Source organism: Anolis carolinensis, chromosome 4 (assembly GCF_035594765.1).
Source record: "Anolis carolinensis isolate JA03-04 chromosome 4, rAnoCar3.1.pri, whole genome shotgun sequence".
Classification (NCBI taxonomy): Eukaryota; Metazoa; Chordata; class Lepidosauria; order Squamata; family Dactyloidae; genus Anolis; species Anolis carolinensis.
Genome location: NC_085844.1, coordinates 47676239 through 47811638, shown reverse-complemented (window position 1 = coordinate 47811638; position 135400 = coordinate 47676239). Strand labels below are relative to the sequence as shown.

General features: G+C 39.0%; 1 protein-coding gene across 1 annotated transcript; it reads right to left on the bottom strand.

The window, feature by feature from the left end:
• Positions 1-64604: 64604 nt before the first annotated feature.
• atp6v1h (ATPase H+ transporting V1 subunit H) lies at positions 64605-106078 on the bottom strand. The gene is made up of 14 exons (XM_003224307.4): positions 105927-106078; positions 101091-101215; positions 96542-96644; positions 95351-95440; positions 93279-93392; positions 91064-91168; positions 90493-90534; positions 80934-81031; positions 78231-78423; positions 75457-75635; positions 73643-73768; positions 72511-72612; positions 70821-70934; positions 64605-64972 (listed from the first exon to the last, which is right to left on the bottom strand). Exons 2-14 carry the CDS (start codon positions 101192-101194, stop codon positions 64912-64914), a joined length of 1431 nt encoding a protein of 476 aa, XP_003224355.1. The 5' UTR covers positions 101195-101215; positions 105927-106078; the 3' UTR covers positions 64605-64911.
• Between the last annotated feature and the right edge of the window lie 29322 nt (positions 106079-135400).

Genomic DNA, 135400 nt, shown 5'->3' with positions numbered 1-135400 from the left:
AAGCAGAATAAGTCTCAAGTGTGAATCCGGTTTGGAGCTATGTAATATGTACATAAAACCACTTAGGGCCCTTCTACACTTAGCTAAAACCCAGGAGGAAGCATGTTAAAATAACCAATTTTCTCCTGGATTTCAGTTCCTACCCCCTCCCACAACCTGGGTCTTTCTCTAGGGGGGTGGCTGGAAGATGCAATTCCAGCCCCTATTCAAAAACCTTACCCTCCCCTTTCCTGACATTCATTTCCAAGCAGCAGGAGAACTGTGCAGAAAGGTCTGTGCTCCTTTCATGCCTCTCTGATAAGGTTTTTGTTTTTTGGGGGGAGTGAAGCAGGAGGAGAAGGGTGGGCACCCTCCTGCCCCTTCAGACTCCAGGAGTCCAAGGAACTAGGATGGCTGTGGGGATTGACCCCCGGGATTGTGGAACGCAATCCCGGGAGTCAATCCCCACAGGGCCCATACTTGGAAAGATCCTTGCCTTAGATTGTCCAGAACCTTCCAGGTGTTTAATTAATGCAGAGTAAACTAGGAAAACTCAGTTTTCTCTGCATTAATTCTCTTTTATTTATTTATTTATTTATTTATTTATTTATTTACAGCATTTATATTCCGCCCTTCTCACCCCGAAGGGACTCAGGGCGGATCACATTACACATATAGGCAAACATTCAATGCCTTTTTAACATAGAACAAAGACAAACAAACATAGGCTCCGAGCGGGCCTCGAACTCATGACCTCCTGGTCAGAGTGATTCATTGCAGCTGCTCTCCAGCCTGCACCACAGCCCGTTTGGACGCCTCAGATAAAAGCGAGACAAGTCCTGCACTTGGAGGTTCTCTGCAAGGGCTCTCAGAGAGATTGCCTGGAGCTTGAAGGTTTGGTGGTTAGATATCATTATGCAAATGATGCCCAACTCTATTACTCCTTTCCACTCCAAGCCAAAGAAGCTGTCTAGGGACCTCATAACATTTGCCACCAGAATCTCCATGAATCATGACAAATCCAGTGGTACCTGGAAAATCACCCAGCATCCCCCTTACCTCATCCCATGGGGGAAAGCATCCGCTGCCTGGTTTCCTCCCATTGATCTCTATGCAATATGGGAATCCTCCCATGTTGCTGCCATGGCAGCATATGCCAGTTCCACTTCTCTTTTGTCACAGATGCATGTCATGGGATGAGAGCTGGTGGGCTTCTTGGCAAAACTGAAGAGGAACTGGCATATGTTGCTGAATTTTAGCCTGTGTGATGAGGTCGTTGGTCCTCTGTCAGTTCCGGTCCAGTTTACCTGTCCAAATGTATCTTCCTCTATGAATCACCTCGGAGATTAAGATCGTCTGAGAAAGCCTGCTCTCGATCCCACCTCCTTCACAGGCACAATTGACAGGAACAAGAGACAGGGCCTTCTCAATGGTGGGCCCTCGGCTGTGGAATTCGCTTCCTAGCAACATAGATCTGCCCCCTCCCTCTTAGTCTTCAGAAGGAAAGTAAAAACCTGGCTCTGGGATCAGGCCTTTGGGGAATAGTGCAGTGCTGGAAGCTCTGGAGTGGGCTGGTCCAAGAGGTCACGAAGAGTCGGAAGCGACTGAATGAATAAACAACAAATGATAATAATGTTGGAACATGTGCAATGACCACAGTATGGCTCAGGCTATGATTTTTGGATGATACAACATACAACATATTGAACTTGAAATTAATTAATACATATTAAACATTTAAAATTGCAATCAGTATTAAAGATTGCAATTTTAAATGTTTAATATGTATTAATTAATTTCAAGTTCAATATGTTGTATGTTTTTAAGGCATTGAATAATTTCCGTATGTAAGTTGCCTTGAGTTCCCTTCAGGTTAGAGAAAGGCGGGGTATAAATGGGGTATAAATAAATAAATAATAAATCTGTCATCAGCCATTTCAATCCTAAATCAGTGCCTGTTGCCAATAACATTATGTAACACAATTTTTCTTCCTGGGTTGTAAATGTCATTTCCTAATTAATTCTATCATAACAACATGGAAAAGGTTTTTTAAACTGCAAAAAATTTTGTTTTTGCAGGACATTCTGTAGCATATTTTACTATAGATTTTCAATGAATATCTCACTGAGTCTCAACCAAGTCAACATAGTTAGTGGCAAGCACAAAAATGAAGTTTCTGAAGTATTTCAAAGTACTGCACACTTAAATAGGAAATAATACTTTCAGACCAGAAATAGAAAAAAAATGTTGTTATGTAGTGTAATAGATTGAATTGGGATGAGCACATTGAAACTTAATCCAGATGAGACAGAAGTTTTACTAGTTCATCACAAATTATATTGGAATATAAATACTGTAAATATTACTTTAAGTTTATTCCCATTTATGGTTATCTTACCATGGGGTTTCCTCAGCAAGATTTATTTGGAAAAGGTTTGTAACTGCCTTCTCTAAGGTTGAGATTCAGAGTGTAATTTGCCCAAGTTGGCTGAGTTGCTTTTAATGGTTGAACAGGGATTCAAACCCTTATTTTCCAGTGTCCTACTGCTACATGCTGGCTCCAAGCTTATAGTATTGGACAAAATGTACAAGTGAAAAAGAATAATTTACAAAGATTACATCCCTTCCCATTTCCTATTTCTCTTATCTAAGGTTGAATAAATATCAGTCACTGATTACGGCTATGTAGAGTTGGAAAAAATATAAGAAAAAACATACACCTTTACAGTTCAGAAAATTGGGAAAAATTAAACATTTATTATACCTTGGAGACATAGCACTGCAGCACATAGAAACCCTTACAGAAATTGTTATGGTTGAGCCTTCGGGCTCCGATAATAGAAGAAGGGGGCATAAGACTCCTCGAGAGTCAGACTCTTTCGAGGAGCGTGAACGAAAACGGCTCCGGGATTTGTTTACAGACCCGACAGATGAGGACTCATTTGAGGGTTTTTCTGAGGGTTTGGAGGAAGAGATGGCCAGCTCGGAGGAAGATGACATGGAATGGACTCGTGTGAGGGAGGATTTGGGTGTTGGGGAAACAGGCAATGAAAGCATGGGAGGTGAGTGGCGGGTTGCAGGATCAGACCCATGGACTGGCTGGAGGGATGGAGTGGGATCCACAGCTGGGGATGCTGTGGGGCGTAGTCAAAGGTGCTTTAGCTCTGATGAGGATGATGAGTTTGGGGCGCCTGGAATTGGGATGGCAGCTGACAGCGATGATGAGCTTGAACTGGGATAAATTGGGGTTTGGGATCAATGTCTAATTGCGTTGGGCAAGGTAATCTGGACGGACGCTTGGGCTTTTGTTGGGGAACTTCCTGAAGACGGGTGTGATTCGTTGCTGGATACGTAAGTTTACCAAGGACACTGGGCATCGACGGCGGGAGGAACTGTGCGGGGTTTTTCTCTGTGCAACTTGTGTTTAATCTCAATAGCTTGGACCTCCGTCGTCTTTTTGACGGGCAATATCTACTCACACTGGATTGACGCTGGACTGACTGACTTCGATTCTGGATTATCCCTTCTGCTGCTTATCGGTGAGACCTTTGGATTCCTAGACGACTACGTTTGGCTATTGACCTCTGGACCGGATTGGGACCCTGCTGACTGCCGTTTCCCTGACTGCTGAGCCTGGACCTGGATATCGTTGGCTGTTGAACCTTAAATTGAATCCTGACTACGACCACGTTTTCCTTCGCTGCAGGGAGGAATAAACAAGCCTGGTTTAGTCTCCTGCTGTTTCTGAGTAGCAGAGAGGAATCTGCTACCAGTCTGTTGTTTACATTCTGACTCCTGTTGATCCTCCTTTGTTTGCATTGTTTGCCAGGCTGAAGTAAGCACTTTTGATTTAATCCGGATTATACTTCTGTTTAACCCGGTTTTTCCCTTTGAGTTGTTTAAGCTCAATCTGAGTTGTTTTTTGTTACCTATCACACTGAAGTCAAGTGTTTGCCCTGTTCTTTGTCTCCTACGGGCATTTTTAGTTCTGTAATCTCAATAAACTGAGTTTTGCTTTACTCACTGGCGTTCTGTCTATGACAGAAATTTTAAAGATGTTAAGGATGTGTTCTCTGTTGATGTTGGCAAAATAATAAGTGGATGGTGATCCTGTGAGATAGTCGTAGATATCTACTCTAGGACTAAATCCAAAGAACAGATGGAAAATAGCTGCAAATTCTGTTCTGTAACTGGGTAAGAATTCAAAAATGTCTATAAATGATTCTGTTCTGTTCTATTATTTTGATTTTTATACGAAAGAGTCCATGTATATTTCCTCTCTGAAAAATGAAATGTCACCTTTAAGCCAAATGTTTTTCATTCCAGGAACTGCTTTTCTGAGCTTTTTACTAAAACAAATCATGCCTTTGTTTGGTTACCTTGAACTCTTAGCCTACTAGTTTATAAGTTTTATTTCAGCTACTTAGCTTACAGCAGTATTAGCAGATGGGTGTGTGCGTGCACATGCACATGGTTTCATAGATCAGAAACAAAGCAGACACATTTATTTGTTGTTTGAGTAGAAAACTAAAATGGGTTGACTTAGTCCCACTTATAGGGAGTGCTTATATGATCTCATGGGTGAACCTTTTGCCTGTGTTTTTCTTTCATTTCTCCCCATAGGCTGTAAGTAAATCGACAAATTTAACTATGGCACAAAATTCATCTGTTGTTGGCAATGTTTTTATAAGGCAAAAAAGATTAGATTTACAATTGCATGTATTCATGGATGCTACTATCTTAATTTTAAACATGGTCCCAAACGTATCAATGAATTTGGATTTTCTTTTTCATCTTCTGTGTTCACCTCTTCATGCCAGCATCCTCTTAATGATTTAGTATGTCTTGATATCTTCCCTCTTTTACTTATTAATTTCTATAGTCCTGTCTTGATTTATCACTGTTAAAAGTTATTTGCAATAGACTTTCAGTTAACCGGCAGGCATACGGACTGATGGATAAATCTTCTGGTCACTTTTGAGGTACTGTTAAAAATAGACCTGAATAATACTATGCCCCATACTATACCATATCATAAATTCTGTATTGACTTGGTGCTGTTGATATCAAAGTACAGTAATGAAATGAAAACTGAGACAAACAAAAGCAAACTTGACTTCATGCAAGATTGGTTTATTGTTTTACTGTATTATGCAAACCGCTTTTCTATTTAAAGTATGATTTCTTTCATTTTTGCTTGGCTGGTTGCTTGAGAGTTCTAGTTACTTGAGTTCCAAAACCAGTGGCAGCAATTGGGCCAAAATTGGTTCAGCTCTACAGGACCATCATCTTATACCATCCTTATCACTACCACCACTGGTGGACCAATACAGCTTCAGACGAGCTCCTGGCCTTTATAGCACCCATGCTGACAACAGAAGTGCCCATCTGATCAGGAAGGAGGAGGGGTGATTGTTTATCCCATCATTAGGATCAGACATGCCAAGACTTCATGTAGGTATCCACAAGTGACTTTGTGGTCAGTGAAGTCTGCTGAGCTCATGTCGCAAGCTCTTAGAAAGAAAAAATAAGCCTGAAAAAAACACATTTGAGTTTCCCTGTAAAACATATCAATTGTTGATACTGTTCCATTATCCAGGTAGAGGCCACAAGGGGGTGCTAGACAGAGAAGGATAGTACATTTTATGGGGGGAATTGAAGGAGTAAAACAATTTTCCCCATTTTCGCTGGTTATTCCCCCCTCCCCACTTCCCATTTCATAAATGAGGGTTGTTTCCATGATGGCAACATGGATGTGTGTGTGTTGGGGGGGGGGGGGGAATAACAGAAAAACAGGGGAAATTGTTTTTCTTCCTTCCAACCACACTCCACCCTCCTAAAATGGACTATCCTCTGTTTAGCGCCCTCTTTTGGCCTCTGCCTAGATTGTGGAACAGAACCTGATTGATTTTTTTATTGAAGTTTCAGAGCATCCTTCTGTTACCCATCAGGGAGGGAAAACAGCTCCCAAATTCACAAACAGGTAAAAATGATGCAGGTGTTGCTTGGATCAAGACAAAAAGTTTATTTAGGCCTACAGAAAAGAGAAAAGAAAAAACCCAGAGCACATCTTGTGTAGATAAGACAATGGCTGATACTGGAACAATAGTTTTATAGTTCATCTTACATCTACCAGTTAGCTTCATCACATGACCTTTTCTGGTCAGTAAGAGGGGAGGGAGTATGGCTTTGCTTGGTTTACTCGGTTATTCTTTTCTAATTATGAGCATTACTTAATAACATTATCTAATAACAAAAGCATGGAAGCTCAGGCTAACTAAAGATGTCTCCAGACAGCCTATCCTTTCTGTGTATGTGGATCTATCAGACTGCATTTTAGATCCTTGTTTTCAGTTCCTCCATTCCCTTCCCCAAAGATGGCATTCTGGAGATCAAGCTCTTTATGAATTTAGAGCACTGTTGTATAAAGGGAAAACAAGCAGAGAACAGTTATAAGGACAAGAACACAATTATCACAAAACAAGATTGTTGTCTCAACCAGGCCAAATCTGGAAGCTATGAGAAAGTTAGGGAAAAATCAGACAGAAATAGTATCAGAAATGTAAAAGAAATAGCAGAGAATAATGAACAACGTAGCATAAACAGTCATTTGGACCATCCAAATGATCTGTCTGGAAGAAATATGAAGATCTGTCCTCTGGGGCAAGCTAGAGCTTAGTTTTCTTGAGGAGCAGGCAAATTTGGAGCCTTGAGAATGGGTAAGCAACATCTAGGATCCTGAGCATGGAGGTGAATGATAGAAATACAAATATAAGAGTCAAATTCACTGTAGATATAACAAGATTAATGGGGAAAGAGACTATTTTTATCCTTGTCCTCACTTCATACCTTATGTCTATATGTGGGCCATCCTCCTTGCCCTTGAGAGGAATCTAAAGTAACACATTGTTTTTTGTTTCCTTCGTTATTTTAGAATGAGGTACATTGTGGAAACTCGTTTTTTAAACTTGTTTGTATATTTAAATGCTATCAAAGCAGTGCAGTCTTCAAGTCTTCTTTTTTAAAAAAGTTTTATTGGGCAGTTCATCATACGGTGTTTATATCTGAAGTACACAGTCACACATTTGACATATCCAGTACTGGCTGTCTTTTATGAACAATTAAATGGACCATTAAGTATTTATCTTAAATCAAGCTAAGTGCCTGAATTAATGCAGTATCTCTGGCTGAGGGAAAATTAAAGATGATATTTACAAGTAAAAGCATATTTTGTTATATGTGGTGTAGATAGCACATTCTAAACAGTCTTTAAAATTGTGGATGGGATACAGAGATCTCCTTTCTTAAGCAGAAGACCCTTTATCTCATGCAAGGAGAATGTCCACTGTCTTTCATAAAACAGAATGATTTCATTCTCAGAAATATTGTGGAATAGACTAGTAATGTGAAACAGCTGATATCATCATTCAGTTTTTGAAACTGATGATCTAGAATATTGTATATGCAGTCCTTCAGAGAGCCTCTCACACTACATAATTATAGCAGTATGATTCCACTCTAGCTATCATGGCAACTAGTATCATCCTTAGCCATGTTTTGCCAATTAGAGCATAAAACATCTGAAATGGATCAAAAGGTAATAAATTGCTGCTTTACTCCATGCCCTATTTAATCTATATGGAATCAAGACAGCTTGCAATTAAAATTATATACACAGCTGATATAGAAAATGAATGCAAACATTAAAATATATAATACAATTTTAGAGCATGTCAATAAAAGGAAACAGGCATTGTGTAGTTAAAATTTACTTCCGTGGAAAGCTGTCAGTTGTCCAAGGCCTGTTTAAAAAAGGTCTCTGCATAGAATAATAGAATCATAGAATAATAGAGGTGGAAGAGGCCTCATGGGCAATCCAGTCCAACCCCCTGCCAAGAAGCAGGAAATCACATTCAAAGCACCCCTGACAGATGGCCATCCAGCCTCTGCTTAAAAGCCTCCAAAGAAGGAGCCTCCACCACAGTCCGGGGGAGAGAGTTCCACTGCCGAACAGCCCTCACAGTGAGGAAATTCTTCCTGATGTTCAGGTGGAATCTCCTTTCCTTTAGTTTAAAGCCATTGTTCCGCGTCCTAGTCTCCAGGGTGGCAGAAAACAAGCTTGCTCCCTCCTCCCTATGACTTCCCCTCACATATTTATACATGGCTATCATGTCTCCTCTCAGCCTTCTCTTCTGCAGGCTACACATGCCCAGCTCTTTAAGCCACTCCTCATAGGGCTTGTGCTCCAGACCCTTGATCATTTTAGTTGCCCTCCTCTGGACGCTTTCCAGCTTGTCAACATCTCCCTTCAACTGCGGTGCCCAGAATTGGACACAGTATTCCAGGTGTGGTCTGACCAAGGCAGAATAGAGGGGTAGCATGACTTCTCTGGATCTAGACACTATACTCCTATTTATGCAAGCCAAAATCCCATTGGCATTTTTAGCTGCTACATCACATTGTTGGCCCAAGTTTCACTTGTTGTCCACAAGGACTCCGAGGTCTTTTTCACACGTACTGCTGTCAATCCAGGCATCCCCCATTCTGTATCTTTGTATTCCTTTTTTTCTGCCTAAGTGGAGTATCATACATTTGTCCTTGTTGAAATTCATTTTGTTAGTTTCAGTCCATCTCTCTAGTCTGTTAAGATCATTTTGAATGCTGTTCCTGTCTTCTGGAGTATTCGCTATCATTTGGTGTCATTTGCAAACTTGATGATCGTGCCTTCTAACCCTTTGTCTAAGTAGTTAATAAAAATATAGACCAGAACTGGGCCCAGGACGGAACCTGCGACACTCCACTTGTCACTCTTTCCAGGATGAAGAAGATGCATTGGTGTGCACCCTTTGGGCCAGCAAGAGGCCAGAGAGGGTGTCAGGCTGATTGATATATATATAAAAGGAATGCTCCTTAGAGGGAGTTACACAATCTGGGTTATGTATGGTCTCCTTTTTTCACTGTTCCTTCACATGGTGTTCCCCACAAGTTGGCTCCAAAGAGCCTCATGGCAATGAATGGCAATTCAATTACTAAACGTCCTTTCACACTACATAATTTTAGCGCTACGATTCAACTTCAACTGCTATGGTTCCATCCTATGTAATCCTGGGATGTACAAATTAAAGAGAACTATTTTTAATTATCTGCCAGAAAACTCTAAGTGTGTTCCTTCATGGCATGAGGTTGGACCGGGCAGCCCTTGCAGTCTCTTTCAACTTTATGACTCTGTAATTCCCAGGGTTCTATTGACTGCAGACATGGCTATTATTAACATGAAATCATAGTGCTATAACTTTCTAGTGTGAAAAAGTCTAACAAAGTATAATTATTAGTCCATCTTGCCCAAAGCCTTCTGAGCTGGATATTACCACCTCTCCATAATCTCAGGTGGAAGGCTTTCCCTTCACCTGCTACCTGTTCATTTCAGTTTGATATGGCACTGATTGAACCTGGAACTGTGTGTATAAAAATAATACCCACTCCTGAATAGAAACAGGCAAAAGCACCAAATATTTTCTATAGATTTTAAAAGCAAGAGCACAACATATTTGTAGTCCAATTTATTTGTCCTTTTAAAATGGAGTCAACACAATAAATAAATCAGCAGCAAATGTTAATTATGCTTGACATCAGTCCTGAAAGAAATTTCAGCACTTCTGTTTTTTTATATTTGCTGTATATTTCCTAGGACTCAAAAAAGTTGGATAATAAATAAATCATTCTATTTACAACAAAGAAAAACCAATACTTGGATGGAAAATATAATGAAAAAATCACAATTTCTAGCAAAAATGAAACCAAAGCATCTCAACTTCAGTAACACAATTTATTATTGCAAGAGAGAAAGAAACCATTTACACTTAAGATAATATCTGCATTTGAAGCCTCATAAGGGTCATAAATTATGTCTTCTGACTTTGTGAATGTATCAGCAGTAACGTGAAGTAGTCATTCAAAGGAGCACAATAATATAAACAAAGATAAGAATGTGAGATGGGGTTCTATTAATGAAGCAGTATTCCACATTATCAGAAAGTGCAGCCTCTCTGAAATAAGTATGAAGTTCTTGAACAAGGAATGTCAGGTGTGAAAAGGAGATGAGATTGGTGCCTTTGGACTACGGATACCATGGACTGTTAAAAAGACCAATTATTTAAACAGCTCAACTGGATGCCGATAAGTTTCTGGACTCAATTCAAGGTGCAAGTTATCACCTATAGAGCCCTAAATGAGGACCTGCCTCTCTTTGCAACCGCATCTTCCCCTACGAACCTGCATGATCTCTAAGATTGTCTGAGGAGGCTCTCCTCTTGCTTCCACCCTGTCACAAATGTGGTTGGTTGGGATGAGAGAGAGGGCCTTCTCAGTGGTGGCCTCCTAACTCTGAAACTCTCTCCCCAGGGAGATTAGACTGGCACTCACCCTGTCCACTTTCCACAAAGATCTAAAAATGTGGATGTTCCACTGTGCTTTTGATTAGGCAGTTCCCCAGATAATTTTGACCCCAGCTATGGTCTAAAGTCTAATCCTTGCACTTTACTTCTGCTCCCTACCCAGAGATATAGTGCTCTACTTTATACTTCCCTCCATTTCTAAATTTGTCATCTAGCTTCTGCACTTTATCTATCAGCCCTCTCCTTGCAACTGACTTGCACTAGCCCTGCCCGTCCCTCAGAAACTACTCAGGCCATTGGTGGTTGTTCAATAGTGTTTCATACTGTATTTTGTTGTGTGTTGTTTTATTTTGTCCTATTATGATGTTGTTTTATCAATGTTATTATGCTATATTTTAACTGTGTTGATTGGGATTGTCCCCATGTGAGCCACCCTGAATCCCTTCGGAGAGATGGAGGCAGGACATAACAATAAAATTATTATTATTATTATTATTATTATTATTTATTATATGAATGCCTCTTAGAGCAACCTTCCATAGAAGCCTACACTGAGACTGTCATGAGAAGAGATGAGTTACTAGAAAAAACAGCACAGCCACCCAAAAAACCATTCTTCTTGACTTGATTTTTAGGACTTTTCCTGGGGCCTAGAAGAGTCACCCCAGAAAGCCACTTAGCACTCTTCCCTTTCCTTAAAACTCTTTGTAATAATAAGCTTTATTTATATCCTCCCCCCTCTCCAAAGGTGAGACCTGCAACCCACATCCTGTCATGCAGCTTCTTTGAAAATACAGTAGAGTCTCACTTATCCAACACTCGCTTATCCAACGTTCTGGATTATCCAACGCATTTTTGTAGTCAATGTTTTCAATACATCGTGGTATTTTGGTGCTAAATTTGTAATACAGCAATTACAACATAGCATTACTGAGCACTGAACTACTTTTTCTGTCAAATTTGTTGTATAACATGATGTTTGGTGCTTAATTTGTATAATCATTACCTAATTTGATGTTTAATCGGCTTTTCCTGAATCCCTTCTTATTATCCAACATATTCACTTATCCAACGTTCTGCTGGCCTGTTTATGTTGGATAAGTGAGACTCTACTGTAAAGACTTTTATTTAGCGGGGTAGTAAAGTAAGAGTATTGATAATGATGGGGGAAATACAATATAATATGATATTATATAAAAAGAAATTGTTGAAATACAGGAGGACCATTCTAGGGTCAGAAGCAATCATCTTCATTTCAAACCTAACCATATATCTGCTTCATTTCAGCTACTCCAAGTTTACTACATTCCTAGCTCTTGGTAGGGCTTTCTCACTGAGCATAGGGCTTAGCCCCCTCTTAGGGCCCTTCCACACAGCCATATAACCCAGAATATCAAGGCAGATAATCCACAATATCTGGTTTGAAGTGGGTTATCTGAGTCCTCACTACCATATAACCCAGTTCAAAGCAGCTAATGTGAGATTTTATACAGCTGTGTGGAAAGGGCTTTAGTCTCTCTCTGGGCTCTCATCTATCTTGGAAGGGCCTCCCTAGAAAGATAAGTCCACAAAAACTTCATTCTACTTAGTATTCACCCTTTTCCTTAAGACTCTGCATCCTTGATACTCAGCTTCAAATGACAGACCTGACCTGCATCCTCTGCATGCAGCTTCTGATAGGTAGTCTCCTTCTAGTTTTTGCTGGTGCTCTTTTATTGGCCTCCTGGCCCTAGCCCTTTACAGAAGCTTTAATTGAGGCCCCTGGATCATCTTTTTTTCTGAAGCCAGGGAAATAGAAACAGCTGAGACAGTGCTGCTGGGAAATACTCCTTTTCTGCGGTCAGGAATCCTAAGCCAGTGCACACTATGACTTCACCAAAGAACAACCCACAGGATTCAGCTATGCCAGGGAGATTGAAGGGGATATTATGTTCTTAAAGTAGTTCTCTTTCTGTTATGTAAAGAATTACACTGACAGTGAAAGACATTTACATCTTCAGGCTCTATTCAAACCAATAAGCAAACCCTATGTGAGCTGTATGAGAGTCCATTTCAATAAGAGAAACTTGTTAAAACCCAAAAGATGTTGCTATTTGAGATACATCCTGCTGTTAAATATTGAGAATGGACTGACATAAATGAACCCAGAAATCTGAAAATATTTTTAGAAAATAAGTTTTTAATACAGCAGAGTGGATTGGAGAAATGAAAACATTGAGAATACAATATGATATTATAAAGAAAGAAATGGTAGAAACACAGTAAGAGCACTTTAGATAAGAAGTTAGAATTGGGGCCATATTGAGAGGATGTGTAAAAGATGAAACCACAAGAACTGAATGTGAGTCAAATTGTTCAGATTGATTGTATGAATATAACTTGTGGCTATGGATTAATTGTAATATATGTGACTATATTTAATAGTGGTGGCCTGGGAACTGCAAATGTATTGCCTTTGCCTATATTAGCAGAGGCACCACAAGACTTGGAGTGTGGAAGAGCAGAAAGGAGAGGAATCAACCTGTATAGTAAAAACTCTGGGATGGTTTGGGAAACCACCATGTAAATACCATGTCAGAATCCAGGGTGTTCTGCTTTGAAACAGTCCTGGGGTTTCCAGTCTAATAATACATGTCTAGGTTTAATGTTCACTGTTTAGTCATTGTACCATGCTGCTTTTCCTTTATTTATTTTCCATGATAGTACAGCTAAGTATACCGCATTCAGCCAAAGTCTACTTTTCTGCCCTTAAGCATTTTTTACTGATTACTGACTCCAAGAAAAAAAATGAAGAACTATCTGTCATGGAATCATTCTCCTTCTGACTGTTGTTACTTCTTTGGTTCTTGATAATATTGGAGGAAAAAATCAGCGTATGTTTTTGCATTGCAAGGACACTCATTGGTGCATAGCTGAGGGCCACATTATTTTTCAGATTTTCCATTTCAGTTTTCTGTTAAGCTTGATTTAGTGGTATGTAATGAGCGGTACTTCTGCACAGAAAAAAACCAAAACTTATCTCCCTCTAGCAGATGTTATTTCCATTGGTATCGCGTTACTGTGTGTCATACATCATCAGGAAAACATCTTCAGAATAGCAGAATTCACACCTGTGTCATTAATGAAGTGAAGCTTCTTTCAGAGTAAACAAGTTTAAGATCATATTGAAAATATGTTATGGCTTCAGGTGGACTATTCTGTTGTTAGAAACTAATAGCCTAGAACAATTGGTTAATGTCTTTCCCTACAGTAGGAATCGCATCTTGAGGAGAAAATCCCCTTTTAGCAAAAAATCGGTCTTAAGAATTATGAAATACTAATCAGAGGGTTTGAGAGTAGGTGGTAAATGTAAAATATGTAGGTGAATGCATTTAGCTTTAACTCAAATGTACCAGGGCAGGACATTTTAATCTCCCATAGTCACATTTTTATTACAGGATCCACACTGAACTAGGTGCACCATAAAATGCAGACATGACAGTTAGTGTGCAATCACGCTGCTGCAATTGTTCAGTGTAAAAGATTCCTGGAAATCTCATAGGGAATATTAAACTCTAAGTTTTACTACAATCCTACTTATAGATCTCAGTGAAACCCTTAAAATATTGGGATCATAAAATACTCCATGACTCTTATGCTGCAAGTTTTTAATATAAAACCTTAGTGCTTTATGCAATCCTTTCTCCTTTAATCCATTCTGGCTTTGAACTTGTGGCATCATGCTCTTTTTTGCCACAGTATCACTACAAAGTGTAGGTGTTTCTTATTTTTTGCACATACATAACCCCCAGCTACACCCCCTAAATTACCAGGGCATGGAATTACTTCACCTTGGCTGCTTTGTACACATTTTGGAGAGATATTAAATGGTGATCTCTGCAAGTTTTTAACATTATAGCAAGTTTTTTTTTAAAAAAAACACACACACACACACACACTATTGAAGGAAAATTAGTGCATTAGTGGATATGTCCAAGTTAACTTTCTGTAGATTTGGTAGGATTTTTATATGGTATCTTCTGTCTCACTAAATTTATTCATAATGATAATCTACATCTTGTTTTCATGGGTTTCAATAAATCTTGCAAGATCAATTGTGATATTAGAGTTTCTGTACAAGATCGTTTAAAATAGGTGCTGCTTAAAGCAATTTTATGGAAGGGGACAGAAGAGAAATAAATTCATGGTTTGGTCACTGCCTTCCAATATCCCTAGAAGAAAATAGAAGACATAAATAAATTAAAAGTTTGGCCATTGCCTTCATGTTTCAGGCATTTTTATGACCATGATTCACTGGAACTGTGAATAATTTCAGTGGACCTTTAAAAAGGAAAAAAAATACTTTTTCATTACTCATCCCTCTAGTGCCTGATTTGTACAAAGTCATTTCCAGCCTCAAGTGTTTTTGCAGTCATTCTTTAAGAGATAATGAACAGAAAGAAGAAGCAATGCATGGCCTTCCAGTGGGTCTGTGGCACAGCTGGCCATTTGATCTGTATAATTTGAATGTCAAATCTAATTGTGGGTGAAGGTGGTACGGAGTACAAAATGAAAGGGGAAATGTCTTAGAACAAATTGTTTGTGGGGAAAACCTACCAACTAAATGCAGTTAGCTCATAGGAATCCATTTAATTTATGTAACAAGTTAGTAGAGCAAGCAAAACTGTGAGCAGTGGGCATACATTTCAAATGCAGAATCAGAAAAAGGCAACGTGAAATAAAATTATATAAAATAATACAGAGTGCATGCTTCTTGTAATGTTGGGAATTTCCTAAATGTAGTGAGTACCAGGATATTGCCAGAGGAAGAAATTTGAGTGAGACCAGTAGACTACAATGATGAAAGCACATCACTTTTGTTTTCCCACATCGATATGTGCTGAACAGTACGTGTTTCAAAATGATGGACCCAATGTCAAAGCAATATAGTTCACAATGGAAGCATACTACAACTACAAATAGTTTAATTGGTTATCCAGCTTTACTAACCATTTTGAGCCACAGACAAATCTATAAAATAACTCCACAGGTGGAGTATATCTCATAGGCCAGGGATCCTCAAACATTATAAGCAGAGGGCCAGTTCACGGTCCCCTCAGACTGTTGGGAGGCCAGACTTTAGAACAAATTCCTATGTACACTGCATATATCTTATTTGTAGTGCAAAAACAAACATAAAATAACAATCAACATAAACTTGATGATATTTCAATAGGAGGTGTGGGCCTGTTTTTGGCTGATAAGATAGTAAAAGGTAAAGGTTTCCCCTGACGTTAAGTCCAGTCATGTCTGACTCTGGCAGTTGGTGCTCATCTCCATTTCTAAGCCGAAATGCAGCGTTGTCCGTAGACACCTCCAAGGTCATGTGCCAGGCATGACTGCATGGAGCACCGTTACCTTCCCACTGGAGCGGTACCTATTGATCTACTCACATTTGCATGTTTTCGAACTGCTAAGTTGGCAGAAGCTGGAGCTAACAGCGGGCGCTCACTCTGCTCCCGGGATTTGAACCTGGGACCTTTCGGTCTGCAAGTTCAGCAGCTCAGTGCTTTAACACACTTCACCACCGGGGCTCCACGAGTTAATTCAGATTGTTGTTGTGTGTCTTCAAGTTGTTTCAGACTTAGGGTTACCATAAGTCTAAAGTTTAGGGCAGGGACCAGGTAAATGACCTTGAAGGGTTGCATCTAGCCCACGGCCCTTAGTTTGGAGACCCCTTTCATAGGTCTTCCATTGTGTGGTTACCATCTTGCAAATGAATGAGTCCAGGATTTCCTTGTGCATTAGGATTGGTATCTAGCAACAGTCCTTTGAAACTCTATGCCCCACCTTTTCAAAGGGTAAGGGCTTCATTTATGGCCAGTTTGTTGTTGGATAGATATAGCCATTTCAAATTGGTTCCATCTTTTTGAAACACTCTGTAGTATGTTAGCTTTTTAAAAAAACTCTTAGTATGTGACTTTAATCAGGAGAAAGATACCACAATGATAAAAGCAAAACATTTGTAGAGCCATTTTGTTGTCTTGCTTGTCCTCAGAAAAACAAGTACATGACAATATCTGTAGGTGACATTATCACACTGTGACAATCACTACATCTAGTTTCATACAAATCCTTTAAAATAAAATGAAGAACTGAAATCTCCCACTGTAGAGCATGAGGAATGAACGAGCAAAACTCCTGCAACCATCTATCTGGAATTAGCAAGATGAAATGTATTCTGAGGAAGGCAACCAAAATGATAAAAGATCTGGAAACCATGCCGTATGTGGAGTGGCTTAGGGTGCCGAGAAGAACTAATTTTGTCATGTCTAGATTCTGATTCAAATCTGAAAATAAGAGAGCAAAGGGAGTTATACATTTATCCAGAGTTTAGAGCAAAGTCTATTCAACAGTTCCTCCTCCTCATCAATCTTTATTATGGTCCAATGACCCAATTTGCTCAGCAGAGAAAGTGCACAGCAGATTCATAAACTGATAAGACCACTTAAATGCAGTGCTAGACGCACATGAACAAGGGTAAAAACATTGCAAATATATACAAGGCAAGTTTCAACCTGAGTCTTATCCTGGCTACCTCAGAAAGTTGCTGCTTTTATGCAGAGAAACAATAATTAATATAAATATATGATATTACATAAAGCTAACAATAGCACACACCTGAATGTTTTTCCTCTAATGGTTTGTCTTTATATGAGCAGAGCATGCCTATTAGGCAAAAATTATTTTATTGTCCAGTTAGAACTTGAAAACTGTGCCAAGGGCAACATTTACAATTTCATTTTACAATTTGCTCCACCATTCTATTTCAATACAGATTATTTTTATAAGCAAATATGGGGAGAATAAATAAAACGAGATGCAGAAAAAATAAATTGGTTGTCTAGATAGATTATCAGACTCCACGAAATATGGGGAAAAGGAGGTGTTAGGACCACCATCTCAATTAATGCCCTCCAGATGTTTCCCATCATTCATGACCACTAGCTGTGAAGGGTGCTGTGGATTCCACTTTGAGGAACACAATAAGATGCGCAAAACTGAGTTAGGAAAAGTGCTTGCCCACATACAGCAAATCACTGTTAAAAAGAAAAAAGAAACTGGATGCCCTTCACCAATCAAGTAGTGAACACATGCAGTTGTAGAAGCAATTCTACAATTCACACATGTTTGTCATTGTTGTGTGCCTTCAAATAATTTCTGTTACTAATTTCTTAGTCAGCATAGGCAATGCAAAGAGGAAATTATACACTGAAAAAAATATACATTTGGTTCAACATATCATGAATATAATAGTTCCAGGTTTTCTTTTCTTTGATGAACCCTTCTTTCTGTTACATTTCCTTTTCATATATTATTATTAATATTATTATTATTCTATTTATTTATTTATCTATTTATTTATATTTATACCCCGCTTTGTCTCTCCTAAAGGAGACTCCAAGTGGTTTAGCTTCCAGATGTTTTGGTTTGGTAGCTTTTCTTACCATTAGCCAAACTGGCTGGGACTGAGTTAAAGTCTAAAATACCCTGTTTCCCCGAAAATAAGACATCCCCTAAAATAAGTCCTAGTAGAGGTTTTGCTGTATTGTAAAATATAAGGCCTCCCCTGAAGACCTAGCAAAGTTTTTGTTTGGAAGCATGCCCACCAAACAGAACACCAGAGAATGCAGGATCGGTAAATGTATGTACCAGAAATTGTTGTACGTGGAAATAATGGTAGTAACAAGAAATTCTTGATAGGATTCACAATTTGTCTGGTTATGCTGGTTTGTGATGACAACTACTGTACAGTATATAATAAATGCTCTTTTTTTTGTTCAACAATAAATATGAATTCTTCTTCATTGAAAAATAAGACATCCCCTGAAAATAAGCCCTAGTGCATCTTTGGGAGAAAAAATATATATAAGACACTGTCTTATTTTCGGGGAAACAAGGTATATGGAAAGCATCAAGTTGGAGAAGGCTGGCTTAGAAGAAATGTAGCAGAATCATTATTTTTTCTCATGCAAGCCTCATGCTCAGTAACATCATCCAGATATTGGCTTGTATTAAGGAAGAACTAGGGTATCCACAGGGGAGGGGTTGCCTATAAGGTTCTTATTGACCTACAGTTCCCATTAGTCAGCATAGGCAATGCAAAGAGGAAATTATACACTGGAAAAATATACATTTGGTTCAGCATAATGTTATGAATATCATAGTTGCAGCTTTTTTTTTCTTTGAGGAACCCTTCTTTCCATTACATTCCCTTTTCTTCTTCCTCCTCCTCCTCCTCCTCCTCCTCCTCGTCCTCGTCCTCTTCTTCTTCTTCTTCTTCTTCTTCTTCTTCTTCTTCTTCTTCTTCTTCTTCCCTGCTTTATCTCTCCCAAAGGAGATTCAAAGTGGCTTAACATAAAATCATTAGCATAACAATTTAAAATATACAAATGTACAAACATTAAAACAGAATGATATCTATACAGTATTTAAAAATTCACAGTTAAAATCTATTAACCATATTCAAAGTTAAAAACCACAGCACCCCCTGAATTGATCTTAATCACTTTCATCTGTAAAAGCCTGTCTGAATCAAAAGACTTTAGCCTGCTGCTGGAAGGACAGCAGGGAGGGGACCATTCTGGCTTCCCTGGGCAGGGAGTTCTAGAGTTGAAGGGCAGCCGCCAAGAAATCCCGCTCTCTCGTTCCCAGCAACCGAGATTGAGGTGGGACCAAGAGAAGGGCCGTTCCTGAAGATTTCAGGGCTCAGGCAGTTTCATTTCTTCCTTTCCAGAATGGAGTTTATCTTTGCTGTCTGAGTGGAATGAACCACCTAGACTGACCATTGGTTAAAATTCCATGTGCCAAATCCAATTAGCTAGTTTCAAACCTAGTGAATTAATATGATTTGCAAAAATGTTATCTTATATCCAGCAAATGATTCAGTGTATCTGCACTAGTTAGGGATGTATCCACACTACACAATTATAGCAGTTTGATGCTACTTTAATTATAATAGCTACATTCCATGAAATCCTGAAGTCTAATGCATCAAGGTAAATTGAGGAGAATAGAGGATTAAACCAACTTAATTTGTACCTTGTGCATTATAGTTCAGGGGTATAGACTAATGTTCCATGGTAAAGAATCCCAAATCTTTCTTTAAACTACAAATCCCAAGATTCCCTAGGATGGAGCCATGGCAATTAAACGAGTTTCAAACTGCTGAAGCTATGCAGCTTGGAAAGATCATAGGAATACCAATCAGATTTAGAGCAAAGTTACAAATATATAATTTAAAATTACACAAGCATCTACAAATGTCAAAGATTTTAAAATACAAAATTAACAACCCACAGAACCTCCAGGCAAAGAAGAGCCACCACTGGGCATCGCCCCATCCTATGTTTCAAAGAAGCCTTTTCTGCATATTGGTCTGCACATTTAAATCCAAATCATAACATAACTCAATGGGAAGTCTTGAATCAATCGCTAGTTCTCAAGCTTCATTCCCCACTGGACAGAGAGGCAGTGTATTAAACAGAGACAATTGTAAGGTATCATGCAGGTGGCTTTGAAGATGAATGACATATGATTCATAAAGTACTTTGGATACTCAATATGCTGTTGCAATGATAAGATTCACCATAAGGTGTATCAGAGGTTTAATGTCTTGCTCTCCGTGTGACGTGCACACACATAGGCTCACAAACTCAAGGCCCTTCCAGACAAGCCCTATATCCCAGGATCTGATCCCAGGTTTTCTGTTTATCCCAGATTATCTGGCAGTAGGGATTCATATAATCCAGTTTAAAACAGAAAACTTGGGATCAGATCTTGGCCTGTCTGGGGCTCCTTCCACACAACTGAATAAAATGCCACATTATCATTTTGAACTGGAACATATGGCAGTGTGGACTCAGATAACTCAGTTAAAAACAGATATTGTGGATTATTCTGCCTTGATATTCTGGGTTATATGACTGTGTGGAAGGGACCTCACCCTTGGCACATCACCCCATTATTAGCAATCAATGTTCAGTTTGGTTTTTCAAGCCACCTTTTTTTACAAACTTTTAAGTAATTGTTGGGTGACACTTTTGGATGATAAATGAATGAGGAAGAAGTTAATAATGAATGCTGGACTATGTGTTCTGATATTAATAAAAGCTGAGACAGTACAGTTGTTTCTTTTGGTGCAGCCTGACTTCCTTTCTCACTTCCCCCTTGACCATACTTGCATATATGTATAAAAGTATAAAGGAATCTAGTAGTGTCTTTAAGACTAGCTGACTTTTTTCCATCTTGAGATCTCTTGAATATCAATCCATGTCTTTAGATGCACGGAAACCTCATGGCACAATAAAACCAGTAAGTCTCAAAAGCATTCCTGGATTCATTTATGCTTTTTGAAAAGTTGAAAAAGACTTTTAAATGTTGAAACAACCACATTTCTCTTTGTCTACTTTTGAGAGGAAAGCAGGATGGCTGATAGTGAAATTCATTTTAAGATGGCAAACAGAGAGGGATTTCATGATTTTCTTTCCTCTGCAGAGAGACAGTGATTAGGGATTTCAATGAAACAAAAACATCAGGTAAATGTTCATCTGTTTATATAGGAGCCCCCGGTGGCACTGTGGGTTAAATCCTTGTACTGGCAGAACTGATGACTTGAAGGTTGGGTTACTGACCTGAAGGTTGCCGGTTCGAATCCCACCCAGGGAGAGCGCAGAATCCTCGATCAGCACCAGCTTCATGTGGGGACATGAGAGAAGCCTCCCACAAGGATGGTAAAAACATCAAGGCATCCCCTGGGCAACGTCCTCGCAGACAGCCAATTCTCTCACATGAGAAACTAATGACAGATTCTCAAGTCGCTCCTGACATGAAAAAAAAATCTGCTTATATCTACTAGGGGTATGTGAAACACAAGAAATTCATTTTTTTTTAATTTTGGGTGCCCCCCCCCAACCCTGTTTTTGGGAAGATTCTGGGAGATTAGGAGGGGGGCTGTTCGGATGCAGGATCTGGAGTTCTGTTTCCATTTCTGGAAGATTCCATCCATTTCCATCAACGGGGAAACTGGTGAGGTTCATCATTCCATTATTTGTGGGGAGGTAATAGGCTGCTGGTGCTGGAGTACACACACACAAACTGGTAGGTAGGTAGGGCTGGCACTTCAAGTTTCAAAAGCAAAAAAGTCTAATAATAAAATTATTGTACTGTTAGAAGAATAAAATAAAAAAAATACTCAAGATGTCCCTTCAACTCACAGATCCCCCCAAACGCAAGCCCTCTCCCACATCTCCCTAATGGAATTTGGAAAATAAAAGTTGAAATAAGAAAACAAGATAAGAATGAGGTTGAAAGAAAAAGGATTTATGTAATTTTCAAAAAGCTAGTGCTAGCACTCTACATCCTCAGTCACAGGCAGCAGCACTGCACAGGAACAGAAGTAATAGGAGAGAAGAGAACGGAGCTACAGGTTCTCTCCCCAACACACCACCAACACATGTCACAAAAAGGAGGCACTCTCTCTGGAATATATATACAGTAGAGTCTCACTTATCCAACATAAACAGGCCGGCAGAATGTTGAATAAGCGAATATGTTGGATAATAAGGAGAGATTAAGGAAAAGTCTATTAAACATCTATGCTGTAGAATTAATGTAACTTGATACCCCTTTCACTGCTATGGAATCCTGGGGGCTGTAGTTTTAAAAGGTTTTGGCACTTCTCAGTCAAAGGGTGCTGCTGCCTTACCAAACTACAAATCCCATGATTCTATAGCTCTTTCAAAACCCCACTTGCCACATGGGCTTCCTCCGTCCCAAGCTATTTCCAGGCTTCTCCCTTTCTCTCTCACTCACTCATGCACCCCTCACCTTCTTCCCACCTCAGAAACCATCTCCTGACATCTCTCTCCCACTTGCCACTTGAGCTTCCTCCTCATCTTCCAAGGAATCCCAAGCTTTTCTCTTTTCTGGCCTTCCTCTTTGCCACCCAAATCCTGCTGGCTAGATGCTCCTGAAGTGGTTTTCCAGGACTGGATGTTGCACTAGACTGGCACATTGTAGAATCTCACATATAATGTTTTAAATTTAATCCAGATAAAGGTATATACTCTCAAAGTTGTTACCTTGGTCAAGAATATAGCAAATCCTGGAAAGCAGATGAAGGCAAAAACCCTTCCAATTCTGATATGACTTCCTTGTCCTATTTCTGAATAGATGGTGAAGTTATTAGCTGTCTCTTTATTTAGCAAAAGAGCAATACATTTGAAGGTGCAATAACTCACACTGGCCGAATATCTATCATTCCCATTCTCAGTATTTGACAATCCAAGCAGAGAAGAAAAAGTCATGAGACTCATTCGCTTTTATGCCAAATCCATACAGCGAGTAGCAGCCTTTGATCAAGTCTGTATCAAAATGCAAATACCACACTGACATCCATGCATTAATCTAGATTTATAGCACCTCCATAGAAAGGGATGCAGTTGTGCAGGCAATCATTTCTTAGGAAATATAGGCAGTAAAAAATTGCTTCAATAGACATAAATAAAACCATTTGTTACAGTGTACCATTGGAGTTGCGAGGTGGAGATATGAAGCTTCTAGATTGCCCGCAAGGACACTTCCGGGTAGTCAGATTATATCAGAGACAGCAGCTTTCCTTCTGAAGTCCTTCCCCCACTGATGCCCCACCACCAAAATGGAATACCATTTCATGCCTCTCTCCCCCTAGAAAAAAAGTCAACAGTTGTAGCAGCAGCTCCTTGTGTTGTGAGCAGAATAAATAGTTGGCTTCCCTAATGAATAGAGAGAAGAGAAAAACTTGGGTGCGTATGACCTGTAGAATTAATGCAATTTGATACCACTTTTACTGCTGTTGTTCATTGCCATGGAATTTCAGAAGTTGTAGTTTTACAATTTCTTTAGCCTTCTTTGCCAAAGAGTGCTTATGCCTTATTAAACTGCAGCTCCCATGATTCCATAACATTGAGCTATGGAGGTTAAACTGGTGTCAAACTGTATTAATTCTACAATGTAGATTCACCCCCACATCAGCCCTCTGACATTCTCTGTGGTTGAAAGTCCTAGGTCTGTCATTTCCTGAGGTTTTAGAACCAAAACCCAATATCTGAAAGCAATCTCTTGTGATGAAATGGGGACTAGCCTTAGTGATAATGTTAAACATGATATATACACAACAATATTTCAGAATTGAGGGTTTTTAAAGGAAAGATTTTTCAAGAAAAAGACTTTCAAGAGAGTACTGTGTTCTTTTACATTGATATTGGCCAATGCCTGGATCCAAACCCATAAAAAGGGCCTCACCTAGTAGTAAACATCAAGAATATGGCCAAATTCTATTCCAACTAAATCTCTATGTACAGTAATTAAAGCAGAAGTGGCCTGTCACTAAGTCTGCATGTTTTAAAAAGCCAACAATCTAAAAATGTATGGCTCACTCACCTATTTGCAGGAAAAGAGCTGCGTGTTTAATTAGTTCTGCAATCCTATGTAAATTCAAAAGACCCACTAATTTCAATGATACTAATGCCGAAGAATGTTTGAGGTATGATATCATTATGATTATGATTATTATTCCAATAATGGGACTCAAGGTAGCTTATTATCTCTACTTTAAAAAGTACAAAATTTAAAAACAATGCACAGTTACTCTCTCTATATATATATGTGTGTGTGTGTGTGTGTGTGTGTGTGTATATATATATATAATAGTTTTTCCATATATATCTTAAAATATTGTGTGATTTCAGCTTCTGCAAGAGTAGCTGTTTCAGAGACTGGTGTGTCTAGCTTCCCAGAAGGCTAAATGACTCACTGACGGATCAAAGGCAAAATCAGAGGCTTTTATTTTCTTATTTTTGTAATTAATTTTTTATTTAGACAGATTAAAACAAAACCTACATACAAACATACAAAACAACAACAACAAAAGCAAAAAGAATAGGTCCCAGTCTTTCTTAAAGTTAGAGGTTTATCTTTAATCAATGTAGAAAGTTTATCCAGTAGAGTCTCACTTATCCAACGTTCTGGATTATCCAATGCATTTTTGTAGTCAATGTTTTCAATGCACTGTGATATTTTGGTGCTAAATTCATAAATACAGTAATTACTACATAACATTAATGTGTAATGAACTACTTTTTCTGTCAAATTTGTTGTATAACATAATATTTTGGTGCTTAATTTGTAAAATCATAACCTATTTTGATGTTTAATAGGCTTTTTCTTAATCTCTCCTTATTATCCAGCATATTCGCTGATCCAATGTTCTGCCGGCCCATTTATGTTGGATAAGTGAGACTCTACTGTATTTGGCCCAGTATTTCTGTGCCTTTTAGATGACCACATATGATAAAAAGTGTCCACCTTTCTCCTACATTTCCAACAATCGCTTGAACTATTTTTATGCATCTTAGCAATCCTTTCTGTTGTCAGGTTCCATCTATACCTCATCAGATGATACAAGAAAAATGGCCCAGGGACTCTTATGGAAGCCCATAGTGTGTTCCCCCTCAAGTCTCCCAGTGCATTGTAAGGGGAATGTGGTAATTTGAGGAATCATTTCCTGAAGTCAGAGGTGTGGTGAGGCAGCAGTCCAAGAACATTCATGATACAGGGCAAAATGTGGACATGCTGTATGTTCCTGTGGAGCTGCGTCTCATAATTCATAATTTTGGAGTCTAATTTTCTATAACAAAAAGGCAATGAACCCATTTATGAATTTTTAAAAACATTAAAATTCAATAAAAGACTATGCAAACCATAAAACAGCACAGCACTAAAACCCATCTTATTCTGTTTACAAAAGCCTGATAGCAGAAAATGTTTTAACTTCCTGGCAGAAGAAGAACAAATATAGATTCATCTGGACTCTCAATATATTCAATTTTTCAAAGAGCAGCTCCAAATAAATACAGATATGAAGATCCACCTGAACATGATTAGCTTTTCCCTACATCTGGATAGGAAACTTGATTGTAAAAGCTTTTATTCATTCATATTTATTTCTTATATTGAAGCTTAAATGCAGGCTCTTAACAAGAGGCGGAGAACAAATATTCAAGATATTGGTACAATATTTCCCAACAGATGTTATTTTAGCCCTCTGACATTAAACAATAGCATTTTCCTATTCAGATTGAAGCATACCATCTTGAAAGGAATCACAATACAATATGGGTACTAAATATGTTCAGCTTTCAAAATATTCACCAAATACCTTTTTAAATGTGTGCTTGTTCCCAGGGAAATGCAGCAATGAAAACTCAAGGGAATTGGAGACAGAAATATAACAAGTTCCAGAAAAGCTTCATCTGGTTTATTGCTTGACTCAAAGCAAAATGAATACACTGGAGGATTTATGAAAAGCAATAAGGTACTGATAAAACACAGCATTTTGAAACTAATACGCTTTTAGATTAAAGAATACAAATAAAAACAAACCTGAAGTTTTTTGAAAAAACTCAAAACTAAGTACTGCAACTTTTCTTTTTGTTCATTATAGCTGGGCAATGAATCCCATAAAACAAAGATTGCAACTAATAAATGGTGTGTCTTTTATAATAGCATTATAATAATTGTTACTTTTTAAAAAGAATTTGAAACATTTCAGCAGATACACAAACAAACAAAGGATTTTTCAAAAAGTTACATTCTGGAGTTCATATCCTCAAATTTAATCCATTAATACATTTGACATGCATCTCTGGTGAATGCTTTGCTCTTAATATGTACTAGCTTTTTTCATTTTTTTCATTAATGTTTTAGTTTTCATGTAAGTGTTCTGGTTTACAAAATTGAGAGAAAGCATGGACAGTTAATAGAATAAATTTTGAGATATATAAACTTTTAATGTAATTTTTGATTCCTAGAATGTTGTTTTTAATGCCATTCGTTTTTTCACTGCAGTACTCCAACGAGAAATTCTGTGCAGTTTCTTCTGCTTGCCCTCTCTTTCTCTTTGTATAAGACATACACTGTTTTGAAAACCACATAGAAAAGAAAGAGATACTGACTAACACAGTCCTTTCAGATAATATGTGGCATTCAACCTAAGTCTAGCTATCAATGGAATAGCTTCCGACAGCAGCACAAAGAAGAAGACAAAGCTCTGGAAAGGATTTTGTGGGAGCTTAAAAGACTGCAGAAGGAGGCAGAAAGGGTTTAAGTTTGTGGGGGAAAACATTACATATTCATTTATTTTATTTTTTAACATTCCTAATGTGTGGTGATGCAGTGGATTAAACCACTGAGCTCCTGAACTTGTTGACCGAAAGGTCAGCTGTTTGAATCCAGGGAGTGGGGTGAGCTCCTGCTGTTAACCCCATCTTTTGCCAATCTAGCAGTTCAAAAACATGCAAATATGAGTAGATTATGAGGTGCCTCTCCAGCAGGAAGATAACAGCACTCCATGTAGCCATGTCCAGCCACATGACCTTGGAGGTGTCTATGGACAACACTGGCTCTTTGGCTTAAACATAGAGATCCCCAGAATCGGACACGACTAGACTTAATATCAGGGGAAAATCTTTACCTTTACCTAATGTGTAAGTTATCTATGATTAAGATTCTCATGAAAGCACATAGACCAGAAATCTTTCTTTGTTACTGTATGTTGAGCGAACATACTCAGGGGAGCCTTGACTGTGGTTGCTATGAAATGGATGATTCAAGATGATAATGTGAAGATGCTGGGAGGGAGAAGCCCTGGGGCAGTATGGTGTAGTGGTGTGATTGTTGGGTTGATAGTCTGCAAGACTAGAGTTCAAAAGCATGCTTGAGTTGAAGACACAAATCACATTCTCTCAGACTAAAAGCAAAGCCACAGCAAACATTTTTTGAATAACTCCTGGCAAGAAAACTCTATTATAGGGTCATAGATGTCGGAGTTGAGTTGAAAACAACAACAAAAAGGGAGATTGTGCTTTTCATTCATACAAGGATCTTGTTGGCTAATGGGTGGTAGATAGAAGATCCATCAAGAGCAATTAGTTAGGTGCTGTGGTCAAAATTTGAAAAAGAAAAGATCATTCAGCTGTTGACAGATGGAGATTCATTGGTAGATAGCTGGTGAATGAAGAAATTGTGATTTGAACTAGTTACTGAAGGGAGTAGGAAGCTGCACTGTGAGATGATGGCAAAGATCATTTCAAAAGTAGTCTTGGAAGCTGAATGGTCTCAGAAGCCAGGCACAAAGAGCTTGAAGCAGACTGTGAAACAAGTGGGACCAGAGAAATAGCATCTGTGAGGAGCTGCTTTATAAAGGAAAGGCTAGCCCAAAGATTAGGGATATCTTTAAAATTGTAACTGCAGGCATATTTAGGTTAAGAAGACCTTTATTATGAACCATAACTGAGGATATTGAACCAAAGTAATCCATATTTAAGCAACCACAAGCTATCTGAAGACTGACTGACTCCTTATTAAAACAAATCATTTGATATACATCTTCGGTTTCTTAACTTTACAGGTTTTATTTTTGTGCTGGTGATGATTGCATCCCAAATATTGTGTATTTGTGTATTTAAATTATTTGTTTTAATTATTCATTTTTAAAAGTAGTCTCTTAATAAGAGAATATATTGTTTAATGCTCTTTAACTTTTATATCCCATGTTGTTTTGGTTTATAATTATGTGTTTTAGTTTATATAGTAAACTGCTTTGAATTCCACTGGAAGAAAAATGATATAAAATCAAATAGATAAAGGTAAAGGTTTCCCCTGATGTTAAGTCCAGTCATGTCTGACTCTGGGGGTTGGTGCTCATCTCCATTTCTAAGCTGAAGAGCCAGCGTTGTCCATAGACACCTCCAAGGTCATATGGCCGGCATGACTGCATGGAGCTCCGTTACCTTCCCACCGGAGCGGTACTTATTGATCTACTCACATTGGCATGTTTTCGAACTGCTAGGTTGGCAGAAGCTGGAGCTAACAGCGGCCGCTCACGCCGCTCCCGGGGTTTGAACCTGGGACTTTTCGGTCTGCAAGTTCAGCAGCTCAGTGCTTTAACTCACTTCGCCACCGGGGCTCCTTGCCACAAAATCAAATACCTAAAATCATAGAACCGTAGGCGTGCCCCATTCTGTATCTTTGCATTTCACTTTTTCTGCCTAAGTGGTGTATCTTGCATTTGTCCCTGTTGAACTTCCTTAATAAAGATGTAGAACAAAACCAGGTCCAGGACTGAACCCTGCAGCACTCCACTTGTCACTTCTTTCCGGTATGAATAGGAAGCATTGGTGAGCACCCTTTGATTTCGTTCGCTTAACCAATTACATGATCAACCTAACTGTAATTTTGCCTAGTCTTTGCCAGAAGATCATGGGGGACCTTGTTACTGACATCCAGATAGGCTACATCCACAGTGTTCCCTGCATCAACCCAGCTTGTAATTCTATCGAAAAAAGATATCAGCCATGGGCGAAACTACTGGATTATTCTATGTATGCAGGGCTTCTATTAGAGACTACTTGTGCTTAAAAACTGTATTTAAAAGTGTGTTAGGAAGTTTTCTAGATCCAAATCTCAATATTTAAAAAAGCAAAGCAAAGCAAAATAAAACTGCCAATACCAAAAAGCCTTTATACAAATGTATTAAGTAATCACGCTTGAAACCCCATGTACAGTTCTGTCCACAAGATCTAAATGGCATTGTACAGCTGGAAAAATTGAAGAGGATAGTGCAAAAGATCAAAGAGCTGGAACCCCTCTTTGTAAAGAAAAATGACAACCTTGAGACTTAATATAAACAACATGACAGGTACCATGGGGACATTATGGAGTTCTGTAAAATCATAAATGGTCTAGAAAGAGACACAGAAAGGGTTTTTTTTTTCTTTGACTCCCACTAAAGTGGAAGCCAAGGTCATTCAATCAAGCTAATTCTTGGAAGATGCAGGACAAGTGCTCTTCCACAAAGCAATGTAGTGAACTTTTTCAACTGAGAAGACTTTTAAAAAGAATTCACATATAATAAGGCTGTTATTGGTGACTAGCTGTGATGGTTGTGTGTGATAGCTCCCATGCCAGTGGGATAGTGAATCCCTTCCAAGCTTTCATCTAAAACTTAAAAGAGAGATCCAATTGATGAGCCAATTTTGATGATAAGATCTAGGACAGTGATTCCCAAAGTGGGTGCTACCGCCCCCTGGTGGGCACTGCAGCGATCCAGGGGGGCAGTGATGGCACCTATTAGGTCATGAGGGCGGGGCCAGGGGAGGGGCGGGGCCTCTTCCCAAGTGCCGGAGACAGGGCTGGCACCTGAGGCACCTGTTAGGACACAAGGGGCGGAGCTAGAGGAGTGGGTGTGGCTTCTTCCCAAGAGCCCAAGACAGGGCTGAGAATCTATAGCTCTCCTGAGGCGCTTGTTGGGACACAAAGGGCGGGGTATAGAGGTTCATCCCTGTCAGGCACTTGGGAAGAAGCCCTGCCCCCTCCTCTAGCCCCGCCCCCATGTCCTGGCAGGTGCCGCAGGACAGGGATAGAAGCTCAGCCCTGCCTCAGAACTCAGAACTCCGCCCATCCCAGTCCTGGCCACCCATTTGTGGCCCCGCCCACCTCCCCCTTCCAGCCCTGCATCTTGGACTAGAGGAGAGGCCCAGCCACGCCCTCTTGGGCAGGAGCCACGCCCACCCCTCTAAGCCACGCCCCCCATTTCCAGGGGGCACTGAGTAATATTTTTTCCTCAGAAGGGGGCGGTAGGCCAAATAAGTTTGGGAACCACTGATCTAGGACCTTTGATAGTTTCTTTAAACTGCAGATACGATTTATTGCCCAGGGATTGCAAGCTTACTCTGGGTTCAGGTGCAGTATGTATCTGAACACCAGTTGCTGCTTATTCTGTGTATGGCCATCTCATAGGGATCCAGTAGATTGATTTGGGAAATAGAAGCTAAACTACTTTACTAGTGTAGTGTAGCTGTTTGAGTATTCAACAACAACAACTCAGGAGATTAATACTCAAATCCCCACTCAGCCAAGGAAACATTCTCAGCCTCAGAGGAAGGCAAAAGAAAAAACCCTTTGAACAAATCTTGCCAAGAGAACACCACTGCAGATTTGTTTTAGGTTCAGTGTAAGTCAGAAATGACGTAAAGCTGCACACAACAGCAGCAACAATTGCTGAACTACATAGGATACTGGTCTGATCAAACAGCCTTTGCCTTCTATTCCTAAGGTCGGGGGGGGGGGGAAATCCTGGATAATTCTGGGCTTTGACACAGTCTTCAGAAACCATGAAAGAAAAAAAAACAATGAAGAATTATTAGCCACATAAGGGGAAGAATTAAGGACTGAATGAAAAAAGGCCCAGTGAACTACTGTAACTAGATTGTCTTTTAAAAGTTGTAACAAACTTTCACTTACTCTGTATGTATATGTGCTTCCAAATTGCATGTTGGCTTATGATGACCATAGTTTTCATAGGAATTTCTTAGACAAGAAATAGTGGTGGTTTTTCCAGTTCCTATTTAGACCATAATTGCATAAACTAGTAGCATATAATCTAAGATGCATATGTTAGAAATCTAAATTCACCAGCCACCACACATACACACACATTTTAGCCATCTTTTATAATAATAATAATAATAATTATTATTATTATTATTATTATTATTATTATTATTATTATTATTATTATTATTATTTTCAGAATTATTGTAAATAGTGCTTCATAATATTATACAAACATTCAGAACATTGTTTTGGGAAGGTTCTAGTTATATGAGCTAATTGCACAGGGGTTGTATACCATTTTGTCTGGATTTTGTGTTGAATTTCCTTTATCTTTAAATGTTTAATTTTATTAATTATTTAATTAAATATTAAATATTTAATTTATTAATTTTATTAATTTATCCAGTTGTCTATTTCTCTCTCGCTGCAATTTAGTTCCTCCTTCCAGATTTCTGTCAAGGTATTTTTTTATATTGTATAGTTTTCCTGTGATTATTTTGTAAATGTAACCCATGATTCCTTTCCCTTTCTCTACTTTCCATTTTATTATTTTATCAAAATCTACCTCTGGGATTTCCTTACTCTTCCATTCTGTTAACTTTTTAGATAACCCTCTTCATAACAGCCAATTTCTGTGACCGTGCTGATCTTTTAGCTCCTCCCATTGCATTACTGTTCTGTCGGGTCTCAGTATATCCTGGATCTTAGCCATCCCTTGTCCAGGAATAATGTTTGATGAAACTCCATTGTTAGGATTAAACTAGACTGAGGGTGCATCTGCAGTTAGTGCAGTTTTACACCATTTTAGCTGTTGTGGCTCATTTTACAAGGCATTTTACAAGGCTTTTAGCCTTCTCTGCCAAAGGGTGCAGGTGCCTCATTAAACTACAACTCCCAGGGTTCCATAGCATTGAGCCATGGCAGTTAAAATAGTGTCAAGCACCATTAATTTTACATTGTAGAGTACACTGAGTGAATAATCTAGAAGCCCTTGATGCTGTTGAAGCTAATTACACCATAGACAATAACATAGTAAATTGGATGGGTAACCATTGGGAAGTGTGAACACAATAAATTGATATTATAAGATGAAAGGTTAGAAAAGCAGAGGGATCCATATGTAGAAACAAATGGTACCTCTTCTCATCTTGTGAATCTGTCAGACATAAATTAGACATAAATTATATAAGTGAAAACATAAATGAGGAAGGAAATTATTTTAATGAAATCACTATCCTGCCCCACCTGTTCTTTCTTCTGTCTCTCCATCTGTTTCACACCCAGAATCCTAAAGAACTAATTTTGATTTATGCCTTATAATTTTCTGCCCACTCTCGACAGCATTCACATTCTGTATTGTATTCTTCCAGCAGTGAATTTTTCCCCCTATTATATTCCAAAAAAGCCATCTTCAGAAATATATGGCTAATTCCATCTGCTGGGCAATAGCTGTGCTAATGTGATTATTTTGGTGAGAGAATGGCCAGTTACAGTAACTGTGAACATTAACGCATTTATAACTTCATACAGTTCCACATGAAGTCACAGCTAATAAAAGTTAGCTGTGAAAATCAAAATTCTACCTGCACAAAGAATAGCCCAAGGACTCGAACACATTTGGATCCAATAAAACACAACTGAACAGCTCTAATTTGTCAACAAAATACAATATGCTAGTGCCTGTATAAGAAATTGCCTCCCTAGAACAGGAAAAATGAAGTGGTAACAGAAGAGGTGTATGCTCAATTTTTCAAATAACTTTTGAGATATTTTTCAAACTTAGAAAAACAGTGCTTAACAACACACCTGCAAACGTGTTTCACATCTGAAATCAGACAAACTGATTTTTTGCGTGTCAGGAGCAACTTGAGAAACTGCAAGTAGCTTCTGGTGTGAGAGAACTAACTATCTGCAAGGACGTTGACCAGGGGACGCCTGGATGTTTTGATGTTTTTCCATCCTTGTGGGAGGCATCTCTCATGTTCCCGCATGGAGCTGATAAATGGACTGATCAATGAAAATGTTTGCTGTCGAGTAATTGCTTAGTTGAGAATGCAATGAGCCTTTGGAAAATGGAAAGCAGATAAGAACACCAGGTAATGCAGAACCCTTTCATGTTGCAAAACCCCACCTAGGCAACTCCATCCTTAGTTAGAGCAGTCTATATCATGATCCATAAAGCTTTTATCATTTTGATGTCATTTTCTAATGCCATTGTGATGAAGATGCTGACTCCTGTTTTTGTTCAGTTGGGGTTTTATTGTTTTATTGCTGTCTTTAATTATGCTTGTGTATTACATGCATTAAAAAGAGGGTTTATTTATAAGTAAGTTAAATAAATCAATTTAGTTACCTTTTTAAAAAAAAAAAAAACAGTTCTTGAAAAGGAAACTTTTTGAATTGCAGTTTTCAGAATCACCCAGCTATGTATGCAAGGTACATGCTCAATATTTTCAGTTGTGTTTTTGTTGCTTTAAGATGGCATGGGAAACAGTCCTAGGCTGATGACAAAATACCACATCAGTGCAGTTCTTTCTATCTAGAAAATGGTGTGTACAAAAACTAGCAGGTTGGATTAAGGTGTAAAGAAACCTATGGCTAAAGAAACGAACTAAGTGTGTGGGCTAATATCTCCATTAAGACACAAATAGTCACCAAAAGTGCTAAGCTAACACTGAATTAAGATGCATTCACTTTTAATAGAAGAACAATAGTAAGGGGAAGGAAGAGAAGACATGAAAAACTTGTAGATTCAGAATAGAGATTATTCAGAAGGCAATTCCCCTTTGCAGTTTGTGAAATTTGGCCTTTCTTGTGAATCAAAATATAGTTAAGGAGTCAGCCTAGAAATTAAAGTTCATGCATGTGGCGAATAGCCCTAAGAATAAGCTAGACACAGGAAGAACAAAAATAAAAACACAGAAGAAAATCTGAGAGGAAATGGGAGATCAAATTGGGCAGGTCATATTTTTTCTCCATTCCTGTTGTAAAGTGGTCTTACATTTCTTTTCCATGCCTTTGTTTGGTTTTGCCTGAAGTTTCCGCCACTTCCTCCTCTCACCATTGAGTTAATTGAATGCAAACTACTTTTGCTCTTTGAACCCCATTTACAGTAACTGAAATAAACCAAGGACAAAGGAGAAAGTGGAAGGAAGAGAAACTGTGACAACAACAAATAACAAGGTCATGGTTAAAGTCATGTGTTTGTGTGCACCATTAAGATACCTGCCAATTTATGGTGACAGTATGAATGTCATAGGACTTCAATAGATGGATCCTACCACCAAGATATTCAAAGTATTTGCAAAGTCTTCTCAGCACTGAATTCTGAATATGGATAGTATCCTGGAATGGTACCTGATGTTTCAAATCTCAGGAACATCATGTTGATTGGTTGATGGATTAATTGATTGGTTGAATGTATAGCCTATCTTTCCCTCAAAGTGAGATTCAAGGCAGCTTAGATTGTAGGGCTGACACACAATGATTCCACACAAATGCCAGAATGGTAGCAGGTTAACAGGCTAATTTTAAACTATTATAATAAAATCTAAGTAAGGTCTCATCTATCCTAGAAGGAGCACCCGGTGGCACAATGGGTTCAATTTTTGTGCCAGTGGGACTGCTGACCAAAAGGTTGGTGGTTCAAATCCAGGGAGAGGTGTGAGCTCCCGTCTGTCAGCTCCAGCTTCCCATGCAAGGACATAAGAGAAGCCTCCCACAGGATGGTAAAACATCAAACATCCGGGTGTCCCCTGGACAATGTCCTTGCAAAAGGCCAATTTTCTCACACCAGATGCGACTTGCCATTTCTTAAGTTGCTCTTAACACGAAAAAAAACTGTCCCTGGAAAGGTGTCATTTTCTATTTTCCATGAGTTATTTCTGTGGTCAGAAGAACTCTATTACAGAAGGCATGCTGTTTTGCTATTATTTGTGGCTTCATTTTTTTATTTCATATGTATTTTCAGCTGACACAGTTAATCTGGACAACTGGGGTTTTTTTTTACTTCTCCAATTATACCTTTCTAGCATCTATGCATATTTTGTTTCATATTAACACCTAAAAACAGAAATCACAGGGCCATGTAATCTTACGATGTGTAAATCAGCACTTCAGCAGATGAGATTTGCCAGGGCTTGATTTATACTCCAGTAATTGTTCAGATGCTAGCGGCTGATTGATCCTCTAACTAAAAGGAAATCCTAACAAAATTTTCTTACAAAGAAAAAAAATTCCTACTGCAGATTAATAGTTTTAAACCCAATCCCTAGGCAACAGCATAAAGACCTTTATCTTGGAAACTGTTTTGGAATCAATAACAGTATGGGAAGAGGAACTGAGGTCAAGATTAAATTACAATAGAAAACTAGCAGTGATGGCTGGACATATGGGCTTTCAGTCTGTCAATTGTTAGCTATTCTGTAGATGTTCCTAATAAAATGCAGAATGGAAGCAAACTCTCCAACCTTTTATAGATGAAAACTGAAACATGTGTGGTCAAGCGACTTTAGTTTGTAGACAAGATGGCAATGTTATTAATGAGAAAAAACCCTAAACTAGGAGAGGCTGCAACCCTTTCTGTTGCCTGATCCCACGGGGAAGTTAAAGATTCTGCCTTCTCTTAGTTAACTGAGTGCAAATGATTGGAGATGTGCCATTGCAATTGAAATAATCGTAGGACAGTCTACAATTAAACTAAGATGAGGACAAAGGGAGGGAGTGGAAGGAGAAGAGAGAAAATGGGATATTTTAAGGGTAATTGAAAAAGTAGAATGGCAGCGGATTAACCAGGATTTTTCTTCCAAAATTGGGGCATTTGAAGGATATGGAAGTTTACATAAAATAAAAGCAACAAAGGCATTAATTAATTCCCTGTCACTCTACTTTTCTTGATTTTTTTTTGTCCTACTACTTCTTCACTCCTTTATCCTAAGCTTATGTCAGTTGCTGCAAACTGCCATCAAAGTGCAACAGTAGTTTGTTCTTGATTAACTCACCAAGGGGTAAGATTAGAAATAGTAAAATCATGGAAAATACCAGAAGGTCATTCAATATGGATCAGATAGCTTCAGCATGTGACTGTGGAATTAATGCAGTTTGAAACCACTTTCACTGCCTTGACATAATATTATGGATTTTTGGGAGGTGTGGTTTTACAAGTTATTTAACCAAAGTGTTCTAGTGCCCCACCAAACTACAAATCCCAAGATACCATAGCATTGAGCCAGGGCAAAGTGATGTCAAAATACATTAATGTTACAGTGTAAATGCAGTATGAGTATGGTCTAAAATCAGAAAAGCTGAAACATAAAATGAGATTAGTGAGAGGTGAAATCAAAGACAATAAATCTGTAGATATTTGAAAGCCCTTTAACACTGAGAGTTACCGAGATAGACAATGATCAATGTTTAGCTTTATTACCCAAGAGTGACAGGAAAAGGAAGAGGAAATTGAATGCTATAATTTAAGTTAAGAGATATTTGTGATGAGGAAACTCTAAATAATAATAATAAGAAAGAAAACATCCAAGTGAGAGAAGAAGAGAAAGTGGATTCTTGTCCTTCCCAGTACCTTCAGGCAAAACCAAACTGCTGCTGCTTCTCATAGCTTGTGCATTCTTCCTCATTGATATCTTTTGCCATCTTGAACACACTCTGATGTTTCTTGGCCACACATGTTCTGTTTTAAATCACGTTTTAAAGTGGTTGGTGTCATCAATATGGCAAATGTAGTTGGTAACCTAGCAGATCTGCTTGACAGACCCCATGACTTACAATTTAGGGAGAGTTTTCTCATACCCAATAATAGATTATGCTTATCTAGAGAGTAAAATGTGTGTTAACTAATTTTCTGGTTTTGTGGAACCCTTGTGATCTCCAAAGATACCAGCAGTGAATGGGACCACATTCTCCAGCTCAAACACATGTTCCTTTTGTAACATCTGATAGTAAGGAATTCCAGCAGGATTGTCTCTGCTTCTGTACTTTAGCAAGCTCTTTTGCTAGAAGTGACTGTCTTAGAAGAACCAGATGAAAGGTTTTAGCTTATCTAGTGTTGTTGCTTGCAGCTTTTTTTTTTAGTTTCCATGGAAGCAGAAATACCAGTGAAACGGTTTAAGTGGCAGACATTAGAAAACTGCAACCTTTCCCATTTCAATGGAAAGGGCAATGTAGCATTAGCAGAAGGGTTAGCACTTCACCTCCCAACCCCCACTTCTATTTATCTGGTTTGATAGCTCAGCTCTTTACAAAACCGATTCAGTAACAGTGCATGTGAAAAGTGTACAGATAAATGGCAACACTATCAACTTAATAGGAAAAGCATTTTGCTGTCTCTGTTTCTTTTTCATTTTGATTACGGCAGGCATAAGATTGATAATTTTAAATATTTGGTTTCTAGCCCCATTACAGATGGGAGTGCATTCTCAATTTCTTCTTCTTTTACAGCTTCCAATAATTCATAACAGAGCTTCCTCTCAAAAGCTTTATTTGAAGCTGAAGAAAGCTTCACTGAGGAAAACTTTCCTTGACTCTTAGCAATTTTAACTTTTAACATTGGATAATATCTTTTGAGTAGTGCTGCTATGAATTCCTAATGGGAAACTGTCAAAGGACGTATTACGAGATACTAGAGGGAAAGATGGGGGATTAATGGGTTACCTCATTCTGAGCGGCTCATTTTGCCCTACCATATGTTTTGATGTTAGTTTTTCAGGAATGAAGTTTATCAGGAGTTCCTCAGCTAGTCTTGAGGCCAAAAATCAATTATTTAAGAATTTATGGATTTTCCCTTCTACTGCTTTCTGAAGTTGGATGGGAGACTCTGATTGTGTCCTTATGGACTGTGTAAGGCTAGATTACAATGCTCAGTGGAGTTCTGCATTGTATACAAAAGGCTGAAACACTGAGTATCATCGTGTTTTCATGAATATTTAAGATGATGTTTAAGACATAAGGCCCAAGGTTGAAGGGCCAATACACAAACTCAGAAACTGGGGAAACATTGTCTAAGGAAACCCAATGAAATTCTTGAGATTGCCGTAAGTCAACAGGTAAGCACGTACAAGCACACTGGTTGCTCAAAGCTCGTCCTTCAAATGCAGGGAGAGAATATATTTTACCATTTGTATGTTATATTAAGATAGGAATCTTAACTTAAAGGGTTATTTCCACATCAAGGTAAAATGATGGGATTGTTTCTTTTCACCTGCTTAGAGAGTTGGGCTCATGGTGAATCCTGGAGTCACAATGACAGGCAGGAAAGGCAATCACAAGACTTACAAACATCTGGCAAATTTCTGCTCTCCCTGGAGATATGCACACTGCCATTTCCTCTAAGGTCTTACCAAGCTATTTCATTAAGGATGTAGGTTTATTCCGTGTCAGGAGTGAGTTGAAAAACTGCAAGTCACTTCTGGTGTGAGAGAACTGGCTGTTTGTAACAATGTTGCCCAAGGGAAGCTCAGATGTTTGATGTTTTTACCATCTTTGTTGGAGGCTTCATTAATGTCCCCGCATGGGGAGCTCGGGTTGACAGAGGGAGCTCATCCACGCTCACCCTGGATTCGAACCGGCAACCTTCAGGTCAGCAACCCAACCTTCAAGTCAGCAGTCCTGCCGGCACAAGGGTTTAATCAATTGTGCCACCGGGGGCTCCTTAAGGATGTACTAGGTAACATGACAGCAATCAGTTTAAATGGAAAAATTTACAATTATGAAGGCTTTCTTTCCTCTTGATCTCTGTTCAGGTGGGGGTAGAGATATTAATCTTGAGCAATAGTGCAACAATTAAGATAACTGCTGCTAACAGTTCTTCATCTTCCCAGAGCAAATGTAACTTTTCTTTTACAGCTAAACCATTAGCATTTTACAGGAGTTTCCTTTAAAGCCTACATAGTTTATACAAGGGAAAAAGTAGCCAGCTCAAAAGTGTGATTTCCAAAGCTTAATTAGCAGAAACCTTACTCTAGAGACCATTTTGCCCTACACAATTACAGCACTGTGTTTCTTGGATGTCCTATGGGATTTGTGGTTTGCGGAGGCTCTAGAGCTCTAAGATCTGAGTCATAACAGAAAAGTTTAACTAACTAAGGAAAGTTGTAGTTATATGACAAGAATCAGGCAAATTAATTGGGGTTCAGAATTTGCCCAGCAGAGAAAGAGAAGTAAAATTGAGATTAAAAAGTGTGGGGAAAATAATCATCTTTCTTTAAAACGATAACACACACACACATAACAATAAGTGTGGGAGGTGAGAAAGTACTCCCTGAAAAATAGATTTGAAGTTCCCTGAGATTACCTTTCTGGAGTCTGATTAGATTTTCTAGAAGAGAAGCTTGAGGGCATGATTTTGATCATGAGGGTGAGGGTGATGGTGATGTGTATTAGAGAGGGAGTTTTTTTCTGTCATTGATTTAAACTTTAACTGGAAACAGACAACATTCCTGATCAATTACATTATACACAAACACGCACATTCTAGCAGGGAAGCTTTACCACTTGACACCAACAATACTGGTGCATTTTCTTCAACACAGGCCCTTCAGATGTTTTGAAATAAAACTCCTCTAAGTGCCCAACAGTTACAGATAATGAGAACAAAAGCGAAAAACATCTGGAGCATGGTAGGTTGGGGAATACTGATTACAATGAACTAACATATCAGTTCTTAGAGCTGAGCTCTTATATGAACCTTACAGTACATTAACTAAACACCAAAACCCATTATATTTTATTTTCTTGGAAAGCACAGTCAACCCTCCCCATCTGCTGATGTTAAGGGCATGAGACCAAGACCCACGCTCATCCCATGAAATTGGAAAAATGCAAATAAAAACCCACTAATTTTTCGACCCTCTCTAGGAATCTCTAGATTTTCCAGCACAGCTCTATGGTCAGCTTCCAATGGGTGTTAACTAGAGAGTCATACTCAATATTACTCAAATTCAAAAAAAAAATCAAATCCATAAAGATTAAACTCGCAATAGTGGAGGGCTGATTGTAGATCTGATTCTGGCTTTGTATTTGTGTAAGCATAAGGGAGCCAGGTTTGGGGGGGGGGGGGGGGCAATAAAAGCGAAAAAGCAAAAGCAAAAAAACAAGGGTGAGAATGATGTACCTATGTCCTTTTACATAATGTAAATCTTCATGCACTTAACTGGCAGCAGAGGTGCTAAGAAATCTGGTTGCAGAACTGTAGAAATGTGTAACCGATTTGCATTGGGAGTCTCTGGAAACCATTGTTAATGCCTCATCACACTAGGGCATGGATCTACTTTCAATCAGGTTGCTGCCTCTTGCAGAATTTTGGGGTTTATAGTTTAGTGAGGTCCGGGACTACAAACCCCAGAATTTTGCAAGAGGGAGCAACCGGATTTAAAGTGGATCTATGCTGAGATCCTTATTGTCCCATTGTAAAAAGGTCTGTTCGTTCTCTACTGGATACAGACAATGCATATGTTTGTAATTCTATTTCCCAAATGCATAAACCCATTCATGAACTTGCAGTACCCCAACAGGATTCCAATAGAGATCATTCATATTGTTCATATTTTCTTTAGCAAAAAAAATGTTATTTTAGTTCTGTAGCTATATTTCCATACTATGTACATCCCAGAAACATTAGATGTGTGGACTAGGTATTAGAAACAATTCCAAAATCTTATTCCGCATATGGAGAACAGAGCAAGTCTTCTCAAAAAGACAATTGTCTATGATTTAAAAGAATAGGCAAATTTGCAGGAAAGAAGATAGTTAATATCTAGAACTGCAACATACACATTTGTGTCATGTTATTTTCAAAGATGATCTACAGAATGCATTATCCTTGAAGGATTACTTCTGTTATCTCACCCCTGCTCTTAACCATGAGTCGTTTGTAAGTTGGATGTTTGTAATGTGGGGATTGCTTGTATTAAAAAACTGATAGTTGTGTGGAAATTTCAGAAAAAGAGATTGCAAATGCTTCAGTCTTCAGATACATTGCTATTCACTCCAGTTCTAGCAGGCCTGTAGCGAGGGGGCGGTTTTAGGGGTTTAACCCCCCCCCCCCGAAATTTTTCAGGTTATAAAAAAAACCTGGTTTACTCATGAATTTTATCCCCATGCTAAGTCTATGAGACGCAAAACATTAAGAGTCACTCCAGGCACTATTTCAAGCAGATATTGACAGGTTTGTAGCGGGAAGAGGTGTGTGCTAGGGGTTCGACCCCCCCCCCCCCGAAATTTTCAAAACCCCTCCCGAAATTTTTTTCTGGCTACGGCCCTGAGTTCTAGTATAATTATTCCTCCAATTTTCTTTCAGAAAGCAGACAGGACATTATTTTAACACCTTTGCATATATTCTCTTATTCAGAATGCCCCCTTTCAAGTGCTCAATGCAACTCACATACATTATTCTGGTACAAATCAATGACAGCTCCATATTGTGGATCACGGTATTAGACCAGGAATCTATTCACACTATACCATTTTAGCAATTTGATACCTCTTTAACATGGGCTATATCCATTGTATGCAGAGCTGCTTAGAATAGTATTTTGGTTATTTTAGGCCCAAGACAGACCTTTTCTCAAAACCCAAAGTAACCCTGACTTCTAATTTTGACTTAGGAACCCAAACCATCTTAAAACTTGCAGGACAAGTATAGTGAAAATATCCATGGCCACCTTGAGTCCCCCCAGGGGTTGAGAAAGGGGGGGATATAAATATGGTAAATAAATAATTAATAAATAAATTGTGAAAGGGCACAACTGGAAATGTAGAGGAGGAAAACATGCAAATACATTTTATCCACCTCATCTGTATCTCCTCCAATGTGATACTGCATTTTAGAACCAGGATTTTCTCATTATAAGAGGGAACTGTAACTTTTTTTCCTTTCCCTTTTCTTCTGTCTCATGGGTGCAATGATAATTTGCACAGTTATTATGAGAACCATTCAACTCCTAGCTCTACTCTGAAAAATGGGTGCTTTATACAAAGGGCTTATGTAGTGCGATAATTTATTTCCTGGCACAATCAATCTTGTCCAGCTGGCTTTGGAAGAGATACATTCATTTTTGTTGCTTCACAGTTTCCATTATAACTCACCAAAAGAAACTGAAACCTAAAATCGACACACATAATATAATATTTCCTAACTAGGTTTTTTGAAGTAAATATCCTTTTGGACATATAATTTTTGGTTTATGCATTACCAGGTTTATGCATTACCAGTAGTAGATGGCTTTTTCCCCTGCACTGTTATATTTAATAGTGGTTCACCTTACTCTTAAGAAAATCTTCAAATGTTCTTATACTTTCTGCTGTCAATTTCTGTCTTTACAAGGAATTTAAGATTGCTGCCCCCCTTCTAAGAAGAGCTCAGAAAGTTTTCTTTTTAGACTGCAACTCCAGAATCCCGCACCAGCCTGGTGGGCAATCATGCTGATTGGAGGATTTTGGAAGCTGTAGTTTAAAAGAATTCAGATTTTCCCAGTTGTGATGCAGAAGACCAGACATCATAGATAATCTTAACAAATACATTTGTCATATATTGAATACCCACTTTCCCTGCCCAAAGCAGAGTACCCACAATGATCATCTATACTCCATTCAGTGCTTGATATGGCATTCAGAGATAGCTAATAGTGCTTCTGCCAGTGGAACAGTGAATCAGTGAACTCTGATACAGACCATCCAAAGTGCTGAACACTAGGCAAAAAAAGATTCAGCACCTGGGATAACTTCTATAAAGTTTTGACAATAGCCAACCTGAAATCAGCATCCCACTGATTATGGACCTATCAGTCACTTTGGTGACATCAACATTAAAAGCCCAATTCGGTGGAAAACAGGATAAGGCAATGATGCCCTGGCTATGTTATTTCCAATTAGCTATTTCAATACTGGTGTTTAGAAGAGTTGTTCATATTGTTGTTGTTTTGATGCTCTTTAAATGACGCCCCTTTCCCCAGTTTTTTTTTTTTGTCCTGCTGTTATTGTTGTGCATGTCATGGATTGAGTGTACATTATAAGCTGCTTCAAGATACTCTTGGGGTAAATATATTTTCCAGCAAGAAATTGACATTTGACAAATGAATACTGTGTAAGGTTTTGTATGGTTGAGATGTGTGTATGACAGGTTGTTTGCTTAGGTTGCAAACTGCCACAGGGTGTGCGTCTTTCCATGCTTGGCCATTTTCTGATAATGGTATTATTGGGTTAGAAAGCCCAACATTTGTCCAGCAAGGGTTTTAAATTTGACAAATGAATATAAGACACAACCTGAATAAAGTTTGTAAGTTTCAAAGCTTCCAAATCAGTTTATTAAATCTGATGTTAAGATGTATATGCAGTTGTTCATAATTTAGAGTTCTTCTAGTGAGTTGTTTTTCAACCCCTTGGCTCAACCATGATGTAGAAGAGCTTTCTTGAAGATGGAGCGAGATTTTTTTCTGCAGCTCCAGAAACTACAGTACAAACGGATGGATTCAAATGACAAGAAAAGAGATTTAATCAAAACATTAGGAAGAACATTTCTACTACAACAGCTGTTTGATAATGAAATAGATTGCCTAAGAATATGGTAGACTCTCCATCTTTGGAGGTCTTTAAACATAGGTTGCTTGCATCTTTCAGGAGTGTGAAGTTTTTCATGAGAAGTGATTGAATTAAATGGTCCTAGCTGTACCTTCCAACTCTAAGATTTTAGTGAATGTATTGCTCATGCCTATTGCCTTTGGGTTTATTACCTTACTTTAACTGATATACCTTTCTGTTTTGTTGTTTCTCATATAAATCCATAAGTCTGTTAAGCTTAGTCGGTTTTTTATTTTTTAAAAATCCACTTTGGCATTATAATAGAAAATGAAGTGAGACAGCTTCTTTTTAAGTCAAATTGTTGTCTGCCTAAAAGTAAATTCTGACTTATGGCAATTCTAAGGCAAACCTCTCATGGGATTTCTTGGCAAGATTTCTCAAGATCAGAGTTGCCTTTTCTTTCTTTTCCTTTACTTTAACTGGGCTGAAGGAAAAGCTGTTAATTATTTGTGCTGATTCCTTTTTCCCTTTCTTTTTTGGCTTGGTTTGTGTGCTCACTCGCTCATCCATTTTAAAGCTACAGAGCTGGTATTTCTCCAGTTCCTTCACTGCAAATAAAGATACTAAAACAGAGGTGAAATCCACAACCTAATCAGTACTGAAGTCAGAGTGTGTGACAGCCATTGGGAGACAATGCCACACAAGCACAAAATAGCAAACCAAATGCCACAGACAATTAGCTACCACTTTAGTCAATCCAAAATAAGACAAGTATGGCTGATAAATCAGTTTGATATAATTTTGAATTTTGTCTCAGATCAAAATTGGAAAGCACTTTTATGTTTCTTTAAAAAAAGAAAACCTGATGTGACACATTTGAGAATGTGATGTAGAGTGGAATAGGAAGAAGTTTAATCTCAACGGAAACATCCTGCAGAAAAGAAAACTTACCAGTTTTTAGGAACTGGCATTATACTAAAAAAAAATTAATGACATAATTTTCCAAAGAAGCCTTTTATGTTGCTTCATCTTCAACATAATTCCATAAATTAATGTATGGTACAAGAACAACAGAAGTAAGCCATGATTTTGACCGCCCTAGACACACAATTGCATACATATTGACAGAGAGAGAGAGAGAGAAGTCACACTACTCTTTACTCACTCTTAATTCTTCTCACAGACACTCTAAAACTCTCCCCCATACATGCCCTTCAATAGATGGATGCAACATGACCACTACTAATTATATCTGCATTGTTCATAAGCAATGTATACTACCTGAAGCGAGCTGTTATTTTGGCACATGAGGCAGAAAATCTGATGAATACTTTTCATTTTTTGTTGCATTTGAACTGCAGCTGTAATTAATTAAATAGGTGACAATTTCCTGTCCTTTCATGTTGCCTAAAAACAGCTTCCTGGGATGGATTCCTCATTCTATTTCATGGTAGAGCAATGGAAATGCCAGGAGTGGGAGGATTGTGCTGCAGCCTATGATATCTGTGTTGTAGAAGCAAATAAATTAATCATTTGTTTTCAAATCCCATGAAGACAATTAGTAATATAGTCTGTTCTTGAAGCAGCAAATATAGCCATAATATATTTCCACTTAAGTAATTTCAGCACCACATTTGGTACCATAGGCACATTTGCCATGACTTTTTTTTTGCATCCCCAAAGTCCAGTTTCCTACCAGTGGCATTATTTTTCATGGTGGTGGGTTTGCATGCTCCTGTGAGATAAGAAGCTATGCCAATAGTAGCAATGCCACTGGTAGATTCTCCCACGTCAGTTTTCTTCCAAGGAACCAGACTAAATGTGCCAATAAACTACTGAGTAGCAGCAATATTATGTGGCGACACTGGCATATAATCCCTCACAGATAATGACAGTGGCACTGATTGCTGCATTTTATCACCCTATCTGTTTAATGTGTGTACTAAGTATATTGTACGTGTCCCTCTTCCAATATGTGAGATTTGGAGGGTATGAAATTGTCACTGCCCCTGGAATCACAGGTAACTTTGGTGGTACGGCAATGCATAGCCTTTTATCAGCTTGTTATCAAGAAATTAGACCACCCCACCACCACCACCCCAACAATATGAAAGTTATAAAATATTTGAATTGTAAGATGTGTCTCCATTGGAAAATATAGACAGCCACATAGTCATTTCTAGCTGCCCTATAAAGTAACCTTCCATTAATGTCATTGGAATGTTGCTTCACCGCAACTTGGACTCCAGGAAACAATGCCCCAAATTAACATAATCCCTTTACAATGGCAGGGAACACCTGGGGCGAGTTCAAGAGAGAATGGCAGAGAGCTCCTGTCCCTCTATTGATGAAACCTTTCTATATCTCTATATACACTATTCATGGATTTCCCACCACATTAATGGATGTCTCATATCCACTTCTCATATCCCTTGCTTTAATTCAGAAATCCCATGTGTTCATTAATTAATTTCCTGCTTTCATTGATAAAGCCAGAAATATGTGTTTGTGAGGTTCAGTGCATAGGTTTCAGGCAAACCTCATCCATTGAACTTTTGAATTGTTTGTAAATCCCCACTCTATATAAAGGATGTTTCCTATTGTGTTTCAAACAAGTACACATTTGCATGTTGCTACATCACATTCCTAGAGTTTGTGCCCCTCTCATGGGGCAGATTAACAGATGGGCTGACAATTTGAATTAGTGAATGGCACTTTATTAATTTTCCTGCCAAGGGGGAGCACTAACTAGAGATGACATCAGAGGGCATCTCTAGCCAATGAGAGCCTGGACCCTAGCTGAGCAGCTTTTCAGACAATCAGAGGCTAGCCTGGGTATTGTGAATATACAAAAAATGCTCTGTATTTTCCAATGCTTTAGGTCAGTACTTTGAGTGATTACTCTGTTTGCATCTTCTCTGGCCATTGAGAGGATGCAAGCAGAGGATGGGCATTCTACCCGTCCTTGTCCTGACTTGACTTTCTGGAATAGCTGGGGCACACCGGGCTCCCGAACTCCATAATTTATGGAGCTGAAATCACCTAACAACCTTAAACTAATATATCAGCTACAATGATCTTTTATGTTGAACAGCATTTGAACGTGCTGCAGAAATTTCAGCTTGATAGATACAGCAAAAGGATTGTTAACAGGGACTGACCACTGACATCATACCCAGTTAATCTAAATCATTTTGAAATGTGCTGATACGGCTGTACTAGAAGCTCCGACTTTATTTTCTTGCTGCTAATGTTTGCAGTCATAGGACAGGCCGCCTGTCCATCATCATTAAGTTTGGTTTCGCCCCTTGTTCAGGGCTCTGGGAGGGAAGGAGCCATTTTTAAGTCAGTCTCACTTAAGGAAGCTAAGCTATAGGACGTAGACCAGCTCATCCCGTAGAAAAGCTTCATATCTCAAGAACATCCGGGGATATAGAACATCCGAGAAAACAGAAACAGAAATTCCAGGGGAAAAGTCCCAAAAGCTCTGGCTGAGAGCTCACAGCCTCTCAGCCTCACAGCTCCTGAGGGAAACAGCTCTAAAGTTTCCAAAGAAACCTCGGAGAGAGAACAGCATCACAGATCCACGGAACCCCAGCTGAAACATCTGCAAGCCTTTGTTGGAAGGTCTACTCGATGCCCAGACGCATTTGGAATCGGTAGTAGGTTCCACATCAGCTAGGCCCATATGATAGATAGCCTGGGAGAGGTTATAAGGGGATTTTCTTCTTACAGAGAAAATATAGTTATCCCAAGCCAATTGCCCGTCCCCTGAGGACAAGATTGAAAAGCCAACAGTTTATTAAGGAAACCTTGAAGTGTTATTTGACTCCTTGAAGATTTATTATTTGTTCATCAATAAAGACTTTGTTATTTCAAAGAAAGACTCAAAAGGCCATCCTTTTCAGGGAAATCCTCAAGAACCTCTCTTTAGGTGCCCTGGCTTCCCGCTGGGCATAAAGTATACGTCCTATACAAAAGACAATAGTTACAGGCCCAGTGCGTGACAAAACAGGAAACATGGTGCCTGATAAAATATCTCTTCCCATTTGAACCTTTACATACCTTAAAATCATCCTTCTTTGAGTGCCATTAGAGGCCTTTTCCAGCTAAGTTGCCTTAGTTGAGAAACATCCCCTCCTCAGAAATCAAGTACAGACATTTGCCCTTTCAAATCCAGATAGGATTGCTCAACATATCTGGAAGCTGCACAATACTTTACAGTGGGGGGCGATGAACAAGTCTGAGCCAGTTTGGCAGGATCTCCATCCAACAGAACTAAGTAAGACATTTAAACACTAATTACTCTTCTGAATGCAACAACGAGACCATTTCCTTGTCAGCAGCTGGGAGTGAGTTTTGTAAGGAAATGAAGCTTGACTTCTTTAAGAGGGACAAATATTCAGACTCTTACCACCCAATTCTTACAACTCCTGCAGACTCTGGCAAGATGCATCAAAGTCTTCTTCCAACTGATATTTCTTGAGCATAACCCCATTGTCCAAAGAACTTATTGTTAATGGGTGGCATAAAAACTTTGTTAATAACATTACAAGTAAGGCATTCATTTTAATGGGAATAAGAAGCATCAGATTTCAGAAAGAATTATAAATATGCATGAAGCCATTTGTTCAGCTCATAATTACTCCATTTTAAATATCCGGTGACAGTTCTTCAAAACTGTCAGTTCCTACTGAGATCCTTTATGCTTTTAGTGTGATAATAGCTCGTCACTTTGGATCTTTCAAAAAAAGGTAAATCTAGAAAGCAAATTATGCTCATCATCTATTTGTAGTTAATAAATAAATATGACACTGCAATGTGTAAAATTTTAATTAATCAGCAAGTAAGGCCCTCTTAGAAACTAGGCATAACATATGTTTGATATATGTCTTACAGTTCAATCAATCAGTTTATATTTAGAAAACTGTTTTCTCTTCTCACAGCTTGTATAGGCGGTAAGCCGTCAAATCAAATAAAAGCAGGAAGCAGAAATGTAGGTGTGCTAGACAGAAATACCAACAAAAGATGGTTTCAGGTAGTACATAAAGTGATTCCTCCATATTTGAGGGTTTGACTTTTCCAGACTTGATTAAAACATTCTGTCTAGGACGTTTTAGGTCCTCCAATGCAATTCTGTGTTCAGCTTCCAATGGACATTGACCAATTGTGTTAAAGGTCCAAAAAATTCTAGAGAGGTGGTCTCTCAAATAAAGAAACAGCATTTTACCCCCCCCCCCTTTTTTTTTTCTTCTTTTTTTTCATGGAGATCCCATAACCACAGCAAATGTGGAGGGATGTCTGTATTTCCTTTTTCCTTAGCTGAATCAGAATAACTACATATATTTTTATGTTAAATTTATACTTATTTAAATTCTTATGAAACTAAAGGTAATTATTTTGGTCCTTACAATCACATACTTATTTGATATCCCAATGGTTTAAATGGGAGGAATTCTTCACTTTTGCTAAGAGGTATTCAGAGTTTTACTGCCTTGGGTCATAAGAGAAAAGCAAAGCAATGCAATTCTTTACCTTCCAATTTTTTCCTTCCAATACATGCTAATGCACTGCTATCACATTTTCTTGGAAAATTAATGATGATACTTCTGCGCAACACTTTTAATACAAAAGCATTCATAGAATATTTTAAACTAAGGAGTCTGTTATCAGTGAGTGTTACATGCAAACAAACAATTTTTTTTAAAAAAATGCTAGATACATTTTGGCATTTCATTATACAAAGTTTCAGCAAATTATCAGTTTAGGATGCTGCTATGGTTTCAATTAATGAATGCATCTTTTTAAACAAAGCAAATGTGATGATGAATGGTCTCTTCATTATTATTATTGGAAGAAATAAGAATGATTAGTTGCTTGAACGTGTGAGTCATTCTGAATGTGCAGTGATTGCGTCACATAAATTTTAATTAAAACATTAGACATGTCCTAGGTGATGGCAATCTCCCAAGTTAATGAGGTTTAACATAATTTCTGAGATGAAAAAGCCTTATTTGATTAAATTTTTATTTTTATTTTAAATCAAGTTTCTATTTTACTTTGTAGATTCAAGAATTCTTTTCTGGAAAAATTATCCAGAGCACTGACTGTCATCATCAACATCTTGAACTCCGATTGGAAGCAAATTGACAGGCAGTGCACCTCCTTAAGACCAGTGCCATCTCTTGTCTAAATGATAGACAAGAGGTCCCACTGCAGTCAGAAGTCCTGCTGCAACATTTTCCGCTACCTGTGGCCTTCAGTCATGTGGAGTGCATTGCAATAGTCTGATCGGGCAGCCTATCGAGGACACGGATTGTTATGGTTAAGTTGTCCTTGTACAGCAGAGGTGTCAAATTTGTGGCCTTCCAGGTGCTTGGACCTCCAACTCCCTGAAACCCTAGCCAGCTTGTCTAATGGCCAGGAATTCTGGGAGCTGAAGCATCTGGAGGGCCACAGGATTGACACCACTATTCTGTAGGAAAGGCTGTAGCTGGCACACCAGTCAGAACCAGTGTGGATGAGCTCCCTCTATGAGCTCCAGCTCCATGTGGGGACATGAGAGAAGCCTCCCACAAGAATGGTAAAAACATCAAAACATCCAGGCGTCCCCTGAACAACTTCTTTGTAGATGGTCAATTGTCTCACACTTGCAGTTTCTCAAGTTGCTCCTGATACAGAAAAAACAACAGTCAGATCTGACACTAAGCACTTTAAGCCATGGAGTCCACTTTGGACTCCAGTGAGAGTGACAGATCTAGCAATATTTCCAAGCTACAAACCTACTCCTTCTAAGTAAATCCATCCAGATACAAGAACCACCAACACAGAGAGAGCACATATAATCAGGATTCAGCTTCAGTTGATCGACCTTCATCCAGATCATTACAGCATCAGGCAAGAGTCCAGCACTTCAGCAACAAGCAGGAGCAGACCACTCCAAATCTGCTTAAGGACTCACCCATTGATTTCATGCAAATACCTAACAGTATCGCAGACAAAATGAAACCCTTCATCATCCCACAAACTTTGGGGCAGGACAGAAATTCCCCAAAGGTATCCTGTGGGATTCTAAGCAGGGACAAACTTATATTTCCTTGAAGTGTCTGGCAGTCTTATCACAGCATGTCACTGAGATGCCACTGTTCTCGAAGCCTGATCTCAGCAGTGTCCGTTTGGCTTAACTCTGCTGGGCAACATTAAAATAATGCAATTATGAAATCATAGTATGACCTTTGTTCCAACTTTGCTCCTGCTTAGCAAACAAAAGGCAGAGCTCTTGCTGATCTTCAGGTGTATTCACTCCATGACTTATAACCGTGTGAAATCTATTCATCACCCTCCAACCTTATTATGTATAAATCTTCTGTGCACCAGTATGTAACGTACAGTCCACAGCAGGGGTCCCCAAACTTTTTAAGCCGAGGGCCGGTCCACAATCCTTCAGACTGTTGAGGGGCCGGATTATCATTTGAAGAAAAAAATACAAACAAATTCCGATGCACACTGCACATGTCTTATTTGTAGTGCAAAAACAACAACAACAACAACAACAACAATGAAAGAACAATACAATATTTAAAAATAAAAACAATTTTAACCAACATACATTGATCAGGATTTCAATGGGAAGTGTGCTCCTGCTTCTGGCCAATGAGATAGTCAAGTTAATTAGGGTTGTTGTTGTTGTTGTTGTTGTTGTTGTTGTTGTGTGCCTTCAAGTCATTTCAGACTTTATGCGAGCTGAAGTCTAAAATTTATTTATTTATTATTTATTTATTTACTGCATTTATTTACTACATTTGTATCACACCCTTCTGACCCCAAAGGGGACTCAGAGTGGCTTACAAATTATATGAACATACAATATATTATATTATTAGCATAGCACACTATTAGCATTATATATTACTATATTGAACTATACCACTATACTGTAATTATTATCAATATTATATGTATATACAGTATATTATATTATAAAACTGAGGGTGGGGGCCAGGTAAATGACCTCGGAGGGCCGCATCCGGCCCCCGGGCCTTAGTTTGGGGACCCCTGGTCCACAGTCCTGGATTGGATGCTTAAAATTGATTGTATTGATGATCCTTTTTATCTCATGGTTCCATAATGCCACAATTCTGTAGTATGTACTACAATGCAAACTCTTTAATTTTGTTTTGCTCAGTTTGTGGATATGGGGTGCTACTATTCACATATATGATTATATCACAGCACTGCACCACATTCAAAAGGCCGATGTTGCAAGAGTAATTTGACTTGCTTAAAGAGTAAGAGACATGGAAAAAAACAAATTAAGTTGCTTTGAATCCCATTACAAGTCAGATTTCAATAAGGTACCACATTTCATTTTAATTCTCTCTGGGTTTCATGTTTATCTTCTCTTCATGTATTGACAAATGTTGTCACAAGAAGACAAAGTGAGAAGAATGAAGAAGAAAATCAAAGTAATATAATGATACAGTGGATAGATTATGCTGGTCTGAAAATTAATGAGACAAAAAAGCAGTCAAAAACTGTTAGAACAAATAATTGTTCCTTATGTGCTGATGAATTAAAAGTTTCTGGGCAACACAACTGCATAATTGTGCATTCCAACAGTTTGTTCTTGTTATACCTTGGTGCATTGCTAGCTTTTAGCCATATCTCTGCAAAATATGTGCAGAAAATGAGCTTTAAAAATCTGTTGAATTCCCCCTGGTTACTGTGCTTTGGCAAGCAACATTCATGTTGGATAGCATCCAAATGAGACTTGCTCCAGTCTCGTGGAAAAAAATGTCCAGAATGAATTGTTCTAAAACAGCTAAATACTATAGAATTCATATATTGTAGGAGTGCTGTGCAATACATGGCAAACATGAGAAACAGATTCTGAAATGTAAATCAAACATTCCAGGCTCTACAGGTTATCCTGAAATGGGAAAAGTGTGATATATGCATATTAAAATAGCCTTTATGTGTTAAAATATCACTAAGTACCATCATTTTATTTTTAGCCTTCCACACAGTTATAAAAGAAGAAAACACATCTCAGCATATGTACGGGTTGGCTCTCACCTGCAGGTGCCTACTTCTCCACGTGCCTTCAGTTTTCCCATTAACTGTGACATAAAATGCAGCAACTCAAAGGTATTTCTCTCCCTGCCATGTGCATTTCACTTGTCACTGTCAGCCTCCTGTGTAACTAGCTCTCCCAGGAATAACAAAGGCTGCATGTTATTTATTCTATGCACCTTTCCATGGGAGTAGGTTACACTGAAAGCCAGCATGGTATAGTTGTTTGAGTGTTGGACGATGGTCCTTATCACATGAGCAGGGATAAAGCAGGGAACAGAGGGAGAAATCATGGGATAATCGTGAGATAATCGTGGGATAATCGTGGGGCAGCAGAGGGAGACTTCAGGCTCTGTTACCTCCCATCAGGGCCTTCCCACATCGTTTCCCCATCTATCCCCACTTCCACTTTGGCTCCTCTTCTGTTCTTCAATGAGGAATCAAGTCTACACTTGACTCCTCTGGGCACTGTAACAGTGCCGGCACAAAGCCCCACAGAGACCTGCCAGAAGTAGCCCTATGTCATGTGATGGGTTCTGGGGGACTGGCAGAGGAGAGAAGCAGGGAAAATGTGTGTCTGATAAAGTTGCTCTGAAGACCAGAGTTCAATTCTCAGTTTAGCCATGGAAAGCACTGGATGACATTGGTTGAATCACCCACTCTCTGAAAAACCTGATAGGTTTTTCTTAGGGTCACTAGAAATTGGAAATAACTTGAAGGGACATTTTAAGGATTATTCACATTGATGTATGGTGAGAACAGAGGTTAGAGCCTTCTGTATAGCTGTTTCCGGGCTGAGAAAAACCCTTCTCTGGGACTTTGGGTTCCCCCCTTCCTGTTTTCTATCTGCTGGCAAGTGAAGAGCTTTTTATTCATATAAGCCTTTTGAGTTTTAAATAATGTGTGCAAAGTGATATGCTTAGTTTTGTTTTTTCAACAAATTAGTAATAAGGTTTTGAAATGAGTTTTTACTGGTTTAATCATGATTTTAATAATATTGTTATTCAATTCTTTCTAAAGTTTGGTAAAATAAGCTTTTAATATAATTTTGTTTTAAATTCCTGTTATTTATCCTAGGAGAAAGGAGGGCTATAGATTTAATCAGTCAATAAAATTGAATGATAATGGCTGGGAAAAGCAATTTGCCCTCCTCCCACCTGTGCTCTAGATCCAATTCTCTATACCTTGAGCTTTGTCGATACATGTATTTTGCATTTTCTTTTCAGTGAATTCTGTGTGCAGTTTTGTACCTTCTAACATATTTCCATGAATTTTGCTTTTAAAGTAATGTATTGAAGAGCAGGATGTGACAGGAGATATTTTAGGCTCTGATGCTTCCACTTAATACAGCCATACTTTCCACTTTACTTGATATATACATTGATGAAAGGTCAAATGCAGGGTTATAGTTGAATCTTAAGGAGACAAAAATAATGACTGTAAATGGATTACATCACTTTAAGGTAGGTAATTAAAACTTTGAAGTAGTTAAAAATTTCCTATATCTTGGCTGACTCATTCATCAAACAGCTCTTCAGGATCTCAAGTTATTTTCTAGTTATTGCTTGATCCATTTAAAAACTTGAGCAGTAGAGGCAAATTGGGGCATGAATTCACTTTGGTTTTAGTCTGAACTTTAAAGGAGCTATCAAAAGCATTGAACCTATGATATATTGGGGATGTATTTCTGTATTTTGTATGTCATCTTTCAAATTGAATTTAAAACTCAATTATAATGTCTGTATAAGGAAGCCACTAGACACCACAAAACTGGCGTTATTGGGCATTGGGTTTGGAACATGTTCTCTGCTAGTGAGCCTGGACTTGTCACTAAATTCCAGCAGTGGATTCCCCCTTCTCCAGTGCAGCACATCCTAGAGAATCCTGACAATCAAATTCCATGCTGTTTTTTTCTCTTTCTTTTTTGATTTCAGGTCTATGACCTTTCAAAAATGTTTGGCTGGATCCATTTATTAACACAGTTAACTGCAAATATATATTTCATACCCACAAGACCACTCTTAAAAGTTCAGACTGGTAAGCAGTTGCACAGGGGAAAGGGCAGAATAACTTTATGTACATAATTTCAAAAGCTGCTTTGCTCTTTCTTGTGAAATGTTGGCTTCCCTTCTTCAGGGGTGATTTTACCTACCTGGGTCCTGTTTTTTCACCTGTGTCAGATTCTATGGCAGTTTTCCTGTCTCCCTCACTCTGAAAGGTGATAGCTGTTGTAGCTCAGCAGCAATTACAGTAGGCAGGAGCTGATGGGTTCACTGATAATTTAGAGTCAAATGGGATTGTGAAATTTTCTGGGATTCATGCAGAAGGCCCTGGGATTCATTCTCATGCAAAGCTAGAAAGTGAAACTGCTTTAGACACAAGCAAAGATGGGCCTGAGAAGGCCTCTGATCCTCAAGGCCTTCAAGGATAGCCAGGGGATTTGGAATCATCCTCTCCAAATAGGGAGTCTAGAAAAGATGAATTGACAAGAAATTCTCATGGGAATGCACCTGGTGATACTGACCCAAGCCAGGAGGCTCACCTACAGATTGCTGGCTTTGATTGCATGCCTCTGTGGGAAGCAAAAATTCCAGGGGAGACATAATGCTTTCATGTCTGTATAGGAGATACAAGCTCTTTGCTCTTCAGTTTAGGCAACGTGGCTTTTAAGACCTGGGTTCTCTAGTTCTTTTTTTGGTTTTGGGATTTGAGTATCCTGGGAGTTTTTCCATGTTCGCGTTGTGTATCCTTGTTCACGTTTTGCTTATGGACTCAAGTTGCTTTTGGATTTTGGGACTATTCTTGAACTGCCTTGCTTTTGGATTTACAAGAGACATTTGATTGCTAACTTTTTGGATTTTACATCTTCTGTCTTTATCTCTGCTTTTTACTATATATCTTTTGTGTGTTTTATAATAAACTGTTTGCCTTTACTCTGGACTCCTATGTGATGCTCTGGTCATAGGTGGCTTCAGGTTTGGGGTGCGATAATAGCCCTGTTCATGCATGTATAAAAATCTAGAAAAGCATGGGAAGAGAGGATGGAGGTAGGTGACTTTCTCGTCCTCTCCTCCCTTATCTTCTATTTGTGAATCCAATTTAAAAGGAACCTCCTTTTTATCTCAGTATCCTTCATCACAGGCCATGCCATTCAGCAAGGCCTCTTGACAGTCACAATTAAAAGGAAGCAGAGGAGAAAAGGGGATGAAATCTGTTCCTCCACATATTACTCTTGACCCAGCTCAATGTGATCCTATGTTAGACATGGAAGCAGCATGACCTTTTTTTAATGACTGCAAACCAACTGTTTGCAAGGAAAGGTTATTTCTTCCAGCCTGTAGCTCATGGAGGTTCTTCAGATCTATAATCTATAAAGTAACAACTTTCATTATCATACCTTCCTCCATCAACTTGGGCATTTATCTAAACAGCATTCCCGATGTGCAATATTGATTATAGGCAATACCAACATCATTTGTGTTGAACAATGTCTAGCTATAACTGGTACTAATTGTTATTCAGTAACAATGATTAAAGGGTAGCAATTGATTTTCATTTTCAGCTAGCTTTCAGTGCCTTGTGAACTTTCATGAAAATGGTATCAATGACATCCAGATTGTGCTACAGAGCTCAATCGAGACTAGAAATGGATCCAAATTAATTTATAGAGCCTTTATCTTGTAGATAGATTACATAATGGCCAATTGCTCATCTTGCAATTCTGTTCTATTTGGTGTCTCTCTTTTGGTTTCTCACATAGTTCCCTCTGAGATTTGACAATGTAATCAAAAGGCATTGGAAGTTCTCTTATACTGAGTCAGACTATTTCTCCAGCTAGTTGAGTAATGGCTGACTGTGACATCTAGGATTGTACGTCTCATTCTTTCAGACAAGTTTAAATTCCATCACTATACCTTCCATTGCACAAGAATGCAAAGATTTCTGCACAATCTTTGGGCCAAATTCATGTATCAGCATCTCAGGAATACACTTTGTTGGGTGTGTGCAGAAAATATTTATATATATAGTGAAAACCTGTTCCCTTCTACACAAGATACATGATTCCTTTCACAGGAAACACATTGTCTGTGCAGAAGATGTATTTATGTGTAAAACCTTTCTTCATTAATATTTTCTGCTGTAACTTCATAAGGGAGTTACGAAAGTCCTAAGAACCTCATAGCTGGTGTTATTCTACTGCATCACATTTCTCAAGCATTCAGAAACCTTATCTTGATAGCCAAACAGATTTTTTAAAAGTTCATATTCTTTTCATTACTACCAATAACTGTTCTCCATGGGATCGGGTTGGGATATTTTGCAGTCTTGTCATAAAGAAATAGTAATTAGACCTTGGAACCTCTGAATAGAAGCCAAGCATAGTAAGAGCTTTGTTTCAGTATTTTTTCCCCAAGGGACTATATTGCTATCCATCCACAGATGCCAGAGCGGGGCAAGCAAACTGAGTCAGGAGGAAGACTTTATCCTTGCAGCAAGAACATTTTTTAAAATTACAGTTTTTAGAGTAGAGAGAAAATTGAATAAATTATCTGTTCCCCTGGAGCGATCACATTCAAAGACGAATCACATCCCAAATACTTTCACATAATTTCATTGCCTGAATGAGCTGACAAAAAGGCTGTATCTGGCTGCCATACAGGCTGCCTGCCCATTAACTCATTCTAGTCCTACTTTTCCCAACACAGTGCTCTCTAAATGGGCTGGACTATAGTTATGCTGGTGATTGAGGGGAGTTGTAGTCCAACACAACTGGAGACCATCCAGCTGGAGAAGACTTGATCTAATAATCTATAAAAAATGGCTGGATCACTGGGCTGTCTGCCATTATTTCTGTGAAATTAAGTGTTTCGGAGTGAATAATTTCAACCTGTTCTGAAAATATCGGGAGTAGTTAGATACCTGGATGAATTAGAATTTGGGATTAGAAAGTCACTGTTGGTGCTAACATTGAATCAGTAGATTTTCCAAAAGCAGCCTTTTTCTTTCCCCAAGGGATTAAACATAGTCTAAAAACAGTTAAATATTTGTTATTTCTTTTTCAGAATCCTGAGATCAAAACACAGTGGTTTGCGTTTGGATTTCTTTGTTCTTACAAATTAAATGCAGTTAATGCACATGCTGGTAGTACACAAACTGTTGAAAATAGAACTCTAGCTCCAAATTATACTCCAATGCTTGTATTAGAATTAATAGCACCAATCCTGCTATGATTTTGTAGACTGCATAATTAATTTCAAAGAAGAAAAATTCATATAGTGTTGGTAGCATCTGGCAGCATTTTCAACAACCCCATGGGAACAATCAAGTGTTGATTTCTGCATATATATGTATTTTAAAAGCTTTTCAAGATCCTACTTTTGACAAAGAGAACGAGATTGCAGCAATATAATGGAGGTAGTGGAAACCATGTTTAGTTTTACACAGCTGCAAACCACTACCAAAGATTGATATTAAGGAAGTGTGAATGGACACTGGGGAACACTCTTCTCCCTCCCCTGGAAAGTTACATTTGCATTAAAATGGTGAAACTGCTTGAAATCCAAGAAACTATTTTATTTTATTTATTATTTCAAATATTTCTATCCCGCCCTTCTCACCCGGAGGGACTCATATGGAACTATATGGAACTGCTCAGTCTTTGCTTATTTCTAGTTTAATTATTGGGTTTCATTGGTGTTTCAACAGCATATAATAGATGTAGCGCTTAGATGCTTTAAACACATTGTATCCTGTAGGGAAAATATTGGGTATAAATGATTAACTGCATGATTAAATCTCTTTTGCATGCTTTTAAAAGCACGAATGCACATTTTCAAGTGCACACTTTTTCATGAGAAAACTGCAACACTTATTCTTCAACTTATATCTGTTTGCTCTTCTTTGTGATCTGCTGCCAGGCAAGTCAATTAATGTTCAATTCCCAAGTGTTGGGTCAAGTATCCTGATGGCCAACTAACTAATGCATATAAAGGCTCACAAAAGGTATGACAAGTTCCACTGAATCTAGGAGAGCTGAAGTCCAAAGAAGCCTTGGTTAAGCAACAAGATCCTGGCTTGGAGTTCAGTTTCACAAAAGCAATATATTAAATGAAGATCTTTCTGAATATCAATTAAGCTTTCAATTTTGAGTTTAAAACATATTTAAAATGTACATATTGTATTTTGCTCTAAGATCTCATGATAATGAGTTGTATAGAACTATCTAAATATATAAATAACCAGCTTCTGCTGTTAGTCAACATTTTCCATAAGAAAGGAGATGGCCAGAGGACAGTCATAATTGTTATTTGTATGGAATAGAGTTTTGTTGGAGTATCAACACTTCTGAATGTAATCAAAACATTCTAGATTTGGAGCTAGGATTCAGTGCCGTGTATTACTTGGGTATATTTAAGTTCTGGGGCAATGACCTTATGTTCACTCAGAAGTAAGCCCCATTATGCCCACTATGCACTCCTTCAAATAGCTTTTATGTGGCTTTCATCCACTCAAGACTTCATTCCTCCAGGAATTCAAATGAGTCATTATAAGATATGCCTGAGCTGTGATCGGAGAAGCTGCCAACATTTGCACTGGTCCTGTTCCATTGTATGGAAATTATGCTGAAAGTTAAAACCATAAAAAGCAAAATGCATAAACTAATACATGATTTGGATATGATATTTTCAAATGTTTTATTAGCTATAATGAATATTAAATGGCAGATGAACTGAACGAAAAACTGTGACTAGGCTATTAGAAATGTATTCCTTCCTTCCACAAAATTTTATTATTATGAAGCTTCTTGTTTCCTTGATGTCAGGCATTACCTTCTGACGTTTGAAGCTAATACATCAGTTGCCAGTGGGAAGTTCTGTCATTTGGTGAAGTAAATACAGAGTTTCAGAAACTGGATTTCTTCAGGATTGCAGTTCAACAAAATAACACTGCTTTAAGTCAGCCATGTAAGCAGACAAAACCATGCAGTATCATCTTTGCTTCAGGAAGTATTAGGAAGAACCTTTATTTTCTGTAATTCTAAGGTGATGCAAAAAGCCATTCAAGCTTTGTGCTAATGAACTAAATCCCCTATTGGTTTAAGACTGCTTGATATTACAAGTAAATATACAATGAGAAAGCAAAGGAATTAAGAAGTAAGCAAAAGGAGCCAGAGTAACAAAAAATTGCTTAGAATAACAGGGGAGACAAATTGATTCTGCAAAATGCACTGATATAGAAGACATACAGAGCAAGCCATTGAACTGGATGTTGGCACGTAATGTAGAATTACCAGGTTCGTTTATACCAGTGATTCCCAAAGTGGGCACTACCGCCCCCTGGTGGGCGCTGCAGCGATCCAGGGGGGTGGTGATGGCACCTATTAGGACACGGGGCGGAGCTAGAAGAGTGGCCGTGGCTTCTTCCCAAGAGCCCGAGACAGGGCTGAGAATCTATACCTCTCCTTAGGCGCTTGTTGGGACACAGAGTGGGAGCTAGGGAAGGGGGTGGGGCCTCCTTCCAAGAGCCCTAGACAGGGCTGAGCCTCTATACTTCTCCTGAGAGGCCTTTTAGGACTAAAGGGCGGGGCTAGGGGTGGGGCGGGGCCTTTTCCAAGAGTGCAACACAGGGCTGTATACCTTCCCTGAGCCGCTTGTTAGAACATGGGGGCGGGGTATAGACGTTCAGCCCTGTCAGGCACTTGGGAAGAGGCCCCTCCCCTCCTATAGCCTCGCCCCATGTCCTGGCAGGCACCGCAGGACAGGAATAGAAGCTCAGCCCTGCCTCAGAGCTCGTAACACTGCCATCCCAGTCCTGACTGCCCATTTGTGGCCCCATCCACCTCCCCCTCCCAGCCCTGCATTTTGGACTAGGGGAGAGGCTCAGCCCCGCCCTCTTGAGCAGGAGCCACGCCCACCCCTCTAAACCACGCCCCCCCTTTCCAGGGGGCACTAATATTTTTTCTGGAAAGGGGGTGGTAGGCCAAATAAATTTGGGCACCACTGGTTTATACAGATACCCATTGGAAAGTTTTTGAAATTGGTTATTTTCTAAAATTTCTGATATGTGATTCATGAATGCTTTTCACATTAATCTATATTCCATCCATATATGATAGAAGAGTGAATAGGAAAAAAAGTCAAGTTCTTTTTTATGGCTTGGATTCAAACCATGAGCAGAAGGAGAAAGAGTATGCAATCTGTTCTTTGGCATTAGCATTGCAATCCCTGATTATTTTGTGGTGCTGTCCTGGGAGAAATCTGCTAATGTTTTCACAAGAGCTCATGAAACAGATTGAATCTTTCTTCTACTGCTCATAGGTCAAATATTAGGGGGTTATATATGATTCTCCAGATCTGTGGCACTGTAAAGCCCATCTGTTCAGAAAATCCAGAGGGGAAGAGATAATGGAAACTGTAACCTGAATATCTTCAAGATCACATTCCCTGTAATTTGTGGGATTTGTAGTCTACCATCAGAAGGAACAACTATTTGAGATGTGTGTACCAGTTTGAGAAACACAGTATAAAAAAGAATTCAGATGAGCCTTGCCAATTCTGACGATTCTTTCAGAACTGTTTAAATAAATAAGAAAAAAAAGATGGATTCTAAGGCCACAACTCTATAAGTTCCACTGCTGCAGTAAGGAGAAGGCAGGAGACAAAGGTCATAAGGAAAAAGAGATTTGTGAGGATGGGGCAACTGACTTGGAGAGATCCTTGGCACCAAAACATAATGGGAAGAGTGACCTGAAAAATTACCTGTGCTGTGGCAGAAGTGGTTTTTCAAATCAATCTGGCTGCAATGATTGGTTTTGAGAACCTTTGAAACCAGGCACTTGAATACAATGGCAACTTCAAAGTGTAGATTCATCTTCATCAAATTGCCAAACTTCCATAGAGTACCACAACCACTCAAAGAAAATTGCAGTACTGACATTTTAGGGCATCATTTAGGGCAACAATTACTTGTAGTAATCGTTTCTCCTTTATAATTAGCAAGTTACACTTGCAACTTATTAATCATTGCAATGGAAACACAAAGATCCCATTTATAATTTTATTTGTCCAATAAATAGTAATTGCCTACTTTAACCATATACCAGCACAATACTATCCTGTCAAGAGAAATTTAGTATGTTTCTACTGACTGGGAAGTTGATGGGTAATATATAAAGAGCTTTGGGGATCAACCAAACCATCAATAGAAATAGAAATTGATTTGGAATAGTTAAATATTTGCCATCCCTGTGGCTACCCCTTGGCTAGCCATAGATTCCTTGAAATGTATTAGGATTTCTGGGTTGTGTGCAACATAGAGCAGCAATGTCTACCTTTAGGTACTTTCTTCATTCCCACTTACTAGTTTGTACTACATCTTCATACTTCTACCTTCTCACAAATGCTACACTTAATTACTAGAAAGTCCAGCCAGTTGCTAAACATCTTGCAACATCTTGATTAGAGCTCTTTGTCACCACTTCCTGAAATTCTTCAGTTTGCTCTTAAAAAGTAAAACACTTATTTACAAAAGAAAGCTGTGAAGGAAACCAAAGTAATTCGTCCGATTATGGTTGAAAGCTGGTAACAGACCCCTTGACTAGAGAATGCAAAAATATTGTTTACTTTATTCTATCTTGATAGATTCTTTTATAGAAGGGGTAACATGGAAGAGCACAACATGCTACAGATGTTAGTGCATTAAATACAGACTTTGGATTTTTTTTCCTCTCTACTGCCCATGATCAACCAGTTGTGTTCTATTGCATGAAATATGTTTGTTTGTTTTTCAAACCTATCAGCCCAACAAATGTATATAGGGGATGTGCACACTGAAATCTAAAAATAATGACTATGTGCAACATGCCCTTTCTATTTTTTTAAAAAATGCGGCAGTGTCATAGCCATATAGTTACTGTATTTCTGTCTCATCTATGTGACTTGAAGTCCTTTGAAGTTTAGCAGCGGTCCTCCCCTGTGTTGTTCTGCCTGAGGTACTGGCCTCTATCAGAAAATGCTTAATTAGTCATGCCATGGCTAGCTGTTATCACGTTGCACATACATCACTTCTCTCCGGTAAATTGGGCTCAGGGATTAGAGAATGCACATCAATAGTAGCTGGTCTGCTGCCCATCTTAAGTATTTGAAAACAATCTCCATAAATGTGCGTCACTATCCTCAGTTCCTCTCTATGTGTTTCATTCTCCTTTTGTAGTCTGATAACATGTACCGACAAGATCACCTGTACCACCTCATCTATTTAAACCTGTATAGAGATATAATGGATCTCTTGTTTAGAATCAAGACCAAGCTATAACTTTTGAGCAGGCAAGTTCAATCAAAGTTGCTTTAAATTGACAATAAAAAGGTTTTAAAGGTCTTCACTGCTCACCCACCTGCTATCAATCTAAAGATGAATGCATTTTCTTAGTCTCCATCCACTTACAATAAGAGAAGGCAACATATGGCTTGCAAGTCCCATGATCCTTTCTCACTAAGTATATTTATTAGGCGTGGAGGGAATTACAGTCCATCATTGAATGAATACATGCAAGACAAAATGAACAAATTCGTGAGGTTTTGTTTTGTTTTTTGTAGTCACCAGCCACTCAAGATTCTATTCATTCATTGTAAATGTATTTTTAAATTCAGAAGCAGACAATTATTTCAAAAGTACACAGTTTGTTGTCCCACTTTGCTCTCATTTAGCTAATATTGCACTCTTGAAGTTGGCTAACCTTGAATGTACACTTTGGGAGTAATGAAATTTTGGTGGACAATTATTTTTAATACAGTACATTATGTATACACTTTCTTTGACTCCACTATAATTTGAACAGTAACTAAGGGATTGTTAAAAACACTCAGGGGAGTCATTTTACTTCAGCAAGATAATAAGAGTAGTTTTTCAGGAAGAGATCTTTATGGAGGCTAACTGAAAAAGACAACTTTTAAAATGATTTCATTTTAAGATCAGGCAGTTCTCAAAGGAATCTATGAGTATTGGGGGGAGGTATTAAGAAGCAAGTAAGAAAGGCAAAAATTGTTTACCAAGAACAGAAATAATTGTCTCGTGGGAAAGCTGGTCATGTGCTTAATATTCAAGTCAATGAAACTGTAGATCATATCAAGTCTAAATTCATCTGATCATTCAAGTCCAAAAAAGACATGCCAGTTCAGTCTTAATAGTAGCCTAAACTTATTTCATAGCCCAAGTTTGGATAAACCCATTCAACCAAATGCTGAATGATAACTCAATACTTATACACATCCCATTGGTTGGCTAGGAATATCAACTAAATTCAGGCATGTAAGCTTATCTTGGGATTTGACTTGGTGCAACATAGTTGGAATTGTAGTGGCCTGGATTACTAGAAGTTGAAAGAATGCAGATAGTAAGGTCCAAAATTATACTTGAGAATCATACACTTTGCATACATAACATAGAGGAAGGAAACAAGAAAACAATGTGAAATGTTACACAGATAAAGCAGAAATAGATTAAGCAAACTAGAACAAATGTAGGTTAAATTCATACAATTCCAGCCAAATGGAAAACAGTATTATAGAGAAGGTAGTGACACAAAAAGAAAACAGAAGTGTGTGTGTGGGGAGGGGGGATATATTTGCAAAAAAAGCTTTAAAATTTGGCAAATCTGAGCAGGCCTCTGAAGGATGTCACATGACTACTATCTCTTCTTGTTACCATTGCTGCTGTTTCATAAGGAGGTTTAGCATACCTCACTATTTGAATAAAGAGACTACTAAACTGCTTAAGTTATGGGCTACAATGTCTGTAGCTTGCGATTATAATAACCTAATAATAAACTTCTTTCCTTTAGGCAGCTAGGACAGCACTTCTATATCAACTTCTCCAGACATAGGTTTAAATGGGAACTCATTTTCAGGCAGACTTGTGTAGAGTTGCAAGAATGATCCATGATGTTCTACTTGATATTTTAAAGGCACATTTGTTCATTAATTTAACAATAATATGCCATATCTCTGCAGATATTATACTGTTCAGGGAATTGAGAAATTGGTCTTTCATTAGGCTCACGCAGCTTTTACAAAACACTCTTTGAGAAAATTAATAAAACCATAATTTTCCAAAGTGAATACAATTCGCTGCAGGTGGAGAAAAACAATCAAGACAAACAGTTGATGATATGGAATGATTATATTTTAATTCATTTTTCTCCCTTCCCTCCCAAAAGACAATAAATACATAAAATAAAGGCAGCACATATTATCTATATTTTTTAGATTTGCAATACAGAAGGAATGAAGCTAACAAACTGTCAGCAATGGCTTACTAGACAATAAGATTCACTCCAGATATTTTGAAAGAAATCTACACAACAGCAGGAGAGGCTGTGAGGAAATTGTGACCACATTATTTTTTCTTATTTGAACTTCAGGTTAGCTCCAGTTACTCCTGTTACTCCCACCAAAGGAAAGTGGTTTCTCAGCTTCGGGCTGTTGCTGTTTGAGGCTGCTCGGACTGTAGCTGCTTTCCAAGGTACTCCCTGAAAGACCACAATAGGAAGGGGGAAAGAAGAGTCGGATTATAAAAAGCAGCTGCACTGAATTTTCAAGAAAATAGTACTGAATGCAATTTCCAAAACAAGCATTTAATTTTCTGCTTGTCAGTTTGGCTTTAGCCAGTTGAGAAATATCTGAAGATGGAATTATAAAAATCTAATACCTGAACAATAACCATTGAAGATTATACCAACAAGGGGATTTCATTGGGTTTTATGTGATATATTTAAATTTTTCTGCACATCACATGAAGTGCCCAGAAGCTGAACTGGCTCATAAAATCTAACCCCACTGAATATCCTCTACAATAGGGCTCCTCAAACTTTTCAAACAGAGGACCAGTTCACGGTTCCTCAGACTGTTGGGGGGGGGGGTGCAGATTATAGTTTGGGGGGAAAATGAACAAATCCCTATGCACATTGCACATGTCTTATTTGTAATGCAAAAAAATAAAAGAACGATACAATATTTAAAATGAAGAACAATTTTAACCAACATAAACTTAACAGTATTTCAATGGGAAGTGTGAGCCTACTTTTGGTTGATAAGATAGTCAAGTTAATTTGGATTATTGCTGTTGTATGACTTCAAGTCATTTCAGACTTAGGGCAATCCTGTGTCTAAAGTTTAGGGCGGTGGCAGGGTAAATGACCTTGGAGGGCCGCATTCAGCCCACAGGCATTAGTCTGGAGACCTAAAATGTCTGAACATTTTGAGAAGATTGGCCTATGTTGTCTAGCACTAGCCCTCAAGGATTTTAAGAAGAAGCCCTTTATTGTCTGGAGATGTTTGAACCTGAACCCAGGATTTTCTATAAAAAATATGTTCTGTTCTACTGAGCAAGTACAGAAGCCCTAATCAGCAGCTCACCTCTCACTGTTGTTCAACTATGTTCTGGCTTATTTATTTCATGTCAAAAGCATTGCATAACAAATACATTTTTAAAATGATGGAAAAAAAACAGGAAATCACAAGCAACTAAATAGTTTTAGACCAAAAGCGGGCTTATTCAACAACTAAACGGACTCTCAGGCACTCTAAAACGAAACTGTCCCATTTGTTCAGCTTTTTTTTTTACTTTGTTATTACTTCTCACTGTGTTCAGCTGAGTTTGATAAAGGATCAAAATTCAACAGATTCTAATAGGTGTTTAGACGGAGTAATGAAGACAAGGGCTCTTCTGCCTCACCATGAAACTTTGGGAAAGGCAGAACAGCTACAACTTCCTTGGCATATTACCTTTCAAACTTAAGATAATGAAATTAAGGAAGCACTATGCAAGGGATCTGTGGTAATCACTTGTGTATCCTCCTCCCAAAGCCACCCCCAAAATTGCACACAATGGTCTCAGGCTTTAGGAAGAGATACATTAAATCTGCAAATAATCAAATCCATGAATGCCAAAACCACAAATGTTGCCGGGGGGGGGGGGGGGGGGACAGGACGGGACTTTAGTGTAATGTGGAAGGATGGACAAAAACAGTTCAAAGAAAGTGACTAGTTTATTTTGAAAAAGCAAAACTGTTTTGTCTGAAAGAGCTCTTCCACAGAAAGCAACATAGTTAAATGTGCATTTTGTCTTACAAGTTACTAAGATTAGAATTCAAGATCAAAACTCTACCAAGCTTGGCCGTATAACTATACTTACTTCACTGTGTGGGCAGTGCTATTTATGGAACTGTCACAATTGCTACAAAATGTGAGTTATTAAGTGAAAGATGATTTGATGATCCTGCCAATCGCCAGAGAAAAGATGCAAGTCACAGTGAGAAATTTATTGACGGAGAAATAATCACAATGTTCTGTGCTTTTTATATTGCAATTTTTATGACCATGGAGAATGAAATCTAGAGACACAAAAGGGACTGAGACTCCCAAAAGGGAGATGGTAAAAAGCAATGGTCCAAAAGCTAATGAGTAACATTCAATTTATAACACGATGTTTCAAATTTATTTAAAAAGTAAACCATGGGCAAGATTTGAGGAAGTGACAGAAGCAATTACAATGTTTGAGGGTGAAGTTTAGTGGAAGGACTGCTATCTAGAAAGGGAAATGTTTGAAGCTACTGAGGAAAGTTCCTTCTATACTGCTTTTTCTAATCAATAACAGTAATTACAACTATTAATTCTTTTCTCCAAAAGTTGGTCTCAAAGCCACTTATAAATGAAAATGCAATGTACAGTAGTTAATGAGTGTGTGTGCCTTGAAATAACCTGCTAACTTATGGCAACCCCATGGACTTCTTAGAGCTTTCTTAGGCAGGAACTGACTTTGCCATTGCCTTCCCCCTGAAATATAGCCTACTTAGTATTATCTTGCAGTCTCCTTTCAAAATACTGACCAGACCTGACCCTCCTTACTTTCCAAGATCAGATAGGATCTGATGCTTTCAGGGCAGTTAAAACACGTCAACTGTCAACATTAAATGAACTTAAACAACATTTTGAAACAATTTAAATCATAAAGCTAAATAAAGAGCAGCTTAAAAACAGCACAATAAAAACAGTACACAGCACCCTCTAGAAGTCTTTTCTTTAAAAAGTTCCAGCACACAAAAGCAAGCCTTTGCTTTCCACCAGAAGAATTTTAGACCCTTGTGGCAACTACTGAGAACACTGCCTTTAGCCAGGAAGACCATGCAGCCCATCAGATATTGACAACAATTCCCAGCATTTCTCACGAATTGGTTACATTGGCTTTTTTGGCTGATGGGGGCTACAGTTGAATAATAGCTAGAAGACATATCTTGGCCATCTCTTATCTAGGGTCTAAGAATCACTTCACAATCAGATCAGCTTGACAACTTGTAAAAGAGTGATGTGGTCTCTGTTTTGGGACCAGTTTTAGTTAAGAGCTGACCTTTAATCAGTAGATTGCAATCGCTCTGTCATCCCTTCCTACTCAACCTTTGGGTGAGTAATCATCCCTCTACCCACCATTCCTTGTTTTTTCAGCTAGACAGGATTGCATGCCTTCTGAAAATGTACAGAGATTTGGGGGGACATCAAGGTATTATCTACATTAAATCTGTTCCCTTCTACTTGGTTGAGGACACGAGAAACTTCTCAAGTATGCATGGGCCAACAATGTGGAATTATAGTGGACAGGTAATGTGAGCAGTGAATTATTCTTCCTCAACAATAACTTTTTAGAAGCCCATCTTTATTATTTTTACCAAGGAACAGAATGGTGGTAATGGCCTATGCTAGCCAAATGCATACTACTCAGGATAGATAAGATTTTTCTATAGCTTATACATCTTATAAAGTATATCTGTATAAAGAGATTGTGCATGAAGGAGATAAGCTACTGATGAGTTTGAATCACAGGTAAATTGTCTTAAATGACCAATAGTATTAACAAAACTACTCTTTCATAAAGGCTTTTTTCATTCTTCCTGCAAATGACATAATCAGATATTTTAACAAAATTGATCCTCAATAGGATATCTAGGGAATGGGATCAAGGCATAAATTATGACTCCTACCAGAATGAGGACTCAAGGTATGCCTGAAGACAAAATACATCAGCTATGCTGAGGAAGTCTCCCCATGGATCAAAGTAAAACAATGCTTTACAAGATGAGGTGCAAAGCATTAGCCCTTAACTCAATGTTTTAAACCTCCACTGCTACTTTTGAAAACAGCCACTCATGTCAAATCAAATATGTCAGGATAAAGCAAATGAAATATATCAGAAGATGTAACAAAAGCACTGGAGCAACAAGAACACAAGAAAAAAATGACCAGAATGTGGCTTCAGATTGCTGTACCAGTTTAATTACCCTAAAAAGCTATTTCAGACTTACCACATTTGAAAGCAAGCTCATGTCCTATAATTTTATATACTGAGTGTCAAAGTAGGAATATTTACAGAGGTATGACACGTATGAGACACTGTCAAAATCATATACTCAAGATGAAGGACACATTATACTATCAACCATGATTTTCCACAGACATTGTTTCAAATGGGGAGAAGAGGTAGAGTTGGGTATTATTAACACATTGCTGACACCAAACCCCAAAACGCTAGATGACCTCTCTCAGCAGTTTCATGTAGATGTTCAACAGTTTGATGGGGGGACAAAATAAAACCCTAAGATAGCCTAAAACCCAGTGATCAGGGCATTGAACAGGAGTCCTCCAGTACAAACTTATGAGTTTGTGCCTCTAAGAAAGACTAGGGAAATGGCATTGTTAGAAGAGGTCACCCAGAGTTTCGGGCTTTGGTGTCAACAATTTTCCAATGACACCCAATTCCACCTATCCTTCCCATTTGAAACAATGTCTATTGTCAGTCATGGACAAACAAACTAAAAATGCATCCAGACAAATCAAATATGCACCTAGTCAATTCAAAGGTATATGAAGGTATGGAGACTCTGTCAGTATTCTATAGGGTCATACCCCTCCTTAAATCTCAGGCGCAAAGCCTGGGTGCTCTCCTAAACTCAACTCTGAGCCTGGATGCTAAGATTATAGCAAAAGCCAAGAGTGCAGTTCCACACCTAAAACTAGTTGCCAGCTGTGCCTATTCCTTGAAACATTAGATCTGGTTTCAGTGACACATGCTTTAATTACATCTAGTTTGGGTTACTGTAATGCATTCTATGTGGGGTTGCTGTTAAAGATTAATACCAATTAACATATAAGTGCTTAACCATTTCAGTTGTCTCATCTGGCCCTGGAAATCTGCAAAAATGGCTCACTTTTGCCAGTAACAAAAATCACTGGGTAACCCCACTTGCAGAGATCTTATGTATCTTATGAAACCAAGACATTTTATAAACAATGAAAAAACGTTTTAACAAGAATAATTTTTTTCTCTTAAAGATTTACATGGAAGCATCTCACAACCTATGAGAAATATATCAATGGTGTCTATCATAAGTCCTCCTAATTGCTAGATGAAAAATAAGACACTCTAAGTACCAAGTAATAAAAGCAATCATATATATATATATATATATATATATATATATATATATATATTTCAGTTTAATTTCCTTTCATTGTTGAGCCTATGATTTGTTTGAAGAAAATTATGCTTTGAAAGCAAAAGAAAATCAATGCAACCCAAATCATTTACTTTGATATAAGTATTATTTAAAATTGCTAGGTTCATTCTAACAATCAATAGTTACCATTACAGTAGTATAAAACATTCATTTATGCTAAAACTGGAAGTAGTTTCAGGCCTTGTCAAGAGTTCTTGCAGTAACAAACACTTGACCCACTAATAAAGTATAAGCATCATTAGTGGTCCCTGACTATCCCTGGCAACAAATTCCACATTGCTGATATTATGGGGAACCCCACAATTCAAGGCCAACCGAGAACCAAATCCAAAGGATTATACAGTGTTGAAACAAATAAACAAAATCAAAGCATACAAGTGTAACCTATTCTGCTCTCCCCATCCTCCCAACACTACACAGGAAAATTCACTCCTCAGTCTGTTCCTAGTTTTCATATATTTTCTGAACCTAAAACTGCCAAGATAGTGCAAAAGTTATCAGATAAGGTCATCAATGCATGGCAGGGGGTTGAACTGGATGGCTTTCATGGCCTCTTCCAACTGTATGCCTTTATGATTCCGATATAGATTGACTTTTTTCTGTACACTGAACAACTGTTAATGTTTGGCCTTGATCCTAACGAGGACTGCAAAAAACATCTAACTGGTGGCAGACGGCCAACACACTACAGGCATCAAGTCTCCATTCCTACCACATATTTAAGATATATAATCATTAATGACATACACTTTGTGCATTGCAATAAGAATTCATTCTGTCAGCACTTAAGTACAAGTTAACCACTACATACCAGTTGTGAACCATCAGCTTCTGCACAGCAAGCAAAGCATTATAGCGAACCTGCTGGTCTTCATGATGCATGTGGTTCATGACAAGCTGTTTTCCACCAAGCTGTTCAATCACACTAAAAGAGAAAGGGAAGAAAACATATTAGAAGAAAGTTTGTGACATGGGTGTGTTTAAAGAATTTTGTACAAGGCTTTCTTCTTATTTCTACTTCTGATTATTAGTGGGCATCAACATTTCACTATGCAACTTTAAAAAGTGGCACATTTCTAAGTATCTGTAATACACTTCTGATATTCAAACACCATTGAAGTTTTCTAGAACTGTACACCTTGTAACAAGATAGCAAATCTTATATTGGCCTCTTTATTCTGTTACATCACTATCAGCAGAAGCAAATATTCCTCATGTGGTGCATTTTACTATAAGGCGCTCCTCTCTAAGGGCAGTATAAACAGCTGCCAGAAAGATGAACTTTTCCATCCTAACCACTCATTAGCTTCCCTGCATTTTTATGCTATACAGAAACTACCACATTAAAACATAATACAATTACAAGAAATCTATAAAGTCTATCAGTAAAACAATGCAGCAACTGTAGTTAAAAAACCCAACCTCAGCAGCCAGTCAGATGCTGAACAGAAAGATCTTTGTCTTAAGGCAGAAGGAGAAAGTTCCATATCCCAGAGAGAGATACCAATAAATCCCCATTTATTTGTTTCCCACCCACCCCTCTCTCTCTCCTGGTTCTTTGTACTATCTTAAAAATAAGAGCAGACTCATATGGGAAAATATGCTCTTTCAAAAATTGTATGAAGTTAGGCCCTATTTTTGGAATCTAAAAAATATGTGATACTGCTCAGTCTGTGAAATAACAGATGGTAATGAATGAGACAGCAAGCATGACACTACTGATGTGCTTTGAAAAGAGAACTAGAACACTTATGATCATCCCCCAAAATAATAAATATTATGGGCATTTTAAAAAATCAGTTGTGAACCAAAATGCCTTATGTATTGTGCACAGGCCCTATGTTTTGTGTTGTTTCATGAAGCCAGTACTTTCAATTTCTGTAAAGTATCAGCATTTAATAAAATAATAATAATGAAACTTTATTTGTTTTCCGCCCTATCTCCCTGAGGGGACTCAGGGCGGATTCCAACATACAATGGCAAACATTTAATGCCTACGTAAACAAATAAATATTGACATAAAATCCCAGGTGTAGGTGAACTACAACTCCAAAACTCATGGTCAATGCCCACCAAACCCTTCCAGTATTTCCTGTTGGTCATGGGAGTTCTGTGCCAAGTTTGGTTCAATTCCATCGTTGGTGGAGTTCCGAATGCTCTTTGATTGTAAGTTAACTATAAATCCCAGTAACTACAACTGGAGAGAATGGATTCCGGGCGGGCGATCCTCTCCTTCTCAAAAGCCAAGACAGTCACCAGGGTCTTATACAAAATCCATAGTACAATAAGACTGTCTATATGGTATACATCTGAATCATCCTTAGTTAACTTCTTAAAATGACATTTAAATGTCATTTTAGAATCTTAAGGGATGTTGATGAGTTTGCATAGGAATTGAAGATACTGCTTCATCTAATCGAGCTTAACCCCAGTCACAAAACATAAAAAATAGCTGTGTCATTCCAACTTGATGCCAAATCAAGGTACAGATGCTTCCATACCGTTTCCCTCGAGGATAGTGTCGGACATATTCTCCCACGTCGTGAGCCGCCACAGCCAATACCTGAGGGTCATCAGATACCTCCAGAAGCTTTGTCAAAATTCTGTAATAGGATTGCAAGTAAAAAGTTAAAGCACCAGTTTTCTTAAACTATCTGATTGGGCGACAGCAGTGTCCCCAATGTGCCAGGGACCAATGCCCAGATTGTGCTCATTGGTTAGAAATATTTATTTCCTGGAAACTTATCATGGAGAAGCAGTCAATGGATCTCAAACTAGCACTGGTCCACAGACCACCAAATTAGAGTAGTACTGATTTATATGGTTATTCCAGAAAAAACAACTCAGAAACTCGAAATGATGGTGAAGAAATTAATTATTTGAATTACCACAAAAAATGATTTCACAACACAATCCTATGCACATTTACACAGAAGCAAGTGCAATTGAGTCTAGTAAGCTTCTTCTCAACAAAGTGGGTGTAGGTTTGCAATCTTAGTCTCTTCATGTTAATAAAAGTATATACAGGGCATTCAGAGCTAAGCTTCTCAAAAATCACAAAACATGTGTGCTGCAACAGACCTGAAAAGGAACTTGGTTGATATTATGCTCCATTAGAGCTTCCAGGGATCTGGGGAAGGATCACACAAGACTTCAAATGCTTTATATACTCCTGTTATTCCAACTTGTTAACATCGACCTCCTGACTATCAATCCTGTATGTAATGAATTTTGGCTTATTGTTATTTTGAAAGCCTGAGAATATTGCTGTTAAATTATGTTGAATTGCAACTCCCAATTAGCATGTCCTGTGCCTAAATATAATAGGGGCTGTAATCCAGAATTTAGTTGGTCTCATTCTAAAAGTAATCAGGTTCAAATGAATCATTGATATAGAACAGAATACATTTTCAAGAGAAGACACTGAATGCTCTAACAGGCAAATCTAAATAGGGTGAACATTTTTTTGTTTAGATCCCATATTGTATTTAAGTATTTTTGTAACAAAATGAAAATACTGTCCCTCTACCTTGTGTACATATTGTAAACTGAACTTTGGCAATACCCGAAGCAATACAGTCTTTACAATTGGCAGGTACAAAATTAAAGGGGAAGGGAATGAGAATAACTTACTTCAACAGTTCATAATTCTTCTCATTTAACCTTATAGCATTTTCTCGCCAGAATTTCTCAGATTTGTGAACAGGACTCCATTCTAGCCTTCCTGATTTAAGCTCAGAACTATACTCATCAAATGAACTGCAGAATAAACAGAAGATGAGATTGAAGAACATATCTGGAGTTCAAAAACAATGTTTGCATTAGTCATACCATACAACAAGGTGATATTTAGTTTTGTACATTTCAAGTGGGAGAAATAATCCTTTTAAAGCTTTTGCTACAGTAAGAAGCTTTATAAGGCTTACTGCAGAAACAACAGGTGCCACTTACAATCATGGTTATGAGCACATATACGATAAATATGATAACATCCTAAATTCACTAACATACTTTTTTATTATTGCAATAACTACTGTAAGTTTCATCTGTTTCCGTTTTAAAGGGGCAAAGCTTCCTTTTAGGGAATAAATAACACCAATCTGCCTATCTATAATACGCATCACGATGTCAGCATTTTATTTACTTCAGTCTCCTTTCCAAATCTGCACTGAATTATTCTAAAGATTTTATATTCTTGGACTTATTCTAAAGATTTTATATTCTTGGATGAGGTGGATCTCAGGACAGAAATTATATCAAATCCCAGAATCTCAGAAAGTAAATCTGTAGCACAAAGTATACTTATTCTCTTTAACAGGAAAAGGAAACACCTTAATCAAAGTTGGGCTCCATATAGCTTTCCAGATGCTAATCGACTCTAGTTCCTATCAAACCCTGATGACCTATAAATGGAGAAAGATTACGAATGTAATGTGTTTATCCCTAAATACAGGGTCTGTCATCAGTATGACTCAGCCAGATAAGATCACGGAGTAGAAGATCACAAAGGTTTATTTTGGCTGCACAAAAAAGGTGTTTGTGACTTAGGACCATACAACCAGCAGAAGTGCAATGTGGACCAGGCCCTACATTCAGGAATAACAATATCTATCAGCATTTTGACATCTATAGGCACCACTTCTACTAGTATCAACTTTATTCATTACAGTCTTGTCCTAAACTGGTCATCTTAGTTTATTGTAAAATATATCACTGGGAGAGGGAGCAAAATGGTGAAAAATGAACAGCTTTTTGTCTTATCTTGACAGATAGTCATTTTAAAAAGTGGGACTGTTGTCCCAAGAAAGTGAGATTCAGTTTATCACTTTCTATAGAGAGACTACTATAAAAGAGTAAACTCTCTTACTCTGTTATCATGTGCTAGAGCCCTAGGAAAGATGCTTGCCTTCCTAGGTCTTGGTACCAGCTTTAGAAAATGGGTGCATTGTGATCTTAATATCCTATAGGATCTTATTTTAGGTTAGATGCATGTTCAGATTGAAAAGCTTATGCTATTTTTAAATGCCTGCCAAATTCCAGTGATTACAACAGTGATGCATTGCTTTTTGTAAATAAAACATTACTGTGTAATTACATAAGATAAGAGGGCATCTCCCATATAGACGTCTAAGCAAGGTCTACTTGTGATGGTTAAAAGTGACAGCTATTAATCTGTGTTCCTTTCATGGATTATAAGAGGGAACTCCAGAGGTACAAAGCAGGTAGTCATATGTTAGCATTATTTTTAAAAGACTTTTTGATCCTAGAGATTTGCACATTTATTTCTTTCAAACAGTTCAAAATTTGCAGCATCTGAAAAGTATGGTTAATATAGCTAAGCTATCTGCCCAATAACTAGGATTTTATTTCATCTTTACAAATGGTTAGCATACCTTTACATACTAAATGCTGCTTTGAACAAAAATATTTCCTAAAATAATATTCACCTGAGATCCTGGACACTCTCCCCAAGTTTATCCAACAGGAACTTGATATCCTCACTTATGTCTTCATCATCATATTTTTGTTGTTCCAAGTTCTCTAGCTGCTTTAGAACTTTGCACTGGATCATGGCAAGGGCATACTCCTGTCGGGTTTCCCTTTCAGTAGACTTCTCTAAAAGGTTCTGGGAAGTGAAGAATAAAGGACCCCAACTACAATCAGTTAAAAAAAATGATTACAGCATCCTCTGCAAAGGCTTTGAGATTCTCAGTAAGATCTCCAATCTTGCCTTTTGATTAAAGTATATAGCTTCAATCCACTTATTCAATTTGTCATTGTTGAGTTCAATTGCTGAGCTATCATCCTAATTTTGAATATTCTTCTAGAAATAATCTAACAAGCTGCTAGAAACATATGGCTTTTAGAAAGCTGTACTGCCAAAAAGGAATTAAATTTCAGTTAAATATATAAAATTTAATTATGGTATGAGGAAGAGTGATAGCAATTAACTTTTAAAAATTAAGGCATGAATGAGGAAGTTACAAGAGCTGCATAACACTGAGATGACTACCTGGTCTAAGCTCCGTCCATGCTCAAGAAAGCTGCATGAACAGGCCAAGGAACACAGGCAAGATGGTAGTTTACTCAGCTGAAACCTCCTCTCCAACATGAGCTAACTACTCTGTTAAGCACCAAAAATATGTTTGTCATCTCTTCTGATAAAGGCCCCCATTACTGTTTGACCAACAATATTCTGACCAACAATACTGAAGTGAAAATAGTGGGGATTCCTTAAAATCCAGCAGAACTAGGATCAAATAAGCATGGCACTGATCATGTGATGTCATATGAATAACTGATTCATCCCAAATCAATGCAGAAGGGGAGCAACCCATCCAGAACTGGATTAGAAATAGGGAAGCTTTAAACAATTGTTGCAGGGGAGATCATGATTGCAACAAAAATGGAAGAGTTCAAGTCCTTCTGATTGGATCACAATCATTGCCATCAAAACATTACAGATCTCCTTTTTGTACTAGCCTTTACCTCACTACTGGATCACTTTCTATCAAAATGCATGTGTTTAGTGCAGAACAAAACAGAGCATCACATCCAGCAGCTGAAACAGTGGACACAGGTGTTCTCTCACTGTCAGACTCTTGGATATCTTGCAAACTACTGAAAATTGAGTCTTCTTCACTGTCTTTCTGCTGCAGATTCTTCTCAACCCTATTTTTCCAATGATTTCAGCTCTAGTCCCACAATCCGTGGTTCCTTCCAACTCTATGGTTCTATCAGAAGGATCTGACTGTGATGACTCATGGGCCTTGTAGTCCCGCTCCTAGTGTCCCTGTGGCAGATGAGGATGAAAACATGGGGTTTTCTCCGGATCAACCACAGCCGGAATCCTTTCAGATGCCTGATGTTGATGTTTTTGCCCAAGAAGCAATTAAAAAAGACCTTGAGCAATCCTCGCCTCCTTTTGCCAGGAGACAGTCCTATACTGTGGAAAGGAGAGAAAGGGAGCAGATTCGCAGGAGTCTGAGAATCGCAGCTAAACAAGACACTGATTAGCCATGCTTCCCTTGGGAAAATCTAGGGAGTCTCACATCTGGAGAAAGCTGGGTTTTGTTTTCCGTTCTCTAGGGAAAGAGAACGCTGGACACCTGCTTGGCGGGAAAACGAGACCCAGATATAGGTGCCTGGCACGGTTGGTTCAGTGCCGAGTCAACAGAGCAGCTTCAGGAGTGATTTCGTGTTCCAGCCTAGTGTGGACTTCGCAAGTCCGCAACCCCAGCTTCCTTGCCTTGCCAATCCAAGTATTCAAGAACTGCCTTGTCTTTCCAAGTAATCAAGAATTGCCTCGCCTTGTTCCTAGCCACGGACCTTGCTCCAAGAATCAAGTTTTGCCCTCGTACTTTGTTGTGGTTTTTTACCTTGGACCCTGAAAGACCCTGGACGTTTTCCCCACACTATTGCCAAGCAATAGTGTGTGTTTCGGTTTGGGATTTAACTTTAAACTCTAATATCATTTATTGGACTAAACATTTCTGGACAATATTTGACCTCATTGGATAGGTCTGCTTCTGGACTATATTTTCTACTTGTTTTTATTATTCTTATATATTTCCTTAATAAAGATATTAGTTATTGGCCTCCGTGTTTGGTTCTTGGTGCTCCGTTGCCTAGGGCGTGACACTGACTTATTTCCATTCTTCCTGTTGTCTTCTCCTTGAGTCTTTACATCTTGAATTTCATTGGGAACACCACCTTTTATGCATCCTAGTAAACTCAACAATCTTAATCCTTCCCTTGGATGGACACTTTTCAAGAAGGTTGGTAATCCTCTCCTCTCCCAGAGTGGTTGAATCTGGAAGTCTTCATTCATATAAATAGCTAGCATTAGATCTGGCCTGACAATCACTCTCTGGCAGTTGAAAAGCCAGCAACAGCCACTCAACTCATTAAAAATTTATCTGAAATGCTGAACTCAAAGAACTTTTCCCATGCCTTTTCTGGTTGGTTCTTTAAATGTAACTGTGGCCATTATACACCAGTTAATGTTGTAGTAACACTCTGCTGCACATCAGGGCTGCTTCTCTGTGTGATTCTGCTCCCAATGTCCAATGAAGCCCATCCACCATCTTTCTTATGGCAGCTATTGCTGAGAAAACAAACAGCTACACAAATCCAAACTATGTTCCAGAATTTGCATAAAGATTTGCATCTAGGCTTATAGCAACATTGGCATTCATTCCAGATTATTTACATCACTTACCCGGAAAGCTGCCAGAATGATCCTGGTTACTTTCTCTTTTACAGATTCCTGAAGGATGTCAGAAAGGACTGGAACAATGTTATAACGCCGCAGATGCTCACACATCTGAGGACTAAATGCCAACAGCCACACAGAGAAAATCATTTGATACTGAAGCTGGAAGCCACATTTGTTACTCAGTACTCCCATAATACTGTAAGGGGAAAAGGAAAATGGAATAGACCATTAAAGAGAAGCCAAGCACCCACTATTTGTGACTCAAAGTGTCTGCAATCTTTTGAAATATCTGCAATCAAAATGAAGAAGGAAATCTAAAACTAAAATGCCACACATTTTGGTAGCCATTTGGAAGCACTTCAGTTCTAAGTACCAATTTACTCAGAATGTGTTCATATCAGACATTTTGCATTTGTAAAAGAAAGGGTTTTTGAATACACGCCCCATTATTTGGCAGCAGGTGGGCAATAAACAAAGACCATTATTTAGAAAGTCTGGAGCTTTCAGACTTTGAACAAAATGACAGCCCATAAGATGCCATAGTTTTGCTAAACTGACCTTAACACAGTGTTTAAAGAAGTAACATTTCTAAAATAATTCCCAGGTTTCTATATGACACTCAAGGATTAGTCTGACATAGGGAAGATTAATCAGAACTGTAACATTTACACGCAGTGAGCAGAAAAGTCATAAGATGGCAGCACATTACATATTGATCTCAACACAATCCAAACTATTAACTGTGAACAGACAGTCAAATAAATAAGATATTTCCCTTTATTTTTGGAAGTTCTGTAAAGTTAGTGGATCATCTGATTCATACATAACGGAAATGCAAGCACACAAAACATTTCTGAAAATGTTTTCAGTTAATTTCAGCCAGTGAAACATTAGATGCTATTGTTATTGAATTTATATTTCGCCTTTTCTCATAAGAGCTCAGGGAAGGTAATCGTGTAATGCTGGCACTACTATCAATCTTTCTGAGTTTGCAAAATACAATATACCCTAAGAGCTGGATTACTCGCTGCTGGCAACAGTTTGTCCTGTGCTTAGAAGGCAGTGAACTCAGTTGGTTTCAAGAAACTGGAGTAGTGTATGAAAGTATGACAAATAGTCTTCTGAGTTGCGGACATATCACAGCAGAGTTTTGAGAAGGATATCAAAGTATAATCAGTTCACAGACACCCAATTCCCATTCACAGCATGGAGGAATAAAACTTCACAAGTTGAAAGAGCCATTTACAATTCTCATGTTGGTCTTCCACTGTAATAGCATTTTACTGAAATTTCTCATTTTAAAAAGAACTTCTTTCTATGATAAACTACAAAACAGAGGTCTTTTGACAGATGGTGGTATCTTAGTAAATCTATTTTTTTCAGAACATTCATTCTGATTGTATTTGCTGCTAATATTTATTTCTTTTCTTGCACATTTGAAAAAAATGATACTTAAAAAGCCCAAACTTTTTGGTCTTTAAGGGAAATGTTCCAGGCTAATGATTGTTCTAGTTGCTTTTTTGTGAATTTACTACCCCCATCCACATCCCCCAACCCCACCCCCAATGCTAAGGTCAATTCAAAAAGGAATCAAAACTGCCAATATTGTAATTCCGTCAATCAGTGGGTTATTGTATATTTCTGGTTGATCAGGCTAAGAAGTGGTATTATGTAGCTTGTAAATTTATTCAGGAGACCTCTGGTGTCTTATTTTGTTACATTAAATAAAACCCAAAACATTACATCTGCTCTGTTATTCCTAACCACATGCTTGTTGATATCTCAAATAATTCCAAGCTTCTGTTTATAAAAACTATGCTAAAATTCCTCCCCAGTAAGATTTTTCTTAAGAAAACACTAAAGTACATCCCTGCTTTCACCCACAACATGATTCACCTCACCAGCATTTTGAATCTGGCTACAGCGACACTTTTCTAATAACAGCTCCTGCTCTGCTCTCCATTGCCCAATAAATGACCATGGAATAAGGACTACAGCAAATAAAATGCAAGTCCTGATGAGATATTTGTCATCATTGTGCAGTCTCAATAAAGAATTTCAACCCCTGCAATGCCCTAAAAAAAGACCAGAAATGATAAGTTGGACATATCCCATCTTAAGTTACTAGCAGAATGCCAGCAATTTGACTTTAACATAACTATCATGGCGCCCCTAAAGGGCAGATAAGTAATTACACAACAATCCCCCTTAAAAAAATACACACATTTAGTTCCATTTTTTCACAATTTAAAGCAAAGGAATGAGCTTTCACTTTTAGTCCTCTTATCTCCCTTCACCCTAAACGAAGCCAAGGGACAAAAATATGGCAAAATCTCCCTGTATCCTACAGGATACTTTTAAGTAGTTCTTTTCAATTGTTTGACGTATTTGGAGATCACAAGTTGCCCATACATGCTGTGAATACATTGCGACCAAACAGTTATTAAATGTCACTACCCCCTTTCATGGGTATAAAGGATTGTTTGGGAAGGTTAAAGAGTCTAAATCTTCTCTCTAAATGACTGTATCAAGAGTTCTCTTGGGCATGAGCATAACCCTATTTTAGGTCTGATATGTAAACCTTCTCCAAGACTTTAAAATATCAACAAAAATAGGCTCATCAAAATATAGAATGGTAGGTGATCACCAAGAAAATATAATAGGCAAATAATAAAAGTTTGCCTTTTGTTTCTAACAAAAACTTACCAGTTTACTCCATCTGATTCTACCCACGCAAAACGGTATTCATTTACTCGGAGCATCAACTGCAAACATCCAGCGACACACTGGACATACTGTGAACTCTACATGAAAAAAAAAGATACTGATAAAAATATTTTTAAAATCTTCGGCAAAAGTGTTGCAGTCAAATATGTAAGAACAATTATGAAGGTTCTGCTTATCTATAGATTTTTCATTACAATAAAGACAACAAGTGCCTGCAGTTATTACAAAGTTAGTTCCAGATTTTAGTACAAATAAAAAGAGTGCTGGTTGGACCATAGTATAGTTCAGTGAATGATGAAATTAAGTCATCAGTTGTTTAACACATTGATACTTTCACTCGAGTAGGTTGTGGATCCTAGTATACAATAACAGAAAACTTTCAACTCCGTCTCCAATGTCATTAACAACATATTTTCTGTTCTCTATAGTCCTCTCCTTCCTCGGGTAAATCTATCAGACACTTACTGGAAAAAAATACACCAGATGGTCAATACACAAGTCAAGGCCAAACCTTTCAAAATTTCTCCTGAAACAACATTTTCCAATAATACTCTGCACTAATGGAAACATTAACAGGTGAAATGAATCATCAACAAAAAACCAAAACAACAACTGAATACAGACAACTCTTAGAGTTCAGAAATAATATATCAGAACAAAATGTATCTTTGCTATTCCAAGGTTAAATTCAATCAACTATGGAAACTACAGACAATTTCTTAAGGCTCCATCTGTATCATCAAATATGCCTACCTCAAATTTCAAGAATTATCACATGCTGACATATAAGCAAGAATATGAAGCAGTGGTTTTAGCCCTAGATTCTGGAGACCAGGGCTCAACTCCCTGCTCAACCATGAAAACCCACTGAATGATCTTAGGTAAAATACTCTCTGCCACAGAAATCTCCATGTAACCCTACCTTTGGTCAGTGTAAGCCGGAAATGACGTGAAAGCACACAATAAAAAATTTACTACACTATCCATTTTTGTAAATGAGAATGGGAATTTACTTCACTAAGTTACTTCACTTAACTATTTGTTAGGTACTAGCAAACTTGATACATCACTAGATGTATTTCATGAGGCTGTCTATTTGCTGCTGGTTGGACATCATTTGGAGAGCTGTCCTCTCTCAAAGGTTAACACAGCACTTGAGCCTGGCAAAAGGACTTAGGAAATACAGAAACATTTAAAACCATTTAATTAGAAATGCAAACATTCTCGTACTCATGGTCCACAGGATGAATAGCTGAAACATTTTGAGAAGCACCACTTAAAACAGAGTAAACAACACAATACGGTCACATAACTCACTGAAGTCCTACTGAACGTTAGGTAGAAATACAGTAAGCAAGTTATTTTTGGAGTCCCCTAGCTCCTTCATATTTTTTTTAGGCAAGTTATATTTAAAAATCCATAGACCTTATTTCTTTGTTATGATGTTTTGTGTTTTGGGCACTATTTAAATGCTTTGTTTGTGATTATCTGCCCATGATTGCAACCAGTTGAGTTTTTCTGCGCTCTTAATCTATTGGTGCAACATGTGCATGTATTCTTATAAGCAAACAAAAACATGACAGCCTCAAGGCCATTACAGGACTGAACTTTTTCCAAGAAGTCCCTGAAATGCCAAAAGACATGTATGACATATAACAAGGAAATTAATACCAACAGCCTGAAACAGTATCAGCATTTGTTCTGCCATGAGAACACTAGTTAGGATGCTGAGTTAGAGCATTTCAACCTATTTACACAGGAAGATAGGCAGTAGCTCATTCTGCAATTCATGGCTGAAAGATCTCTTTCTTAAAAGGCTGAAAGTATTTCTGATCTGCATTGCTGGGGGTGGAGAATTTAATCGTTCACAGCACTTATCTATCACCCCCCAACCCACCAGTACATACGAGACAATTTTTTTTTTCCAGAATTTATACCCCGCCCTTCTCACCCAGGGGGACTCAGGGCGGCTTACACAGTTGGCAACATTTAATGCCAAGAACATAATAATAAAACAAAAAACAGTACATATAATCAATTAAAACTATAAAAATACATCATTAAAATACATTATAAAAATTAAAACATAAGTAAATTAGATCCATTTGTCTAAAAACCTCATGCTTCAGCCTTCAATCGGACCATGTCGACGTTATCATATTACTCGTTAAAAGCTTGTGCACACAGCCATGTTTTCACAGCCTTTCTGAAACCCAGAAGAGTTGGGGCTTGTCGGATATTTGTGGGGAGGGTGTTCCACAGCCGGGGAGCCACCACCGAGAAGGCCCTGTCCCTCGTTCCCACCAGCCGCGCCTGCGAGGCAGGTGGGACCGAGAGCAGGGCCTCTCCAGATGATCTTAAGGATCTAGCTGGCTCATATGAGGAGATACGTTCGGATAAGTAAATTGGGCCAGAACCATTTAGGGCTTTATAGGTCAAGACCAGCACTTTGAATTGGGCTCGGTAGCATATCGGCAGCCAGTGGAGCTGGCTTAGCAGGGGGGTGGTACGCTCCCTGTATGCCGCCCGAGTTATTAATCTGGCTGCCGCCCGTTGTACTAGTTGGAGCTTCCGGGCCGTCTTCAAAGGCAACCCCACGTAGAGAGCGTTGCAGTAATCCAAACGAGCTGTAACCAGAGCGTGGACCACCGTGGCCAAGTCAGACCTCCCAAGGAACGGGCGCAGCTGGCGCACAAGTCTCAGTTGCGCGAATGCTCCCCTGGCCACCGCCGAGACCTGGGGCTCCAGGCTCAGCGATGAGTCCAGGATCACACCCAGACTGCGAACCTGCGTCTTCAGGGGGAGTGCGACCCCGTCCAACACAGGCTGTAACCCTATTCCCTGTTCAGCCTTGCGACTGACCAGGAGGACCTCTGTCTTGTCTGGATTCAATGTCAATTTGTTGGCCCTCATCCAGTCCGACACAGCGGCCAGACACCGGTTCAGGACCTGAACAGCCTCCTTAGTGACAGGTGGGAAGGAGCGACAGAGCTGGACATCATCTGCGTACAGATGACACCGAACCCCGAAACTCCGGATGATCTCTCCCAGCGGCTTCATGTAGATGTTAAACAACATGGGGGACAGTACTGACCCCTGCGGGACCCCACAAGACAATGGTTGTGGGGTCGAGCAGGTGTCCCCCAATGACACCATCTGGGAACGACCCTCCAGGAAGGACCGGAGCCACTGCAGAACAGTACCTCCGAGACCCATCCCAGCAAGGCGCCCCAGAAGGATACCGTGATCGACAGTATCGAAGGCCGCTGAAAGGTCCAGCAGAACCAGCAGGGACACACTCCCCCTGTCCGGTTCCCGGCGTAGATCATCGACTAAGGCGACCAAGGCTGTCTCGGTACCATGCCCCGGCCTGAAACCAGACTGCGTCGGATCTAGAAAATCAGTGTCAACCAAGAATGCCTGGAGTTGTGCGGCCACCACACGTTCCACGACCTTGCCCAAAAAGGGGAGATTGGAAATAGGCCGAAAGTTCTCCAATTGAGTGGGGTCCAGTGATGGCTTTTTCAACAGCGGTTTTATCACAGCCAGTTTGAGGCTCGCTGGAAAAATGCCTTCCCGAAGGGAGGCATTCACCACCACCTTCACCCACTCGGCCAACCCCCCTCTGGCTTCTCTCACCAGCCAGGATGGGCAGGGGTCTAGGATGCATGTGGTCGCCCTCACCTCTCCAAGCACCTTGTCCACATCCTCGAGCTCAACCAATTGAAAAGAATCCATCAAAATGGGACAAGCAGGTGCTCGTGTTACATCCTCGGAAGCTGCCGTTAATATGGTGTCAAAGCCAGAACGGATCAAAGCGACTTTGTCCGCAAAGAACCGAGCAAATGCTTCACAGCGGGCTGCCGAGTTATCAGGGATCCCGTCTTGAGGGACGGGATATATCAAACCTCTGACAACTCGGAACAGCTCCACCGGACGGTTCTTTGCAGACGCAATATTAGCTGCAAAGAAAACGTTCTTTGCAGCATCTATTGCCGCGGCGTATGCCCTAAGATAGGAACACAGCCGTGTTCGGTTTGGCCCGCTCGGCTCTGAACGCCACACGCCCTCTAGTTCTCTCTTCTTTCGCTTCATCGCTGCCAGCTCCTCAGTGAACCAAGGAGATGGTTTAGCTCGGGTACTCGAGAGGGGACGTTCCGGAGCGATCGTGTCTATTGCCCTAGTCGCCTCCTTGTTCCAGAGAGTGACCAGAGCATCGACAGAATCACCAGCCAAGGTGGCGGGAAACTCCCCAAGAGCCGTCAGGAATCCGTCCGGATCCATAAGCCTCCTGGGGCGGACCATTTTGGGTCCTCCACCCCTGCGGAGGTTGGGGGGCGCAGTGATTCTAAACCTGATCAGGTGATTGTCAGTCCATGGCAAAGGAGCGATGGTGAGCTCCTCCACACCGCCACCTTCCTCCCCTCCCTGGCAGAAAACCAAGTCAAGTGTGTGCCCTGCTCTGTGGGTAGGGCCAGATACTAATTGGGACAGCCCCATGGTTGCCATGGCGGCCATGAAGTCCTGAGCTGCACCAGAAGGAGTGGTCTCGGCATGGACATTGAAGTCCCCCAGCACAATGAGCCGTTGGGACTCCAGCGCCAGGCCAGAGACCATCCCTGCTAGCTACAGGGAGACTGTAGTGCAGCGGGGTGGTCGGTACACTAACAGAATCCCTAAACTGTCCCGGCCCCCTACCCTCAGATGAGCACACTCAAACAAGGTAGACTGCAGGATGGGGCACCTGGTCAGGGGGATGGACTCCTTATAGACCACTGCAACCCCTCCTCTCCTGCCTCCAGATCTTGGTTGATGCTGCACGGCATAACCTGGTGGACAAAGCTGGGTGAGATTGACACCCCTAGCCTCATCCAACCAGGTCTCCGTTATGCACGCCAGGTCTGCCCGCTCATCCAGGATAAGATCCTGGATGATTGCAGCTTTATCATTGACAGACCTGGCGTTCAGCAGCACCACCTTCAGATCGGAGGACCCGCCACCTTGGGCACCCAAATTTACTGTGTCAGGAGGCCGTTTTAAATCTACAAACACTCTGTTACTCACCCTAGGCCGAATTAAATTATGCCTCCCTTTCCCGTATCTCCCCCTTCCCTGAATTACTTCAATAGGGGCCCCCCAGCCGATACATGCCCCCCTCTCTCCATGGTCCATCACAGCGGTAATGCTAGTAGTTAAATATGAACAAGATCTTATCATACCGCTAACGTGACACATGCCAAATAAAGGGGATGATTCCACAGCCTTTAGTAAGGTACTCAAGTTAGTTCTAAGGCTAAAATGTACTTACGAGATAAGATCAGAAGGAACCCATTTTTTTCCCACCCTCCTACCCACCTTCCCTGCCCCTTAAAATTAATGCCTTAATTAATTGCACAGTTGGAACTCATAACAGATGGTAGAGACAGCAGCACATATAAACTAAAGTGCTTCAGTGCTCGCATATAGTCTAATAGTTAGTTTACAGGGCAGTTTACAGGTCAGCAGGGGTTGAACGATGTATAAGATAAGGTGGTTCAACTCAATTCCATCAATCAAAGTTTTTCCAGTAAGGTGCTCCAGTGCTCAAAAGTGCCAGTCCAGCAGAATATTTAATAGGCAGCAGCAGCAGTTTCTGCAGTTCTTGTGGTCCAGAAGGCAGGCAGCAGGAGTGCTGTTGTAGAGGCTCTTACCTTCTGGACCTTATTTTTTTTATACAATTCAACTCAACACAAAGCATGTGCAAAGTTACAGGAACTTAGACATCGTATAAAAAATTACACAGTTAAGATGGTTTCCCCCTTTCACAACAGATTAACTACATTCTCAACACTGATATCTTTATCCTATAACCTTCTCTGTCCAACCTCTTAAAATTCTTAGAATGTTTCAAAAGAGGGAACTAGGGGAAAAAAAGGGAGAGAAGCAAAAAGGCAGTTAGTGTGGCCAGTGCTAAGGAGGACAGAAAGGAGAATGAGGTAGAGTTAAGAGACTATGAAATAGTGACTGAGGATGAGCGTTAGACTATGTCTCTGGAGACCAGGGTTCACATTTTTGCTCAGACATGGCAACCCACTGGGCAGCCCTGGACAACTCTTCCCTCTCAGCCTCAGAAAATCAAAGGCAAACTCCATCAGAATAAATCTTGCCAAGAAAGCTCCATCAAAGGGTTAATGTATCTGAGTTAGAAACAACCTGAAGTCACACAACAACAACAAATAAGGAATGTTATTCTACTGTATTTAGTGATGCTTATATTTAAAGAAAATCCTTGAAAAGTTCTCAATGAAATGTTCTGACTGTAACTATGTCTGTTTTAACTGAATTGTTTTGCCTTGTTATGATGTGTTTGTTATGTTTTCTGTGTTCCAAGTTGTTGTATGTTGTTTTGACAATTGACTGTTTTTGCATACATGTTGGAAACCACCCTGAGTCCTCTTGAGGAGATAGAGCGGTATATAAATAAAGTTTTATTATTATTTATTATTGAAAGTAAAGCCTTTATTGTTTAGCATTCAATTCCAGCATGAGCCTACTTTGTCAGAGGAACACTACCAGAGGCCTGAAGACACTTATGCTTCCTACCTTTTAGAATCATTTACCCCATGGTAACTTAGTGTGTATTCTGGAGAAGTGGACATCAGAATGCATTACAAAGCATTTCCCAATGTCGACAAGATAATGACTTATGAAAGGCAAACTGAATGATAGAGGGTTGTGATGGCACTAATTGCACCTTTGTGATACTCAAAATTACAGGGCAAAGCAAAGCAGCCGCAATCTCCCTAACAAACCACCTCCTGAACTTGAAGCAGCAAAGATCAGGAAGCAGTTTCAAAGGGGGACAGTGGCTGCACTGCTTTGTTCAAAGTTACAGGGTGAAGCATAGCATCTGCGATCTACCTGGCAAACCACCACCCAAACTAGAAGCAGGGAAGTTTGGAAAGTGGTTTGCAAGGAAGAAAGAAGTTGCATTGCCTCCCCAAAAACTGCAGAGCAAAACAGAGCAATGCAATTTCCTGGCATAATGCCTCCCAAATTCAGAACCTCTAAAATTATTATGTGGTCAGGAGAAGTCCTAAATCTGTAGCAGCAAGGCTCAGAAAGTGGTTTTCCAGGGATATTGCTGCTGTTCCACTTCCCCAGAAGACAGAGGGAAAGCAGAAGTGCAACAATGGTCCACCCACTGCCTCCTATACAGCAGCTGGCTTCCAGAGGTGTTTGGTGACAGACAGCAGCGTTACTCGAGCTACCCAAAGTCTGGGGTTGCTGTACGCACATTGACACAGCAGCCTCAGTGGTTAGCAGCACTACGGTGATCATAAGTGCTCCCCGCAAGGAATCCCAAGGGCTCCACATGAGTGCATACAGTAATTTCAGGAAAGGGTGCAGCAAATTCAAGAATATTCAAATCTGCAAATGCTGAACTTGCAAATGTGGAGGGCTGACTGGAAAAAAAACCCCTACAACTGTCCAGCCAGTCTCAGGGTGTTATACATAAAGGAGGAAACTGACAATGCAAAGCCTACCACCTCAATCTATAAAAAAGAATGTAAAAGATCAATTCTTCATAAACAGCATGATATTATTTTTTACACAGCTCACCTACTTCATTACAATTTGGTAGGCGTTATGTCAAAAGATTTTACTGTATATGTCAAAATGTCAAGACCATGGGATTTTGTAATGCCATTTGTCTCTGGAAAATGCCTACAGGTATCAAGAGTTATTTATGAATGCTGACAATTACAAATAGTTGACAAGTTGAACAAGCAGTAGCCAATCTCCATATTTATTTTATGACATGCATTTAATGTTTCAGCATGACTGCTAACTATCCCTAGAGCTATCCCACAGCTTCTACTTTTTGGCATTTACAGCAACATGTACAGTACATAAAGCAGCATGAAATCTATCAGAAAATTCATGCAACTTTCAGCTTTCCTTGGGAAAAATAACCTCTCTTTAAAGTCAGCTCATGCACAATCTGTTAGAGAACCACAAGAACCAACATTTTATATCCTGGTTATATAAACAGTGCACAATCCATAGCTAACCCTGAATAAATGGTTGCTACTCTATTCTGACAGCACAAAAAGGAAGCCTCATGTCACTGTAAAGCACAATAAAATTTGGACTGTTGTAATTCTTGCTCTACTTATTGACTTCCACTGAACTGAAAGGGACTTGTGAATAAACATATTTGTAATTGCCCACACTAAGCACAGGGGTTGTGTGTGAACTTGTTAATCAATATCAACTACATGTAAAAGCAGACAGTTAAAATAGACAGTAGATGTCTATTGCCATTAAGCAGATGTATATGTAACAATACTATGAAATTACCAAGATTACTCTCTGCCAATTGAATACTGCCAGTAAGTGGTCAAATTTATTTCTAAATCCAATAAGCAAGTAAAAATGTACTAAATAATTTAATTTTCAGAATAGCTTTGAGTTAACTCACAAACTTGAGGGCCACAGATGATATGCTAACATCAAATTTAATGACAATGTAACAGGTTCTACTGTAGGAACCCTGAAATAGATCATTAGAATTAAAGCCTTTTTAACCAATAGGAATTTTTTTAACTGTCACACTTCCAGCAGGAATACTTTCAAACCCCTGCCCCATTTCCACAACAATGCTATGCTGAAAATCTTAATACACTTCATACCTAACACACTTATAGTCAAGACAAGCTGCTGCTACTCACCACTGACTAGGAGCATGTACCATTTTGTGCACACTCTACTTCTGAGAATATAGCATGGATTCCTCGTCATATTATGACTTCTATTTTTTGCCACAAACAATTATCAGTTTCTTCTTCCTTGTCTCCTATATCTTTGAGAGTCACAGCCACAACTGCTGGTTCCAGAATAGCTAAAGCAAAAATGCTACTTATTGTATCTGCCTACAGTTAGTACTAATAATGCCATCAATCAAGGGTGAAAAAGTACAGATACTCCTTCCAGCTCTGATCCACAATTTCTCCGGCAAAGGGTCAGGTGCCTCTAGGAATGCTGATTCATCTTTTTAATTGATCATGGGATTTTCCTCTGCAGTTTAACATATATTCCTCAAATGCCTGTTTTTCGCCAAATGTAGATTTGGCTCCTATATTACATACAAATGTGTTCTTTCCATTTCATTTAAAAATAAATCTGGCAGTTCAGCTAGATTCCTGACAGTCCCAACAATGGAAATTTGGTCCCAAAGCTCTATTGAGGTTGTCCACAGTGCCACAAATGTCCCAGAGCTTGCAGGCAGATAAAACTAAAGTCCCAGACAGATATAATCCCAGGGAAGATTCAAAACTCTTTAAAAATTTGAGAGTTAAAGCTCTACTGTTCAAAGCTGAGAATAAACTTACATATCACTAACTTTAAGAGCCAAATCCCCCAAACTACATTGAGCTTTTGTTACATAATTAATGGCACCTAAATCATTACTAACTACCTCTGCTGACTTCCCTTGCTTTCTCTGGATTTAGACCATAATTCCACTGAAAAACTATGACATTATGGGCATACTTACATCAGTTCCAGGATCATTAGCACTTCCGGTACCGCGTAGTTTCTAGTGGAAAAAAAAAGATTCACAGTAAGAAATACTATATACTTATTTTATTTTTCTACCAAAGCAGGATCTGAGGTTGCTTACACAATGGATTAAAACAGCATAGAGCTAAAAATCAAATATTACAATACAAAACAACAATTAAGCTGTCCTACTAAAAAACACTGAATCATAACAAATGAGAAAAATACAGCCTCACCCAAAAGCACCAAGAACAAAAACATTTTCACAACAACCAATTACTGTCCAAAGTCTGTTTAAATGGGGAAAAAAACTGCTTGCCTACAAAAGAATGGAGTGGGAAGGCCAACCTCACTTCTGACGGGAGGAGCTGCACATCAGGAAGGCCTTCTCTTCTGTCCTCACCAAATGTGCCTGTGACAGTGATGGGACCAAGAGAAGACCTTCCTCTAAGAAGCTAAAACCTTGAGAAAGTTCATATGAGAAGGCATAATCTTGCATATGAAAAGACACAGCTTTTATATGCAATAGAGAAAAAACAGAATAGGAAAACATCAGATGACTATACCTGTGAACTAAGCTGGGTTTTAATCCAGTTAAAATAATAATTTAAATCACTTCCTTCCATCAGTTCTCTTCCCCAGGCTGCTAGCTTGGCAATAATTCTTGCTGCCTAAAAGAAAATACAGAAAATAAGTTTCCAGACACGAAAATAAAAATTAATTGGAGATGACTTTTGGAATGCCTCTTCTATCCCAACAGTTACTAATATCTCATTTCCCACACTTTTTACATGGTCCCTGAACTCTTAAACTGAAGAAGAGTACACAGAACAGTTCATATGCTGTATATCACGTCATCTTTTTATAAGGTTTAAGCTATTGTTCTTAGATGTATTTTAGTCTTAAATTTATGTTAAGTGTTATGTTTGTAGGGGTCATTTACATTCTTACTGTTGATTTTTTTTTGTTATCAAATTTAAAGTTAGGTTGCTTTAATATTGCTTGACATGGTTTGTCCTGATGTAATTTATTTATACGTTCTCCCTTTTGGCATTAAATGTTTACCATACATGTCGGAAACCACCCTGAATCCCTTCAGAGGATTTACAAATAAAGTCCTATTATTATTATTATTATTATTATTTTATTATGACACAGCAAACAAGATAGATATGCTGGACTTCATATCACAAAATCACAGGTCGAACACTTCCCAAGTGTCTAGGACTGTGTGATGTATTTTCGGATGATGCGCGCAGATCCCAGTAGGGTGGCCTTTTGCAGTTGGCAGATCGTAATTTTGTCAATGTCTATTGCTTCCAAATGCCGGCTGAGATCTTTTGGCACGGCACCCAGTGTGCCGATCACCACCGGGACCACCTGCATTGGTTTCTGCCAGAGTCTTTGAAGTTCAATCTTGAGGTCCTGATAGCGGCTGAGTTTTTCCTGTTGTTTTTCGTCAATGCGACTGTCACATGGGATGGCAACATCAATGATCCAAACCTTTTTCTTTTCCACAACTGTGATGTCTGGTGTGTTGTGTTCCAGAACTTTGTCAGTCTGGATTCGGAAGTCCCACAGTATCTTTGCATGCTCATTTTCCGATACTTTTGCAGGTTTGTGATCCCACCAGTTCTTTGCTGCTGGAAGGTGGTACTTGAGGCATAAGTTCCAATGAATCATTTGGGCCACATAGTTGTGCCTCTGTTTGTAGTCTGTCTGTGCAATTTTCTTACAGCAGCTGAGGATATGATCAATGGTTTCATCGGTCTCCTTGCAGAGTCTGCATTTTGGGTCATCAGCTGATTTTTTGATCTTGGCCTTAATTGCATTTGTTCTGATTGCTTGCTCCTAGGCTGCAAGGATCAGGCCTTCTGTCTCCTTCTTCAGGGTCCCATTCGTGAGCCAGAGCCAAGTCTTCTCCTTATCAGCTTTTCCTTCAATTTTGTCAAGGAACTTTCCATGCAATGTTTTGTTGTGCCAGCTGTTAGCTCTAGTTTGTAGTGCGGTTTTCTTGTACTGGTTTTTTGTCTGCTGTGCTTTGAGGAGTTTCTGATTTTTGACTTCAATCAAAGCAGGTTCTTCACTTTGCTTTACATATTCTGCCAGGGCATGTTCTTCTTCTTTGACTGCTTGTTTTATTTGTAAGAGTCCTCTGCCCCCTGATCTTCTAGGCAGATATAGCCGGTCAACATCACTGCGGGGGTGTAGTGAATGATGAATGGTCATGAGTTTTCTTGTTTTTCTGTCCAAATTGTCCAGTTCCATCTGTGTCCAATTTATGATGCCAGCAGTATATCTTATTACAGGTATGGCCCAGGTATTTATGGCCTTGATGGTGTTGCCTCCATTGAGCTTGCTTTTGAGAATTTTTCTGACACTTTGTGTGTATTCTTTACTGACCACAGTCTTCACATGTTCATGCTTGATGTTGTCCAGCTGTAATATGCCCAGATATGTATAGGCCTCTGGCTGGTGACACTTAATTGTTTGGCCATTAGGCATATTTATGCCCTCACTTTCAATGATTTTTCCCTTCTTCAATGCCACTGTCGAACATTTTTCCAAGCTCGACAGTGGCATTGAAGAAGGGAAAAGTTATTATTATTATTATTATTATTATTATTATTATTATTATTATTATTATTATTATTTCTAATAAGACCACAGGCCAGAAATGTCTAGCATTGGCAGTGAGGCTTTTTAAATTTGGTAACATAAATGCTTTCACATGTCTGCAGCCCCCTTTCAAATCCAATAGTTTTGACTGATTGACCTTACCATATGTACAGTGAAAAGATCCTGTCGATTCAACATGGGAAGGAAATAGGACCATGCAGTGTTCTTGCCCCGTCTTGCAAGGTCAAAGAAAATACTAACACGCTGGTGGTTCTCCTATAAGAGATATGAGCAGAAGTGTGATACCACAATTGGACATATTGCAAACATGTTGAAGAAAAGTGTTAATCTGAGCAAAATAGGAAACATGGTCATGATGAACATAAGACTTTATATATCCTATATACTCATATACTCATATATAAGTCTAGAAATGTTAGTTAAAAAATCAGCTAAAAAACTGGGTCAGAGAAAGGCAGGGAGGGAAAGAGGGCAGCAAAAAAAAAGGGAATGGAAAAAGAGCAAATCCCTTTGGAACTTTGAGGTTTTGTCCTGTTATGCCCCCATTTGTGGGGGTTATCCACTCCCCATGAATGTGGAGGGACAACTGTATAATTTATCAGCAGCATGAATTTAGTTGAATTGTTTTCCATTCTACACTGTCTGTTATTATTCATATGTGTACCTTGTTGCACTCCAATTGTAAATATTTTTCTATTGGCAAGTTAACAATACAGGATACCAAACTAACAATTTTTTTTCCAAACTATGATCTCCATCTCTACATTATACTGCAATTACTAATGTACCGATATGAATACTCTCTCTGCTTTGGAAAGGATTCCAGTGTTGGGCAGGATATTTGATGATCCATTGGGTCCCTACATGACTTGAATGACTGCAAGTCTATCACTAAGACAGAATTCTTGTCCTGATTATCAACACAATGAGTTAGGCTATTGTTGTTGTTGTTATTTATACCCTTGCTTTATCTCCCCAAAGGGGACTCAAAGCAGCTTGACATAAAAGCATTGGTATTCAATTTAAAATATACAAATATACAAACATTAAAACAGAATTAAACACAAACAGTATTAAAAATTCAGTTAAAATCCATCAAAACATATTTAAAGTATTGATAGAATAGTGAAATATCTGTTCATGGGTGCACTTACAAAATTATCCTTAGCATGGTTAATCACTATAATTCAAGCTAAAAATGTCTAATTTTTTAAAAAGGTAACTTCTACATCTGGGAAAATGAGTATGATCTGATTGATCTCTGGAGACCAGAGTTCAATCCCTGTTTGGATATGGAACTCCACTGGATGGTATTATGCAAGTCAAGTGCTCTCACTCTTAGAAGAAACCAAGGAAAATGTCCTCAGAACAAATCTTACCAAGAAAATTCCATCATAGTGTCACTTTAATTCAGAAATGACTTAACAGCAAACATTGACCATAACAACAACAACTTTTATACTGCTAAAACATTGATGTAAATGTAAGGCAATTTTAAAGGGATCAAATACCATAAAGGCACTTTCAAATATAAGTAGGGTCAACCATGGTTAGAACTTGGATGGTAGACCACCAAAATTGAAGGTGTTGTAGGCTATATTTCATTGGAGAGAACTGTCAAAATCACCCCAGCATTATATTCTTTGCCTAAGAAAACCCTATGAAATTCATGGGGACTTTAAAAAACTAAAGAGACTCACCTATTGAAAGAGCTACCTAGCATCATACACTGGTTTTAATAAACAGGAATATATATGGACATCAAGGGCATTAATTATGGTCTCTAATATGACTTGACATATGATATGCTCATCAGAGGCATAATATTAATGAACAACTATTTAATGCTAAAGGAATAGAAGCATGTCTCTTTAAGAAAAAATGTGCAAAAGGCTAACTGGTTCATGCATTAATAGCTTCAGTCATATCAAATTCAGTTATACATTCAACGTGAATATTCTTCAAGTACTTTCTCCAGAATACAAAGTAAAGAGAGAATTTAGCAGGGAGTCTGTTTTACATGGCATTGCTACACAGCCCCAATTTTTCCAGCTAAATGAGTACACAAGTACCATCAAAATCAAGAACAGCCACTCAGTAAGAAGCCTCTAGCTCTTTAAAATTCATGTATAAAAGGTGGATCAAGCAGAAAGATACCCACACTGAGGTAATGTATCACTGAACACTAAACATAAAAAGGTTAATTGACTTACCTGCAGCATATCATCAACCATAGTTAGAATATATTGAACTGTCTGTTCCTTGGAGATATGAGTCATCAGGTTTATGAAAGTCTTAGCACACTAGGGACAAAAAATTCAATAAATTGAAATACAGGTATATCTCAGTTAATGAAGTACATGTGTTCCTGAGCATTACTTCTTCAGCAGAAACTTTGGTAGAAGAGGAAGAAATAATGAGAAAAAATACAAATAGGTTCCTGCACCATAAACAAATAAAACAAGAACAGTTCAATAAGTTTCAGCAAACCACTTACCCAAAAGCAATAAAATATATGTGTGAAATGAAACAAGCAAATTAAGTAAGCCTAGTGCAAGCAAACAAAAACTTTTTCAATCTCTTATATATCATGTGAAAGCTTCTTCCAAAAGGTATTTTTGTTCAAGCAGCCTCAAACTATCTTATGATGTGTTGTTGAAGGCTTTCATGGCCAGGATCACAGGGTTGTTGTATGTTTTCTGGGCTGTATGGCCATGTTCTAGAAGTATTATCTCCTGACGTTTCGCCCACATCTATGGTAGGCATCCTCAGAGGTTGTGAGGTATGGAGAAACAAGCAAGGGATCCTCTCACCTCTGCAGGTGTGAGGTATACCATGCAGCTGTGGAGCCCTCTATTGCTGAGGCCCCCACAAGCATGGTCCTCCTATGCCCTGGCATCTGGAGGCAGGGAGGTGTTCTTGCTGGGCCTTGCTTCGCAGAGTCACTGAGTCACAGGGTCAGGGCCTCAGTTGTGTAAGGAGTAAATTCCAGGAGCTGAGCCAGAGGCAGCAAAGAAAACAAAGGCTGCCTCTTTCCTCAAAACTCCTGGTGATGGTACTTTCACTCTCTTGATGGTCTTCTATGGCTGAGGCCCCCACAGGCATGGTCCTTTTATGCCCTGGCCTCTGGAGGCAGGCAGGTGTTCTTGCTGGGCCTTGCTTCGCAGAGTCACTGAGTCACAGGGTCAGAGCCTCGGTTCTGTAAGGAGTGAGTTCCAGGAGCTGAGCCAGAGGCAGCAAAGAAAACAATGGCTGCCTCTTTCCTCAAAAGATGGTACCTTCACTCCCTTAATGGTCCCTGAATGCAAAATTACATTGCATTCAGAAACAGGGGCCAATGAACTAATAACAAAAACTACTGGGAAAATAGAAAGGGATTCTGGTTCCATAAAACACAGGATTACCTGACTGCCTTCACGTTGTATTAATTCTTGTTTCTCTTCTGGGGTCCTTTTCTGTTCAAACTTTTGAATAAATTCACAGTCTTCTCCTGAAATCATCTGACCTCTGGCAATAAAAACAAAACAATCATTAATCTAGTGCTTTTGAACTTATTAATTTTAACCATTTGCATTCATCTATGTTTTACACCCAGGTGACTGATGTACTACCTTATAATTACTTGACTTCTAAACATATTCAATATATTTGGAGACGTGTGCTATGCCAAAATAAAGAATCTATGTTACCAATAAACATAATCTGCTCAGAGAAATGGTGATAAAGACCATAATCCCAAACATCACAAAAGCTACTATAGGCAAAATCAAGTTTGATTCCAGTTAGCCTTCCATATTCGCTGGGATGAGGGACAAAAGGCCCCTATGAGAGTGAAAAACGGAATTTTAAAAGGTCTTTTTTATTTTACCTGAAAGAACACTTCTTTAGGAATCTTTAGGCTCTTCAGCATGACACTATGATTGTTGGAAAATGAACATAGAATCACACTGGGGGATCTAGACAGAACATTTTAATCAAATCCATAGAAGCCAAACTCACAGATGTGGAGGGCAGGCTGTATTTCCTTTTACATGGATAAGTAAATCTCACCCTGTGCCTTGGGAAAAAGCTTCTTCAGATTCAAAAGAGATATATATATATATATATATATATATATATATATATATATATCCTGCTTTTTCTCTCCCGAAGGGGACTCAAAGCGGCTTAACATAAAAGCATCAGCATAACCATTTAAAATCTACAAGTATACGAAAATTTGTTATGTGTCATATGGATCTGGTGTTTCAGAAACACAGATTCAAAACTTCCTTACACTCAGAGGAACATTCATGCATTTCTCAGCATCTCTGGAGTATGTGCCTCTTTTTGAGTCATCCAAATTCTTTGGGCATATGAACATAAGATGCAATGAATAGAGACATGCAAGTTGCACATTTGACCAAGGAAATAAATAATGAACACATGAACCTTAAAATATGTTTAAGTGTCTTTCAGAGGAGACCCATCTTCCACTTTTGAAATGTATACTTTGTCTATGCATCTGGAGTTGTTCAACAAAAACCTAAGAAAAGCCAACTATAATACTGCTTCTACAGAAAAATGGGGGCAAGGATCTCACTTCTATTAAAGCATATGCTTCACCTTACTTTCACTTATAGGTTTCCCACTTCAGATAAGGAAGCATTCATTGTCTTCCACAAACAGCTGAAACCCGCAGAGGCCAATCTATTTTGACATATTACAATAAATTACGCCGTTTATAAATATTTATAAATATTTCAATAAAGCAATTGATAAAACAGGCTCTTTGGTATTACTTGCAGCTTTTACTTTTAATATCTCACATGCCCTTATCAAAAGCACTTGAATATCTGTGTGGCTACCATGACAACTGCTTCTCCAGAATTGAGACAAAGATAATGCCCCTTAAGTGCTCACACATATACATGCCTAACAAGGACAAAGGGGAGGGGGGACAACTCAAAGGTTCAATTTACAGCTTATGTGAGGTGGAGGAAACTTCAAGAATCTCTCAACTCTCCTTCTCCTGCTCCCACCTTTTTAAGTACTTTTTTCTATCAAGCAGGATCATAATAGGCATTACAATATCTCATGAAATACAACAGACCTTATATTTTCAAGAGTTTAGAGATACAGAATCCCTGTAAAAGTGGAAAAACATGATTTTTATTTTTAAAAACAGCTATTTTATCTGAGAGAACACTCAAAGAAACTCTATGTCATCTAGCATGTTTCTATGGTCAGCTTCTGTCAGACCACAGTCACAGTTGATGACCTAGAGATTCCTAGAGGGAAAAAATTAACATTCTGCAAAAAGATAAACCTGCAAATGTGGAGGGCTAATGGTACATTCAGAAGTCTCAGAACTCACTAAGTTATGCCATCATCAAATGAGTTCTACACTATTTCTAAAGCCATCTATGAATATAAGAATCCTCCTATCATCAAAGTGACAAAGCTGACAAGAAAACACACATTATTCTTTCAAGAAGATTTAAAATCTCACTTCAAAGGTAAAGGGACAACACCAAACATTTGTAGGCTTTATGAAAGATTGAAAGAACTGAGCGCACTTGACAGATACAAATTATGGGAATAGCAAAGAACCCAGTCATTTCAAGAAAATGCTTCTGTTGTGGGTCAGTGTCTATACAACCAGCTTATTACCTGAAAAGGCCAACATCAGTCAAAGGATGAAAGATTTGGAAGAGTTAGTCAAGTTTTCCGGGGGATGGGGGTGTGTGACTGTAAACATTCAGAGAGAACAATGTTTTTTCCCCAAAATAGTTTTGGGAGGAAATCCTTATTGTTCTTTGAAAATCTGTCCAGGATTTATCAATGAGATCAGTAACGGCAGACAAGCTGCCCTGAAAAATAGCTTTCCTACCATCGAGAATACACAAGCAACTTCAAGCTGGATTCTAGTCTACATTCTCATTTCACTTAAAATGACTGCGAAGTTATTTATTTATTATTTATTACATCACTTCTACCCCACCCTTCTCACCCATCAGGGGACTCAGGGCGGCTTACAATAAAACATATACATCAAAAAACAGTTTACATCAAATTTAAAAATCCATTAAGATTAAAAATTACAATAGAATTAAGACCATACATTAAAACCATACATAATTATACATAATTATACATTTAAATATACATTTAAGGCGCTTTTCATGTCCAGGTGGGGTCTGCCAGCGAGTCATATATTCATATCTCATTTCTGCTGCTACTCATGCTCAAATGCCTGGTCCCATAACCACGTTCTCGTTCTCTTTCGGAAAGACAGGAGGGAGGGAGCCTGTCTAATTTAGTTCTGCTCATGTTTCTAAGACTACTTCAGTAGGACAGTCATCCAGTAATATTATTACCAAGTTGGTGGCAAGCTAGGGTTTTAGAATGGCAGAGGAACCTTGCTGCTCACATTTTCCTCTTACTTAAACAGAGATTAAGGAACAAATTCCTTTTTCTTATTCTAAATCTGAATCATTAATGGATCTTTAGTTCTCCCCTGCACCTTCCTCCCAAACAAGAGGAATTTTTCATGTCCAGATGCCAGTAGCTGTGTGCCTTCCAACCAAGATATATTTATTTCTACCTAGATGATCAAATGCTTTTTTCTAGAGCAGTAGTTCTCAAGGTATGCTCTGACCCTCCAAATGTTTTAGAGTACCACTCCTATAAGCCCCGCTTGGCATGGCTAGTAATTAGGAACTGTGATGATTCTAGAGAAAAATATCTGGAGGGTCAAACTTCAGATAACTGTTAGATGTCTACCTAATTATTTCAGCTCTTCATAAATAGAACTATTCTGGATTCAACCTGTAACATTATGTAAAAAACAAATCAAGATGAAAACCTTGCTCACTTTAAATGTCAAGATTATAGTTTTGCATTCTTTTACATTTAGAACAAGGTGGAGATTGTCCAGATATTATTGGACTGAAAGACTCAGAATCCCTAAGACACCATAGGAAAAATTGAGAACAATCAGTGTTCCATCCTAGCAACATCTTGGGAGCCACATACTTCCAGACTTAGAGAGACTGAGAATGTGGATTGTGAAAATTTGATACAGCCAAAAGTTTTTAAGCAAAGTACAAAGGCAATATTTCTACTTGCATTCACTATAAGCCAAGCTGGAAAGCAATTACAGTACATTAACTATCCACTCATGGGTGGTTGTGTTATTAGGACAAGAATGGGAAATGTTTGGCTTTCCAGAAGCTTAGAATACAAATGCCACTGTAGCATACTTTTAAGATCATACCGCTGATGACCACTCTAACATCTTTTTAGTCAAATAACAATACATACAATTCCAATATTATGATAGAAACAGCTGTTCACTAGAGATCTTGCAAATCTCCCAAAGGGATACTAATTTTGAAAAGCACTATTTCCATCAGTCAGTGACACAGTAGCTTGTGATTAAATTTTCCTCTTCCACTGTCGATTTCCTTTGCAGGAAGTAAAGTCCATATTCTATTCATATGATATAGCAAATACTTGCAATGTTGTGTTTATCAGCAGTGCTCTCATAATTTTGAATTTATCAGCCTGTGTCTGGAAAATAGTGAGAATATCTTGACCGATATAATTGGGGAGCGATGGAGACATGTCAGTGTAAATATCAAAAGGGATCTAATAATTTAAAGTCCCAAAAACACTGACTGTATATAGCTGTTTTTAGAAATCATGAATTAAACATTCAAACAGCAGGTATTATTTTAAGTTTTAGAAAGTGTAGTTATAATTATTTAAACAACTAAAGCAAAATGTCTTTAAGATGTCCCCATAAGATCTGGTGGAGACACTTTTCCAACTGTTTCCAATGACACAAGAGTTTCCTACGTCTCATAATGGCATAAAAACTGACACTATACAAGAGGTCTAAAATTATACTTAGTGTGGAAGTCTATGGTTAGGCTTCTTAAAGCAACATATGAGACCTTCATCACTTACTGAAGATATGATTGCCAATTAACTTTGTTAGCCCGGACCTCGGCAGCTTTGGCAGCAATTATATTGGTAGGCACAGCAGCATCTACAGCACCCCGGATATCCATTTTTATCTTGATTTAACAATTCTGTTAAGAAAAAAAGATGATAAATTCACAAAAAAGTGAAAATTATTTTTATCTAATATGGTTTCACTAGAACAATTAAGATTAGAAACTCTAACCTGTCATAAGTACATTATAGTTCGCACAATAAACTTTCTAAATTCAGAAATGTAACCAACATGTATGGCGGAACCCACAGGTGAACATTTCAATTATCATAAAAAGCATTTATATATAAGACTTATATTACAAGGGAAAGATCCAGTGTACCACACCAAGGCAGGACCAAATCTCAAACGAAGAGGTGAGAGATTGCATTTCACAACCTTGTATGAATATGTATTTATTTATTTATTTTATCGGGAGTGAAACAGAGGGTACAGTTGTAATGTATTTATTTATTTATTTACAGTATTTATATTCCACCCTTCTCACCCCGAAGGGGACTCAGGGCGGATCACATTACCCATATAAGGCAAACATTCAATGCCTTGACATAGAACAAAGACAGAGACAAACGCAGGCTCCGAGCTGGCCTCGAACTCATGACCTCTTGGTCAGAGTGATTTGTTGCAGCTGGCTGCAGCTGGCTGCTCACCAGCCTGTGCCACAGCCCGGGCCTAGAAATACAAACAAAGTTTTAAAAAACTTGGCATTATATCCTTTGACCAGAATCTGGCCACTTGGAGTGCCTCTGGTGTTGTTGTGAGAAGGTCCTCCATTGTGCATGTGGCAGAGTTCAGACCACATTGTAATAAGTGGTCTGTGGGTTGCTATTCCCAAACTCGCATGTTGTGGACTCTACTTAGCCCCATTTCTGAAGATTGGCTCTGCACCTCATGGTGCCAGAGCGCAATCTGTTCAGTGTCATCATGTCGCCCAGTCTTCTGTGTGCCTTGCTTGCTGACATGTTCCTGCAAGTATCTCTGCAGATCTTAGAAAGCTACTTCTTTATGTAAGGCGTTGGATGTATTGGATGATATCTGAACAGGGGTTGGGCCGGAGATGTCACTGCCTGTGTCCTTTCATTGGTGACTGCTACTTCCTGGTGGATGTCAGGTGGTGCAATACCAGCTAAACAGAATAATTTATCCAGTGGTGTGGGGCGTAGACATCCTGTGATAATGCAGCATGTCTCATTAAGAGCCACATCCATTGTTTTAACATGGTGAGATGTGTTCTACAGTGGGCATGCCTACTGAGCAGCAGAGTAGCAAAGCATAAGGGCAGATGTCTTCACTGTCTCTGGTTGTGATCCCCAAGTTGTGCAAGTCAGCTTTCGTATGATATTGTTTCTAGCACCCACTTTTTGCTTGATATTCAAGCAGTGCTTCTTGTAAGTCAGAGTAAGGTCCAGGGTAACTCCAAGATACGATTTTGTGTGCTGCAATGCTCCAGTGGAATTCTTCCCAGGTATCATGGTATACCCAGACTGGCAGCATGTAACCAACCTTGTATGAATGAAAGTGCTAGAATTATTGTGGTACATAACATATTGTTTTTTCTCCCTCTTCCGGCTAGCTAGCTTGATTTAAAGCAGGGTTTTTTTAGTTCCTAAAATATACATATAAAGATTCATGCTTCCTCTTTCCTTGCACAACTGAACACAGGAAGCTGACTTATAGTAAGCATTGGTCCACTTTGTTCTCTATTGTCAAAGCTGACCAGCAGCTCACCAGAGCTTCAGCAAAAATAAATTTTGGGAGTTATTGTATTTTAGCATAAGAACCAATGTTTGGTTTATGTTCTGTTTCCTTTGACAACTGGCTGTGGTTCCCTTCCTACTAACCCTATTATTTCCTTTTTTCAACTCATACTACAATCCTTTCTTAATAATAACAACTACTAAATACAGAAGGTATTTCCCAGTAAAACTGCATAGCTCACTTCCTTAATGTATTAAGGATTTCTTTGTCAAATTGTAAGGAACAACAGCCACACAGTCTAATACCATTATGTACCAGAAGCAATGACCTTCACCATTTTTGTTTTCTCCTTCCTGAAGGAGCTTCTGGTTTAGTCTGACTCACTGCTGCCAAAACAACTTCTCTAGTTTTACTGTGTTCATGGAATCATGGTTGGGACAGAACTTCCATAAACACCATCAGATTTTACTTGACAAAACCAGCTCAACCTCCCCCAAGACCGCTTTTCCATACACAAAAGCCAGATCAGTCTTTTCCATTCATTAAATGGAAACATACACTTATGTTATTAGATGAGACAAATACTACTGCCTTCTACATTACACTGGTATCGGGAAGAAAAAGTCTCAAGTCAGAGGCTACACTACTGTTCCTTCCTTCTGGTACACAAGCAAAGCAAGTTCACCTCTACTTTAAACAATGATATGAAGATTTTATTTTAATAAGGAATAATTAAAACTTACAACAGATTGATGGGGGGTCAGGATTCAGCCATTCCCATGGACCAGTGGTTCTCAACCTGTGAGTCCCCAAATGTTTTGGCCTACAACTCCCAGAAATCTCAGGCAGTTTACCAGCTGTTAGGATTTCTGGGAGTTGAAGGCCAAACATCTGGTGACCCACAAGTTGAGAACCACTGACATGGACAAATATGAAAACCCAAAGTCTCCAACATAACCATAACAGAAAAGCTTCAAAGATAATTATAATCATTATCGCTATCATATTCATTTGTCATCATCATTATTGGATGGGAGAGGGAGCATTAGTGGCAGTAACAGCATCTGTTCAGGATAAGTATACCTTGTCTGAAATTTCAAAATGTTCCAAACTCCAAAATTGTCTGCATGGGTGGCTGAGATAATGAGATCTTTGCTTTCTGATAGTTCAAAGTATACTTATTTTATTTCATGCATAAAAATACTAAAAATATTGTAAATAAAACTACATACATATGTACATATATGCAAATACACTGGTGCCAATCCTAAGGCAACCCTATCCCAGGGTTTTCTAGGCAAGATTTGCCCTTGCCTTCCTCTGGAGCTGAGTGAGTGTGACTTTCTCAAGGTCACAGTGCAGATTCAAACTGTAGTCTCCAGAGAAATAGGACAATATTCAAACCACTACACCACACTGGAAATACTAGTATTCCAAACTTGGAGGGAGTCTAAATCCAAAACATTTTTTATCTAACACATTTTGGACAAGGGATACTTAATTTGGCCCAATTAGTTCCATAGAGAACACTGTAGGATGAATCGTGGTAGTTGTAGTACGGTGAGGCTCCAAAACTATTGGGCACAAAGCTACAGAACATGTCAAACTACAACTCCCATGATTCCACAGCATTAAGCCAAGGTAAATACAGTGGTGTCAAACAGCATTAACTCTACAGTCCAGGCCTGAGCAAACATTGGCCCTCTGGCTTGTTTTGGACTTCAACTCCACAATTACAGCCGGTAACACAGAAATGCTGGACCACTCTAGCAACCACCATATCAGATTACACAGAGAAGTTACTGAAATCCACAAGCATGTGGATAATTTTTACAGAAAGGGGAAAACCATGAAAATGAAGAAAATCTGGCTAACAGTATTAAAACTCCAAAATCAGGACAGTAAATAAAGAAATATAACTCAGAAAACAGGGGAATTCCAGGCAGGAAACAATCAGGACCAGCTAACATCTCTCGACAAAGGATTCCTCTGAGCAGGAAGCAGCCAGGCTTTGAATCTGCAAGGCTATTCAATGTTAATTAAGATGGCCAATGGCAACATTCACACTTGCCTCAAGCAGACAAGAATTATTTCTCCAACCCTGGACATTATTCATATCACAACCTCTGAGGATGCCTGCCATAGATGTGGGTGAAATGTCAGGAGAGAATGCTTCTGGAACGTGACCATACAGCCCAGAAAACGCACAGCAACCCAGTGATTATGGCCATGAAAGCTTTCAACAACACAGCTGGCAGGCCAGTGATTCTCAACCTGTGGGTCCCCAAGTGTTTTGGCCTACAACTCCCAGTAATCCCAGCCAGCTTCCTAGCTGTTAGGATTTCTGGGAGTTGAAAGCCAAAACATCTGGGGACTCCAGATTGAGAACCACTGCCATAGGCTATTAGGAATTGTGGGAGTTGAAGTCCAAAACACCTGGAGGGCCGAAGTTTGCCCAGGCCTGGTGTAGACTCACCCTTCACCCATGCCTGAAAATGCTAAAGATTGGTCAAATTCTAGGCCAACCAGGCTTGTTATAAGCAATGGTGGTTCTATGTGTTGTCGAAGGCTTTCATGGCCGGGATCATAGGGTTGTTGTATGTCTTTCGGGCTGTGTGGCCATGTTCCAGAAGCATTCTCTCCTGACGTTTCGCCCACATCTATGGCAGGCATCCTCAGAGGATGCCTGCCATAGATGTGGGCGAAACGTCAGGAGAGAATGCTTCTGGAACATGGCCACACAGCCCGAAAGACATACAACAACCCAATGGTGGTTCTGTAAAAAAGCATCTTGAGAGCAAAACTTAGGAGGCAAGCAGCGAGCGAGCTCTAGATTTAATGGAAGGGATAAAAATATGAAAATGCAGTAAAAATAACAATGAAGTAAATAAAAATACGTCACGCTGGGCTTAGGATTTCCCCTCCGGCACCAGCACGACCCTTCCCGTGGCATCCTGCAGGCCTTGGAGCCTAGGAGAAATTAATCAGAGACCCCTAGGCCCTTTTGCCCAGCCTGTGAAGCCCCTCCAAGCGATGCCTAACCCCCGGGCCCTCCCCAGCCGAGCCCACGGCCTCAAGGCTTCGCTCACCTTCTGCTCCTCCTCGAAATCCCGGCAGCAACGGGAGCGGCTGACCCAGACGCGGCGGCTGAGCACTGAAGGAGCAGAAGCAGCGGAAGGTCATGTGACCGCGCTCAGCTGACAGCTCAGTAGACTCTAGCTACGGGTCGGGAGGAGACTCAGTTCGCCAAGCCTGAAAGAGGCAGTACATGAAAGGGAAAGGAGCTCAGGGTATTTTAGCTTCCTATTATTCGTTTTATTAGATCAGTATTAATTTGTGGAAGATTCTGATTGCAGGGGGGGAAACAATATGGTCATTTTGAGGTCAAGTTTGTTAACACTTATTCAGATATGATGTTCTACATTTGTTATCTGACTTGCTAACTCAGGCCTGGGCAAACTTGGGCCTGCCCTCCAGGTGTTTTGGACGTCAACTCCCACCATTTCTGACAGCCCTCAGGCCCTTTCCTTTTCCCCCTCAGCATGCATAATGAGTTTTCAGCTTGTTTCGAATAACAATTAGCAGCATTAATTGGAACTCAATTGACAGACCCAGTCCTTTGAATTTGAACACGCCCATTTTAGAATGTATTTTAGAATGTTTTTATGAATGTTGATGTAAGTTATAATTTTTAAATTGATTTATAGTGTATTGTATAATTTTTATATGTGTGCTTATTGTAAGCCACCCTGAGTCCCCTCTCGGGTGAGAAGGGCGGGATATAAATGTTAAATTATTATTATTATATTCCATGCATCTGTATAAAATCCACATTGAATATGGCAGTGTGGACTCAATCCAGTTCAAGCCAGATATTATTTGTCCAAATATTCTGGGTTGTTGTTTTTAATCGTGTCAGAAGCGACTTGAGAACAATATTACAAGTTGCTTCGGTGTTAGAGAATTGGCTGTCTACAGAGATATTGCCCATGTGTTATCTGGGAGGCTTTTCTCATGTCCCCACAAGCTAGAGCTGACAGACGGGAGCTCACCCCATCTAGCGGATTCGAACCGGCGAGCTTCAGGTCAGCAATCCAACCTTCAGGCCAGCAGTTCAGCCAGCACAAGGGTTTAACCCATTGCACCACCGCAGCTCTTATTCTGGGTTATATGGCTGTGTGGAAGGGCCATTAGAAGAGTAACTTTAGAAAAGGAAATGGAACCCTGCCCTTCCCAAAAGGCTCGGGTGATTGCCAAATGCGTCAGCCTCTCCTGATTTGTTTAGTCTTCCTCATTAGCAATTCCTGCCATCTTGACCACACCATGGTGTTGTTTTTTTTACATGTGTTTTAATGTTCACCTGCGAAATATTGGGGGATATGCCATGCTGTCAGTGGCTCCTTAAAGGAGATTTGGTTTCTCCCCTTCTCATAGCAGTCTTAATGTGACGATGGGGCTTCCATAGCAGAGAGGTCTCCACTTATACTAGCCAAGATAGAAATTGAGAGAGATGGAAACATCGACTGGAGGATCTAAAGAGGCCACAAATAGTTCCAGGGGAAATGTCTTTAGACCATGAATAAATAAAACTGGGAAGGCCCATGGATAAGGGGGTTATACTGTAGAGCAGTTCCAAAGTACTGTCCTTTTTTCTTACTTTATGTCCTTGGAACATGGGCATCTTGGATTCATTAAATCCAAGAAATCTTTCGATAGAGTACTAGAATTCCTCAATTGCAGAGCATCATGATTTTATTTATTTATTTATTTATATCCTGCTTTTCTCCCAGAGCAGGACTCAAAGTGGTGTACAACATAACAAAGACAGATTACATAACATAAAATACAGTCATAAACCCTGACATATGTGACATTAACAATTTGTCACATTAAAAAGTATATCCCTCTTGCTCTCATATATTTGGTCTTCTTACTTTCATCTGCCCAGTCCAGGGAGGCCAACAATAAAGGACTGTACTATTTGTAGTCGAAACCATTTAGGAAGTCAAATGCTTCCCACCTCTTTAGCACAACGTTCTGGAGAGGCCTCCAGAATGCAAGGCTTGGAAATGTGACTTGTAAATAGAGATGTGCGAAATGTTAGAAATTTCATTAATTTTTTTCGAAATTCAGATTCCCCCCCCCCCATTTCAATTTGAAAATATAGTGGGGGGGATTCCATTTATAATCTGAATTCCAAAGTTTTGTTGTATTGTGTTGTCAAAGGCTTTCATGGCCAGAATCACGGTTGTTGTGAGTTTTCCGGGCTGTACGGCCATGTTTTTGTAAGATCCATTCCATTAGCAGCAGTGGGGAAAGCTTTGAGGTATGTTTCTCTATCATGGCTATCGGGATGACACTTGCCACACTTGTAGGCCTCATTTATGGCTATAATGTTTCAGAATGTTTCGGTCATCCACCGATTTTTAGGAATTTTTAAAATTATTATTGTTGTATTTATGTATACTATGCTTTATCTCCCCCAAAGGGGACTTAAAATGGTTTGACATAAAAGCATTAGTATACAAATTAAAATATACAAATATATAAAATATACAAAATATACAAATATACAAACATTAAAACAGAATAATAATAAAGAATAATAATATAATAGTAATTTCTGATTGGAAGAATGGGGTGGGATTGGATGGTGATTGGGATCCCGTCCAACTGTATGAGTCTAATAATAATAAAAATAGGATAATAACTCTAATAATGATAATATAATAGTAATTCCATCTTCGTACTTGGCAGAATCAGATTGGACTGGATGTCCTTTGAGGCCCCTTCCAACCAGGCCTGTAGCGAGGGGGGGGTTTTAGGGGTTCAACCCCCCCCCCCCGAAATTTTTTAAGTTATAAAAAAAATCTCGTTTACTCATGAATTTTAACTGGTTAACCAAATCCCCATGCTAAGTCTATGAGATGCAAAACATTAAGAGTCCCTCCAGGCACTATCTCAAGCAGATATTGACAGGTTTGTAGCGAGGAGGGGTATGTGCTAGGGGTTCAACCCCCCCCCCCCGAAATTTTCAAAACCCCTCCCAAAAATTTTTTCTGGCTACGGCCCTGCTTCCAACTGTATGAGTCTAATAATAAATAATGAATAATAATAAATAATAATAATATAGTAATTCCATCTTCCTGTTAGGGCTAAGGAAAGAGGAGTGCAATTTTAAACCACTTTCTAAGTTTAAGTTTTAACAAACAAAGAACAGATCTCTCAAGCACACATCTTTTGCTGAGGGGAGGAGACTAGCCTTGCAACTGCCACATTCAGCCTTGCAACTGCCACATTCCCTCCCACACCAGGCAATTATGTTACATTGTAAAAAAAACACTCCAAATCAATGAATAGTTTACGAATTTTCCAAAAGTTTCTGAGGGGATTCTTTCTATTTGTATTGCTTCGGAGGGGGCCCATTCAATTTGTAATTCGTAATTACCAAATCATGCGAAGCTCCCAAATTACAAAACTACCTCCAGAATTTCTCACACCCCTACTTTTAAACTGGAACTCCCAGTATCCATCAGTCAGCATGCCCAGTGAAAGCAGAATTTTGGAAGCTGTAGTCTAACATGGCAGTAACTTCTGTCCCCACCCATCAACATCAACAGTATCTAAATGAAACCGCTTCTTCCTTAGGATCTTGGAATTAATTTCCTCAAACTTCTTTTCTTGCAGCTAGAGCATAAAGGTGGTTCTTAGTTTTTCTTAATGATGTATGGTCTAGTAATCAAGTTGTCTTGGCAGAAATAAATAGAAGTGAATCAAAAGGAGCCGTAGGACACTTTATGCACTCAAAGCTAGTGTAGAATTATTTTTACAAATAAGAATTCAAAGCCAGAGTTGCAAAAAACATAAGTGACCAATAAAATTTAAGGAATATAATGCTTTGGGTTTTTTTGTTTTTGTTGTTGTTGTTGTTTTAAAACCTTTTGGTGGCTTCAAAGACCCAATTTTTATTTTATTTTATATAAAGCAAATGAAAGATCACATGTTTATATTTCTGAAAATTGCAGTTATATGGTATACTTGTAATACTTGACCTTTACCATTTTAAACTGGCTTTTATTGCATTTCCTCTACAGTATTAGCTGCCAGGAAAGAAAGAGGATGGAATCCCCTGAAAACAAAGAATAAGCAAAAGGTCAAGATAACATAATATATCCATGTAATTCACAGAACTTACTTGACATTAAAAAAGAAACCAAAATATGGCTAAAGTTCAAATCCTTATATATATTGTGTCCATATATGTGTCCAGAGGAGGGCAACTAAAATGATCAAGGGTCGGGAACAAGTCCTATGAGGAGCAGCTTAAAGAGCTGGGTATGTTTAGCCTGTAGAAGAGAAAACTGAGAAGAGACATGATGGCCATGTATAAATATGTGAGAGGAAGTCATAGGGAAGAGGAAGCAAGCTTGTTTTCTGTTGTCCTGGAACTAGGACGCAGAGCAACGGCTTCAAACTACAGGAAAAGAGAGTCCACCTGAACATGAGGAAGAACTTCCTAACTGTGAGAGCTGTTCAGCAGTGGAACTCTCTGCTCCGGAGTGTGGTGGAGGCTCCTTCTTTGGAGGCTTTTAAGCAGAGGCTGGATGGCCATCTGTCATGGGTGCTTTGAATGCAATTTTCCTGCTTCTTGGCAGGGAGTTGGAGTGGATTGCCCACAAGGTCTCTATGATTCTATGACTCTATGACTGCAAAATTTAAAGGTATAACAAATTAATATTAAATTTTTCTTAATTAAATTTTATTGTAACAGTTTGAGTGGAAAACATTCAGAGAATTATTAGATGAGAAGCTCTTAAGACTAATTTTTGAGGCAAACCATTGAGCTTGTTGTCAAACCATGATTATTATTTCCCAAGACCTTTTTGAAGTTTCACTATTTCGGAGCATCAGAGTTCAGGAGCGGACTGGTACTTTTGCGACATCACAATATGATGCCTGGGACAACTGCCTCCGATTTCCTAATGATAGGGCTGGGTTTAATCTCAAAACACTACATGTATGCATGGTCTCTTCATGCATATATGCCATGGACAGCTTTAGCACATACACTTTGGTGGCACAGAGACATGAAAACATATATTTATAACAAATTAGTCCCTCCTGTATAGTATTAAAAATGCTAGCTGATTGTTGTGCCTTCTTCAATTTTTTACCCTCCAGAGGTGATGAGAACAACATATTCATCTGGGAACAACATACATTTCTGTACAACTCCAAGGGGACCAGCCTGGAGAAAACTGGTCTATATGTTTGGTTAATTGATGTCTCATCTGTGGAAGATAATTATGGCAGAGCTGTAGTTTTGGGGAATGTTTGAAATACCCATTTAAGTTCAGGAAGATGGTATTCTCTATCTACGAGAGCAGGGGTCCACTTTAGGGTTGATAACAATATAATAATAACAACTTTATTTTTGTATCCCACCTCCATCTCCCCAAAGGGACTTGGGGCAGCTCACATGGGGACAAGCCCAGTCAAAATAGATTAAAACATAGATCAGTAAAATTAAAACATTATAGCCACATAAAACAACATCAACAGCAATTTTAGAACCTGAACAGCAATAATTACTGGAAATTCAGAGGGTAGGAGTTTGTGCATAGAACTCTGGGTTGGATGGTGTAACAAAAGGATCTGAGATCTTCTCAGTCAGGCAGGGGGAGTTTTGTTATCCCACCCCTGCCACCAATAAATACTGCAACACAAGATGCACATCACAATCAGACAGGGGATGATCTTTATTTCAAGATCCCAGCCACTCCCAACAATAAACACATAAGCATGTGCGTGCACGCGTGTGAGGCAATGAGGCACTGAGGGGGGAAGTGATGGATGAATCTTTGTAGACTATGTGAATTGCGGCTCACAACCAGAAGACATTATCTTTGTCTTCGTGTCTTCTCTATAAGTTTGTTACAGGATTTTAATTGCAAATTGTCAGTATATGTCTCCTCAACATACACATAACCCAAATACGCAGCTTCCAATTTTTCCTCAAAAAAGGTCACTCCAATATATATACTGGCCATCTCTTAGGTTTTAAACCTCTTTCCTGTAACTTGACACACAACTAATATATATATATATATATATATAGATACACACACACACACACACACATGCTTATTTATGAATTCTCTGGCACATAAAGCGTATCTTGTTACAAAGTTCTTTCCTTCAGTTCCACTTGCATATAATAGATATTATCTTTCTCTCTTTAATATCAATAAATGGACTGAAACTTTGTCTCAAAAGTGTCTCTTTTTCTCTCAGCTGTACCCAACTGAGAACCTGGACAAACTAGTCCTTTTATATTTCAATACAACATTGGAAGCTACACACTTAAACACACATATCATCCTCCCTCTAGCTCATCAGACTAGAGACTCAACTAACTTTTAAAATGTTCCCTCCTTTTTTCTTCCAGCTAGCTCCGCCCCTTTCTTGCTAGCCTCTCAGAATTGATAAATTTCTACAGCAGTAGCTATGTCACCATGGTGATGCAACAACTAATCAGAAGTAGCTAACTCCTGCATACCTTTACAGCAGAACCAACATTAAATAACATAGAGAAAAAATCCCATTACAATAAGGTTTTCTGTTACAGATGGTGTTATGATTGAGCCTCATGGCTCTGCTTCTGGCAGACGTGGACGTAAGACTCCTCGAGAGTCAGATACTCTCGAGGAGCGAGAAAGAAAGAGGCTGCGAGATATCTTTGCAGAACCATCTGACGAAGAGTCTTTTAAGGGGTTCACGGAGAGAATGGAGGAAGAGCTGGTTAGCTCGGAAGAGGATGAGATGGATTGGACTCGGGTAAGGGAGGAGTTGGGTGCCACTGGCAATAATGGGATGGAAGATGAATGGGGACCTTCAGGATTAGACCCATGGACAAGCTGGAGGGATGGGACGGGATCCACAGCTGGGGATGCTGTGGGGCGTAGTCAGAGGTGTTCCAGCTCTGATGAGGAAAGTGATGAGGAAACGCCCGGGTTAAGGAGGGCAGCTGATAGTGATGAGGATTTGTAACTGGCATAAAATGAGGCTTGGGAGCAATTGCAAATTGCGTTGGGCAAGGTAATCTGGACGAACGCTTGGGATCTGTGTGGGACGCTTTCCTGAAGACTGGTGTGTTTTCGTGTGCTGATACGTAAGTTGTTTTGGAATTTGGGTTCAGACGGCGGGAGGAATTGTGTGGGCTTTTGTTTGTGCAAAACCTCTGCTTAATCTCAATAGCTTTGACCTTCCGTCGTCTTCTTGACGGACGCCATCTGCTACTCTGGATTTACGGACTGAAAACTGACTACGGGCTCGCTTTCTCCTATTGAACTTGGAAAACTGCAAACGTCTGATTCTGCCTCTCGACCTACGGAACGAACTGGGACTACGCTACTGCTTCAATCCTTGGCTGCTGAGTTTGTATTGGAAATTTGCCTTGCTGTGTGAAGGAGTGACTCCTAGTTACTCAAAACATAGTGCTGGCAGCAGAGAGGCATCTGCTGCCAATTAGTTGCATTCTTTTGAACTCTTTGTTTCCCAGCTTCTGTTTGTTTTTCCCCAGGCTGAAGCAAGCTGTTTTGATTTTACCCGGATTAGACTCCGGTTTAATCCGGTTTATCTTTTGAACGTTTTTCTTGCCCCTTTTTGTTTTTAAAGGCTAAAGTTGCCTTGCCCTTGTCTTTTACGGGCATTTTGAGTTCTGTAAATCCAATAAACTCTGTTATCTTTGATCTTGTGGCGTTCTGTCCTTGACAGATGGTGTAAGGGCAATCATAGGGATGGAAGAACAGTATCAGTAAAACACTAAAACCTATAGGACAAGGGACAGTGATAAAGTGTAGTAGCTGATAGTGAGTTATAACTGGGGGCCATGTATCTAGTGAGACTACTTAAGCAAAAGCACACTGGAACATCCATGTTTATAAGTCTTTACGGAAAGTGAACAGGGTGGATGCCAGTCAAATCTCCCTGGGGAGAAGGCCCTCTCCCTAGTCCCCACCAACCATGCCTGAGACAGAGGTGGAAGCAAGAGAAGGGCCTCCCCAGCAGATCTTAGAGCCCGTGTTGGTTCGTGGGGGGGGGGGTGGATGTAATTGTAAAGATAAGCAGGTCCCAAACTTTCCAGCTTTATGGATGATAACCTGCACCTTGAATTGGGACCAGAAACTTATCGGCATTTAAGTGGAACTTATGATCCACTTTTAAGATTAATCATTACTGTCCCTGTCAAACTGGGACAATCATATTTTCCAAAACCACCCAGCCAACCAATTTCCAACTATTTGCACTAGTAGTGTAACATTTAGTTGGACCCTGTTTCTTAGTTTGGCTCTCTTCCTGCACATTGGCTCTCATGCAATATAATATATAAAAATGCAGAATGTAATAATTCATTCTCAAAAGCTGAACAAACAGGAATTTTACAGCATGAAACAAAATCTATGAAAGACTCTTTACAGTAATTGGATTAAAGCAAGAAAGCACAGAGTGAAACCGAAGGGCACCCATTTGTCACAAATATAATTATGGAAGTATTGCCGACAGACTGAAGTGGCCATATCATTAAGAGGGCTTAATGAATGAATAGGTGATAACAATTTAACCTCCAGTTTTTATTCTGTATTCTGCTCTCACAAATGATGAATGTATGCAATACAAATGGCAATGTTGAACACAACCAGTTAATCAGGTCTTCTTGAAAGAGATAGATGCCTTTCCTGCTATTCAAGAGAAGATCACAGAGTTTCTAATAATAATCCATCTGAAATCTGTGGAAGTGATTGCTTCTACTGCTAATATGGAATTTTCATTTAGATTGAAAGGATTAGTGAAACACCATCTGCTCAATCAACTGACAAATACCACTGGTCTAAATTGAACTGTGTCATCCTCTGCCTAATCCAGTCTGTCCCGGGCTATATGTAAACCCCAGTTAATTATACAGTGAATCTTGACACTCTGCATTAATTGCAAGAGCTATTTGAAGTTTAAATGTCTTTCTAGATGCTTCATCTTTGATTCTACAATCAAACAGCAAATTTTGCAATAATCTCAATCAAGACATCAAAACATGCACTCAGGATTTAGGTACAAATACTTTGTGGACTAAAAAAAGGAACTGCTACACGGAGAAGATCCTGTTTTTCATCACAAGAATAAGCAGTGCAAGAAACATCGAGCAATCTTCTGGAGATGAGAGTCACATACGTGTTCCCTTGCTACAAAGGGAAATTGATCTTATTCTTCTTCCAGTTATTTCAGTGTCCATATTTAAAGTGGAGTTCTTTAAAGCTGGTGCCATTTTTCAAAGATAGCTGAGCGTGGAACTGGGTTCAGAAACATGCCTTTTTATGACCTGTCAATGTGGAGGCAATGGCTATTTTCCTTTAGGACCCAAAGTACAAGTGCGGAAAGTGAAAATGAAGACACTCGTAAGAAAGCTCAGGTGTTTTTCAAGGTAAGAAAAAAAAGCAAATACTAAAAAGAGAATGAAAGTAAAATTGTTGTTTCAAATAAAATCTATTTAAGTGTGAGTACAGTGCCATTTTTATTGTCCAAGATGTGAACTGTAATACAAGTGAGTAGAAGAATTGCTGCAAAAATCATAACTTGTAGTTGAGGTCCTGTGACCAAAAATAGATAGGTAGTTGATCAATGGATGATTTCAGCCCGCTATGAGATAGGTTCAGTAGTGCTACTTCAGGTTTGTCCATCTTGTTTTTCAGTGGCCCTGGTTTGACTCAAATTCTGTTTGCATATAGAAATACCTATTAAAGCAAGCATTAAATACCGTATGCATAGCACAACGATGTTCTCTTGTTATGTATGCCAAAGTTAAGACGCAGTTGCATCCAGGTCCTGATCTGTACAGTCACAAAACTCTTGATCTGTACACTCTCAGAAAAGCTACAATGCTCAAGTGATAAATGTTGTACAGATTTAGCATGTTTTTATATGACCTTTGAGTGATGAGAAAGGGATCTGTTGCGCTGATTTTATTTTGTTAGAGAAAAAGCACCACACATTTCTTGTTTAGTTGTTGTTGTTGTTTTACAAATAATCCATACTAAAGAAGGGAGAAAGTAGCTGATCTGCAACTCAAGATCCCTGACACAGACCCTGTATCCTTATTGTTGCTTAAGTCATATCTGTCTTATGGCTGTCCTAAGGTGGACCTATAATGAGGTTTTTTGAATTTAATTGTGTGCAACTTGCTAAGTGGTGATTTGAACCCTGTTCTCCAGAGTCATAATCCATTGCTCAAACTACTATGCTGTGCTTCAGAATCAATGTTCAGTACTTGCTGTCCCTGTCTCTCATTCCAAATTTATTATTTTGATCTCCACCTGAGTTAGAGGTGACTTGGCCATTCTGAAATCACATACTTTCTTTTAATCCCACTGCAGCTCTAATACAATGTAAATTAGGCAAATCATAGTGATGTATCCATTTACATAAAAGGAACAAAGGCCAGGAAGGAAAAAAAATGGAATGTGGCTACACCTTTAAAACTAATGGTTTTTATTTCTGCACGAGCTTTTGAGCATATAAACCAGTAGTTCTCAACCTGTGGGTCCACAGGTGTTTTGACCTACAACTCCCAGAAATCCCAACCAGTTTACTAGCTGTTATGATTTCTGGGAGTTGAAGGCCAAAACATCTGGGGACCCCAGGTTGAGAACCACTGATATAAACCCACTTTTTACAAATGGATTACAATTGATTTTAAAGCCTGAGGTTATAAAGAATATTTATGCAATTGTAGGATGGGATGCAATGGGAGACAGAAAAATATGAATGTTGTAGCCAAACCATAGGCTGTCCATAATATCAGAATTGCCTGACTGAAAGTCGGACCAAATCCTGCCTCGTGCACTGAGTTTATTACACTTAGTAAATCTACTGACTATCTATGCTAGCAGGCCTCTAGTCATCTGCAGTTGTAGTGTGCATCCACACTATAACATTCCTACATCTTGACATCACTTTAACTGTGAAGACACAATACTATGGAATCCTGGGATGTGTAGTTTGGTGGTGCAATGGTACTCATTGGCAGAGAAAGCTAAAGGCCTTGTAAAACTACCTGGGAACCTGGGATTCCATAGTATTGAGCTATGGCATTTAAGGTGGTGTCAAACTGCAGGAATGTTATAGTGTGGATGCACCCTTAGTAGTGGTAGTAGTAGTAGTAGTAGTACTATGCCAACCCAAGAATTGAAAGTGGAAGGTTGGTGGACAGGAAAAGAGATTTAAAGGTGAACTTAAAGCCAACCTTAAAAACTGGAATAGACACCAAGAACTGAGAAGCCCTGGCCCTGTTACCAACAGTGCTGTGGAATTCGAAGAGGCATGAATGGAGCGCAAAAAGAAGAAACGTGTCAAGCCAACCCTTGTCGGGACTATCTTCTATCTGGAAATCAATGTCCTCACTGTGAAAGAACATGCAGATCAAGAATAGGTCTTTACATTCACCTATGGACCCACCACCAAGATCATACACTTGCAAGGCAATCATACCCGGCCATGAGGGATCACCTATGATGATGATGATGATGAGAAGTAGTAGTAGTGCTAGTACACAGCGCCTCAATGTGATTTGTGTATGTTTTCTAAGGGGTACTATATGTGGTCTCAAGCAAGCCTTTCATCCATGTACACATATGCATGTTCCTTAAAATTGACCCAACAATCCCCTGCCATTCTATGTTGTTGTTGTTTTTTTTTTCAAAATATAGGATCCAGTTCAAAGAAGCTACTTTCAAAAATAAGTACAATAAATTCCTAGCTTTGTATGACTTGGCATTGCTGAATCATGTTGTTATATTGCTGCAGAACTAGATAAGGAAAAATAGTACAGAATATCTGTAGCATATTTGTTTTTCAGTAAGCAGCCTCCTGCCACCTGAGCATTCACTAACATTGTTTCAGCCCAAAACCTATTTATTTGTTTCATTTCCCATCACAAACCTAATCTTAGGACCTGAAGTCTATTCTTTTGCTGTGTCTCAGTTCCTACACAGAAGCATTTTTGTTGTCTGTCATCAGTTTTGAGTCTTGGGACTTGCCTCTAGGCAGCCTGGATTTCCTTTAGCTCCCTGCATTATTTTTCTAAATCCTGTCCTGCTCCTTTGTTTGCTGACACTGACCTTGCAGAGCTTATTGGTTTTTGAGTTAATCTTCTCTGGTATTTAGCCTTTGGCCAGTTTCCAGATAGATATCTTGTCCTTCTCCAGTCTCCATTTACCTCTTCTAACCACCATAGGTGGATCAATAGTCTTAAATCCTATTCTGCTTCTAGCCCTTTTTTAAGATTAAATTGCATTTACTCTTAACCTTATTTCTACTAATAATATAAATTATTAAGGAAACATACTAGTCAGGATTTACAGACCTTTCCAAAGATTCATCACAACACTTACATTGGCTTTTTGAGATGTTTATGGATAGCTTTTTTCTTGCCAAATGTTGGAGAGGTTTAAACAAGTAAATTAAAGTAAAATTTGTTGTGCAGCATGATTGGGCCAATCCAATTTAGCAAGATTTATTATCCCAGTCAATGAAAGCAGAGTTCTAGGAGAACTTAAAAGCAAAATATTTATGTTGTCTGAAATATGTTCTATTTTAGTGGTGAGAAATACCTGCCCTTAGATATTGTTGGACTGCAATTCTCAGTAGCCCTAGCCAATGGAGAGGGATGATGGATGTTGATGTCCACCAACAAATGATGGCAAGCATATTCCTTATTCCAGACCTAATTTAAACTCAAGATAGGCACAGTGTTGACCCTGAAGGATCTCACAACATAAAAATGGCCCGTAGAGTTGCCATAGTTGCTCATCCTTGCAATATTTAGACATTAGTACTGTATTTGAACATCAAGTTGTATTCAAGAAAACAAATCTATAAACAGAAACATATACAGAAAAACAGTATTTCCCCCACAGAAACAAAACAATAAAAAGTTTCTCTTAATATATAGATGTAAATTACAACTAACAGTGAGGATATCAATTTCCATTATCATGAAGCTCAAGGCATTATTACTCTTCAACGGGATCCTTGAAAAATTAGCATTTCTTTAAAGCTCTGTGAATATTTCATGTGTTTTTGAAAATCAGCAAGACACCTTTCAACATAAGCTCCCAGGGTGTCAAGTCTGAAATGCAGTTTAAAGTGAAATTACTTTGAAGTGTAGATCTTGTGCGCAACTTCCCCAAATGTTGGGGACAGAAAGGCATTCAAGCTTGGGAATTATACAGAACTCTTCTTCAGCTTAATGGAACAGACAGCCATTCCTTTGTGCCCAAATACAGATCCTTTTCACAGAGCTAGTTCAGTCACTCATAACTCTTGTTCACATGAGCTCCAAGATAGGATGGAGTGAGATAAATTGAGATTTCCATGGGAAAATTAATCTTTTATATGAGCTGTGTTATAGGGATGAGAGAAACAGTGATAATGTATTAGATGGAAAGTTGCAAGAAATAACAGTCACACACATCCATGTACTCTCCTTAAAAAGTTATTTGTTTCATGTCTGGTTGTTGAATCTACTTTTGTTTATTTTTTAGGAATCATAAACACATTTCCAACTAGTATTGAGTTATCTCTCACTTCTAATATAACCAGTTTGAGTTCTTATTTTTGCTATGTCATACTGGGTGAGATATTACAGCAGGATTCTTTGGTTTGATTTTCTGCATGTGTAGTTACTTAATTTTGCTATGCATCCCTTTCATTTAATTATAACATGACAGAACCCAAACAAATAAGCAACCCAATGCACAACTAAATGTGCATCGTATACCCACATGCAATGGGCAAACTGAAATATGAATCCACAAACAATGGCATTGAAGGCACACACCCTTGAACATAATGTGTTCCACAATGGACAAAAATCCCCAATAATTCTTTAAGGAATCTTCAGCAGGGTTTAGGCTACTGTGTGTCTGTATTACTGGGAGCATAGATTTGGTCACGAAGAGTCGGAAACGACTGTGTGATTGAGCAGCAGCAGCAGATTTGGCAATATCTTTATCCAGCATGAGAAAGGGGCCCAATAAATAAACAGTTACCTTTTTAACCTATGTATAGGTTTATGGGAGCTAAGAGGTACTGTATATAATAAATTGGGAGAAGATGTGTAATGTTGTGTCAAGTGCATAATACCATGTGAAGAGGAGGAAAGATTCTTGAACCGATTTGTTTCGTGTCCTCCTATCCCTTTGCCTAAGACATTTCAGACACATTTTCCTGGTACAGTTTCTACAGGGACAACATAGGGGATTTGCTTTGTGACCCATTAAAGATGAAAAGATGCATGACTCCATGGAAATGAATACCTTTTCAAACAACAAAAAATGTCATCTTTAAAGTGTTACAGGCACCTTATATGAATTTGAAAGTCAGCCTGGCTGTACTCAGTGGGACTTAGTACTAAGTCAGTTAGATAATAATGTTCAAAAAGGAGGAAAGCGAGACTATGTTTTTACGTTTTACACTGAAAACCTAAGCAGTTCTTTGGAATATGAAGGTGAAACGGCATTTGCCGCAATGCTAATTTGCATTATAATTTATGCACTTCTAAGTCCCCTTCCACATCAATATGAGCAAGTGCTCATATAAATGATATGTGAAGTGGTCAAAAGCACTGTGAGTTGCATATTTAAAATACTCCAAGTAAATAAATGTCTTCTATATGCTTAACCACAATATGCTTGTTTTTATTGTAAGCCTATACTGACATCTGCTGGCAGATTTTAATTTATCGATGCAAAATGCCACTCTAATGTGAATCATTCATTTCTGATTTACCATTAATTAAAACTTATCTAAAAATGTTAGCTATGTCATTTAAAATCGGGATGCTTATGGCACTCTTCAGTAGAAAACTAATAAAATATCTGCCCAACATTTACTGTTCCTCCAGTTGTATGCCATTATTCTTCCCAGTACAGGTAGGTAAAGTCAAAGGTTTTCCCCTAACATTAAGTCTAGTCGTGTCTGACTCTGGAGGTTGGAGCGGGCCTTATCCTTAGACGCCTCCAAGATCATGTGGCCAGCATGACTGCATGGAGCACCATTACCTTCCCACCAGAGCAGTACCTATTGATCTACTCACATTTGCATGTTTTCAAACTGCTAGGTTGGCAGAAGCTGGGGTTAACAGCGGGAGCTCACCCCGCTCCCCGGATTCCAACTGCTGACCTTTTGGTCAGCAAGTTCAGCCTCAGTTAAAAAGTAAATGTTTCTGCAGGGACATGAGAGAAGCCTCCCACAGGATGGAAACACATCTGGGCATACCCTGGGTGATGTCTTTGTAGATGGCCAATTCTGTCACACCAGAAGCGACTTGTAATATATTCTCAATTCACTTCTGACATGATAAAAACATGCACACACACAAAAAGGAGAGCTGTTCAGGTTGTTTCAGCTATTTTTGTATTCAAAACCAGCAAGATAAATATGTGAAATGAAACCAGGTCATAAGCCTTGTGTAAGTAAACAAAAATATTTTGAACTTTCCAGTGACCACTTAAATACTTCTTCCAAACTACAACTAGGGCAGACTTTTCTTTTACAAACCTCCACTTTTCTTGTGATTTTTGTTAGAGATCAAAATCAGGAAATAAGATTCTGACTGTAAATAGAAGGTCAGCTGCCATCCTCTCCTCCTTTTGCCTTGTTTTTATTTGTGCTGTATTTTGAAATGGTCATATGACTGATCAAATAAATAAAATTATTATTATAGAGATCAGAATTAAATGACCTACTTCTTTTGTTAAATAGTTGGTTTGTTAGTTAAGGATCATGAAATTATTTACAGCAGGACCCTGGTATCCTCAGAGGTTTGCTTCCAAGATGTCCTGTGGATATCAGAATGAATGGATGCTGATGTCCTGTTATATACAGTGGCATAGTTAAATGGCACCCTATATATTAAATGGTGAATTCTTTGAACAAGTGCTGAAGAAAGCCCTAAGGATCTGTGAAGTGGCAGGAGCCAATAGCAGGGTCATACCAGTACATTAGCATAGTGCCCAATGCATGGCAATATCATGATTTGCTTTTTGGAACCCTTTTTTCTGAATATTTTCATCAGTGGTTGATTGACTCCATTAATGCAGAACTTGTGTATATGGAAAGAACACCTTATTTTAATACCATAATCTCCCAGGCCAATTGAATGTTTCCTGACTTTCCAACCGAAGAGAGATAAAAGCTTCCTGACCATACCTTCCCCAACTCAGCATTGCCTTTCTTTAATTCACAAAGCACTTAAGTAGCTCTTGGCAAGGAGTGTGTGGGGGAGGGGGCGGGGGCGGGGGGGTAATTGCAGAGCTGGTGTCAATCCCTATGAAGCTGAAAATGAAATGCACACACAAACAAGAATGTGAGACTGAAGTCTGAAAAAAATAGGGGAAAGTATTTAGGAAAAAAACATTTTTAAAGCAATAAATACACCAAATTTCAAAACAGGCATACTCATGAAACTCAGGGTGAATCTAAACTATAGAATTAATGCAGTTTGACACCACTTTCACTACCATAACCCAATACTACAGAATCCTGGGAGTTTTAGTTTTACATGGTCTTTCGCCTTCTCTGCAAAATATTGCTATGCCTCACATAATTACAACTCCAGGAATTCTATGTTATTGAGTCATGGTGGTGAAAGTTATTACAGACTGCATTAAATCTACCATGGAGATGCATCCTCATGAACTTCTGTAAGAGGATAGATGAGTGGTTCTCAATTTTCCTAATGCCATGACCTCTTAATACAGTTCCTCATGTTGTGGTGACCCCCAAACATAAAATTATTACCTTTGCTACTTCATAACTGTAATTTTGCTACTGTTATGAAACGTAATGTAAATATCTGATATGCAGACCAAATTTGGAACACATACCCAATAGGGCCAAATTTGAATACTGTTGGGGTTGTGGGGCGGTTTGATTTTGTCATTTGGGAGTTGCAATTGCTGGGATTTAAAGTTAATCTACAATCAAAGAGCATTCTGAACTCCACCAATGATGGAATTGAACCAATCTTGGCACACAGAACTCCCATGACCAACAGAAAATACTGGAAGGATTTGGTGGGCATTGACCTTGAGTTTTGGAGTTATAGTTCACCTACATCCAGAGAGCACTGTGGACTCAAACAATTATAGATCTGGACCAAACTTGGCACAAATACTCAATATGCCCAAATTTGAACACTGGCGGAGCTTGGGGAAAATAGACACTGACGTTTGGGAGTTGTCATTGCTGGGATTTATAGTTCACCTGCAATCAAAAAGCCCCTTTGAACCCCACCAATGATAGAATTGGGCCAAACTTCCCACACTGCACCTTCATGATCAACAGAAAATACTAGTCTTTGACAACCCCTCTGACACCCCCTTGCGACACCCCCAGGGGTCCCGACTCCCAGGTTGAGAAACTTTGGGATAGAAGGAGGCATTCTGAAAGAAGGCAATGCTGATGAGCTGTCACACTGGTTAGATTGGATGAGTGAGATTTTGAGTGAGATTTTGGTTGCACATCCTACTTTCCAGTACTGCAATAATTAGAAATGTTCATTGTGCCATCCTTGAAATGCTTATTTTCAAATCTTGGTTGAACCCTTTCATAAAGGTTTCAACCACACCAATATAGAATCACCATATAATGCATTAAATATTTATTCCAGCACATTTTAGTAAATAGGATGCTAATTTCTGGAAATACTAATTCATCTCTTCTTTATTTCTTCTCCGGGTCAATAAAGGGCTGCCAGCATTTGCCCTCTTGTTATTAAAGCAAATGATTCAAGAGAGGGGGGAGTTAAAATGGATAAATGTTTAAAGATAAAATTTGTCATTCTTTTGAAACAGCCCCCCACCCCTTTTTTAAAAAAAAATCTCCCCCTAAATGTTTGAGGGGTGCATATGGTAGGTGCCCACAAGTGTCTTGACACTACAAAAATGGATGAGGACACATGCTGAGTATGTGTTGCCCACCTTTATTCTGACACTTTGCTTTGTTATCAAATAATAGCTATAGTTGCATATTCCTTATCATGGGTTTTTTCTTGTGATATAGCCACAGGGTTCACCCCCCCCCCCCACTTCAAGGTCCTCACCCATGATCTTATAGCACTTTTAACTTCTTCATGCTTACAAAACTCAGTGCGCTTTTGCCCAGTTCATTTTTAATGCCTTTATTGCTGTGTTTTAACTTGTGTTTTACTAATGTTTATGATTTTATTTTATGTCACTTTTAATTTTTCATTTGCACGTGGTTTTTGGTTATTTAATGTTGTTCTATGTTTGTTTTGTATTTGCTTGGGCTTTGGCACCATGTAAGCCACCTCGAGTCCCCGGGGAGATGGAGGCGGGGTACAAAAATAAACTTCTTATTGTTGTTGTTGTTGTTATTATTATTGTGGGGTTTTTAAAAGGTCATGTCATTATATGTTTTAAGACAGGAAAAACTACACTCTCTCCATCAAAGAGGCATTAGCTATGTTTAAAAGCTGGTTATACAGGGGACATCTGGACAGAGAACAATCAAAGGAAGGTTTGAGTTCTCCAGGTAACTTGCCCATGCTGTCAGGCCAATACTTAAAAAAAATGGATATACTGTAGGGATGGGGCAAAAGTTATTTGTTCTCAGGTCAAAAAATAGAATTCCCAACCGTCAGGAAAACTCCAACATTCATAACAAGATGAGCATATAGTTTACTTTTACTAGAATCTAAATATACTGTATCTGAAAAAAGACTGGAAAGATCATTCTACTTCCCAAAAATACCCTAGATGTACAGAATTAATGCATTGTTTTGAAGCCTTTCATCCTGAAGGAACATCTCTGCCTATATTTACCTAATCTAATCCTAATGCCATCAGCAAAGATCCTGATTCAGGTGCAGCTGTTTAATAGATTACTATGCAAAGAGACTTCTTTATGGTACTGGTGCCGTCTGCATGTGGTGCCTATCAGCTTTTATATCCGTAGCCTGCGTCATGTAGTCCAAGATATATTCTTATTAAATGAACTACCCAAGGTGCTAAACCTATTTTGGGAACAGAAACTTGGCCAGCTCTAAGGTACAAACAAAATTTAGTATGGATTCACTGCTCCACTGGCATAAAACCCACCAGCTCCATTGCCCATCTGCTCTCCCTAAAAAAGCTCAACTGGCACCCCCATTACACATTTTAGTTTTGCAACAAAGGAAGCTCTTTTTTTCTAGGAGAGATGAATGTCAATTTAGCAATGTTTTAAAATGGAAAGTGAAGCTACATGTACAGTACATCATTTGATGTTTTTGCAATAGGCTCTTTATACAAGAAAAGAGGTGAAATCATTTTATGCTCCCAGAGGGTAGGGGTGAGCAAAAGCAAAGACCATTTTAATGGGGAGAAGGGAATGCAATGAGAGTGTACTCTGAAAACTATAGGAGTTTAGGGCCATTTTGACTCTAAAGCCCAACAGTTTCCATCCTTGCCTTAGGACGGTGGTTTTCCTAACACAGTGGCCAAAACATCTGGGGACCCCAGGTTGAGAACCACTGTCCTAAAACATATAGGATCTGTGGGTTCCCAGATGTTTTGGCCTTCAGCTCCTAGAAATCCTAACAGCTGATAAACTGGCTAGAATTTCTGAGAGTTGTATGCTAAAACATCTGGTGACCCACAGGCTGAGAACCCAACTGAAGCAGATCAGATATCCATTGGTTCCAGCATCCTATTTCCCACAAAGTGCCCTTCAATCAGCTCCCAATGTTGGACACCAACTGCTGTTCAGTGGTATACCAGTTATGAACATGGACATTCATTAGAACCTTCTGAGAGCTATTGAGAGACCTATCCTCCAAGAGTTTGTTGAATTCCCGTTAATATAATTCTAATCTAGTGGTTATTGGTACATCCTGTTGTTGTTCTATGCAATGTGTTCAGAAGTACTTTTTCCTTTGCTTTTTTGAACTTGAGAGACTTAGAACATCTGGGAAATAGCCTCTTAAGTGTATCAGCTCCATTCACTGCATTTTCCTTGCATTCAGTGATGTTTACTTCCCACCCTAACTGTGCCGAGAATTACAGCCTTAATGAAAACTTCTGATTCTCTTTTGAGATCACAGTGAACCAAATAGAAAGCTCTCAGCTATAATCACATATTGATGTGCCTTTTCCAATTACCTTTCTTTATGAAATACTATTATTATATTAAGGCTCTGAGGAACACAGGGCTCTTCATCACAAGGCTATTTATCAAATACAAAGAAAACAGATTTCAAAATACAAATGAAACATCTGCTTCCTTTCTCCCAGCATTTTCCCAGACATTCCATTCAATTGTCTTTTTGCTTTCCTCTCCTCTCACCCCATCTCTTAACATTCTCTGCCAACTATGCATGCTAGATCCTCATTGTCTGCTTTAGATGTTTAGATGGTGCCATTTTGATTATGTATGGATAGGGATTTGGAATCGGTATTGCAGCCATGTTTCTTTGTCCTTATTAGTGTTGTAAGTAGTAACTCGAGCTCCAGAATATGTTGGTTGGATTTGGCCCAATCCAAAACAGGTCTTGAATCGAATCACATTGGGCCAAATGAGTTCCAAACATGGTTCTTCTGTCTTGAAAGAATGGCACTTTTTGAAGCATAATAAATGTTTCTGTGCCAGAACAGTGCACTTTTATTTCAGTGCAAGGTGCTTTGCAGTTTGGTAGGGCAGGGTTTGCAGTGGAGTAGAAGTACCAGCTTCCAATCTGTGACAAGAAGATTATAATTTTTTAAATTGCAGGTGAGCCATTGGAATGAGTTGTCTGTATATTTAATCTTGGATGTGTCTGATCATTCAGAATTGTAGTAATCAAATGATCTGGCACTTCTAGATGAATATGTCAGTCAAGAATGGCATACACAGGCTTGTTTGATTGGAAAAGCAGAATACACAATGCACAAACAACATTACAATTTACTCAGGCAACTTCATGCAGAAGTAGAATTGCTCCATGGTGTAAGATGGAGGACAGTGGCTGGAATTACCCCCACATTCCACACTATGGCTGGATATGGGGCCATGCCCCAGTTTTTCAAAGATTGCTTTGGAAACAGAATAAGGCACTTGCAGAAGAATACCAATAGGCATTTATGCTTTACCGTCCTGAACAGAACTTTAAATCCCATTGGTGAGATTTAGATAAAGAAGCTTGATTAAATCAGTTGCTGAATTATGTCAGTTTGTAGGTAAATCCCATTGATTACATGGGCCTATTCTAGTTAGGTCTGGTAATTGAATTCATGCTAACATCTCCACCATTGTGTGATTTTTTAAACAAAAAATAATAATCACCCTAATTACATTCCTGGTCATCCCAGCTAAATTCTTGATAAAGTCACAGACTTCCAAGATTTCTAAACCAAGACTAGATTAGATTAAACTGGGATCAAGCCATCTTCAATGAACTGAGAGATAGAGATGGCAAGGATTATCTTGACATGATGGAGCAGCTGAGCTGAAGAGCATGAAGAACACACTAAGGCCACCAAGGTTATGTGTGGATTTATTCCAAAATGTATGAAACAACTGTATACCCTATAATTTTTAATTTGTTTCAGTGAGAAATAAGTGACCATAATTTTGTTTAGTTTCTCTGATTTCTTTCAGGATTACTGAAACTGATCAGAGGCATGTTATGGCATAACACTGCAGATTGGTGTGGAGACCAGTCTTGAGCTCTGATGGTGGACTTTTGCAGTCCAATGGAATGATAGTCCACAGCCATTTTAGTCCATCTTGGTGCTCATTCTCAGTTGTGGGAAGGGAGTGTTGCACCTACGATCTTAAATAGCCATTAAGTCATCCATTTATAACAGGTAAAGAGGAATTACTTGCTTAAGGGGATACTGGATATGTCATTATACAAACAAGTAATACGCAGGACTCTTGACATAATCAAAGTTACAGAGATTTATTTATTTATTTAATAATACAAGAAAATTAATTGGCATAGTGTCCCCAGAAGAGTTCTAGTCACATTTACAGGGAACATTGCCTAATTAAATTGCTACAACCCCATTTTAACTTCCATGTCTGCATCCTATGGAGCCATGAGATTTATAGTTTGTCAAAGCACCAGAGGTCATTGGTAGAAAATTACAAGTTTACTGTTAAGTCAACTTTGACTTATGGGGAACTCATACATGAGAGATGTCCAGGTCACTCTGTCCTCAGCAGCCTTGCTCAGGTCTTAAAGACTCAGGGCTGTGACTTGAGTCTATCCACTTGGAATGTGGTCTTCCTCTTTTGCCATTCTCTGAACTGCAAATCCCAGGATTCCATGCGTTGTTGCCATGGCAGTCGAAGTGGAATCTTAGTACTATAATTGTGTCATGTGCAAGCACCTTTAGAGTGCTCTGAAGATGATTGCAAAACTGTCAAGTCTGAAGTTAATTAGAAATATCATTCCAAAATTCTTTAAACCATTTCTAAGGCAAACTCCCCAGTTGTCACCTTTAAGATGTTTCCTGCTACAGTTTCTATTTATCCTGGCCAGCATAGTTAATTGCTAGATATGACATTGTAATCCAATACATTTTGTGGGCACCAAACTGCCAGGATCATTAGAGTAAAAGCAATGATCCTGGAATGCTCTGAATGTGATGAGATGTGACGAAATGGGAAACATAATTTTTAATCTCAACCATAAAGCAGCAAGCAGTTCAGAAGATGTCACCCTTTTTAAAGTGGTTTTGTCCCATCTTTCTGAAACATGGGAAATACGGTGCTTTTCAAGAGTAAAACAAGCAAGGAAAATGTTCTCCCATTTGGGTGGAAAATCTTACAAGGAGGGCAATGGAGGAAAGGTTCCCATTGATAGCAATTAGAAGTTTTGAAAACACTATGCCTTTTTATTTAATTAAAAATTGGGATTTTCACCTGTGCTGAGCTTGACTGATGTAATGACTCAAAGGAAATGTCAGCGTGCCTGCAGGTTAAATGCAAATGCCAAAGTACTGATGTCCCTGGTGGAGCCAAGGAAAGCCCAAAAGGCTGAGCTTCCATTTTGATCGATATGCAAATAAGATTAAGTGAAAATGAGAAATAAATGAAACCATAATTAAAGATAATGGAAATGAATGAGGTAATAGAATACAAAAAATTGGCGGACCAAAAAAAGCAGAAATACCAGTGCATGATCCTAGGCAATTTTGTGTTACCACACAGATTTCTTTATATGAGGCCCTTTAATACTAGAATCATAGAATCGTAGAATAATAGAGTTGGAAGAGACCACATAGGCCATTTAGTCTAGCCCCCTGCCATCCAGGAAAGCACAATCAAAGTATCCCGGACAGATGGAATACTCCCTGACAACAATTATAACGCTATTGTTTCACTCAAATCTCATGGTGCATCCCACATAATACTAGGTTTTCTGGTCTAGTGAGGCACTGGAGCTCTTTGGCTGAGAATCCTGAACCCTAAACTACAAATTTCAAAATTCCATTGGACAGAACCATGACACTTAAAGGGGGATAATATTGCTCTGATTCTATAGTGTTAATGGGCTTCTGATCCTAGGATTCTATTGATACAATCAAGACAGTTAACTTGGAATTGTAGTTTAATGTGCGATGTGGAAGAGCCTATGATACCACACAAATTAGCCCTTAGTTTGAACTTTTATTTTATTTTGTGGTGCTTTTTAGTAGTAAATAGTATACATATAGAATGGTATATTCTTAATTTTTTCTTGGAAGGAATATTTTTGTTTTTGTTTTTATCCTTTTGAAGAATATTGCAAAATCCATTAAATCAACACCATTCATTGTATATTACTATGAGGGTTTTTTTATTGTCATTTCCTCACCACCCACATTTGTGTTTTTTTGTCCACAAAAGAAAAACTGGAAGTGTGGAGAGAAAAATGTGTTGCTTTGTGGCACAAATGCCAAACATAGCTGGAATCTATTTGACAATATACAACATCCAATTAATTTCTCAGACAGCAGATGAAATTTTCTTTCCTGAAGTGTCTCTCACTGTGAGAGAGATCTTATTGTTCATCAAAGGTTCTTCCAGAGTTATATCATCAGTTGTCATTATGTCTTTTCTCAAGTCATTCCCAAGGAGCAATGCATTTTGCATTAGAAAGAAGCAGTCTGGAGAGAAAGAGAGGCAGGTGATGGGCTTGTAAAGAAAGAGTATTAAATGCAAATCCCATTTTGAAATGTCTCAGAGACAAACTAACAGTTACATAACAGGATGTGATGACTTTCCCTTCTCACGGTTACCCAGCATATGTTTATACTGCCATTGAGTATGTATATTGCCATTAAGTCAATGTGTATTTTGTCAACATGGAGCTCTTTTTGTGGTTTGCAGTGAAATATGATTCCATGGATATTCTTACATATCCACATTTGTATTTTGCCACATTAATGATAATAACAATAATGATGATGATGATGATGATAAAAATAACAATAAAACGTTATATCCCACCACCATCTCTCAAAAAGGGACTTGGGGTGGCTTACAGAGAGCACAATGTAGTGCCATAAAATACATAAAATATGAATAGATTACATCAATATTTAAACTATAACAATATCAATTAACATAAAACAACACTTAAAAGCCCAACTCAGATTAAATGAAATACTCAATAAAACCCAGCAATAGCTACGTATAGCACATTAAGATACTGTATTAGATGGCAATAATGATGAAGGACCAACACAGAAGTGACATCCAAATAATCTTAGACACACAGTCCCATGAACTGGCCATTTAGTTACTGTTTTTTTCTCATTACTTTTTCTGAACTTTTGGCTTACTGCCAAAGCAGTATCTAATAACAGGAAGCCGTGCCATGCTAATATTTCTGGATCCATATTGACAACGGGTGAATCAACACTGTAAAACTAATGCAGTTTGGCACCACTTGAACTTCCATGGATCAATTATATGGGATCACAAGGGTTGTGGTTATAAAAGATCTTTAGCCTTCTCTGACAAAGAATGTTGCTGCCTCCCCAAAGAACTCCCAGGATTCCATAGTGCAATTAAAGTGGTGTCAAACTGCTTTAATTCTACAGTGTACGTAAAGGTAAAGGTTTCCCCTTGAAATTAAGTCTAGTTGTGTCCGACTCTGGGAGTTGGTGCTCATTTCCATTTCTAAGCTGAAGAGCCAGCAATCCCATAGATGCCTCCAAGGTCATGTGGCTGGCATAACTGCATGGAGCACCGTAAATTTCCCAAAGTGGTACCTATTGATCTACTCACATTTGCATGTTTCTGAACTGCTAGGTTGACAGAAGCTGGAGTTAACAGCGGGAGCTCACCCCCTTTTGGTTAGCAAGTTCAGCAACTCAGCAGCTTAACCCACTGGGCCTCCGGGGGCTCCTTCATGCACCCAATATTGCTCTCTTATTTAAATAATTTGGCCAACTACTGTAGCCTTTTAATTTTAATTTGACAGAGCTATAGGTCTACCATAGCATAGTATGCTAATCCAGACCTAAAACATAGCTGCTTCATTCAGATTGGTTAACATTGATAATGCCTGTTTTTGTGTTTCTCTCCCTCTCTTTCCCCCCTACTTCTGCCCTACCTTGCTGTCACACTGCTCTCCAGATTCTCCAGTCCTTCTCTGACTTGCTTCCCAGTTTCTCAGCCTTCTCTAGGTCATTCTTCCAACCCACACCCTGCCGCCTGCTCCTCCGAACCCTGCCAGCTGCCCCTTTCTCTAAGGTCTCGCCCTTCCAAACAGGGAGTGTGCTCTGGAGGGAAGCAGCGGCTGTAGCTCCGCTTGACGCCTTGCTAGGAGGCCTCTTGGCAGAGCTGGCCTTGCACAGCTACCTTTCCTCGGTGCCCATGAGATGCCCAAAATGTAAAGAAGCAGCATTCAGGAAACATGGACATTTCCCCAAACAGCCTAGAGATGTGAGTACCACTTCTATAGACAACCATCTGTTTGTTTTTTTCTCTTAGCAGGGTGGTTGTGTGTGTACAAGCACAAGTCTAAAAATAAATTAGCCATCAGACCACATAATTAGTTCATCAATTTATAAATTATTATTGTTGTTGTTGTTATTGCAGTATGTATGCCAACAATGTCCAAAAGCTAAACAGTAACAATGAAGCACTACTATAAAACAAGATAAATTCAATATTAATAAGATCAACAACAATAATGTCTCAGAAGCACTAAAATATATGTTGGATTTAAAAGCTTAGATACAATGAAGGTTTTCATTTGGCACTAAAAATATGATTACGAGTCAGGTACTTCCACAACTGGGGTGCCCAGATCAAAAATGCAATTGTGACATTTCATTATCTCTAGGAAAACATTTTGGTCAGACAAAAGCTTCTGTGAAGTTCACCAGCAGGTCATGGACACAGCGGTAGCATCTATAGCATTTTGAAGTCAGAAATGTGCTGCTTCTGGAACACTTTTTCCCTAAAAGGAGAGGTGATGATACTTCATCCTTCCTGTCATTTGTGTTTTCTGCTTCAGCCAAATCCCAGCTGCGTAGGCTTAACTTCACTGACTCTCATACAGAAGATCCTGACATACTGTTGTATGCCCATAAAAATAGAAGCAATTTCCAGTGCCTTCACTTGCCATAACATTTGTGCCATACACATCTGTGGCTGTGCCCTGGAACTTTGTTACTGACATTCCTTGCTAATAACTGTAGTTATTAAAAATTCAAAGTGGGATGAACCAGGCATGAGTGAACCTACATTCAGTAGTCTCCAATTCCCATCCAAGGCTATACCGCTTGTAAGGGATGACCCTGCAGTCAAGACTTGTTGCTGCAATTCACTGATCTCATTTTATATACATACTGAAGCTATGTGTGAACAACTTTAATAAGATTAGAAAGGCAATCTGTATATCTTCAGAGACACTTAGTTCCAGTACAAATTAAAGGCTGGACCTCTACTTCCGAAACCAAGTTCCAGAATGGCATCCTACACATTCAAAATGTATGACTTTTCTCTATCCCAATGGTTTTAATCAAGAACAATGAATCAGTTATATACTCTCAAGGTCCCTTTTGTCTCTGTTACTCTTCTGTTGTTTGGGAATAAACTCCAACGCTTGCCAAAGCTATGGAAACTTTAGTTCTTAAGCATGCATTAACAAAATTCAGCATGATCTATAGTTTAAAATAGTGGTAGTCTATAGTTGTCCCTCTATATCAATTGATTCTGCACCCACTGCTTCAATTGCCTGAAAATATGTTTTGTTAATTCTAAAAAGTCATCTTAGAATCATAGAATCACAGAATAGTAGAGTTGGAAGAGACCTCATGGGCCTTCCAGTCCGACCCACTGCCAAGAAGCTGGAAATCGCATTCAAAACACCCCAGACAGATGGCCATCCAGCTTCTGCTTAAAAGCCTCCAAAGATTTTGTCATTTTACATTCAAGACATCATTATGTATAATGGGACTTGAACAACCACAGATTTTGGTGTCCATTAGGGACCTGGACCAAACCCCATCCAATATCAAGGCCCCTCTGTAGTTTTAAACATGTATATGATTAAGGAATCTCCACTATGTCATTGATAAAATAATTTTTGGGCCAGTTTCCCCCATCAGCATAGACCAGGCCAAGGACTTGTGTGTTCTGAAATGTAAAACTTAAGCCCGTGGTGAGTTTGGAAGGGGGATCTATACTGTAAAAGGAATGCAGTTTGGTAACATTTTAATTGTCATAAATCAATGCTACTGAATTTTGGGAGTTATAGTTTTGCAAAGTCTTTAGCCTTCTTCTCTGTCAAAGGGTGCTGGAGCCTCACCAAACTAGATCTCCCATGACTGCACAGCATTGAGCCACAGGAGTTAAAGTGATGTCAAACTGCATTCCTTCTAGAGTGTAGTCATGCCCAAGAAGAAATAGGCTGGTGTGTTATGTAAGTATTATTGGGTCAAGTAAGGAAACTAGGTCAAGTTAACAGCAATGGCTTAGGAGATGCAGCTCCTAACTCTAGTAGTAAATAATTATCCTCCTTATTGTTCTTTTTTAAATGGTCTAATTGTTTATAATTTTAAGTAAAGGTAAAGGTTTTCCCGACATTAAGTCTAGTTGTGTCAGACTCTGGGGGTTGGTGTTCATCTTCATTTCTAAGCTGAAGAGCCAGCATTGTATGTAGGCAGCTCCAAGGTCATGAGCGCTGTTACCTTCCTGTCAGAGCAGTACCTATTGATCTACTCACATTTGCATGTTTTCAAACTGCTAGGTTGGCAGAAGCTGGGGCTAACAGTGGGAGCTCAACTCACTCTCCAAAATCGAACCACCAACCTTTCAGTCAGCAAGTTCAGTGGTTTAACCCACTGCGCCACTTCATATGATCTAACACTTTAGGGTCAGTGGCTTTACCTGTTCATTCAATATTCCTATGAGAACACTTCCAGTTCTAGATGGATCTTCCCCATTCCCGCCAATATCGATATTGATTGTACCTTTGTACATTTTGTCAAGTCTAGCTGGTGTGTCAGGTACCATTTTGAAGAAGAAGAAAAGTATTTTAAATTATAATTTAGTATATGTATTAATCCGGTCTTCCATGTTATCTCCCATTTTTCTAATTTAATGTTTTGTCCTCATTCCAAGAAAGTGCATTAAATGCAAATCCCATTTTAAAATGTCTCTGAGACAAACTGACAGTTATATAACAGGACGTGATGTGATGCCTTTTCCTTCTTCTCACATTTACAACTATAGGGGGAGAGTGATGGGACACAAAGGGCCACCAAGGAAGGGGAGGGGGTCACACGACCCAAATCAGGGGAGGGAAGGAAACCCCGAAAGCGCTGAGCTGCTGAACTTGAGGACCAAAAGGTGCCAGGTTCAAATCCCAGGAGTGGAATGAATGCCCGGTGTTAGCCCCAGCTCCTGCCAACCTAGCAGTTCGAAAACATGTGAGTAGATCAATAGGTACCGCTTCGGCGGGAAGGTAACGGCACTCCATGCAGTCATGCCAGCCACATGACCTTGGAGAAGTCTATGGACAACGCCGGCTCTTCGGCCTAGAAATGGAGATGAGCACCAACCCCCAGAGTCAGTCACTACTGGACAGGAGAAACCTTTACCTTTACCTTATATCCTGGTTGAGGTTTTTCCCCTCTTCTTTCTGCGGGGACCATTGGCTTGGTCCTTGCATCCACCTTGCTGCTAGGGGTTCCTCTCCTGTGCCAAGATAGACCCACTTTATGAGGACATCAGGACCAGGTTGCCCTTTGCCCAAGCTGCCTCCGCACTGATCGATCGGACGCGCCTTTGTGCAATTCGAGTCCACATTTCAAAAGCAACAACACTGCCGCGCAGGTTAAGCAGAAGAAGGTGCCCTTGGGGCAAAATCAATGCCAGTTTGACACCAGAACAAATGCCATAGCTCAACGTTTGTGGAAAGATGGGATAGGCAGGGTTGTTGTATGTCTTTCGGGCTGTGTGGCCATGTTCCAGAAGTATTCTCTCCTGACGTTTCGCCCACATCTATGGCAGGCATCCTCAG

Coding starts and splice junctions, on each gene's coding strand:
- atp6v1h (XM_003224307.4), bottom strand. CDS start 101,194: ATGGATATCCGGGGTGCTGTAGATGCTGCTGTGCCTACCAATATAATT. Junction 96,645..101,090: donor AATTGGCAATCATATCTTCA/GTAAGTGATGAA, acceptor TTTTATTGCCAG/AGGTCAGATGATTTCAGGAG. Junction 70,935..72,510: donor CACTATCCTCGAGGGAAACG/GTATGGAAGCAT, acceptor TTTCTCTTTTAG/TGTGATTGAACAGCTTGGTG.